Genomic DNA, 144,179 nt, shown 5'->3' on the forward strand with positions numbered 1-144,179 from the left:
AGTTATTAGAATCGGTTTTTATCGCTGAATTGGAACAAGGATTGATTCTTTCCACTCTTGAGGCAATTCCTCCTTGTTCCATATAAAAGGAGAATGAATTTGTGTATCTTGTTCCATAATTAATGCGGAGGATATCGAAAAACCTGTGCAACGGTAGACCAGGTGCATTGAAAACAGGGCCACTATGTTGAAAAATTATATAAATAAAAAAATACATTGTAGTCTTGTGGTAATATGCAATTAAAATTGATTCCATATACTTATTGAGTTAATCTTGTATTATTGTTGATTACTATACATTTATTCTAAAAGTAATAAAACTCTCAAATATCATTATATAATAATATTGTGAATTTTAATAATATGTAAATTCATCGATTCATTAATTGCAAATTGTTACCACTTCATAAGGTCGGGTATTGAATAATTATCTTTTTCAGTATTTTAAATATCTTTATTGATTCATCTAAATTGTTAAAGTCTTGGCCGGATCTGGAAGATTTTCCTACTGAATATCATCTCAGAAATGGTAACTTTTGAAATCTGAACAAGCACCAAAAAATTAAGTGCTACAATATTATTAGCGTTTGATATATATCTAAAAAAAAAACAACGAAAAAATGAGTTATATCAAACGCCAGATTTCACTGAGCTGAATAAAATGATGTGGCTAAGTGTAATTCCTCATGCGTAGTTTTCGAGAAAATCGAGGAAAATGAATGCTTTTGTGAACTAAAAAAAAATAAATTAAATTGATACTGAAGCAAACACTAATCAACCTTTTCATTAGGACACTAGCAAGACGACTGTATACAGCATAGCTAATGAGGTACAGTCGATAATCTACTCCTAAACTTTAGCTTTTGCTTTACTATAATATTGTTAAAAGATAACACTAAATCAGCCGACAGATCACATCGATTTTAAGAAAACAGCATGATGAACAATACATTCTCATGAGCAGTTTCCAATAAAATATATATAAATCAACTTTTATAGAGCTAATTTTTTTTAAAAAAAGAATGTGTAAATCGTCAGATATGCTCCTTTACATCTATACCTTACACCTAAATAATGATTATGGTTATAAAAAACATAATGACCTAAATTGATTCACAATAAAAATGCTTTGCCTAACTACTCATAGCCTATCTATTGTTTTCCAATAGAATGCAATAGTACTTCTACATCTCTTCCCCTACAGAGGGCGTAACCCTCTTCGGGTAGTAGCTAGCATTTGCTAGCTGGCAAAAAAAAAAGCTAAAATAATAATAATAATTGATAGTTGTGCTGGAACAGATTCTTTACGTGTACATGTATGTACTACATATGAAAAAGTACGCTGTTAACTATTAGATTGTGTCTCTTAACAGTGCACACACTCCAAGCAGTAACATATACTGAACACTTACGAACATAATTCCTGTAACACATACGGAACGAGAATTAATTCATTACAAAATGGTAACCACCTCAAACTTGAAGTGAATATTTGAAAGTAGCGTCCACTTTCAAACATTCACTTCAAGTTGAGTTGATTTTGTGTTTAACATCCCTTTCAGCAGCGAGGCTATATGAGACGTGGACCTACTGATTAATGTGGAATCCGGACCACTTGATATATTGCCGGGAGTCGAAGCCGGGTCTCGCACTTTAAAGGCGCGTACGCTAACCACTTAGCCACAACGGAGCTCACATTCACTTTAAGTTTCATATATATAATATATGTACACAAATCAATAATACAGAACCTAATCTAAGTGTATCGCGATATGGTAGGCGGTGTGTCAGCAGTCCAAAGTAGTTACAAAGAAGTGAGTGGAAGTACTTTTTAGTACCTACCTTTAAAAAGTATTATGCTGGAAAAGTATGTTATGTTTTGTTAAAAATATACATATTTATTACTTGTGATGGTCATATAAGTTGTTCAGCAAACCGTAATATTTAATTTAGGCCTCTTTCTTAGTCTAGCAGCTAGAGCGTCGGTGAACAAGATCTCGGGTTTGATTCCAGATGGCAGAGCATCGAAGGCAATACAGTGATTCAGATTCTAGTTCAAACTGTAGGTATTGTCTTATTTGCTCGTCTTCACTACTGACAAAGACAAATGCAAATACAATACCGAATATTTATTTTGATAACTATTATTTATTGTTTTGAAAGTATAGTGTTTTATTAAGTTTTATATTATTTAAAATGTCTATGTTGAAAGTGTTTTTGAATTTGGAAACTATTTTAATAAAACATTTTAGAAAATATTTTGGCTGCTTTGCAGGCCCGTATCCATGGGGCGTCTAGGGGGCCGCCCCCCCTAAATTTTTGCTGGCCCCCTCTAAAATTTTCACGGTAGGCTTGCAAATGAACTATAATATGGCGATGAACTATAATATTGTTGGATCGGTCCCCTCTAACTTCAGCCGCCCCCCCCCTAAATTTTTGGGCTTGCTACCGGCCTGCTGCTTTGGAATAAGGTCTGACATTGGGATGCTTTATAGTACTATTATGATAACTTCAGAAGTTGTATATTTGAATAACAGACCACGAGAGCATTGAAGAGTGAATTTCTTTTCTTAATAACTATCACAAATTAGTTAAATTTAACTTACATTTTCGAATATTGTTAGTCTTACTGAACAACAATTCCTTTCATTTTATGAAATCAATACTTAACAATAACAGCTGAAATCAATACTCACAATAACAATAATATCCAATAATATCTATAAGAGAGAGAGAGAGAGAGAGAGATGCTGTATGTTGCACCGCGCTTGACCATGGCCACACCCGTAAGAATTCATTGTTCGCGACTGGAAATTAATGATATGCATCAACGAGCAACACTATACATTGAAAGTTGAACTGCAAACTTGAACTTGAGAAGGCCAAGGTTATAGGAAATTCTGCATGTATAAAGTATAAAAGGAGCAGTCACTGACAGTATTATAAGCTGAAAACTACAGTCAACAGTTACCAGCATCAAAATCAACATGAAGTTCTTTGTAAGTAATACCATCTATATTCACAAATATATGTACAGTATGTTTCCGACAAAACTTTCGGCTATATTATTAAATAAATATCTAATTTTGATTCAAAGATAAAAAAAATGTCCTTGCTTTATAGCATTTTTAAATAAAAGGACATAACTGAATGTAGCTTAAATCAAAATTGAAGATGGTATTTAAGAGAGGAAGAAAAAAAAAGGATATTGATGAAATTGTTGAAAATAAATTACATTTTTACGTTTATGATCGCGAATAATTTTGTTTTCCAAGAAATTTATAGTCTCTAGTTTGCATATAAGTGATTTAATTTTTCAGAATGTTTCGGGTGAACCTTGTTTTCCGACTTGTAGCTCTCTCGTGGCTAAGCAGGAGCTCATGTGGTTCGGATACTATGGTTCGGACTATAGGTCCACGTCTCATATACCCTTGCAGTTGAAAGGAACGCTAAACTCAAATAAATCAAATACGATATGATTTTTCGACTTCCGAGTCTATTTTTTAGTCTCTCCCCTAAAATGGTTCCATATCAGACCAAAGTAGTTCATGAGAAAAATTAACTGAATTGAATAATATTAAAAGGAGTCCCAAATGATCTTAAGTTTTGAATGCACTTATACTATGCAATGTGAGACAAACGTGCCCAGTAAGTTGGAACGGCTAGATGACATGACGCCACATCTTGGATAGGGGTAATAGAGATAGAACCGCATCTTTACTATATAGTACTATGATGACGGCCATCTTGAAGTCCGCCATCTCGGATTCAAGTCCAAAAATTTTAATACGAAGAGGATCATGTGACAAATCTTTTGTAGACCGCAAACACACATTTGATATTACTGCAAATTATATCTTTATCAGTGAATAGTTATTACTTCATAATATCTGTTTATTAACTTACAATTGTCTTTCAAACGTGAAAGGTAACTTTGCCTCATATTATATTATACTCTAAATGCATTCAAAGCTTGAAGTCTCTTGCGGCGCTATTTTATATTACACTATTGAGCTAAGTTTTCTCATGGCTTACTTTGGTCCGATATGGAAACAATTTAGGGGGTGAGAAAGTGTTTCTTCATAACTTTAACATTTTTGCTCGTAGAATAACTTGTCGAAATTCCAACTTTTCGCAATAAAATAATCTTAAGCCTACATTTAGAACAATAAAAGTTTTTTTTTAATAAAAAAGGTTTGTTAATTTACTTCTAAGATATTCTCTAAATGTTGAAGAGATTTACGGGTAATAACTTTTAACTATATTCTTTTATTATACTATTCTTACATTATGTTCTTGTTTCTGTTCTCTTAGGCCATCCTGCTCTTGGCTCTCTTTGCCGTCGTAGCTGTTTCTGCCCAGAAGCCAGCCCCCAAAGAAGGTCTTGAAGGTGCTGAACAGTTCTACTACGGCGCCTATGGTGCCTATGGTGCTTACCCAGCCGTTGGCTACTACGGATACTATGGACGTTAAGGAGATGTTTGACATCTTCACTTACTTACAATGAAAATAACTTATGAAAATGGAGTATACATTTTCTTTCATGCTATGAAAAATTGTTGAAAGATTTTGTGAACAGCTATTCGAAATAAAACCACTTAAATAGAAATATTTAGAAAGATTGATTGCTGCTTCTAACACTATGTTGTTGTTTACTACAGTATTGCAAGTATGATTTCGCACCGTCATTAACACAGCTGAGACGCACTTTTGTCAATAACTTTTGAACAAAATGACAAGCTGTACATAGAATTATGTTCTCTAGAATTTTGAGGAAACCAATTTAAAACTGGTTGACTCGGTCTCCAAAGTGACTGACAAGAAAAGCATGTGCAATGGGAATACTTACGATTGCTGTAACTGTAAGTGTGTAAAAGAACATCTCCATACTGTAAACCCAATAAATAATGTTGTGTAAGTAGTCTCAAAAGTAGTTGTATCCACGAAACGAGAATTGAAGTTTTTCTTGTCTCGTTCTGAACTTAAAACGTATTTCTGGTCTCGTTTTTGAGAATATGGTATGTATGAAAGACTGTAGAGAAACTCTTACGTGAACTAACCAAAAGTATCCAAGTTAGATTCCTGGGGACATTGCGGAAAAGATTTCCCTTAAATAATCCCCAACAAACACACATTCTTATAACAAATTCCCTGCTCAGCACTTTTATAATTTTGGGTTGACTAGTCCAAGTATGATATTTTCTAAGATTTTTAATGCCACTTCCTGTAAAGTCAACAGTGATTGGGGTATGTGATCTCAAACTCTACTTTCTTTACATATTCAAAACCTGCTACTCAGAAAGGAAGCTAACATGGACTTTGCTTCATACAGACTTTCTAGGATTGTTTTCGTGGCTAGAATCACTTTGGTCTCAAAGTATAATTGTATACACGAGGCGAGAAATGAAATACATAAAGAATATACTGTATATTACAGCAGAATAAAAACTGTCATTAGATTGGCAATGAACAACGCAATACCATAAAAGTTAGTTTTCGCTCAATTTTTTTCGAAAACTACGGAGAAAAGTATACTGCCAAATGTCTCATTTTGTTCAGCTCGATACGATCTATCGATTGATGGATCCAATCTCTTATCTTTGGACAACATTAGTTACGGTAAAATTAAAAGAGTTCGTCATAACTTGTGGTTATAGCTCAATCAATACCTGGGATAGTCTATTGCAACAATTGCAGTGAAATGAGAGTAGAGTAACCTGAATATCCGTGGTCGGTTTGCGATTTTTAAACTGCTGATCACATGCAACAAAACTTTAGTGTGAAAAAATGATCCCAAAATTATACAAAATGGATAGTCGATTATTGGAAACACGATTATTGGATAAGTCTTCATACAACTTATTTCCAACAACAGGCCATATTTATGGCAAACGCCCAAAGAAGCTTATTCTCCGAATTGTCTTCTCCCTAATCATGAAACGTGGTGGTGGTCGTGTAATGCTGTGGACCACAATTTCCTATTATTCCTTGGGTCCTGAATTACGATCACTGGATGAGTGATTATGTTAACATTTTAGGTAGTCACGTGCATTATGCGGCCGAGATGTTGTTTCTAGCCAATGACATAATTTTACAAAATAACAATGCTCCAAATCACACTGCTGGAGTTGTTTAGACGTTGTTTCATGAACGTTGGGCCACACAATTACCAGAGTTCAACCATATTAACCATCCATCGTCAGTTCTAGAGCTTAAACTCTAAAGCAAACTGAGTACTGAATTGAGTACTGGATAGCATGAATGAAAAAAAAAAAAAAAAAAAAACACGGTCCTGATCATAAATGCATAAAGGAGGAGAGCTCTTAATGGGATAGCAAGTCTTTTTTGAAGTTAGCATATTACAACTTGTATTACACGTATCAAATAATGTAAAATTCTTAACAATAAATAAGTAATAATGTCTTTCACTTAACTTGGAATGAATTTTGAAAATGACCTAAAAGGACAAGATACCTCATCTCATTGTGAACATTTAAGCTATTGAACTAAAGAGTATTTCTATGGACACCTCTCAGACTCAGTAGGGGTGGAATAACCATTAACCAAAATAAGCAAGTGCTTAGAACATGAAGGGAAGTGAGCACCATAGCCGAATTTAACATAATCCATGAGACATATCGTCACATGAGAATCAGAGGAACATAACTCCAAAAATGCGGTTTTCGTTTTCTTCATGTTTGGACACAATTTTGACAGCCTCACTTGGTGTAAATGGAATGTAACGCCATCTGTTCTCCTTGTCGATCATCTGTTGCAATGTAGCTCGATTACCATCTTATTAAAAACACATCTTTCTAAGAAAATATTTTTGTCGTCTCACCTGTAAACCTACGAAAATGGAGTTACGTTCCTCTGGTTATCATGCGACGATATGATGCTGATGTACCAGGATTCTCAAAAAGCCTGCAACCCCATTAAATGAAAAATATTACACACAGGTATATATATATATATATATATATATATATATATATATATATATATATATATATATATATATATATATATATGAGTATTCAAATAATGAATACTTCTGCCAAGAATAATGAAGAAAGAAAAAAAGTCCCCCTATTAGCCTTCATAAAAGCAAGCGGAGCTTTGCATGTAGTCTGTAAAATTTGTAAAATTTCTGTATAACAATTTTGGAAACACACATAGGCACATATACTTCCGTCAAAACATAACCTCTTGGGCGGAAGTAAAACTTATAATAAAAGTAATGATAGAGGCGATGATTATTAATAGTAACGATTGAGGATCTGATCAAAGACTTTCCAAGTAAAAAAAATAGAAGAGAGTTTCTCAAAAATAAATAAAATGGAAATATACAAAAATCAATATTTCCCATTTTACTGTATTTTTTTTTAAAAAAATTGATAAATATTCTATTTTATGATTTATAATAGTTCATATTTCGATTTACGTATATATGAGGGCACCATAATCTTTTAAGTACTTAGGACCTCTAACGGTCTTAACCCGTCCTGCCACTCAGCCTTGGCAGAACTCTTCTGTACAGATTCTCTTCTAGAAAACTTCGTCCGAGGAACGAAAATAAAATGTGAGGAAGTTGTCTTGGAACACATGGATAAAAACACATTAAAAATTTGCTAATGTAGACATTAAGTAGGATGACTGAAGAAAGAACACAAATGATCGTTTTTTTTTTTTTTTTGATAGTGTGTGTGTGATGCACAAGAGTGACACATAATATTTTTAGGCATCTCAGCTCTGAGGGAAGGGAAGGGAGCAGGGAAAAACACTGCTTCTGAGTCATGATGCAAGGAAACAAGTAGACAGATGCATACATTTTTGCTATAGATACTGTACATACTGAAAAAATTAATTGTCTCTTCGAACTATGTAGCTCATAAAACTGAAAACATCTTATTTTGATGTTACAAATTCATTGTTTATCTACGTATATGAATGTCAAGTTGGGCGGTAGCTGGTTTCGAATGGAGGATCTCCCTATTAGGAGACAAGGACGTTATATCCGTACTAATACTCAGAATTGATAGTGTCAATTCTAATTTTACTGAAGAGTACTGGAGTGATCATAGGTGTCCTTGAGCTATTCACTACACATTTTACAAATCATCGTTTTCTGTAGTTACGTTTGAGAATTATGTCATGTCACTTAGTTCAACAACATAATTCTTTAACACATTAGCTGCATACATAAACATAGAGGTTCTCTTTTAACCATTTGTCTTACAGTTCCAGCTTGCAATAAAACACTTGTAATATGTTTAAATTGATATATGTTGCACTGGTTTGCAACATTGTAAGCATGTGCAAAAGTATGGAGGATTATATTAAAGACCGGAAGAACGAGATTCAATTGTAATTAGTATTCTTCTCTGAACTGTAGTCTTAGATACCATCAGATCTTGTAACTAATGCTACCAAATACATACTTCCTACGCAATTACCTAATTAGTACATACGAGGCAATACTACAAAAAATCTTTCTAATTTGCCGTTAGGATAACAAGGTAATATTGGAACCAGAGGCATAACTATAAGCTTGCAGGCTCCTGACAAGCTTTTACGGTTGCCACTCTCTTCTGGTTTCTATAACTGACAATTTATATCCTTACACATATCATAATAATTGAATTTTTCTTTTACCACTCATATTAGAAATACGCAACTCTAAATACAAATGCTAAATACCATATATACAATTTATTTCTATAGGTTATCTTTCTATATAGGTATATTTGTTTATAAATTATATGGGTTGTCTTTTTTCTATAGGTAATCTTTTTAATATTCTACTAGCTAAACGTGCGCTCTTTACACAGCGCATCATTCTCATATGAGCACGAATGGAATTCTCCTTGTCATTCGTCACAATATCTGTACCTTTCCCTTTACAGACACAAATGGAAAACGTCTTGATAAAAGGAAAAAAATCGGCAACGAGCATAATAAAGAGGAAATTTTTCGATTATTTTTTCAATATCTCGCACCATTTGCAAGGTTGAGCCTATTTCCGGTTGGAGTTTCTAATTCATGTATGATCAGTGTTTTATTTCTACTTACATGCAGTATTTAATAAGCAAATACATTACACACACACAATTAATTATAATGTCAGTGATGTAAGGTGTTCATTGAGCAAAACATTCCAAATAAAGATTCATCTAAAACTGGAGAAATGGTTATCCTTCGTTTTTCATTATCATTTGGGCATGAAACAAACGCCTGAGAGATATACTATACCCTATACAATTATGTGGCGTTGGAATATATCACTCATAGGATATGTTGCTTTACTTTTTTAAATATTCAATTAGAACTGGACACTCTACACAAAATTGGAATCGATCAGTGAAAACGGCACGTTTCTAGCAATTTTGGTTTTCGAGATCTCATTATTGAAAGGATTGAAGACAAACATATAAACATATTCTTTGTTTTCTCTTTAAAGATATCATTACTAAAAGCCAACCGCATTAAAATTTCTCGTGAAAACAAAGAATAAATATAAATTAATATGTTCCTGCGATCTCATCAGCTTTATGTAGATCAGAATCACTTAGATTTTCAGACTAAATATGCCAGCTATTTGTTTTTATATTTTCTCTTCCTTTAGTTCTTCAAATTTATTTCGACATTTTCAGCTCTTCAAAGCACCTTTGTAGAAGTTGTAATGTTTTGATAAATCCATGTTTCTCGATTCAAGTTCATTAGATACAACGTTGATTATCTCCAATATTTTACATTGAAAAAGCATTAAGTAAGTTATAATGCTTTCAATATAATGCTTTCCAGCTAATTCTCAACATGCTTTCCAAGTGCTTCAGGTTCATTTTTTCATCTTACTTGATAAAATTAAATCCTATGTTCTAAGTGGAATCGGAATTTGCGAATAGCTACGCATCATAGCTTAGTTCCGTTGCTTCAGTATTATTTTAGTATACCGGTATAACACAACCAGCGAACGAGTGCGGGCGGCCGGTTTTGGAACTAAAATGCAAGCAGCAGTGTTTCTAACCGGAGTACTTGTAATCAATCTATCACAGTTCTGTAATCAATCTATCACAGTTCTTTCTGTCTTGTTCGTAATAAACCACTTCACGCATATGTCCAAGTCAGGGGCGGAGCGATCGGGGTTTTGAGTAAGAAAATTCTTTTGCATTGACATCATATTCGGATGTACTTCAAAAATTAGGAGAGAGAGAGAACTGATAATCTTTCACCGCCACCCTCCTAACCGTCTCCCCAGGGGTCCTGGGTCCACCCCCTGATTGAGATGGTACATAAAGATAATTTTGTCTAATCTCTGTCATTATTTAGCATGGTTTAGTAATTTTTTTTTTTAAAAAAAAGAGATATTTCTGCCACATTTTGAAAACTTTCAAATATAGTTTAAAAAAAAATACTAAACCATGCTAAATAATGACAGAGATTAGACAAAGTTATTTTTATGTACCATCTCAATCAGGGGTGGACCCAGGACCCCAGGGGAGACGGTTAGAAGTGTTGCATTGACGGCGGAGGGGGAGCGATTAAAGTGGGGTGCCTGATAATTGAAGGTTCCTTATAACTCTAGTAAAATTCAGACAAAATCTCTGAATTACGTAAAAAAGAAAACATACAAAATACATTTTCAGGGTAACTCTTACAGCCATTACGTTATTCTAAGATTAATGTTACTTCTAAAATTGATTAGAGCGAATATGTATTTGAATAACAAAACCACTTTCATAAGTTTTTCAAAGTATCAAGTTTGAAAAGAACGAAGTTTGTCTTCCATTGTTATCTCATTGCTCAAAGATACTGGTGATGAAGTAATTGGCTGGAAATCAATCGGCCGTTTCTTACATCAATTTATGAAGAAGATGAGTGCCAATGTTAGATATGTCAGTTCAGTATTTTTTTTAAAAAAGCCACCCAACCTCTTGCAACCATGCGTAGCGCATTTTAATACTTACACTTGAAATAAAAATACAACTGAATAAAGACGATTGACTTTGCCTTTGAATTTCATATGTGAATAACAATATAGGACTTTTCAGATAGAGGACAGGGAGGAGCAGGTTTTATTAAACAAGACCGTACATCTGATATGTTTGAACTATAGGCAACTTGTGTTTACGGGCTAAACTCAGTCCTCTGAAGTCAATCGACAAATACCTTTAAGATGTTCAACAGAATAACGTATCAGCATCATTATATACTACAGACACAAATATAACACTAGGCTCCCAAGTTTCAAAATTATATTGTGTGTGAAAACAGTTAGTAGATTTAATTCTTTGTGACCTGATAGCTAAAACCTGAGAGAAATTCAGAGTTAGTCCAGAGTAATTTCTTTCCTCATAAATAAAATTTATTGTGTGCTGAAGCAATGATACTTACTCTTACACTACCCATACGCTGATGTTTTATCAATACTTTTATTCGAACTCTACCAAAGGGCTGGATTTCTATAATGATCCTAAAAGAAGGGTGCACTGAACCAAATTGTACATGCGTAGCGCATCAATCCCTAAAGGCAAGCTATCCAATCCCATAAATCTTTAAAAAATGAAGGAAAAATTTCTTCACCTCTGTTTCCCCCCCAAAGATTCACATTTCTCGAACAAAAAAATGAAATTTCTTTATTTTAACGTCCCATGATTATGTTGTTTATGCTAGAGGAGACAGATGATTAATGAAAGTGAAGGATTGTAAAATTAAATTTTGTTCTTTCAATGGGAATCAAACCCAGAACCACATACAATAAAAGCACATGCGCTGGCCAATAGACCAGCGGAAAGGACTTTCACAGTTCTCGAGAGGAAACGTTTCCTCCCTGGCTAAAACTCGAAAAAATAATTTATTTGTCAATCGATAAACATACACTTAAACAGCAGCATCATGAGCCTTAACCTTGGCTTGATTTAAACTTACAGTTACAAGATATATTGCGCAAAACTCTAAGCTATCAACCCAAAATTAATCTTTTAGTCACTAACATTGTCATTCCTGCGTTTTACAGGCTGCTACTGTTTTATAATGAAATCGAATAAAACGTAATCAATTTTTATACAATCTGCTTAATACACGGTAGAAGCTCACTGAATTGTCGTCAACTGTGCTATGTTGTTCTTAAATTGGTAATTTCCATTCATAAATCACTAATCACAATACATCTGCATTACTTCAGGGATGGTTCACTACAATACATACATAAGTTACGGCGTTTTTTATTAAGCGTAAAGAGATTAGACTATGCACAACATCTAAACTGCAACTTTAAAAAACCGTTGGATACACTGCAAAGTGAAACTCTCCGCTCCCCTGTCCCACCGCGCTTGCCAAGAAACTGATGTAAACACAACAGCAGCGCCATCCTCCCAAAACCGCACAGCTATCCTGATCAGGTTATACTAATCGGTAATGTACCGGTACCATGAATAATTTTGTAGAGAACAAACACTGCGTACATGAGTTATTTTGGGTTCTCCCCCTTTTGTCATTCCCCATTTTCATCCACCTCATCATTCCGTTTCCCCTAGCCTTGGTGCATGTCGTGAAACGTTAAAAAAATCAACATAAAGTATGACATTACAATAGTTAAAAATAATAAAAGCTGTAGTAAGAATAAATGACCTAATTCACGTGATTGAACTAAAATTGCACTATGTATTTAAACCATTTTCATGATTCACGAAATGGTTATCAAAGTTATTTAAGCCTATATCTATATATATATATAAAAGAAGAAGTTATGAATGATCGTTATGACTGATAAATGTACGGGCAAACTTGCATAATGTAGAAACTTAAAATTTTGACAGCGCAAAGGATTTGTGCTGTAAGATACTTCTGTACAAGGATTTTTGGCAATTCAACGAGAAAGAGAGGAGAAAAAGGGCTGGCAATTATTGTAATAAAATGTACGTATCCATATCTCGGAATCTCTGAGGTTTAGACACATGAACATTGGTATATGGACTTCTTACTTAAAATAATTAGACACAGAATTCAGCATTTTTTTGGTATTAGATCTAGAAAAGAAGAAAAGAGTGTGGATAGTAAAAAGGACAAAATTGCAATTATAATAAGATGTCTATATCAATTCCTTAAGGTCAGACATGAAATTGAGTGTTTGAACTCTATTTAAAATAATTAAACATCGGTTTTAGCTGTTTTACCTAGAAGGAAGAAAAAGAGGTGGAGATACTTCTCTAATATGCCCTACGAAACGTTAGAATTTTGTGCAAGTGTTCAGACGAATTCTATATGAAATGTGTAGAAAGAATATATACATAGATATTTACCACCAACAATGAGCATCTGCCCTTGAAAAGATTGGCCAAGCGTCAAAACTTCCTGAATTCCATTTGTGATTGTTATGCAGTATTGTTTTAAAACTTCTATCAATTAAATTCAATAACAACATTATGGACAATATTCATAGTAATTATAAACTATCATGTTTCTCTTTCTCTTTCGTCATCGAGACCAGACAATGAAACTAATCAGCTGATGAAGGTAAGCTAATTTGGTGGTCCAGCCTTTCTCTTGCAAAGTTACACCTACAAACAAGCGCACGCCTTTTTTGAAGGGCAAGGATAAGAGATTCTGATTAGGAAAAATATATATATATAAACTAGAACACAGACTGTCATATTAAGTTAATTTTAAGTCGACAACCTTAAGTTGATCACTTGCTAGCAAACATGAAGTTTTTCGTAAGTTGAATTTAACATTTTAATTTAAATATTCATTCAATTCAAATATGGATAACACTTAATTGAAATATACATAAAACTAATAGAACATACAGTATATTTAGACATACAATATTGCTCTTCCGTGCTTTGTCTGTGCTTGTATTTTGACTGCTATAATTCAGTTACAAAGGAAATTTTCCTGTAAACAACTTAACGCTGTTGAAAATCTGCGCCATCTTTACTTTTTAAATCTCATTGATTTATATGGAGATTTATTTTTCTTATTTTCTTTGAAATAAACTTGAATTTTAATGGTTTGATTTTGCTGATTTATTTTTCAAATATATTTAAGTGTCCATTACATTCTAAAAATTATTTGTTTAAGAAATAGTTTTAATGGGCCTATTTATAAAAAAAAAATTAACTTGTAATATCAAATTTATATACAATTCAAATTTATTTTTTTAAAAAAAAGTAGAACAAGATACACTTAACTAGATTTGAAGAAGAAATCACTAAAATCAGTACAACCTCAATATGATCCAAAAAGTAAAGATAACGAAGGTATTTAATAATGTTAAATATGACTCTAAAGTAAGATATTTCTAACAGTTTTCTAAGTGAGAGGACATATAATATCTTCACACTCGTACATAACTACATGAACTGACATAAATTAAAGGGGTACTTCCGGTTGACGTGGAAAGTTGAAATTTGCCATGACTGTAGCTTTCCTGGACAAACGCACAGGAAAATTGCCAAAAGTGAATATTTTGAATTTTTACGGGGTCTAAAGGGAGGAAGAATTTTCCTATGTTATTGAAATGGGTCTTTTTTTCGACCAATAATCTCATGTTTTAGGTACTTGGAACTAGATTAAAAATTTGAAATTCAATATGCTTGTACGTTTTTGTTAGCACTACGTAAGTAAATCAGTAAAAAAAATTCCAACTTTAGAGTGGTTTTATGGGGAACTGAAAAATCTTTCCTGTTATTTATATGGAACATCTTTTACACCCCAAAATTATTGGGCACTTCCTGTAGGGCTGCGATGCTTAACTTTAGAGTGGTTTTATGGGGAACTGAAAAATCTTTCCCGTGTTATTTATATGGGACGTCTTCTACACCCCAAAATGTTTAGACCCTTCCGGCAGGATTAGAATGATGAAATTTGGCATGATTGTAGCCTTCCGGGACTAACCCACAGAAAAACTGCCAAAAGTGAGCATTTTTAATTTTTAAGGGGTCTAAAAGGGATGAAAAAAATCCCCTTGTTATGTAAAATAGGCGTTTTCTTGGGATATGAAATCTTATCTTTTAGATAGTTGAAATGGGAAAAAAAAACTTGAAATTTAGTAAAATTGGGGTTTAAGAGGTGCGAGGCCGTAGGCCGAGCAACGACGGCGGTGTGAGGGTGAAGCCCCCAGCCGAACAAATTCAGTAAAAATGAAGAGCAAATGCATGAAATTCGCTGTTGATGCACAGGCTGATACGTAAGAGACGTGGGGGTCTTGGGGCTGAGCCCCCAGCTAGCCAAAGGCTAGTCTACTATATAAAAAACACACATCATTTTGCATCGTCAAAAAACTTTTAATATATATATATATATATATATATATATATATCTGGTATTTGGATCTGATCAATGGAGTTCCTTTTCAAACTTATCTAATAACAACACATTCATTTTGTGTTGTTAATGGATAAGTGAGGGGAATAAAAAAAAAAAACTCCCTTATGAACTTTAAACGTACCATATATATGAAAAGAATTTTGAATAAGTAAATTTCTTTTTGTATTTCTGTCTCGTTGAACTGTATTGTTTTACCTCTTCTTTCTGTTTTTTTATTTCTATTTTTTGTAGAGTATTCTGGTTTCTTATATATTTTTTCTATATTCTTTTTAGTATTTTATTTATTGCAGTCCGTGTTCGAGCAATTCTGTTGGTCGTGGTGAGAACAAATAGCCTCGATGTTGTCGTTCCTATTAAACCATAATAATTCATGATTATATTTTTATTTTACCGTTTCTCATACAAAAGTTTTACCATTCATTACTTATTACTTTTGTATTAAACATCATGAAACAGACAACAATTTCATGCTATTAAGAGGATAGCGTCAAACAACTTTTACAGATTTATTAAATAATAACCCGAGTGTTTTGTAAGGATAATGTAATAAATTGAAATTTAATAAATCAATGCCATATGTCCTTTCATAAATACAAATTTCATCCTTACAATCTACCAGGTCTCAAAAACTAACTTAACTGTTGAGAGATAATAAAATATAATACTAATTATATAAAACTCCATTGGTATAAGTAATAATAAAAAGTCTTTTAAACAATTCATTTATGAAACACATTAAAAACGAGAAAATATTTTTTGGTGAAATAAAAAGAATTGTGACTAAAAATAAAGCCATTGGGTGCAATTTAATGTCCATATAAACTGATTCACTCATGGTCGAATTAAGCTTAGGATCCACTGCTTATTCTATAATAGATTATAACATATCACTTTTCTAATATCTATTTAAAAACATTAGAATTCAATTTTAGGAGCGTCCAATGCTTTTCGTTATTGTTTCCTTACTTTAATTTACCCAATCAAAATAATTTACTTTTCCGTGCATATTATAGAAGCATTGTTGTTGAAAGTTTTCTTACGGTTATAATTTTTTACTTTTCAAAAGTCTTTATTTAATTTTCTGCAATTAATCGAAGAGACATTTATGGAAGAGAATAGTTCGTAGCTTTTTTGTTATAGGAGCCACATAAAAAGGTCTCAAACCAATACCAAACTACTCTGTCATCTATTAAAGTATAATGCTTAATGAGCTGTCGTTGCCTACACATATACGCAACCTAGACTAGATACTTTTGTAATAATTAATTTTACAGTTCAACGATAAACTAGAGCGAAAAGTAAGGAAAACTATTGTTTGTTATCAGATTTATGCAACTATACATTTTAGTGTGTATGGAAGTGCGTAAAGTTTAAGTTCTAAGTTTTAAATCTAATAAACAGAAAAGTTACCTAATAAAAGCATTGTAAAAAAAATGTAATATTGTTTTCTTCGCATGCTTTTACAGTTTTCCTACATAAAAATATAAATTAGTTTCATAGTACATTATATTATGATTAAGTACGCACAACGAATAGTTTATTTTGAACTAATTGATATTCCTGACAACATTTCTTCTTGCTCTTGCAGGCTATCCTTCTCTTGGCTCTGTTTGCCATTGTAGCTGTCTCTGCCCAGCAGGAACCAGCGCGAAAGGAAGGTCTTCAAGGAGCTGAACAGCTTTACTATGGCTACGGTGGATACTACCCAGCTCTAGGATATTATGGTTACTACGGACGTTGAAACAAATCCTCTCTTCGACTTCTTCATTGAAACAATAGGATGGCTGATTGATTCTTTCCATCAATGAGTCCTCAAATGTTTTCTACATTTGAATCTTCGCTTTAAATAAATTCAGACAAATAACTGGTTTACTATCTTTTCGAATAAAACATTAGAAACATTAAAAAAAAATATATATTAGTATAATAAATTATTTATTTCTCTTCCCTTTGAAATTTACACTAGCTAAGGAGGTATGGAGATTGTCTTAAATTGCTTACTTCTTGTGCGAAGAATCCCAGGTTTGATTGTGTATCATATAAATTTGTGGGGGACAACATCGTCCTTGTGGCTTTCCATGGGATTCTCCAGTTTCCTCTCACATTCTCATACTACTAATTCTTCCATAACTACTCATTTTCATTAATGATCCATTTCTCTCAGTTTACAGGGTACAAGCTTGGAACTTCATACCAAAGATTCATTTTCATTTCTACACTAACAAGTTATCCTATAATTCAATTGATACAACTTGTCCTTTCTGACAGTTGCTTTCCTCTGTTGTTTCCTTCCTGCACGTGGTTACAACAATCAGGCAAGAGGAACAGTTTCTATGGCAGCAGCACGTTCAACCAATTATAGTGGCTCATTTCTTTCGCTCTGCAGTGATAAACATTCCACCCTCTCCGCACGTTGCCAGTTTGAATATCAAGAAATGCACATTGTTTTAGTCGAACGTCAACTTGAGTAGTGAACCTGTTGGTTATTGAAAGCATTCTTTTTAGTTCATTTTTGTGTCATTTAGCATTTTACATTTAGTAAATGTTAATATGAAACAGGAAACTATTCACTTGTTCTACTCGTGCAGTTTCAATATTCGACGCAAAAGCTGGCAACGCAACATTGAGCACCACGTGCGCGCAGCGAGCTGCCACAAGAGACAAGTAGTATCAATTGCAGTGTAGTGCATAAGACTATAAAACACTGTACTTATGTAGAGAGGAGAGAAATCACAATAATAAATGAAAGCCCCTCTTTGATATATCCGAATTAACAAATAATGTCATCACTAGAAAAGTAGAATGCCAGGAACAAACTTCCCACTGTAATATGTTAAACGCGTATCACAAAAACTGGTACTATATCTGGATTTCGTTAATATTAGTGATTTAAATAGTACTGTTCACTCTTCGTAGAGATTTCTAAACCTGGGACTCGGGGTCCATAGAGGTCTCAAGAGAAATACATGAGAGATCGCGAAGGAAGCTGAGAAAGATAATTGTAATTTGGATCTTAATAGAAAAAATATTTTTAAAGACTCTTTTGATAGACATATTTTTATTTACGTACATATTGTCAAATACTACAAAGAATATTAAACAAATAAATAATCTTTTAAAAACAATTGAAATAAAGGAGGGATGGAACTAAATTCTGAAATGTAAGAAAAATACAAGTAGATCAAAAACTGCTTATTGAAATAAATTCAAAATAAATAAAGGCTAGTGTAAAACCTAAGCCTGGTGTAATTTCACTAGACTTCACAAGTAATGAACAGCAATAAACAAAATGCTTATTACAAATTTGAAATTACTTATGGGAGTCGCTGGTATCATAGCCCATAAAAGAGAAAGGTAATAATCTCTCTTTTATGAGCTGTGATAAAAGAGAGATCGAGATGTGAAACAGGCTAAGAAAGCCTGCTCTAGGCAAGTCCATCAAATACACGTAGTTAGAGGAAGACACAGTGCACAAGGGAATCAAGTCCAGTTTTGGGGTCATTTTGGACATATTTCATCTCTAAGATCTCTATCTAAAGCTCCTTTCGCACCATATAAGTTTAATACCAGATATTGTAAATAACTTACAACGTTAAAAAAAAAAGAGCCTTTTAAATGTACCATAGAAATTGTCTTTTTTATTTAAAACTGGGAATTGGACTTGATTTCCTTGTGCTCTGAACACGTCAAATTCGGATAGTACCAGTAGTAGTCGTAGTTTTTGTATTCGAACATAGGTAATTATTCCGATAGTCTATAGTTTTACTCATTGTGAACATTCTGGTACTCGGCACTTGACCTGACATTATCTAAATATTATCTTATAACTCATAACAATGCTTCAAATCTCCCGTTTGAAGCATCTTGTACAGTTAAAATATCTGTAAAATGTAGCATTTACAAACCGTCGGTGAATAAGCACTTACGTTAAAAAAAAGTATCGTTGATATCAATGTACCTATTCTTAGTTATATAAAATATTTTAGTTTGTAATGCTCTTAATGAGTAGCATGGCTTTTCATAAAGCAATATTTCGTTTGGTATATGTTAACCAATAACTGGACTAATATTTTATCAAAAGCTTCTTCTTGATGAAGCGCTGTTGGCTAAAGTTCATTAAATGAGCATAGATCCGTTTTCAGATCATAATGTATACAGGGTGTTTAATAAGTAATGGTCATAAATTGAACCGTAGGTAGTACATGCCAAAACTAACAAAAAAGTCTTAGTAAACATGTGTCCGCAAACGCTTCGTAACGGAGATAGGGCCTGTCGAAAGTGTGGGAAAATGAAGTTTAGAGACGAATATCTCAAAAAGTATGAATCGGACAGAGGGCGGTCCAATGAATGACTATCGAATTCAGACATGCGCTATGCAGAAATGCATGGTTGATAACTCTGCAATGCACGCGCAAAGGATTCCCCAAATAAACGGAGGGATTCCCGGAAAATTCTCTAAGGAAAGGGGCTCGAGATGAACACCGAGGGCGAGTCTATCCACCATAATTCACAAGTCGTGGTACCTGGTCGAAAGCTCGAAAAGATACAAAATAGCGCACAATGTTTACTTGCCGTGTGTGGTTGCATAACCAGCAGGAAATGAGACATGTAATCGAAGTGTGGTCATGTACGTTCAAAATTGCTCCAGGAAGAATTCCGACAATTAATGCATACGTACAAGTGTGGCAGCACTTAGGTAAATCACGGTGCACATATGAAGCATTATGTGCTAAGCAGTTAACGTAACGAATATCCACAAACTGGATTGCAATGGGAAAAGCATGACAACATTCGAGTATGTGGGAGGCGAATCTGAAACATTCCGCATGTTGAACGCGTAAGTGTATTACAACGAGCAAAAAATGATGGACATGTCGTATTTATATCAACAAACATAAATCGTCATGTTGGTAATGTGTACAGCATTAATCATAAGGTAAACAGTAAATACCCAGATGTGTAACCACAGAAGAGATGCATGAGAAATTAACGTACCTCTATCATTAAAGTAAATGTTGGATGTGTCGTCGGAAAGTCTGTGGGAGGCAGAGGTTGGACACGTTGCAGATGTTATGGGTACAATTGCTGTTCATGGAAAATGTGCCTTACGAGAGCATTGGATACGCGTTCGGCAAGCCCCACACGTCTTGTGCTCGTTCCTAGGTTTTCGTCCACTGCCTGTAGTACGCGTTCTTCTGATTCAGGGGTAATTACTGTCCTTGGCCTTCTCGACCTGGAACAATGTGTAAAGCTCCCATATTCCCGTAGCCGCTGATGTATTCTGAGAAATGTTCTTCGGTCTGTTTGCTGTCTCGTAGGGAAAGTCTCGCGATATAACCTAACGGCCTCTATCGCATTCCCGTTTGCTTTGCCGTGCATAAAGTGCATGTCAGCATACTCAATATTACTGTAAATTGTATCAATGGCAAGGTAAACAATAATTTAGCAACACACTAATAGCACTAATTAACACTGCACAATAGTATCCCCGTGGCTTTGCAACACTACTGAAACTATTGCACTGTTCCCCGCAATACGATGAAGTAAGTACATCTACAACACTGTAAAGGCACGCGCGTTTGACACCTCTTCAACACACAGAACTACTACATTCACTATAGGCGAGAAATACAAGTAAAGACAACGAACCTCTACACTCTGAATCATTCTCCCAAGCGACTACTCCTGTACGACGAAAGCATGTAGACCTGTAGCAGAACCCTTTAGGCAACATAACAAACAAACGTGGAAAGGCAAGCGTGTTTCCAATTCACGTCTGTAATCGAAACAATGTAGTGTTCTTCCATTCCATATTTCCTGGTTTACCAGCTGATTGCAAGACCTGCGTGCACAGTTTTTTTCTTTACGTATACGTACAAGGGATGAATCAAATAATGAGCAAGCTACAGGCGCTCGATTGATTGAGTTATTGTTGTTTTAAACGAGCTTAGGAGCTTCGAAGGACGGGACCTACGATTTTGAAAATCTGAGATCAGAACCACTGCATTCAGTGGGCACTTCAGCGGATTTGAACCCGTAACATTACAACGAGATACTTGTATAAATTGATAATTACTTGTATTTTTGGGCAGAAAGTGCTTCTACATAAGCACTATACCAGATATAATGTTAATTTAAAAATAACAAAAGAAGAATGTTTCTAATATATGTAAGAAACATACATTATGGGATAATTAGTTGCTATGTAGTTGTTTATGGATACCTAATCAACATGTATGTTTGCAAGACAGTTTGATTGAAAATACGTTAAAAGAGTATCAACTAATAAACCATTTAATACCGATCATCGACTTGTAATTTCGATAGAAAAGGTGAGAATAATAGTGTATATAATTATTGAAGATATTTTTATGTGTAAACAATTATTACCACTCAAGATTTACTTATATCATTAGCCGAACCAGGTTGACGACTACCTTTGGTGAGTCGTTGTAAAAATTTTGGTTTACCTCACCCGGGAATCTTGTAAATTCATATCCCGAAGTAAAGTAAGGGTGAATTTACTTCTGTAATAAGGTTAATGACTACGAACTTGACAAGACTTAGAAGTGGTAGAATAATCACAAGAAAAATGAACGGTGAGGCAATGGAGAAAGGAACCAGTGATAGTGATAACGGTGAACGAAGTGCAGCACCAGGAATGACATTAGAAGACCGAATTCTATTAGTCTTACAGCGGCAAGAACAAAGCCGAAAAGACGATATGGAAGCCATGAAGCAGGAATTAAAACAGACGATAGAGCAGAAGTCCGGGGAATCCAACAGACAATATGAAGAATTAAAGCAGACGATGGAGCAGAAGTCCGAGGAATCCAACAAACAATATGAGGAATTAAGTAGACGAATGGAGCAGAAGTCAGAAGAGACGAAACAATTTATTATTCAGGCAATGAATGACATCACCTCGCAGTTTGATGAAAAGTTAAAAAGAATATCTGAGGATTGTCAGGATAATCAAAACCATCTAATCCAAGAAGTCAGTGGTGTAAAAAGGGATTTGGAAGTAATAGAATCTTCTGTACAGCAACAAAAGATTCAGGTCACGGATAACTCCAACCAGATACGTGCGAATACACAGTTGATAGCTACCTTACAAGAGGAAATCAGGACACTACAGATCAAGGACAACACATACCACAACAACATGGATAATGATCGTGTAGAATTCCCTTGTTCACAAGAGATGACTTCGCCTTCACCCGTATCTGATGAGGACATTATTTTGGAAGAAATTCATCCGAGAAGTACAGATGGGCGGAAAAGAGATGGTGCAACTACACATCACGCCATAGGTAGGAATTGTCACTCAACAAGAACACGGAATGATAAAAGGAAGGTAAAGTTAAGCGTAAAGATGAGTGAAATACGTGCTATGAGTAAGTTCAGTGGTAAATGTAATGAGAAGGCTACTTCTTTCCTAGAAAAATTTCAGAACGAGTGCAATATAATGTGTATAGATAGATCACAATATATGAAACTAATCCCTCACTTATTACTCCCACCATGTTCTTTATGGTTTAAAGCAGTACGAGATCACGTTAGTACGTATGAGGAATTCAAAGCAGCGCTAATCGCAAATTACGAAAATGACTTTTTGCTTGCAAATAGAGATGCCACGATTAGAAACCAACATTTCAATCCTCGTTTGCACAAATCTGTTGTCGAGTTTGTTGTAAATACATACAACGAATTAAAAGTCGTAAATCCATTGCAATCGGAATCTAGAATCATAGCATCAATTCGAAATTTGCTACCGTTTAAGTTACAACAGATCCTGTTTTCTACCCAGTGTATGAGTTTTAACCATTTATTAATGCTTGTTCAATGTTATGAAACTCAATACCATGCTCTGAATCAACAAGCAGGAATAGGCAAAAGTAAAAATAATTCAGATCATTTTGTACCTGTTCGGAATCTAAATATCCGTAGTGTGAACGATACAGAACACAACTTAAACCGAGTGAATTCAAACAATCAGAACGATCAAAATAGGCAAAGCTATGTTGGTAATCAACCTAACCTAAACAATCGTGACAATAATTATGTCAGATCATTCAACCGAAGTAGACACAAAAACAATCGAAATACATGGCGAAATTCTAGAAATGCTACAAATTCTATGTATAGACATAATCGTTGTTCAAGAGATGGCATGTCGTATCAAAATCAGAATCACGACGCAATACATGTACAAAATATTGCGGAACCGAATCATGATAGTGCAGTACAATGTACTTTATTAGAATCATATGCTAGTACAAATTTAAACTGACTCTAGTTAATGAAGTAAGGGTTAAACCCATACCAGCTATAGATTCTTGTGAACATTTATTTTTAAGTTTATGTGTTAATATCAATAATGAAAACAATTCTTATGACTTCGATATACAAGCATTATACTTGATAGGATTAGTTAATGAACTCATAAATATTTTTTTTACATTTGTTCCAACAAATGATAATTTTCAAATGATTTTAATTCTTTCTTGTTAATATGAAGAATTATAGTTCGATTCATTAAAAGCAAAGGTTATTTATAGTATATTTGATTTGTGTTGAAACTTAATTGTCAAAGATTATGTTAAGTATATGATTCATTCTATTAAGCTAATTATTCGACGACTGTCTTCATGCACAATCTTATATATTACTTGAATAAGATCCTTCTATATTCTGACGCCCAATTGATACAATGCATACTGTAGAGTATCATCTAAAGTAATTAATATATATAATGCGCCCTTGATCATGGTGACTCATGTTTTAAAATGTAATTGCTTCTTACTATTTTGAATTCGTACCCTTCGTTAATTATATAAATAAGCGACGACGTTTTAATAATAAAATATATATTAATGTAATAAAAGATAAATGATAATGAAATGAAAGATTTATTATAAATATATTTATATGAATGAAAATAAATAATGTTATATATATGCGAGGGTCGATCAAAATGTAAAGGACGTAATTATGGAATATTGTTCTTATAAACGGACCAGTGGTTCTTAAATATAAAAACCAAGCTCCCTTGTAACTTTTATATTCAGTCACATCGTCGGGCGACATTTTTATACAACGAGATACTTGTATAAATTGATAATTACTTGTATTTTGGGGCAGAAAGTGCTTCTACATAAGCACTATACCAGATATAATGTTAATTTAAAAATAACAAAAGAAGAATGTTTCTAATATATGTAAGAAACATACATTATGGGATAATTAGTTGCTATGTAGTTGTTTATGGATACCTAATCAACATGTATGTTTGCAAGACAGTTTGATTGAAAATACGTTAAAAGAGTATCAACTAATAAACCATTTAATACCGATCATCGACTTGTAATTTCGATAGAAAAGGTGAGAATAATAGTGTATATAATTATTGAAGATATTTTTATGTGTAAACAATTATTACCACTCAAGATTTACTTATATCATTAGCCGAACCAGGTTGACGACTACCTTTGGTGAGTCGTTGTAACATCATGCACCCAAGGTGAACTCAACGTCTGTTGCAACCCCGATTCAGTATTTCCAACTGGCTTGCATGTTGTACCAGTGTTCCTTTCGGCCATTCTATTCATTTTCGCGCATCGTTTGTTTTACCTTGGTATTGGTACAGTAAAGGACTACTCTGTGCATGTGCATTCGTCTTAGGAATATGCTCTGAAGTAGTTCAGAACATGCATCACCACCTTTCTTCGATTGGCTCTCTCATTTCCTATTCGTTATGCAACCACACACGGCACGTAAACATTGTGCGCCATTTTGTATCTTTTCGAGCTTTCGATCTGGTACCACGACGTATGAATTACTGGTGGATAGACTCGCCCTCGATGTTCATCTCGAGCCCCCTTTCCTTGGACAATTTTCCGGGAATCCCTCCGTTTTTTGGGGAATCCCTTGCGCGCGCATTGCAAAGTTATCAACCATGCATTTCTGCATAGCGCATGTCTGACTTCGATAGTCATTCATTGGACCGCCCTCTGTCCGATTCATACTTTTTGAGATATTCGTCTCTAAACTTCATTTTCCCACACTTTCGACAGGCCCTATCTCCGTTACGAAGCGTTTGCGGACACATGTTTACTAAGACTTTTTTGTTAGTTTTGGCATGTACTATCTACGGTTTAATTTATGACCATTACTTATTAAACACCCGATATATGGTAGATTAACTCTTTCGGATTCGCGTCAAGATTAAAACAACTCCGAATCATAACTAGGCTAATCCTAATCTCCCTACATAAAAGAAGTCCTGATTGAATGATCAACGCCTAGGCCAAACAGCTTAAGCTAGAAACTTGCAATTTTGGACATGACACAGTATTTGTGACGTAAAGTACCACTCAGGAAGAACTTTTGAAAATTCGAAGTGGAAGGGTAGGGGGAATAGGGGTTTCAATCATTATAATTTTACAATATTATTAGCATTTAACAGGAAATACATTTGTTCAAAGATGAGATACATATCAATCGATATATCACACTGAGAAGAGCAGAATGAAATAGATCAGTGTAAATTTTCATGTGTAGTTTTCGAGAAAATTTAAAAAAAAATTTAAACCTAAAAACTGATGCAGAACGAAAATCATGACACCTATAAAAATGGGACTGATAGTGACGTATACCGTCATGAAGCTCTTCATTCTGGCATTACCAAGATGGCAGTAAGTAGCCTATAATTATGATAAATCACTAAATTTTACTTTCTATTTAGCTATTGATAGATCATACTATTAATAGATTAACAATATTACATGCTTCAGTGTAAATTCTGCTCGTTAGTTTCCCAGAAAATCGACAAAAAAGAAGTTTTATAGAACCAAAATGCACATCTTTCGCTGCGAATAATAATTTACTTTATATTTCTTCTGGGACAGATTGTTTACAGTTATATTTATGTAGTGTTATGTATGTAAAGATGTTAAATATCAGATCGTGTCTTCTTCTAACAGTAATATAGACACTTTTAGCAGTAACACACATACTTCTAATACCTAGGAACATACTGCTTTAATACCTTACAACATATTCTTGCATTAATTCGATTTTCACCAACGTTCGTATATCTTTTCTAAAATTAGAAACAGAATTTTCATAATGTAGGCAGTAAAGAGTTCTATATCCACCACTTTGACTAGATCTAAAGCACATAGTTTAAAATGTAATATAACATATTGAAAATATGACGACAAAAATACCTGCACATTAACACTGTATTTAAAACAATAAATTATATTTGAATTATCTGAAGAATAACACAATTGAATGGAAGTAAATATATAACATGGAATATATATACTTAAAAACGACATATCAAGAAATAATGGCAAATCATATGAGAAGCAGCATCTCAGGGAGAAAGAAAGGCAGTTACACATGGAATATCCAAATTTTATTTCATCTGGTAACTGATTACAAAAATTACTACTGTTTAATGTAAAACTAAGAAATTAAATGTTTTACGATGTATTTTTCTCCATTTATTGTAATTTCTGAGTTGCACTGTAATTCAATAGGCCCATATAATTTAATGTTCAGACTCTGATTCACGGGATAAGTTAATGATGGACTTCTCAGGGGCAGCCCAAGGGTCGGGCAACTGCCCGGGGCTCCACAGTCAGTGGGCGCCAAAACGAGCCTCACAAATAAATTTTATAACGTGTTTTCTACTGACTTTTTTGGCTTATAAAGTAACGTCAATTACATCATCTTTTCCATTCCACCATGGAATAAGAGAGTTTCATAGTACTAGGGTAGCTGTATAACAAACGGAGACATGGCATGTAGAAGAAAGAGTGGAGGGGAGACAATATGCCAGTTCTTTAACGGGAAAACTTTTAAGTGAAACTCGGTGAGAAGGTCATAAATTGATGCAGTGACTGGTATTCGGTATCAAGCTGGGGAAATATACGATGCATTATATGCTGTCTATTGATTCCAGAAGTGATGCGTTTGGAAAAAGCAAAACTAATAGTCTAGCCCACAAGATTAAGAGTTTCAAGTTTATTTGCTGTCTCGTACTTTGGTATACAGTTCTACTCAAAGTCAATCTTGTAAGCGAAATGCTTCAAAAAGAAGAAATGGACATTTCAAAAGCAGTAGAAATGATCGCAAAAGTGAAAAGTCATTTTAAAGCAATGTGAACCGATAGAGGATTTGAAGAGCTACTAGTGGATGCAAGAGAAATTGCAGAGAGTCTGAAAATCGACCTCCATTTCCAAGTGAGTTACAATTACGACCACGGAAAACCAAACTTCAGTTCGAATATGGGGCCCCTGATAAGCGCATTGCAGATCCAAAAATTTCTTTCAAAAGTAGCTTTTATTTTCATGTTTGGATTAAGCCATAGTCTCACTAAAAGGTCTTCTCAACTAAACCACCATCATGACCTATTTGGATTTTCATACAGGATCAAAAACGAAGACAAGGATTCCCTGATGAAGAAATGTGGTGACTTTCAGGTTGCTTTAACAAATGAAGAACATTGTGATATTGAGGGTTTCCAACTTCAACAGGAACTATTGGTTTTACTCTCCCTACTACCAGATGAAAATGCTAAAAGCCCCCTTCTAGTGTTAAATTCTTGACGAGTAACCAGCTGACTGAAAATTTCCCTAATGTATCAATTGCACTCAGAATTGCCCTCACTCTTCCTCAGTCTTCTTTTTGGCTTCAGGCGAAAGGTGCTTTTCAAAATTAAAATTAATTTAAAATTATTTGAGATCTACCATGTGCCAGGAACGCCTTGTGGGCACTCACCATGATGTCAGTTGAATTCGACATTCTTCAAGATATTGCCATAGATGCCATTCATTGTTAGAGATTTTGCAGACAAAAAAGCTCGAAAGGTTATATTGTAACTGTTGTGAGGTGCTGTTGTTGCTAGTTTTCAGTAATATTGGAATTTAGTTTTCTTAAGGGTTATTATGCCATTAATTATCATGTCTGAGGCCACAGGTTGCAAAATTCGGGAAACAATTTGTGTGAATTATTCAAGATTTTAACGTACTGGTTTTATGGAAGAAAAAGATATGGACGTTTTCACATAAAATTCCATAAATTGACTTTGACATGGTTTACTTACTTATCAAACTTACGAAAGTTAGAGGATTTCTAATACTTGATAAAACCTGTTATTAAAGTTCAGTCTTGTGAGTGTTCAGCTTTTGTACAAATTCATGAGATATGAATGCCATGGACTTGACTTACTAAGACGTACATAAAGTGTTGTTTATATTGCTGTGCGCAAAACACGTTTAACATATGTGAAATGTACGTTATGTAATTCACGTTATCAGAATAGATTGTTACATAGTCGGATATACAGTAAATGACTCCTGATGTTATTGATATAAAAAACAATTTACAATATAGCAATAATCGTGTCACCATTAGTAGTACCGTATTCAATAAATGCTGTTCGATGTTGTTTTTGTTTATACAAATCTGTACATTAATAATAATAATAATAATAATAATAATAATAATAATAATAATAATAATAATAATAATAATAATAATAATAAATAATGAAAAACCAAATTTAATTGATACATAATATGTACAATATGTATATTTTTAAATACCGGTACTGTAGGCCTATACTCATATCATGTATTGGAGTATTAATGTTTTTTTTTTCTGAAAAATGAGTTTAAAATATTAAAATTATTGTAATAAAATGTAAAATATAGGCTAGGACTAGGGGGATCCAAAAAGTCACATTGCCCGAGTGAAAATTTTGTCTTGGTCCGCCCCTAGAACTTTTAACAAACAAGTGTATTTTCTGGAAAATGACAAAATAGAGAATTTAACCTCATATTTAATACACTTAAATCAAGAGAGAAGTAAAAAGAATCTTCTTGCCACTGAAAAATAAAAGGACTCGTATTTGATATGTTTAAAAGCAAAGAAAAATCCCGTATTTTTGACACCATCGGACAGTCAGTATTGGAATTTCTACAATATTGTTACTGTTTAACGAAAAGAAAATGTCTAAAGATGAAACATATAATACTTGATAGATCACGTCAATGAATTGAACAAAATGATATGAGCGAATGTAAATTTTCAAGCGGTTTTCGAAAAATCGAGAAAAACAGCTTTTCTTATGGTTAAAACATGCCGATCGTTATCAACCTGATATAGTTGATAGTTTTTATCTTCATAAAAAAATAATTAATGTACTGCATATGAAAAATGTGAACGATTAAGTAGCAGATTATGTATTAATACATATAGGATGGACCAATTTATACGGCCTTGTAACTATTAAAGTAATAGAAAAAAGCGCTGAATTTTTGTACCATGCAAATATCGCAGCGGACATTGTTTGACATCCTCTGTGATATCACAAGGTTAATAATGTTAGCAACCCAACACAAAGTTATATATCTTTTTTCCAAATAGCAGTAGGTCAGGTTATTACATATTTCAAATCTACATATTAAACAAAAACTTACAATAGCACACTTGCCATGCAGAGTTGCAAACTAAGGACCTTGCACTATCACAACCATGGGAAACAACCAAATTTTGGAGGCTTTTACAACAGTAATAACACAAGTGAGACGGACGAGGTAATGCACATCCAAAATACCTTAATATCGATTAATACGGTCAGCCTATGATCTATTTCGAACAGGTAGAAACAAAGTTACAAGGAATTGAAAATCTTACTTTTTTTTAAAGAACTTCATTTAAAAAAATGGTTTAGATAAGTTTTACATCCAATTGCTTACATGCTTTTCAATAGACATAAAGATCGTAATTCTGCTTACAGTAATTTGATATTTCAAATCATTCGGAAGATATGAAAAAATGGTAAAATTTGATATATTGTTTAAAATGGCGTATTTGTGGGAACATTTTAATTTTTTTTTTTTTTGTTCACTTCTATAACATTTCAACAATGCTTTTTGGTAGGTGTAATTACAAGAAATTCTTGGTATTATACAATTATAAGCAGTATTGGGAACTTTACGAGTACTTACCATATCTCCAGAACAGTTTGAAATACCAAATTGCTGTAGACGACATTGTGATCTTGACATCTACTAAATATAGTCTATGCAGTTTTTCGAAATAAGTCTTGAAAAATTTCCACTTTTCAATCCCTTTTATCTTTTTTTTTCGTATTTAATTCGAAAACCTCATATCATGATCATAGCATTAGACATTAAAGTACTTTAGAAGTACATTGCTCTGTCTGTCTCATTTGCGTTACTACTACTGCAGAGGCCTCCAAAATTTGAATGTTTGTGATAGTGTATCGTCCTACGTTTGCCACACTGAGTAGTAAATATAACATTGTAAGTTTTCATTTAACATGTAGATTTGAAATGTGTAATAACTTGACGTAGTGTCATTTTGAAAAATAAATACAACTTTATATTGGGCTGGAAACACTGTAAGCTTTGTGGCATCACAGAGTATGCCAAACAATGTCGCCCTGTCGATATTTGCATAGTTCAAAATTTCAGCATTTTCAGTCCATTTGTTTAAAAGTTACAAAAGACTGTATCAAGATAAACGGTCCACCCTGTGTATTGTTTGAATTCTCCTAACAGTGACACACACATTATTTGCAATAACCTAAAACTAGCATCAAATTCTAACGTTCTTTGCTAAGCCCACCTACACTTTTTAGACTTCCAAACTATATTACGTATAAGTGTCGCAACCGCTTCATCTGTCCGTCTGTCGTCAACAACAGTAAGAGATATCTAAAAGCAGCTTTCTGCAATCAATTCAGCTTCCATGGAAGCCTAAGGAACAATTGAAAGGCCAGCGTTTCGCGTTCAACATGGAGGTCATAAAGGCAGTGCGTTCTTGGTATTGTCAGCAACCGGCCTCATTCTTCACCGACGACATGCAACTAGTGTAGGGGAGACCGGGGAATATTGTAACGCTGGTCAATTGTAACATTGGCGATTACTTGTAGAAGTGAGTTTCGAAATATCGTTTGTACATGTCATTGGAGTTACTCATGCAAGGTGTATGTGAAAAAAAAAGAGCGTCGTTAGTAAAGTGTGGAAGACTGGACAAGGAGAAACGTGATTTTGACAGCGATAAGTAAATTTTTAACAGTCTTGTTTTTATTTTCTCTTGATAGATATGCGTATACTGTAAACAAATACTCTGAGCGTGTGTAATCTATGTTCTTTCCTTGACAACGAGGATATTGTGTTTGATGCTTTGACTCAATGTAATTATGAGAAATCATGGTATTTATCACTGACCGTTGAACGGGTACAAATGCAACGTGGCGATCGGGGACGATTGTAACACGTTACAATCGTCCCATACAATGATGTACTGTACCATTATGAAAGTAAACTAGATATGACCGAAGAGAATACATTCGATATAATTAATAAAACAATGTACGTATTAGGTATGTCTTTCCGAGACCACAAGTACGTCGAGATGGGGACTCGACCCCCAAAAATTCCTTTGCGGCCTTAGTGTACAATATATCATTATGGTTTCCCTAAGGAAAGAAAAGTCTTTTACCCCATATTTCATTATGGAACCTCCCCTAACTTCTTTATACACCCTCAAAACGTTTGTGGCTGGTTGTGGATCACTGCCTTTCGATGTTGTATCAAAATAGGTTAATGTTTCAATATGTTCCTTCCTTGTGGTGTCTTTAAATAGCCTATAAGTTTTTAAAGACTCATTTGTCAAATAGGTCCCTTTCTGGTTCATCAGAAATAATCAACAATGTAACTTTTCACTTGCTTTACTTAATCTCTCTCGCACAGTAAGTAGCACATTTTCTGCTCGCGTCCTTGTGTGAGGGATGTGCATAGGGGTTACAAATGCAGTGTGGATGTCTATTAGTACAATATCATTAGGACTTGAAACAGTGGAAAACAATAGGGTAGGCAGGGCAGGCATTGCTTAGGGGCGCAGTGCGCTCAGGCATATTAGGGGTGTGTGGGAGTACCACTACGGATTTTGCCCTCTAGAACACTGTTGGTTCTCCTAGAATACTGTTGGACACAAGTAAGGTACTAGGACTTCCAATTCTCAGAAGTTAGGAGCCATGCCCTCCCTAACAAAGTATTTTAGTTACGCTAATGGAGTTAACTTTGAATTATTAGCTTTAATAATCCAAACTTTTTATTCTTATAATTTGTATTGAACGAGAACACAATATTGTATTTCTTCAAGTTCAGTACATCATTTCTCGTATCTTAAGTTCATGGCTTTTTCTATAAAATACTTGTACTCTTAAGTATAACACATTTTGTTTTCGTCACTTTCGTCGCTTTCATAATAATGAAATTTCGTATATCAATGAGACATTATATTATATTTTAAAATTGGATCTTAATATCATCTTATGAACGTAATCTTTACAAAGAGTGTAAACTTTCAGGGCCGTATGCAGAGTCATTTTGACGCGTGATTAGTGCCATATTAAAGAGTTCGACTAACATAAGGTTCCTGTAGTAGCCAGGCTTTTAGTATGCCTCAAAACGACTCTGCATAAGGCGGTCACCCTTTAGCACCATACTAATAGTATTTTAACACGGAAATTCAAAGGAAAACGTTTGTAAAAAAATGAATTTTATACGAAAATAGATTTATTTATTTCAACAGTATCCTATTGAAAAAGATCCCAAACACAGACAGGAAGAAATGCATGATTTTACATGACCATGGTAGTAATCCGTTCGTCATAGGTGAAAGGACATCCGGTAAGGATATAATTTCTATCGTCCGTAGATACCATAGTAACCAACTGCTGGGTAGGCGTAACCATAGTAGAGTTGCTCAGCTCCTTGGAGGCCTTCTTTAGGTGCTGGCCTTTGCTGGGCTGATACAGCAACAACGGCGAAAAGAGCCAAAAGGAGGATGGCCTGAAAAGAAGTATCAAACCGATAATTTTAAACCTATTTATACATTCTATAAATGGAACAAAAGATAACATTATATTCAATATTTCTACATTCCATTTTATTAATTATGAAAATATTAATGAAAATTAAAATATATCTTTACCTAACAAAGAGCAAATTTCTTGGTATTACAACCCAATAAGCTGATTATGGCTGGCTAGAAGATATATGTTCATGTGAGCGATGCAATATCAACTTATCAGCTCCCTTCGCAATTATTTCTGGGTTTCTAAATTAGATCATTGTCTCTTAACCCAACTAGCTTTCCAAGTGTCCAACACAGTGATGAAAATTTTCTGATTCATAAAAACATATTCCACTTACTCCTACATCGTTGTTTAGCCGTAAAATATATTTGTAATAAATATTGTCTGAAAAAAAAGTTTCATGAAGTGAAAAATCTAACGATTCTTCATTTCTGCAAAAATATTTCAAAAACTTCAATGTATTCTTCGCTTAGAATCCACCTTTGATCTCACAAAGCCGTATTTCGTCAATTTAATACGCGTAAGACGAAGTTTTCTCATAGCTTTAAACAATAAAATCGAAACATTTTTTCTTTCTTTCTTTTTTCTTTCTTTTTTTGTTACAACAATAATCTTTATAAGGAACTGGAACTTTATACTTTATGTAGTTATTTCATTACATAGGCAGGTCTATACGTGAAGAAATAGTGGAATTTTCGGTTTTTTAAATAATTTATAAATTCACAAAGGTTCCTTTCCACTTTCTTGTTACATTTTAAACAATGGGATGGGATATTTATACTCTACGAACTCAATTTATGTTCCCTGCACTTTACACACACACACACACACACACACAAACACACACATACACACACAGAGCGAGAGAGAGAAACAGTATGTAAATTTTTACTTGCCAATGCCTTTAAGCTAATTGGAAAATTAAAATTTGTTGCTATCTAACTTTCTTTTCCAGAAATTCGATATTATAGTTCAATATGCAGTTAAATATAGTGGAAAATTTCCCACCTAACATTACTATACATAATATTCAAAACTGTTCAGGTTATGCAAAGCTTTTCCACTCGTTTCTATAGAGTATTAAAACTTTCCGATTCATAAAAAGTTGTTTTACTTTTTGCTTCAAAATGAAAAAATTTCCGACTTATAAAAAAGTTTTTCAATTTTTCCATACACCACAGAAAAGTTTTCGATTCATGAAAAATTGTTTCACTTATTCCTACATAGTACTGGAATTTTCTGAGCCATGAAAATTTTCAAATTCTTTAAACGATCTTTCACTTTTTAATATTTCTATACATGAATTCAATCAACTTTATGCTTCATGACATGAGGAATTGTTACTTGATCACTGATATTTGTTTAGAACGGAATTTTTTCCGGAAAATATAGCGGAAAATTTTCCATCTCACACCACTAGTTCCGCAACGCTAAATGATCTTGAAAATTTTTTGTCTCACAGGAAATTGAACACCAGGCCACTCACATGTAAGTCATGTGTACTAGATATTTCGTTTAAAATACTTGTACAGTGAAACCTCTTAATAACGGACACCAATGGGGCATGAATTTTTGTCCGTTATTGAGAGGTGTTCGTTACAGAGAGGTTATAGAAATTTAATTTCTCACAATAGTAATTGTGTGCTGTAATTTACAGTAAAGACATTGTGTATTAATGTAAGTACGTAAAATTCAATATGAAAATACTCTGTTTAGTACGTATTTGAATTACTGGGAGGGATGAAGGAGAAATTCATTTCTGTTAAATAATATTGTTATTATTGCTGGGGGATGTGTTAATATATTCGTATAACGAATACTGCAAAAGAATGTTATGTTAATTTTCCTAAGTACATGTCATCACCCTGTAAGCGTTTCTCATTTATTTCAAATTCTCAGAACCTTCTCAAAAGAGACGTTAGGAACCAATTAATCGGCTAAACTCTTTTGTTTAGCGAAAACGACATACTTTTTCCTCTACAAGGGTAATAATACTCATTAGTAAGTATTCTATGAGTATCCTCAGTACGGTTGCGGAAGAAACATATATATGTGTGTGTACGTTTGTGTACTGGCGCGGTATCTTCGTTGGTGGAATAGATGAAAAGACATATGGGAGTGCATATGTTTATTGACCCAACCCCAATCACAAAGAATATCCTCTTAGAGAAAGTGAAAAAGGAAGCCGGGAAAACTCCAACCCAGACTTGTTCCAGTATCATAACTAAAAGAAAAATGCTGCTTTTTCAAAAAAAGAAAAAGTAAGAGAGGAAACATTGCTCGTTGAAAATGTTATTGTAAAACAATGTTTGTTTTGTTATCTATGAAATTGTCGGGAAAGCTGCAAGACCCAGAGGCAAAAGAGGACTAAATTTGTTAAGGAAAGGAAGATAGTTCGCATAGAATTCTTGGCCATACGACTGACCCTGCATGAGTGTTAGTGCTTATTGAAGGTTTTTGTAGGATTTTCACCAGAAAACAGTTTATTGCGGGCAGAAAAAAAAATCAAATTTAGCTTGAAGCTGTTCTGTTTTATGGTTCACCAGGTCTAGACTCATGATAGATACGTTGTGAGGAATAATATATCGCAGAACCGAGAATAATTCCTGTCTGTTATGAAGAGGTTATTGAAACGTATGGGGAAAAAAGGACTGTCCACGTCCTTATCTGAGGGTGTCCGTAAAAGGGAGGGTTTTGTTCCATAAGGGAACATATATTTTTGCCGGGTCAAAAATAAATGTGTCCGTATTATAGAGGTGTCCGTTAAGGAAGGTTTCACTGTATAATCAAAACTTAATTCAAAAAGAAAAGAAATAATGTTTTATTAATAACATTTAGCTTAAAATAACAACTTCATCAAATTATCTATGTAATTCCTAATCTTTTTCGACGGGCGACAAGGGCGCCCATCAGGAGGGGCAAGGTGGGGCGCTCGCCCCCCATAGAGGAAATTGTACTTCAGAATATCCAAAATCCAATAGAATTTTTACATTAGTTACAGCAAAATTTGAAACTATTTTGGAAACGTCGCTTATACTTGCCCCCCCCTGGGAAACAACAACATGGGCGCCCTTGACTGGCGACACACTTTACTGAACGTTCATCACATCTTGTTGCAGGTATTCGCTGGTACAGTCTGTTTCAAAACTGATTTCAATTTATTATTAAAGGCTTCGTGGTAAAATAAAATAAAATAAAATAAAATGTATGGTATGAAATTTAGATTTAGAAGCCTTCTGGGGAACATAAAATTTACTTTTAAAGTCATAAAATTTACGCGGCACACTCGATGGGGTTACTCGACACTCCGGTTGAGAAATTCTGAATTAATTGGTGGATTAAAATATGGTGAGATACGAGTTATTCAAGTTCGAAAATGGGGTAAAATACGTTTCTCTCTAAATAAGATAACTTTTTAACCTATAACAGCTAAGGTGCTCAAATTTGGTATATAGGTACCTTAGGTCGATACCGAGATCCAATAACCGAACCAGCCATCCAGGATCACTGTCAAGCTCAAAAGATCAAATTATTGAAAAAAATAAAATCTGTAAAAAGAGACCTATACGTTACAGTGGCCCTGAAAAGGCATTTTTTTTAAATTTAGTGTCAAATATTAATATTTAGTGTCAAATACAATAAAAATTGAAACCAATGTATGTCTATTACACAGAGATTCAGAAATGAGGCAGAGGGACACAGAGAGAGAGAGAAGAGGGGAGAAGAAGGAAACAAAAAGGGAGAACAGATAAAAATGTGGAATTTAAACGTAGTAAGAAAAGAACCTAATATTATAAACTTTCGTTTCCAGAAATCCAACAGTAATATAGAAATAACGTTTGTTTTTACATACTTTTTCAGAAGTATTTGAATATATAGAGGATGCTTTTAACATTCATTAAGTCACTTTCATACAGAATAGCATAGAAAAATACTCAATTTTCAGTAGAACTATAGATCTCCGAGACACATCTAGGATAATGTCAAAAGTTTAACACATGCTTTGTTTCCGCGTGGTTCGATTGCAAATTCGGTAGTGTTCATTGGACGTACTGATCCAAAATACATTCTAGTAAACCCAGAGGTACCGTTAGTCATATCCTCCATCTCAGACTACTAATACAAAATAAAATAAAAAACGAAACCAAACGAAAAGAGAAAGAAAGAAAGAGAAAATTGAACAAGTGCTATTTACTGCTAAATTTCTATTAGATATACCCTATATTAAAAGTCCAAACTGTATCGTAATGAAAAGTTACAAATGTTCGAAAGGAAAACTTTATGTTAACATAAAGACAACGGATGATTTTCAAGTTAAAAAAATTATATACATTCACTAAGGAATATAAAAGCATCCCGCTAACAGTTGTATCGTACCAGTACAAATTTGTTGCATTATTTGAAGACAATACTGATACATCTGGTTATCACTTAGTGAGAAAGGTATTTCACGACCAGTAGTTAATAAAATTGCGGAAAGGGCACAATATATATATCCCACAATCTATGCGTTCTATTGTCATCTGTATTTGTATAAGAGCTCGCTGAGTTGAGAGACAGGTACTCATGATATTGCTATGTGATACAATTTGTGAATTAGTTTCTTCAATCTTTCGAAGTGTGTGTTATCTGCCATACCATACGAGTCGATTATTCCAACTCTATCATGTCGTTGATCCCAAAAACTTAAGTAAAAGTGTACATCACCGGCATAAGGGAAGAAGATCAACTGTGACTGGAGCATCTTTTCATTACAATATTGATGTATGTCACCGTACTCGAATGTCGAAACATTGTACAGCTTCATCGTCAAAAAACATAATAGATATTATAGGGCAAAATGAAAACGGTCGGCCAATTATTCGAATGTCTTTTATCGTTTATGTGTCCGCTCAACATAAAACAATAAATATCGATCACAGAAGTTGACACGTCCCGGGTTAGATCCAGGAAAGGTGTAACCTCTGAAATTGAAGGATCCATTCTTACGTCATAATAAAAGTTAAATTCTCTGACAGATGTAATTGCTGGGGGGAGAAACAGACAATCGGGAGGAAAAGATCGGAAAAGATTCTGTTTTATTCCCTGACACAAAAGAACTTGGGGTGATTATATTTCGTACTCATGGGGACGTTAATTTGATGTCCAGAAAAACAGTTGTAGACTCCGCATAAAAAAAATTGCGACAGCTAACGCCGTGCAGTTAGGCAACCCAATATACACCTTCTTATCCCATAATCGTGCCAGGTAAAGACACCCCCTTTCTCTCCTCCTTTCTTCACTCCCATACTAAATTTATCTACCAACATGAGCGCAATTCTAATTTCAGACTACACATGTATTAGTTTCGATAAAATGAAATAGCAAAACTGAGACGAAACAAGATTCGTAAGTTGATGTAGGGAGAAACTGAAACGCACAATGAAAAATTGAAAGCAATGTATGTCTATTACACAGAGATTCAGAAATGAGGCAGAGAGACAGAGAGAGAGAAACGAAAAGGGAGAACAGATAAAAATGTGGAATTTAAACGTAGTAAAAAAACAACCTAACATTATAAACTTCCGTTTCCAGAAATCCAACAGTAATATAAAAATAACGTTTGTTTTTACATACTTTTTCAGAAGTATTCGAATATATAGAGGATGCTTTTTAACATTCATTAAGTCACTTTCATACAGGATAGCATACTCAATTTCCAGTAGAACTATAGATCTTCGAGACACATCTAGGATAATGTCAAAAGTTTAACACACATGCATTGTTTCCGCGTGTTTCGATTGCAAATTCGTTAGTGTTCATTGGATGCACTGATCCAAAATACATTCGAGTAAACCCAGAAGGTACCGTTCGTCATATACTCCATTTCAGACTACTAATGCAAAATGAAAAAAAAAAAAAAAAACGAAACCAAACGAAAAGAAAAAGAAAGAAAGAGAAAATTGAACACCCTTATAAGTCCAAACTATATCGTAATGAAAAGTTACAAATGTTCGAAAGGAAAAGTTTATGTTCCTCATGTTTCAAATTTCAACGTGAATAAAACACATCGAACTATAGGATGGAAACAAATTTTGTGTCAAACTAGTATAAATAAAATTTTGTTTTCAAATAACCAAAGAGGTTACAATTTTCTAGTCTTTTCCGAAGAAAGGAGGAGAGAGAGGGAGTGTCTTTACCTGACACGATTATGGGATAAGAAGGTGTATATTGGGTGGCCTAACTGCACGGCGTTAGCTGTCGCAATTTTTTTCATGCGGAGTGTACAAAGAAGTTGTTTGATTTTGCAGAGAACAGGAGATCCAAGTGATAGAGAGGATAGGATATTTTGAAGCTACACTCATACCTCCTGCTATGATTTTAATGGGGTTTGAATCTATCAGTTACCTCGCCATCCTCATTCCACAAGCACCTAGTTGATAGGATCTGACAGGATTTACTAGAGTGAACAAGTTTTTGAAAAGTGTCACAGTAGATTCGTCTTTTATATTTCTAAACACAAGTAAGAACAGAATAGTGCTATTGAACAATAGAAGAGCGGTTATGATTTGGAAAATATACGAGTAAGATATATTAGTTCACCAAGAAATAATAACGCTCCAAGGAACTTATTTGTGCAAGTTATTCCTCTGAACAAATAAAGAGAGTCGACATAACATAAATAATATACGGATCACTACTATGGAATCCTTCATAAGAGAAACTTCTCACACAGTAAACATGAACTCCTAAAAGGTCCGAAGTTAAGAATCAAAGAACCTTTTTATCAGAGGAGTAATAACAGATGACTTGCACAAGAGAATGCTCTCTCATGAAACCATAATTACTTAGTCATTGTATATATGGTACCCGTAATTTTAACCCTCAATCTATTTCTCCATATTAATTTGTTAATTTCCGGAATTCCATATATATATTAAATCACAAGGTAAAGGGACTGGCCACCCCGACCATGGTGCGAAATTATAATACTCGAAGTGCCAGGGAAGGGGAGACAGAAGAAAAAAAAAGCTCTTCGTCCTGGATTGTTTTGATATGAAGACTTCACATGTTTGAACATCTATAATTAGCATATTACGTAAGATTAGGGACACCGTTCATTACTAGTTCAAACATTACTTACGAGTACATGTGAAATATAGGGTGTTTGAAAACAACACCGACAACGTTTGGGAGGTGATTCCTGACACCAAGATAAGACAAAAAGTATAGACCAACTTGGGTGCACAAATGCTTCCTTTCGAAGTTATAGGCTACCGAAAACATGAAAAATTGCACTTTAAAGGTCCATAGTTTCAAAACTATGGGACCTACCGTAGTTGGGTCAAGACTTCACTTGGGAACTAATATGTGCACTATTCAAAAATACAAGTTTCAGAATCCTATGGTACTCACGCAACAATTTTTATAGAGGGAGTTTGGCTATGGGCATACAATTTGAAGTACTCAGCAACTGCCGCCAAACTTATATGAAGCAAAGAACATAACAAGCATAACCATATTTAGATTTGAGCATTAGTATTTAAGTAATTGTAAGTTAGTTGGCCAAACTAAAATAAAAGAGAAAAAAGTAAATAATTAGACTTAATTAATCGCGATTTTAACCGTGTTAAGTCTTATATAGTAATAATTGAAAAGAACTGGAAACACTGGTTTTTCGAAATTTAGGTTTCATTTATTATTCAAGATGGTGAGTGTTGAAGAAGAACTATGCATAACGCACGAGAAGTATAATATTTCTAAAATTTCAAGTTAAGTTTGTTGTTTAAATGCCATAAACACTAGATAGTGCAGTTATTATATGTATTGTGTGGTTTATTTTAAATGTTACTGATAACCAGCGATTAGTAAGTTATCATAATAATAATAATAATAATAATAATAATAATAATAATAATAATAATAATAATAATAATACAGTAAACCCTCGTTAACACGAATTCCAAGGGACTGAAAAATCAGGAGTTCGTGTTAAAAAAATTCGTGTTAACCGGGGACCCAAATTTGATTATTCGAATACATTTTCTCCATACATACGCACTACAGTATACAGACTATACATACCACTACAGTATATTATGGATGTCATAGAAAACACTAGAGATGGTATCGAGACGAGACTGAGTAGTCTCGGTCTCGTCTCGGTTCCAAATTCGAGACGAGACCAAGATTATTCTCCGTCTTGATACCATCCACAGAATTGTATCGAGATGAGACTGAGAGTTTCGGTCTCGATTTCGAAAAGCACGGCTCGGTCTCAAATTCGAGTTAAGATCGAGATCGAGACTAGTTTCGCTCCCGGTATCATCCTCTGAAAAGTGAAAACACTACAGTAAGCTTATATCATATCTTCGAAGATAAAAAAAAGTTTCCACGCAGAAAATCAAGGTCAAGTTATAAAATTGACAACTCCGCTAGCAGGTTGGGTACCGCTAGTAACGGAAAAGCATTTGACTGCTGTCACCAGTTTGGAGTTACAGGGGAGAGAAGACGTTTTGTCTCGAGCTGTCACCAGCTCGTCTGCCAAGCACCTGCATGCTCAGCGCTTGACGGAGGACAGAATCAACACCTCATAAGAGAGGAAAGATACCAGTTTCTGGTTTTTCTCTTATTTACAAGGCAATTTTCGTCTGTATAAATACTGTATGACAAAAACTGATCTGGAGTGAAATTTAAAATAGGAATAATGATCTGGAAAAAAACTAAGGATTGAAAGTTCGTGTTAAATGAAAACATTTACTGACTCAAGGGACTAAAAATTAGTTCGTAATTCGTGCTAACCGAAATTCGTGTTAACCGATAAAACTTCCTATAAGATAACGTACAGCGATGCCGGGACCGAAATTTTGTTCGTCCTAACCGAGTTTTCGGCTTAAGCGAGTTCGTGTTAACGAGGTTATACTGTAATAATAATAATAATAAACAAGTATTCGAAGAACATACTGTAAGTATCTACAAACCTGTAGCATAAAGCAAGTCAAAGGCTTGGGGAGAACAATCAGTTAATAGTTGCTCGTTCAGTTATGTTCATTCTCTTAATGTTCTGTAAGTTAGTATACGTGAAATAATACTGATTTTTAAGATTATCTTGAAATAAATAAAGCTACAAAAGAGATTACCATGATAATTGACTAAAGACTTCTACACAAAGTTAATCTTACTACCCAACACAATTACTTACGAAGAATTTCATGGTGATTTTTGCTGTGGTCTAGGCAACTGTAGATCAGCTTGCTCTTACACTGTTCAATCAGCCTTTTATATCAATTGAGACAAGTCCTTGGCCTTCAACAATCAATTGTGTTTACTTCTCCTCTTCTAGACTTTTATATTTTTTATTTTGTCATTCTTTGAGACCGCAAAAGCCGAAGGGTGTGTCTTGGTAGGTGGACGGATCTTATATCTTCTTTTATTTATGTTCTAGTTATATAATTGATATTTGAGACAGTTTTACACATCTTTTTTCATTAATTAGTTCCTACTACGATGGGAACACGTGTTGTATCTAACTGTATGCGGATTTACATCTTAACTGATTTTCTTTGCATCCGAACTGTTATGTTGATTGTTATGCCATCTTCGTACATAAATTGGAATAAAGAAATTTTCTAGAGAAGGAAAATGTAATAGTAATGTAAGCCTTTGTAATAATAGAATTCTATTATATTCAAGAGTGCACTCAGAATTTTTTGTTGGGAGGTCCAAGCTTTAGGGAAGCGGATCCGATAATACAAGACAGTACGTTTACGTAGTATTAAACGTGTATTATTCTGCACCCGAAAAGATGATAAGTAATTGTAAAATACTTCCACCTATATTTTCAGAAAAAAAAATTGGTAGAATTAGATTGTTTCTATAAGAAAGAAAAAAAAACACAGACGAAGTGTAAGATCAAATGTTAATGCTACTTCAGTCATTTCCCTGTTAAACAAATATAATTTTCTTGAAAAGTGTACAAATGTATGTCGTTATGAAGTTTTTTCGGGGGGGGGGGGAGACTAGGTGGATCCCGTCCGTGCGCTCCTGCTATACCCCCACAAATAATAATATGTTTTCATCAGTATTTCAGTAAACAACAACTTTTCTTATTTTTTAAAGTAATTTTATTGGCATGAAAAATATTGATGGGACTAGTAGCATATCCAGGACGTATGTGTGGAAGAGGAAAGGGCTAAAAGTTTCTGCGTCTAGCTTAATATACAAAAACTCTTATCTGGTAGGTTTGACGGGGCCAGGGATCCTAGGGGCTTCCTGATTAAGCCATTGGTAGAATGAATTTATTAATACTGCTTTGTAGATTGCAACATACGCGCAAAATGTTAACAAAACTTATTAATTCAAAAAGGTTAAACTGCTCACAGATAATCACCAGGTTCAGTTAAGCATAAAGAAATCTGTGAATCATCCCTTTTAAAACCGTCTATAATATAACTACAGGATTAATAAGTTCTCGAGCCTTAAAAATGAACCAAATCATTTATGGAATAGTATAAATTTTTTAATAAAGTCTAAAAATGTTATATTTTCAAAGAAAAGTCCACTTTTTCAAATTCTGTCTAATATTAACCTTTGAGAATTGGAACTCATAATTGATCTCCAGTTTGAAACTTCTCTTAAATTTTTTATTTCTGTCTTAGGAATCAATACTATTCTATTTTTGTTAATACAGTCAGGGAAAATATAGATTTAATTACAGCATATTACGCTGAGCAGCTGTTACTACTACTACTATTACTAATATTACTACTACTACTACTACTACTACTACTACTACTACTACTACTACTACTACTAATAATAATAATAATAATAATAATAATAATAATAATAATAATAATAATAATTAGAAGAAGAAGAAGAAAATCGCTTAGTTTCCTTTCAGAGTGTGAACTTAAGGTAGACTCCCAAACTATGTGAATTCAATACTCAAACTTGAAATAGGCTATATCTATAACTACAGGTTGCAGCAGAGGAATAAGATTAAAGATAGAACCTGTTCCTTAGACGCTGAATTCATATATTAAAAAGCCATTACTCGCTATTTCCTGCTGTTTCGGCTCTATGGAGCTTAGCATTGAAACCGAAAGTACTAATTGATGTCTACTGTACTAATTGATTACTTCCTGTTGCAATAAAGGAATAAAATTAGACGTGAAATATATTCTTGTGATACTGAATTCATACCAAAATACTGCTTGTCACTATCTATCTCCGTTTTATCCATTATACGATCAGTGTTGTAACAAAAAATTATATAGATTTTCACAGTGGCGTATTTACGATTTTGTTTCGGGAGGGGCTTTGCTAACTTTCGGGGGGGGCTTTGCCTGAAAATGTGGAAATTCTGCAATATATTTCATATACTTGTCTATAGTAAATAAGATTTCGGGGGGGGGCTTAAGCCCGGAAGCCACCCCCTAAATACGCCACTGGATTTTCACCATATTCGGTTTCAACATAGTTGCATAGCTTTAATTAGACCTTATCCTGCTCTCAATAATACAGTCTGAGTTGTTTTTATCCACCTATTGAGGATGACGTTTGTACAGGGTGTCAAACAAATCTAAAAACATGTGGAAGATTCAATCCTTTGTGCATTTACAGGAGTGTTGCCACATTACACCCGAGGCTATTCGACGTGTTCTCCAGAAGTAGTTGATTATGTTTCGCCATTGTGTAAAGAAAAAGAGCCAACATACCAAGCATATTGTGTAGACGCTCATTTTCCTTGTTTTCTGACTTACGGGATACTCTATAGATGATCTCACTTTATTCTTGGTCTATAAAAGGGTCTCTTTGCTTGGGATTCATTAAATGGGTTAATATTACGAAAAACGAAAATTGTATTAATAATGAACGAAAATTCTGTGAATAAAGAATAGAAGATTATATACGTCAACAAATTGAGAAGAAACAGTTTGGGTTTAGAAGGATTAACGGTGCAAATAAAACCGAATACTCACGGTAATCAGTGAAACAATTATCGAAAAAGAAGAGTAGGGTAAACTGAAAAATTTTGATTTGTGTTTATGAAAGTTCAAACGGAATGGAATAGAATCGAAGATTCATAAAAACTTACACACAAACAAGCGGCTACTATTTAAAATTGTAAAAGAATTAACAAGGAAAATGTAATTAGAAGCAGGGATAAAAATAAATATAAAAAGGTAGGGGGACGGATGATGTCACGCCGTTCCCCGGTGCCTATCTTTGCCCGTTGTAATATTTTAGGAAGTAGAGGGACGACATAGATATTTTTGGATGTGGGAAAACGTCGTCTTCCCGCGTTCCCCCTCACTGTTACCTCCTGATTAGAAGGGAACTTAGAACGTAATTTTTCACTACTTCATTTAGTACATATTTAGAAATATTTAAGAAAAGAGTATATAGTATAAACGGATAGGTGTTGACTGCCACGGGTGCTGACTGCCACAGCCAATTATCGGTGCTGGCTGCCACGACTGTGGCTGATTGCAAATATGAAGGTGCTGACTGCCACGACGGCGTGCTGACTGCCACGAGCCTGGGAAAAACTGTATTTGGAAAGAGAGGAATTAATCCCTCATACTAAATTTATGATTATTAATTAATTTAGTAGAGAATAATTAGGGATTAATTTAGTAATCATCACAGCAAATCTATGTGGCATCCTATAAATTACAAAGTTGCTCACTAAGTGGAACGACATACGCTTGGATGTTTATAAAGGAATTGTCTTTTCTGTTATATGTACAATTTGCACATTTCATTGTTTATATTAATTGTTTTATTGCATTATTTAATGGATATGAGGGTCTGAAGCCAGCTGACAAGGGAAGTTTGGGAGAAGCACTCGCCTGCAGAGAAATAAGCATGTCATTTGAAGAACTAATTCATGCTGTTTACAACAGGTAATAAAACTCCTGTACGTTGAGAACTGTTCGAGATATTCAGCTTGGAAATTTATATGAGAAAATGAGTGGATGCACGTTTCAATACGTTAAGTATTCTCTCCCATGGCGAAACCTGATGGTTTGAAATTATTATTGCTTGATCACTGGGGTCCACTCACAGACAAATTGTCCATTACAAGTTGCATGACGGATGGCAAAGACCTAATGGTTGAGAAGATACCAAAGAATTGCAACCAATTTGTGCAACCATTTGATGTGTTTTGATCCGATCAATCAAAGATTATGGCAGATTTGTACATAATATGAAACTTCTTCATCTGGACGCTATAATGTACCAACGAAACAATCAAATAAAGTTCGTGTCCATACGAATCACTTCCGATCACCGCTATACATTGCATTGTTTCAGTTTGCGTTCTACAAGGCAGGTTACGAACAAATTATAGGCCTATAACTTTTGAATCACTTGTCGAATTTGCTTTTTGCTTTGGTTCTGCGAACTGTTCCCTTGACAGATGCAACGCAATTGCACATATAAAATGTTCATGGTGCAAGGGAGTCTTTTGCCTGCGTCATTTCTTCATAAAACAGAGGAACAACAGTGATCAATTTTCATCTCTAACCTATGATTATTGTGAACAATGTGATGACTAATTGTATCTAACAAACCCGTTAGTTATTGCGAAACACTTTTTTTCTGTTACTTCCGATAGCTTTCAATTCGTATGTCAATATTCGTTACTAATTATGTTGTACTTAACGCGTATAAATGCGTATATCCTCATTTTCTCATATAAACTTCCAAGTTGAATATCTCGAACCGTTCTCAACCGTACAGGAATTTTATTAGCTTGTTGTAATCAGCATGAATTGGGACTTTAAATGGCATGCTTAGTACCTCTGCAGGCGAGTGCTTTATCCTGAACTTCCCTTGTGAGGGACAGCCAGCAGTGCTTTTTTGATGGAACTTTCAAAAGCGGCTCAAAACAATTTGCGCAGCTGTACACAGTTCATGATGACATAGGGAGTTTAAGTGAGAATACATAAATCGTACCAATTTTGTACGCACAAAACAAGTACACTCATGTCCAAAATTATTGTCGCATATCTATAACTGTCTCCTTGTAAGAATATAATTTGATAATTTTGCAGAGTACTTTTAATATTGATATGTGTATAATCAGGAAATGTATATTTGTGGTAAATTTCATAGGGAAAGAATTATAAATGCGAAAATCATAATGAGTAAAATAAAATGTAACTAATGGACAAGAAAAATTTTATTTTCGTTTTATTGTTCTTATTTACTGCTCTTTTGACATGAAATTTACCACATACTTGTCTTTGCCAATTATACACATACTAACATTACAAGAAATACCGGGTGAATTCGTTATCAAATTATATTACTAGAACAACATATTTATAGTCAAGCGACAATAATTTTGGACATGAGTGTACATACAGAGACCTGTTTACCTTTGTTAAGTGTTGGTCTGAACAACACGGTCCTAAACTTCATCTAGTTTCTTTCATGTTTCTTGGCGTCCGGTAATATTATGTCTAGCAACTTGGCAGTCAGCACGCCATCGTGGCAGTCAGCACCTTGATATTGGCAATCAGTGCCAGTCGTGGCAATCAGCACCAATAATTGGCTGTGGCAGTCAGCACCCCACCGTATAAACGATGTTATGGTAGAAAGTAGAAGAGTTAAACTAGTTTTTTTAGATAATATTTTTTATAGCAGAGTTTGTAATTAAAATGATGAGTGTTAGAAAATTTGAAGAAAAGTTATGACGAATATTGAATGAAAAGAAATGTTAGGAAGACAAAAACAACAATGATTAGAACGAAAAAAATTATAATAGGTATAGAAGTTGGAAGAGAGAAAATAGAACAGATAACTGGCTTTAAGTATCTATAAATAGGTAGTATTAAGATTCGAAATGTGATCTGGAAGTAAACAAAAAATAGGAATAGAAAACGAAGAGTTTAGGAGAAAGAAAGATATTTTATGATATCATCGGACTTATCCGGGTCATTCCTCGAATCCTTCACCCGTGGGAGATAATAATAATAAACTTTTTTAAATGCTGAGAAGACAAATACAGCAATTTGTCATACTTGTTCAATATTATTGTAATATTATAACATATAAAAAGAGATAAATAATAATTAGGATCAACATACAGTAATAAAAATCGTAAACTCTGAAATATAGTCTGTGTCAATTCTCAAAACATTGATAAGTCAAAAAATTAAAAGTAAAAGTAAAATAAAATAGCTACTAAGTTATATTATAAATTCTAAAAATAAAGTCGCATTCTAAGATATGTAATTATTATAGCTTGTTAAAAACCTAGAGATTAAAATATATTTCCTATTATTTGGTTGCAATATAATTTTAGCGCCTTTTCTATATACTGGAACTTTAAGATCAGTACCTGCAGCTCCTTTCATAGCTCAAAATATTCATGTCCAGATATTGTAAATAACTTTTATGATGTGAAAAAATAGTGTTAACTTCTCCATGTACTTAAGTGTACCGCACAAAATTTATGTTTCTTTTTCTCAAAACTTTTGGTAATTGTACTTGATTCTCTTCTGCTCCGAATGCCCCAATTACTGCTTTAGTGGTGACATATTGAAGACAAATGTTATAAATTTCTACTTCTATCTTGTTACATTTTCGATATCTTTCAAAAGGGATATTTTTCATTATGATATTCAATTAAAATTAGTTACACTTATTCTGATATTCATTTCAATAGATTAATATTATTCATGAGAATATAAACCAAATATTGTAATATTTAATTCGCAATTTAAGAGATGATTTTTGAACTACGCAACTACGCAATTCTGAGACCTACGTTCGATGGAGAAATTCTAACTTTATTATCTATATTAAACTACATGAATAGTATAACAAAGGGGAAAAAAAAGAATCTCCTTTTGCTCGCAAGGACATTTGTCTAGTGTTATCTTTTGCCTACGAAATAACAAGAGAATGGCTTCGTTGAACAAAAAGAGAAGGATTATACATATCCGAAGGCCAAGGTTATAACATCTGGGCGCATATAAATATGAGAGCAAAGGGATACAGATTAAGTTGAAGTTAGTCTCCAACAGTACTCAACTCAAAATGAAGTTCTTGGTAAGTTATACATGTTGTTCACTAATTAAACAGACAGTTCTTGTTAATTTTCTACAGCTGATTAATCCACAGCTACGATTGTGTAACGGTAAATATATGTTTCATAGTTAAAAGTATAAGCAAAAGACTATTAGTATCAAAGATAAATAAAAGCCACTAATTCTCAATAAATCAATCGTTATTTATTTATTTATTTATTTGTAAAAGGCATACAGGATTACAATCCTACAACTGCCTTATTAACATAATATATTTAATACAATACCATTAATCTATAGGAAAATAGGCAAGCTTCAAGGACAGAACGAGAAAAGATAAAAGATTTAAAAAAAAATACAAAATACGAAATATGATAAAATAAAATGCAACAGAAAAAAAAATTACAAAAAGGTTTCGGATTCACAGTGAGAACTCTTTCTAACCTGAAGAGTACATTCGTATACATCAGGTACCCGCACAAAAAGACGATATCTTAAAAAGTCAAGCCTTGTCCAAGTAGTGCAGTTTGTTTTATTAGTAAAAGTAGTATTGTTATCAGCACCCTACATGTGCTTTGGCCAGACGAGTGGACTAATTTTAATTCAGTATTCGTAGACTAAAGAAAATAGAGATAATTTTATCCTAAAGTATATACGTCTAAAAATCATGATATTCCGATTGTTCATCTCACTGAGAAGTCATAGATTAAAGATGTATAGAGTGTGAATACCCGTGTAACGTGGGTTCCTGTCACCACTGCATGGCGCGTCCTCAGGTTGCGGATCGAGGAGAAGGCCTCTAGATATAGAGGTTAGCTGCGAATATACTGAATAAGCAGTCGCGGACAGACGACTAGGAGTGGTCCTCCAGCTTGGGGGTTTGGGTAAGGCTAACACCCTCATCCTGTAAAAAAAAGGTACTTGTTCAGAAACATTCACAAAAGCCTCGGACAAGGACTGATAACTTGGCACGACATCAGCAAAAGAAAATGGACATGAGATTTGGAACATGGAATATTAGAAGTCTTTATAGGGCAGGCGCGTTAAAATCTGTAACGAGTGAGTTAGAGAAATACAGGATGGACTTAGTAGGAGTTCAGGAAGTTAGGTGGGAAGGAAATGGATCTGAGAATTCCGGAAATTTTACGTTCTTTTACGGGGAAGGAAATAAAAATCACCAGTTAGGAACAGGGTTTTTCGTTCACAAACGAATATTACCAGCAATTAAACGGGTTGAATTTGTTACTGACAGACTTTCTTTTATTACTCTTAAGGGACGGTGGTGTGATATTATTGTTTTAAATGTACATGCTCCAACTGAAGATAAGGGTGACGATATAAAAGATAGTTTTTACGAAGAAGTGGAACGGATATTTGACCAACTCCCGCGATATCATATGAAGATTCTATTAGGGGATTTCAATGCGAAGGTAGGACGAGAGGATATTTTCAAACCGATTATAGGGAACGAAAGTTTGCATAAGGAAAGTAATGACAACGGTGTTAGACTCGTGAACTTTGCAACATCCAAAAACCTAATCGTGAAGAGTACAAAATTCCCACATCGCGACATTCATAAATACACTTGGACATCACCAGACGGAAAAACACATAATCAAATTGATCACGTTTTAGTAGATAGAAGAAGACAATCTAGCATAATTGACGTCCGGTCGTTTAGAGGGGCTGATTGTGACACTGATCACTACCTGGTAGCAGCGATAATACGGGAGAGATTATCGTTGAATAAAGGTAATACTCAATGTCCGAAAACGGAGAGATTTAATTTAAAGAAATTAGAAGAGAGCCAGGTAAGAGAGGAATACCAGATTGAAGTTTCGAATAGATTCTCGGTTTTAGAAGACTCGGAGTGCACTAGTGTTGAGGATACTTGGATTGAAATTAGAGATAGCATTAAAAGTTCAGCAATAGAAAAACTGGGACACGCGGAAATACGTAGGAACAAACCATGGTTCGACCAAGAATGCATTAAACTAGTAGAGAAGAGAAAACAGGCAAAATTACGGTGGCTACAAAATCCGAATGAAATAACTACACAAAATTTCGCAGATATCAGGCGGGAAACTTCCAAAACTTTTAGAACAAAGAAACGGGATTTTTTGAAAGCTAAAATTAAGGAACTTGAAGATAATAGTAAAAATAAAAATATTCGGGACATGTATAAGGGGATCAGCGAATTTAAGAAAGGCTATCAACCTCGTGCTTATATATTAAAGAAATCTGACGGAACAGTTCTCACTGATACGGATAGCCTCTTAAATAGATGGAAAGATTTCTTTGACGATTTGCTGAACACGCAGCCAAAAACTAATTTGCGTGGAGAAAAGGAGATACACACCGCAGAACCGTATATTCCAGAACCCAATCGAATAGAAGTGGAAGCCGCTATAAAGAAATTAAAGAAACACAAATCTCCGGGTGTAGATGAAATTCCGGCTGAGTTAATTTTAGCTGGAGGCGAAAAATTGTGGAACAAGATACACAAACTCATTCTCCTTATCTGGAACAAGGAAGAATTGCCACAAGAGTGGAAAGAGTCAATCATTGTTCCAATTCACAAGAAAGGCGACAAAACTGACTGTAATAATTATCGAGGCATTTCTCTTCTGTCAACATCCTATAAAATCCTTTCAAATATTCTGTTAACAAGATTGACCCCATACGCAGATGAAATTATTGGAGATTATCAGTGCGGATTTAGACGAAATCGATCAACTATCGACCAAATATTTACCATTCGCCAAATACTCGAAAAGAAGTGGGAATACAATACCCCGGTACATCAACTATTTATTGATTTTAGAAAGGCTTACGACTCGGTTAGGAGAGAAACATTATACAACGTTCTTACAGAGCTTGGAATACCGAGAAAGCTAATTAGATTAATTAAGATATGTTTAAGTGAATCCCAAAGTAAAGTCCGGGTAGGAAAATTTTTGTCCACGAGCTTCCACGTCGAAAATGGCCTGAAACAAGGAGATGCGTTGTCGCCATTATTATTTAACTTTGTGCTGGAATACGCCATAAGGAATATCAAAGATAGCAACCAGGGCCTAGAGTTGAACGGCATTCACCAGGTTATGGCATATGCTGATGATGTAAATTTAATAGGGGATGATAGGAGAACAGTAGAAATAAATGCAGAGATATTATTAAACGCTTGCAGGGACATGGGTTTAGAAGTAAATGCAGAGAAAACTAAATACATGGAAGTGCGTCGGGACCGTAATACGGCAAATTGTGGAGGCGTTAAAATATTAAATAATACTTTTGATAAAGTGGATACTTTCAAATATTTAGGATCAATATTAACAGACGAAAATCATATTCACGAAGAAATTAAATGTCGACTAAAAGCAGGGAATTCGTGTTACTATTCGGTTCAAAATCTCTTGTCGTCGCGAATTCTGTCGAGGAATTTGAAGCTTAAAATATATAAAACGATAATCATGCCTGTTGTTCTGTATGGTTGCGAAACATGGTCGCTTACTCTGAGGGAAGAACATAGACTGAAAGTATTTGAGAACAGGATCCTGAGAAGAATATTCGGACCCAAGAGGAACGAGAATGGGGAATGGCGGAAGCTTCATAACGAGGAACTACATAGTTTATACGGTTTACCCAACATTGTTAGGGTCGTCAAGTCTAGGAGGCTTAGGTGGGCAGGTCATGTAGCTAGAATGGAAGAAAGTAGAAACGCTTTCAAAGTCTTGACTGGTAGACCCATAGGAAAACGACCATTAGGAAGGCCTAGGCGCAGATGGGAGGATAATATTAAGATGGATCTCGCAGAGATAGGAATACAAAGTAGAAACTGGATCCAATTAGCTAAGGATAGAAGTCAGTGGAGAGCTTTTGTGAACGCGGCACTGAACCTCCGGGTTCCATAGGCCATAGAGTTAGTTAGTTAGTTTAGAGTGTGAATACCCATTTTTGCTTGCGGCTATAGTGGTCGAGAAGACGTTTCACTATGAAATAAAACATTGTGTAATGTGAGATATAGTGATTTTTTTTTTATTTATGATAGTGCAGAGACAGCACTTTCATACTAATTGGCACTTTTCTGCAGATAATTATACTGACGGTAGATAACTATTTTCAAAAGTTTTCAAATACGTTCTACAATACCAAGATAGTAGTAAAGTATGATTTTAAAAGAGGCAGACGTACCCAGTACTGCTGGTATTTCAGGAATTTTCTCTCATTGTTCCAACAAAATACGTACAGTATATTGCGACTGGAAGTATGGAAAGACTCAACGAATTCCAATATTCTTAATTTTGTTCTTGCTACGACAAACAAATTTTAACAAAGATGACGAAGAAATATAAATCTTGGAAACGAATTCAAGTACAATCTATTTATTGCATTATGGTTCGTTAGTTGTACACTATACTTTTACCTCAAATTGGTTAATGAAAAAACATAATCCAATGGAAGACTAATATTGACATGCTAGTGAAGAAAAAACAAATAAATACTTTTTTGAATCGGTGTAATCCTATCTGTAAATGATTATGTAGTTATGCGCTTCTTTCTTCCCTTTAAATTAAAACAATATATATACTGGTGTTTCATTATGCTTATTTGTTGTGTTGTAGTAACTTAACTTCAATTCAGAACTTCACAGGGTTCTTTGCAGTAGTTACCTGCATATTCTTTCATGAAAAAAAAAAAAAAAAAAAAGTGAATACCTATCTAACAACAGAAGCAGTCAAAAGAAACGGAAATCTATTATTGCTTTTGGGGATGTGGAAATTCAGTCTGTCCTTTATAGAATATGAATATACCACTAAAAGAAAAACATTGAAGAGCACTTTAGACTTTCAAACTTTGGACTTTTCGGCAGCTGGACAAGTTTTTCATATCCATAACTTTCATTTCAGTATAATGTATAAATAACATTTATGTAGTGACAGTAAGAAAGAACTATTTTTCACTACACTAAAAAAAAAAATCCTTATTGAATGATGCTTTGAGTGCAAAAGTGTCCTAACCTGATAATTTGTAATGGTACATTATTGCACAGGGTACAAGAGAAATTCATTTACTGCAATAATAATAATAATAATAATAATAATAATAATAATAATAATAATAATAATAATAATAATAATATAATTGATATTAAGAACAATACAGAAAATTTAATTTGGACCAAGTTTGAACTAAACATATATTTTACTGTCACAAACTTTACAATATATATAATCTAAAAGTAATGCTCTTGATTTTTAAAGAGAATTCTCGTAGCTTTCTCGTTGTCACTTTGGAGTGGAAAAAATTCGGGTTCGTTTCCCAGTAGAGTTTATGTAATTTTGATTCCATACTAAACTAAACTGCAGATTTTACTGTATATAGTCTTCATGCTGGAAAGGGATTTGAAATTTCAATAACAAACAAATTTAAACTAAGGTTGATAGTTATAATGTATGAATAAGGAATTGCAACTGAAGTAACTATATTTTCACACTTTAAAACGCTTAATTTAAACATGTTCTCTTTACAGGCAATCCTTCTCTTGGCTCTCTTCGCTGTTGTGGCTGTTTCTGCTCAACAGAGGCCAGCGGCTGCTCCCAAAGAAGGCCTCCAAGGAGCTGAACAGCTCTACCTTGGATATGCAGGCTACTACCCAGCTGCTGTTGGCTATGTTTACGGACGCTAGAAAATTTGCTTTGATTCGATGGTTTTCTCTTTAAGACGACAATAGCATTTTCTTGGATAAATGACAGCACTTTTATTGGTTTCTTCGGAATCTTGGCAGTAGCCTAGCAAACTTTTCTGAATAAAATATATTTTTGTTAAGTCACTTGTTATTATTCATTCCTTTGGAAAAATGTACTAACTGAATGACAATTGAGCTCGTTACTGAAGACTAGAGCAACCCAAAGGCATAAAAAGCATAAAAAACACAATAGCAATTTAGACATATGGTTGGTACCTTGAACATAGTTGTGGTTATTTAAGGGTCCAGAAGAAACTAATTTTAAAAGCATAATAAAGCATAATTTTAGAAAATAAAGCATAAAGCATAATTTAAAATATATAGCACAATTCTTGGAAAATTTTAACTGCAAGTTTAACATATTATATTAAAATTTTTAAAACCAATATTTACAAGGCAAAATCATTGAGAACATAACAATGCAACAATGAAAAACTAATTTTTATTTCTGTAAACTTTTCGGTGTAATCCTTTGATGTGGAGAAAAAGAAGGAAATGAAGAAAACTTTCCACCAACAACGAATAGTACAGAAGAACTCCACACTATATTGTTATGTGTACCGCTTGAACTTGAGCACTTTCTGTATTTTTTGGTGATATCTTTTACTTTCCCTTTCTGTATACTGTATATGCACCTCTAAGGCGCACACAAATGAAACAAAAACTGACTCGAGTAAAGCATATCTCTTTACAATGCATTAAGTAGAAATTAAATTAAATATGAACGAAACTGGTTGCATAAAATATTAATTAATAGATCAAGATATTTAGAATATTTAATGTATAGTAAATATTATACATTATACAGGATTAATTTAAAACAATGGCTGAAATTAACAATAAAGCATAATGTGGGTTGCTCTACTGAAGACCCTTCTCTCTTTTCGTTTTACTTTTATAAGTAACAACAAGCAATAAAGAAGTACAGTACAGAAATTTGTCAAGAGGGTTCGAGCACTCGTTTCCTTATAGGACATGCTTTTTGTATGTATATCTTAATATACTAGTAAATGTTTAATTTTCCAGATCTTACTCAAGGGGTGTTAAAACTCCTTAATTCCACCTTGTGAACGCCTCTAAGTTCTTATGGTAGAGCAACCTCTGGTACAACAGATTCATGATATGATCTTATACCATGTGAGTTGGTTCTTGGATCCCGGGTTTTCTTCCATTCCCAAATTCTTTTATCAGACTTTTTTTTGTTATCGTTTCCTCAAGCAAAAACAACATATGGATTTTAATTTTACTTTGAAAAAGAGCGTCTATATATGCAAGTAGACTGCGTTTTACAAATTGCTGTAAAATAATCAAATCATAGCTTTTTTAAAAAATAAAAATCATGCAGTTCAGCACTCCATATATTGTAACAAGCAATTGCAATTTTCTGGACTATGTGAACAGGCTACGAAACAGAAAGTAGCTTTATTCGAAAAGTTTTAAAGACAGTAAGAGTGGAACTACTTTTCAATAATGTGAAATGTTTATTGCCATTGCGTTACTCAAATATTAGAAACTAAAGATAAATACTCTGATAGAACAACTCTGTTTTTACTACAATTACTTGATGTCAGTGACATTGAAATAATTGAAATTCATAAAGTAACGCAACTTGAATGGTTTCCTGTACTGTTTTTCTTCTAACATTTAGTTTCAAATTTCTCCATCCTATTTTCTTATCAATGTTGTTTCTATTTTTAAAAAGAATGCGTAAGTATATCAATATCATTGCGCTCGTATTTATTTGTTTTTGGAAAGCGTGTTTGTCAATCGTTTATTCTCCTCTTTCTTTCCACTTCTCCGTCACATAACCGCAAAGTATTACAAAACGTTGAGTCAAAGGTAGATAAGTGGAGAAATTCGCAAGCATTATACTGGAGATTGTTAGGTGAACTGCAAGCACTTCCTGACAATACGAGAAGATAGGAGTGATACAGTTTGAAAATTTTTGATTTGAGTTTATCATCTCTTTCAGTATTGAGGCTATATATGACGTGGACTTACAGCTTATCATGGGATCCATAAGCTATCTATGGGTTTGCACCAGGAATCGAATCCGGATCTCCTGCGCCAAAAGCTTGTACGCTACCTACATAGCTACCAGCGAGCTCGAGGTTGAAAATGTTTTTCCATGTTAAAAAATAGGAGCTCCCTGCCATATGCTATGCTATTGCAGCGCTCGTGCAGCTACAAACGTAAGCTGTTCTTCTTCTCTTACAGTTTTTTAATATTATTTTTTAAAGATGCATCAATATTGACTTGCACCAAAAAGAAAAATCTTATTTTTACTCAAACACTACTCTAACACTTCAAAAAACTTCTCTTGACGTTACAACCAGCAACCTGTAACATCAGCCGCAGTTTATGTTTACAGTCTATTCTAATGTTCTTTATAAATATTTTTGTTTAGAATATTTCCATTGGTTCAACAAGTACGGTATAGAATTGCCACATAGACTCCAACAGTGATGATTTGGTCGTTAACAGAGTTTAAAACAAAAGCTAAAAATATACGGAAAAGTTGTTAGGTAATCAGGTGAACAGGGTGTTGGGTCGAAACAATTTCAGTTGTTGAGGCGATCGGTTGAAAAGAAATTTCAATAGCTTTCCAATGCTTGTGATAGATTATAGTCAAGTTCTGCATTAAGGCTTAGAAATTACAATGCCTCAGCCGTCAAGCCACATCTGGTGGATCCAGTTTCAGCTCTTAACGGAAATCACATTATCGATTCAAACTAAGGGAAGAATACTTAACTAATATACTGTTATACAAGAAATACTACATTAAGTAAGTTTTCTATCATTAGTTTGAAGCGAAAAAAAATTACCAATGAGACTTCTCTCAAGAGCCGCCATTGGTCGAACTATATAAGTACTTTGTTCTATCCACATCTGTTTTCAGATCGTTAGAAAAATGTTTACGTTTTCTTAGTTGACATCAAGTCTATTATGGTCTAAACTCTGTAGCAGCTGGTTAAGATTTCGAAGTTGGCAATGTATTGCTGTCCTTGTCTCTCTCTCTCTCTCTCTCTCTCTCTCTCTCTCTCTATATATATATATATATATATATATATATATATATATATATATATATATATATATATACACTAATAGTATACAGTAAACTCTGTTAACCGATCCCACAGGACCGGGCTGTGGTGGGATAACGAAAAATTCGGTTAAAACGAAAAACACCATTTTATACCCTCTAAACTGTAAAGGAACTGTGTAATGGTTTAAAAAAAAGACTTACAGTGTTATAATTCAATAAATTTAACTTTCCAAAAACAGATATTTCGATCACAAACTGCTGCAATGACACTCAGTTGAACAAACTACTGATTATTAAATATAGCGCAAGAGTAGTACAGAAACCACCCACTCACTAAAGAAAAATACAAACCCGAAAAAAATACTTGTACGATTGAGACTGTATTTTATAAACGAAGTATAAACACATTTGGGCTTGTTGTATGGTAGATTCTTGATTTTCTTTCAGTTTAACGTCCCACGATTATGCCTTTATGCTAAGAGAGACGATGATTAAAGCAAGTACATGATGACTGAAAAAATTGGTGGAATGAATTTATAGGAAGAAACGGGAACAACCCGAGAAAACCCACAGACACAATGTTGTCCACCACAGATTTACTTGGCCGGAGATCAAATCAGGTACTCCACGCACCAGAGGTAAGTGCTCTACCACTGAGTCACCTTACTCCGAGAAATTTCACGAGTCTCGTAGATAATTATAGTTAAACCAAGTCTTAAGTCCCAAGCATTGTTTAAATGTTACATAATTCATTGTAGAATAAAATGTACGGGCCACAGCACTAAAACTTTCTCGTTCCAATTCCTTAAACTAAAATATGTTAAGCAGTAGTTATTAATGAAACATTATCTTGTGAAATATGAACAAAATTATAAGGCGGTTTCGGAGAAAACTCACTAATAAAAGTAAACTACCCCTAGTTTATTTTTGGTTTACAAAACTGTCAAAAAAAAGTCACCCCAAAAGTAAACTACCCCTTGCCGATGAACTCATGAAAGTTACTCACGCAACATTATAGAAATATTAATGAAATATTTACTTATGAAATACGAATAAAATAAAAGGTCTGAACTGCGTAAGAAATTCGTTTAAGAAAACTCATTATATATATATATATATATATATATATATATATATATATATATATATATATATATATATATATATATATATATAAACCTTGTCAGGGGTTGACATCACGCCGCCCTCCATGCCTATCTCTGCCCGTTGTAATTTTTTTAAGTGGACGGACGCCATAGATATTTTGTGGAAGTGGGAGAACGGAATCCCTCGCTTCCCCCCTCACTTTTAGCCACTGCCCCTCGTCCTTTTTTTAATGAATTGTCAGGCTATTAGACCTAATCGTCTGAATCGTTATTGAGAAAATCATCAAAAAAAAAAAAAAAACTCCCAAGAACAAACTAAACCTCGTGCATATTTTCAGTACAAATGAGTTATAATGAGTTATACCATATTGTCAGGTTATTAATGACATACGAGCAAACCCACACGTAATGCGCAAGCGCAGGACACTATTGTTGTCTGAATGATCGAATATGATACAAAATTAAAAATATTTATGGCTAGCAAAGTAGTTTTAATAACACGTTAATAATATCTTTAATTAAGAATTTCTCGATAATTACTCGAATTTAAGACGTTCTCGAATCTAAGACGCATTCCGATTTCGCTGGGTTAAATTAAGGAAAAATAATAATATGTTCCGATTTTATTACTAAAGCGCTCTTTGATTTTGGTCATTTCCGGTGGTTTTTATATATATCCCTCTCTCCTTCCCATGTTGCGGGGCAAGGCACGATAAAAATTATCCCAGACCCTAATCTCATGTATGTTGAAAATTTGGTTGAGATTGGTTGGGTGGTTCAAAAGTTAAGTTCTACTTATTTTTATATATTAATCTCCCCTTCCCCTCCCCCTTTCCATTCCCTAGATTTTACCGTCAAAAACTTTCCAGGCTCGAACGTTATCCATGTTGAAAATTTGATCGAGATCGGTCATGTGGTTCAAGAGTTATTAAGTTTTATTGATTTTCATATATTTATTTTTGTACATTGTTTAATTTATTTTTATATATCTCTCCCCTCCCCTCCTCCTACCCTGAGTTCTACCGTCAAAGGGATATGATAAAAACCATCCCAGGTCCGAACCTCATCTACGTTGATAATTTGATTAAAATCGGTTCGGTGGTTTAAGCGTGATAAATTCACAGACAGTCACTTTTATTTATTTATTTTTTACATATATGTCCCCTCTTCCTCTCCCTCACATTGTGCTGTCAAAGTAAAACGATGAAAACATCCCAGGTTTGAACCTTATCTATGTTGAAAGTTTGATTGAGATCGGTCGGGTGGTTCAAGAGTTATTAAGTTAAATTCATTTTCATATATTTACCCTCTTCCCCTCCCCTTCCCTAAGTTCTGCCATCAAAATGAAATAACAAAAAACTTTCCAGGTTCGAACTTTATCTATGTTGAAAATTTGATTGAGATCGATCGGATGGTTCAAGAATTATTAACTCACGAACATAGTCACTATTTTTATATTTATTGATTTTTGTATATTTCCCCCTCCTTTCCAACCCTTACCTTATTCCGTCAAAGTGACATGGTAAAATCAATCCCAGGTACGAACGTCATTCATGTTGAAAATTTGATCGAGATTGGTCGTTTGGTTCAAGAGTTTTTATTCTATTTATTTTTTTATAATCCCCTCCTCCCCCTCCGCTAAGTTCTACCGTCAAAGTGAATAGCTGAAAACACTCCCAGGCCAGAACTGCATCTACGCCAATAATTTGATTTAGATCGGTCGGGTGGTTCAAGAGATTAAGAGTGACAAACACAGTGACTTGGAATTTGGATCTGAAGGTTTTTTTTTTCCTGAGTTGTTTTTGAGAAAATCGTCAGAAAAAAACTCACCTTAAGAATAAATTATCCCTCTAACATTTTTTCAGGACAAATGAATTACGGTATGGGATATTGCCAAGTTATTAATGAAATATAACTAAAATTGCCTGGGCCATATTTGAGCAAATTGTTCGAAAACTCATTCCAAAGAATATACTATCCCTACTCGATTTTTTCACAGAAGCGACTTTATACCATTGTATGGGGCTGGTGAAGTATAAGCAAAATCGTTATAGGCGTTTTTAAAAAATAGCAAATTTTGTTATCATCTTTCAGTAAACTACTCTTATTACTTTCTACTATAATAATTGCTGAAGCTTATGTTTATTATACGGAGCGTTTAGAGCACAGGGCAATCAACCCACAAAGTTGTGAGAAAAATAGGCATAAAAGTATGGGTCATGATAAGGGCCGATTTCTGCCTATCAATGGAGTTCTATGAAAATGATACCTGTTATCTACACGATATTCCGCAGCAAATGTTGTTTAGATTATGTTGAGATTATTTCCCGTTGTCCCTCTAGAGCGTCCGGAAGTTACCCCTAACTCCAACCTTCGAAAAGCCGACGTAGGTGCGTGAGAAACGGATTTTCATGGAAAGCGCCAACATGATAGCAAAATTCTTAATAATGTTTTGTTCTGCTGATAAAGGCACATAAAATAACCAAATAGCAAGACCGCAGGTTGATTTGTTACATCATGAGAGCTATTTGCTTAGGAAAAAGCATGTTCGGTCAACCTGTATTTCGCTATCAATATTCGTTTTCGGAGTTGCAGTAACAATAGAGCGGACACTCAGAACAACACCAAAAATTGCCAAACTTTAGTCTGATATGTCTACTTGAACATACGAGAGACTCAGATTGTTCTTGAAGTCCGCTATATATAAAACAAAGTGTTGAGCTTGAAATCGCATGTATGATATGAATCCACAGTAAGGCACAAAAAATCAATTATGCAAACAAACTATCAAAGGAAAATTTGTGAAGACCTTTGTGTTAAATATCGTTCTGAAGAATGCTTGATCGTATTCTGCATCGTCAGTTCACTCATCATCCACTTTACCCTGGGCATCTTCAACGTAATCCTCCTCAGATGCTGGGTCATGGAATGCGGTTGGGTCGTGCGTGCGAAACCCTAGATACCACAAGACCGAAGCTACGTGAGCACAGCAGCCTATCACACTGGCACCGGCCTTACACGGGGAGTACGATTCCAGAATATCAGCAACATCGTACCTTATCCAGAGAGTGCAGGTGCTGGAAGCCGTGTGGCGGGATTGCATTTTTAACACGACTGACATAATCCTTTTGCTGATTAAGAAAGAATTCATGGGCGAATCCAGTGTGTACATGCTCCCTAGTATAGCTTTATGTTTGTTTGAGTTGGAAAATTTATAGTTAGTTTACGCAGTATCTCTTCGGACAATACAGGAAAATTCAAGAGATCTACCGCATCCATCGGAGCCCATTTTTTTTCGTTCCGCTCGCGATCCCAACCTTTCTTGGTTAGCGTTGTTTGGAGTTCGTATTCTTTGTGAAGAAGAGCATACATTCTTCGTGCAATGTACTCGTCGTGGGAGGTGTCAAGTATGAGTGGAGGCCTAAATATATTGCAAAATGCACAAACAATTCGCACATAACCCCAATAATGGAATCTGGGTATTAGGCATAATATGTTTCAGGGACTTCATTCTCTTCATTCTGAAATTGGCGGATTCGACAACACATTTTTGTTGCCATACGAGACTGGTTGCCTTATTTCACGTTCGCATCTAGCTTCAAGTTCTTCTTATTGAAGTGATGTGCGCATCAACTGGAGCTGTCTGGGACTACGACATTAAACTTCATATATATCGGCGCTTTTGCCTGAGCGGGAATTACAATAAACTGTGAACTGTTTGGGTAGATAATGCACTTGTTGTGAGTAGAAGTTGTCCTCGTCAGGAGAAATGTTATCGTTTATTGGTTTTTACACACTTTTGTGTTGCTTCTGGAACAAACTCTAGATTCTTAGTCGCCTTTTATGAAATGTTGTTTGCTTAACTGTTCAGCGTGACCTCCCTCTGGTCTGCCTCTGATCGGTGCTGAGGTTGGATCTGCTGGTTGATTATGGATTGACGTTGAGGTTTGGCTTGATGGTTTATCTTTGTTTAGCGTGGCGGTACAGACTGGTTGCTTCTTTTGGGCCGAAGTTGCAGGCTGGACGGATGCTGTATCCTGCGTAGTGGTTTGTAGGATGTGTAGGATGCTGCAGATCTATCGAACTTTCCAGTATTTTCCGAAGAAATACTTCGTAAACTAACTATCAACGTTTTCCAACTCAAACAAACATAAAGATTCGCCCATGAATTCTTTCTTAATCAGCAAAAGGATTATGTTAGTCGTGTTAAAATTCAGTCCCGCCACACGGCTTCCAGCACCTGCACTCTCTGGATAAGGTACGATGTTGCTGATATTCTGGAATCGTACTCCCCGTGTAAGGCCGGTGCCAGTGTGATAGGCTGCTATGCTCACGTAGCTTCGGTCTTGTGGTATCTAGGGTTTCGCACGCACGACCCAACCGCATTCTATGGCCCAGCATCTGAGGAGGATTACGTTGAAGATGCCCAGGGTGAAGTGGATTATGAGTGAACTGACGATGCAGAATACGATCAAGCATTCTTCAGGACGATATTTAACACAAAGGTCTTCACAAATTTTCCTTTGATAGTTTATTGTTTGCATAATTTATTTTTTTGTGCTTTACTGTGGATTCATATCATACATGCGATTTCAAGCTCAACACTTTGTTTTATATATAGCGGACTTCAAGAACAATCTCAGTCTCTCATATGTTCAAGTAGACATATCAGACTAAAGTTTGGCAATTTTTGGTGTTGTTCTGAGTGTCCGCTCTATTGTTACTGCAACTCCGAAAACGAATATTGATAGCGAAATACAGGTTGACAGAACACGCTTTTTCTTAAGCAAATAGCTCTCATGATGTAACAAATCAACCTGCGGTCTTGCTATTTGGTTATTTTATGTGCCTTTATCAGCAGAACAAAACATTATTAAGAATTTTGCTATCATGTTGGCGCTTTCCATGAAAATCCGTTTCTCACGCACCTACGTCGGCTTTTCGAAGGTTGGAGTTAGGGGTAACTTCCGGACGCTCTAGAGGGACAACGGGAAATGATCTCAACATAATCTAAACAACATTTGATGCGGAATATCGTGTAGATAACAGGTGTCAATTTTTATAAAACTCAATTGATAGGCGGAAATCGCCCTTATCATGAACCATCCTTTGTACTGTAGGCTTCACACGAAAATTTTAAGTTTGGACGGTACGCTTCATAATATGAAAAATTTTACACTTTTTTCTCCTTTACATTGGTCTACTTACCTTGATTTGGGACTTTCAAATTTCATCCTTTTTTCCACTGAAAAGTATCGATAATTCAACAAGGAAATAATTATACCATGATAATTTAATTAAAATTAATCGTAATTTGGCCCATGACAAACACTACCATTTTATATCGTAAAGGTCAGATCCACCGTTATTGTAACAGAGCGGTTTCTTGAGCGATTGACCATAGAAATTCAAACTCCGATTAGTGGTAATTTCACAACGTGGTTTTATTACAATTGTAAACTCTTTAGTCAGTAGAGGTGAGGCCGTGCATCATGTGTCAGAGTTGATGACGATGTTTTGATGGGACAGAGTGGGTCACAGTGGGCGAGAGTGATTCATGGTGGGTGGTGGATCGGAGTGGTTCATAGTGGGTGGTGGGTCATGGTGGGTCAGGGTGGGTCACAGTGGGTGGTGGTTCATGATGGGTCGTGAATCAGAGTGAGTCACGGTGGGTGGTGTGTCGTGAGTCATGATGGGTGGTGGGTTAGTGAGTCGTGGGGGAAGTTTTCATCACACACAGAAATAATTGAGTATACTCATGCTACATAATGATCGTACACACTATCTAAGAAAACCCAACGTTACAAAAGAGCTACCTTGGGGCTAAGCGGTTAACGTACGTGCCTTTGGTGTGGAAGACCCGGGTTCGATTCCCGGCGAGAGCTCACATGGTTCAGATTCCACGTTAATTAGTAGGTTCACGTCTCATATAGCCTCGCTGCTAAAAGGGACACTAAACTGAAAATCAAATCAAATGAAACCAACGTTACAAAACCATTTACTAGTTTCTGGCATATAACATGAAACTAATCCCTGATTCAAACCATGCTATAACAAATTGAAAACGATAATTACAAATTATACTGGAATAGAGACATCAGAATGGATGTAACGGTACTCTGCAAACAAACCCGACATTACAATCATCAATAAAATGTACAAAGAAGTAATCCTCATAGGTCCCTATGGTCAGGAATTTCTTTGAAGAACTCCTCCAATAACCTGCACTTGCTAGAGACGGTGTCGTCAAATTATTATTATTATTTGAAGGTATTTTAGAGCTGCACTTCTGAGTAAGACAAATTATAAAAATATAAAAGTCCCAATTCTTTTCTCTAAACTCTAAACTTTTCTATTATCAAAAGTAAAGGAAAAAAAGAAATTTGCTTTCTTTGCCACCAGAGAAATAGAGAGTCATTCGTTTTATTATAGGGTCATTTCTTCTGATGACTTAATGACCATATACTAAAAGCAATGAGCAAGCATGAAATGAGTCAATTGAAGTTATAAGTATGCAGTAGTGTTATTTCAGGTTTTGCTCGGAATAGGGAGGTGGGAGAAAGGAAAATACTCTCTAATATGAGTAGAGTTTCACATTTTTCATTAGCGTATTAAATTATTGTTTAACACATAATCAAATATAATGTGCTCCTCCCTGCAACCGAACTCCCTCATGGTTATGTAGATAGCTTACGCACAATCGGCTCAAGAGATTTGTGTTCGATTTCGAGCGGATACTAATATGATTCGAACCCCAAGTTAAGCTAATATGGTTCGAATCCACGTTTTATATAGCGAGACGGTAGCTCAAATCATCATCTCCTGCAACAGCCAACGACGCCTTGTGTGTATATATGATTTATAAATATGGTAATAGTGAACTGTAATGTTAATAACATGAAACAGAGTTAGAACTTTATATTAATAATTCTTTGGTGCATGGTCCGAAGAGCTTAAGTCACTTTTTGGTCTTTTTCAGTTTAATAGGCCTACACATTATTGACAGAAAAACCACAATCTTTGGTTTGGTAATATAGGATAAGTTTGGCATAATGATCAATGAGACTAAAGGCATATTTCATAAAATTTGGTCGGTATTAAAGGCTTACGTTGACTTATTTTTGGGTTTCCTGAAAAAATAATTATAGGATTTAAGCTCCTTTGCCAGTGCACCAAAGAATTATTGTTTAAGTAGTGGTATATTGGAGAAAATTACCCACAATTTCTTTCCCATTTTAGGGTGTAAGGTGGCTCAAGAGTGGACGGGAGGGCGCTGACCTCTGGTGCAAGGGATCTCTGGTTCTATCCCCGGCCAAATAAGTTTGTGGTGGATACCATCGTGTCAGTCATGCTCCCGTTTCCTTCCACATTCCTGTTCCACCAATTCTTCCATTATCATTCTCTTGCCTTAATCATCCGTCTCCTTTAGACTAACAAGCATAATCGTGGGACATTAAACTGAAATATTTCATTCCATTTTCATTTTCTTTCCCATTTTGTTACCTTTTCGATATCTTTCGGAAAATTTATTGTTCAAACGGAAGAGATTTTGGATAAGTATGATGTAATTCTCATTTCCAATGGAGTAGATGCACTCATGCAAAAGAATTTAAACAGAAATTGCAATATTTAATTCGCCACTGAAGAGATGATTTGGAACTACACAGCTTCGTAGTTCCGGGATCAACTTTAGATAGAGAAATTCTCACTCTCCATTCACTAGCAAGGTCATTGCGTCTAGTGCTATCTTTCGCCTACGAAATAACAAGAGAATGACTTTGTTAAACAAAAAGAAAACAATTATAGATATTCGAAGGCCAAGGTTATAATATCAGGGCGCATATAAATAAGAGATCAACAGGTTGGAGACTAAATTGAATTCACAGTTCAGTCTATAGCATTACTCACATCAACATGAAACTGTTGGTAAGTTACACCTATGCTTCTTCTATACCTTCATTAAGTAGACAATTCTTGTAAATTGGCGACAGTTGGCTAGTCCACAGAGCGATAAGAATATGTGGTTGAAATTTAAAACTACAAGCAAAGGAGTATTAGCCTCTAAGATTCATTAGTTCTCAAAAAACTACTCCCTATATTACGGAACATTTAGGTTCCACAGTAAGAACCTTTCACAACCGGAAAAGAAAACTATTCCATATATTCGTACACCAGGTACCCAAACTAACACTCGCCATCTTAAAAATCTAAGACGTTAAGGTCCAATATGTTTGTACAACGTTCAGTAAAATTAGGTATTAAGATTCTACATGTGTTTTTGTCAGTAATTTCAGAACGATTCTACTGATTTAATTCAAACTCTCGATTTAACGGACCTCTAATCAACGGACTGAACGCCCAAATTTGATCAATACCGCAAATAGTTGGGAGAAGGAAAGAAACAGTTGGGCTAAAACTTCGATCAGATTTTTAAAAGACGCGGAAACGGATGCTGTTGTAACAGGGCAGTTGAAATCTTTTATTATTAAGGAACAAAACTCAATCTGAATGAAACCGAAACTTATGATTTTTTCACCTCTCTAATGCGCAGAAGTATGGAGTTTTGTTACGCAGAAGTACGTACATTAGATATTATACGATGCAATTACATTATACAGTACGTCAAGTGTAATATCACATTTTAAATACGTATTGCTCATAACACAATTCACTATTGAACGAACTTCCAATTTTACGGGCACCCTTTTGTCTCAATTACTCAGTTAAAATAGAGGTTTTCTGTAATCGTTGGTTTACATCTATTCTGATTGCCCAGTTCGTTGACAAAAGAATATATCCGTATATATATATATATATATATATATATATATATATATATATATATATATATATATATATATATATATATATATATATATATATATATATATATATATATATATATCGATTTTGGTTGGTAACATTAGTGATTTAAGAAATGTTCTCATTGTGAACCAAAAGATTTTTAATAGAGATACTTTCTGGAGAATTAGTGGTTTTTATTTATCTTAAATTCATGATAGTATAGAGACATCACTTTAATATTAGTTACTTTTAATCGGCATTTTTTTGTAAATTATCATAATGATGTTATTGTCAATAGTTTGCAAAAAATCTATTTTCTCATAACTTTAACAGTAATGCAAATTTTATCTTAAGATATATAATTATTCTACTGTGTGTTATAATTTTCCAGTTTCTATTATACATATAGTACCGAAAGAGGGTCAAAACACGACTTTGAATGAGAAAATGTTAATATGTACTGTATTTCAAGTATATAGGTTACTTACGGTATTTCAAACATTATTCAATAAATATATTGGAGTAATAAAACATTGACTGAATTCCATCATTCTCAACGTTGTTCTTGCTACGGCAGACGAATTTTAACGAAGATGGCACAAATATATGTCTTGAAAACGAATCCAAGACAATCTATTTTCACGTTATAGTTCATTAATTGCGCATTTTTACCGTACAATGATTAATAAATATTACAGATAAATCAATTGGGACGTTGGAAAAAGTTTAATATAGACTTCTCTATTTCTACTTTGGACTATGAATTCCAAATGTAATATTTTAAAACAATGATTGTTCATGAATATTCACAATTTGATGTAAATTTTCTGCTGCTAAAGACATAAATTAGTTTAAATTACAAGTAAATATGTCTAAAACACTTAACAATGGATTGCTATTTATTAATTTAACTTATAGAAATCAGATGTTATATAATTAAGTGTGTACGCCCAAAGGTGATTTTAAAATAGCAGTCTTCAATCCGTAAACCCCATACCTCCCATGGCTTTTAGTTTTACGGCCCTCTAAACCCCGAAATGGTAAAAAGAAATAATGAAATGAAAAAAGTGCAAGCCATTTACTGTAGATATTTAATAATTGAACGTGATGTAACTTTACTCCAAATATTAGAAAGAATCAGAAGTTTCTGTTGAGAATATTTTGTTTATTGCATTTCTGTTCGGTATTACTTACGACTACGAAAAGCGAGTTTTAAAAATTGAATTAACACAACTTACACATTAAAAAGAAAAGTCTATCAGTAGCATAGTCCAATCGAAGAGCAATATTAAGATGTTAGTGGGGTAAAAAAGCAATCAAAATATACTTTTGAAAAGTAGTGAAAGATAGTTCTTTTGTGGGAGTGGTAAAATGAGTGCAATTTCTCTCTTTCCTTTGTTATAAAATACTATATGCTAGTGTTTCCTTAAGCTTATTTGTTGTGTTGTGTTCGTGAAAAGAGCAGTACCCATCTAAAACAAAATCAGTGAAATTAGTCGTAAAGCTACCATTCCTTTTGTGAACGTAATAGTGATTTCCAGTTAGTCTGTACCGTACTTTATAGAACACAAAAACACAGCTAAAAGAAAAACATGGAAAAACTCTTTCGAGTTTCCAAACTCTACGCTTTTAATATTCACGATTTGCACTTCAAGATATAAAATTAGCACACATTTAGTGTCAGTAAGAAAGAACTGATTTAGATTTAGATTTAAATCAGTTTGAGTTTTGGTGTATTAAACAACATAAAACAAATTTAATTTCTCAGTTTAGCGTATTATTTTAGATCTTAGTTATCTTATTTAATTTATAAGAAGTATCTTGTAGCTATATTGTTACGTTCACACTTTTGGTGTGAATAAATACGAATCCAATTCCCGGTAAGATTTTATGTAGTTGCGACCCAATTAAACTGTAGATTTTATACTAAAAATGCTGTAAAAGATATGTGAAATTCCAATCAAAAGCATAGTAAGCAATTGCAATATTGAAGTGATTATAGATAGGCTTTCACATTTTAAAAACAATTGATCATAATTTAAGTTTTCTCTTTGTAGGCAATCCTTCTCTTGGCTCTCTTCGCCGTTGTGGCTGTTTCTGCCCAGCAGAGACCAGCTCCCAAAGAAGGACTTCAAGGAGCTGAACAGCTCTACCTTGGATATGCAGGCTACTACCCAGCTGCTGTTGGTTACGTTTATGGACGCTAGAAGATATATTTAATTAGATGGTTTTCTCTTCAAGATGACAATGGCATTTTCACTTGGACAAATGACAGCTTATGCTTTCTATTTGTTTTCTTCGGAATCTTGGCAGTAGCAAACTTTTTCTGAATAAAATGTGCTATTTTTCTTATATCGCTTGTTCTTATTCAATCTTTTGAAGATAAAAAATGTACAATAACTTAAAAACAAGGGTTTCTATATGTCCCGGTGTCCCGGAAAATAAATTTCAGGATTCATATATGTCTCGGTTTTCCTCACATATTTTAAAGATGAAAGCATAATGTTCCAAATTTTCACTTTTAAAATATATCATCCCTACCTGCAGAGTATGAGACCACGATATACTAAAAAGTAGAACGAATTGCATGAGAATCTATGGCGCAGTATTTACTTTGACTAAAGAATTAAATAGTAGGTCTATGACATTGAAGCTCAGATTTGCACCACCATGACAGCAGCATCTCTGAAAAGATTCGGGGTCTCTGTTTCTTGATTTGTTGTGTAATGCATTAAGCTGAACTTCATAACATATATATAAGAAACAATATTGTAGTACTTTTTAAAAATCGCCCCCTGCAGTCTATTTATAACATTTATCCTCAGAGATGATGTAGAGAAAAAGGGAAGAAAGAGATGTAACGGAGAGAGGGTCGACTAAGATGTATTTGATTCATTAAATATCTACATATTGAGGATGCAGGAAACAGCAAAGTCGCTTCACTAGAAGATAAGAGAGGGGAAGAGAAATTAAAAACTCTAATTTTAAAAAATCTTAGAGATGTGTAATATGATTATTTTGCAGTCTCTCTAATCTATTGTAAAAAGAGGCCTCTTTCTGGATATGTAACCAACCATTAACAGGATTCATAATAGCCTTCTCCATGCGCAAATACTTCGTCTTCAGGTGTGTCTTCAAAGTAGGGAATAGACGATATTCTGAAGGTGCTAAATCTACTGAATAGGAGGATTTTGGCTCAACAATTTAAAGCTACATGTATGCAGTTATTGTAATTTCTGATGTACAATGTGGCGCTGTGCGCTATCATGAAGAAAGAAAACACTGCGTTCTAGTTAGTCAGGCCTCTTCAACTGAATCTGTTGTCGTAGCTTTAGGAAATAGTTCAACCCTTCGGAACGAGATGCCGAATCATTACACAATTGGCGATGCGCTATTTATTCACATGGATCCATCCTGGTTCACAATTCCAATCACAGAGAAGGAACGACTCAATAATAGACATAGAAGACCCCATAGGAAATACATTTAAGACCTAACATTCATGGATCAGAAATACTTTTTTCTGTATCAAGGCAGAAACTTTCCAATTGACTCTATTAGATATATAAGCAAAATTTCTTCATACTGAGCAAGAAAAATTGATAAAACAGCGTAAAGGATATAACACTAGATACCAGAAGCTGGAGACACTTTGCTATACGTAGAAGAAAGTATAACGCAATAACGCTAGTATTTTCGAGATAAATTTTCAGCAACTAAAAGCGCTTACGTTAAGCGCCATGTACGCCCCATTAGACAGACAGGTGGTTCGTTCAACGGATCGCGTCGGTCCCATGGGACTGACATGTCTACTCTGTTTCGTTACTTTCTTAGGGGGAAGTTAGTCCGATCATGGTGAGACTTCAGCATTAGAAGGGGCCGACCGCGGCCCCTTCGAGGAGCTTTTTTTAACGGTCCAGAAACATTTCATTTTATTTATTTTTTATCTACAAAACTATTAGCGGCCCATAGAAAAAAAATCACCGCGGCTCTATTTATATCTTGAACTATAACCTGAATCTATTTATAGGAATCTGAAACTAAACAGCAAGTCATTGTTTGGATGATTCAAAGTGATTCGAAACTATTGTAACGGGGTATGAAGTCCGGACCGGCAACTATATTTATATTCAGCTTAATCAGTCACCCATCAAGAGTCCAGCAGGCTTCGCAGTTGAAGTTCATCGTCTGTTAGATGTCATTTACATCAGCCATCGACATCGTCAGCCGTCATCATATTTTCAATTAGGAAATAATTAATCATCTTCTGTTTGCTCTATTACAAGGAAGTTCTTGTATTTGTAATCAAAATGTAATAAACACAGGTCCTATTTCCTATTACCTTATCCCCAAGTCTCACTCGCGTTAGCGGAAATATAATTCTGTTTAGATCAGATGTTTTCTCAATAAGTTTGTTTCTACTGAACTCTCATTGTCATGCACCAACATCGAATCAGTGCTCGATCCGATCACCAACCTGATAGACATTGACACAACTAGAAAATAATATTGTTGAATGTGTAAGTACTTTGATTCTGGGAAGTCACTCTTTTCCTGTTTTGAGTCTGGTGATCCCGACGACGTTTGCAGCTTCAGTAGGAAGTGTAACTGCTTGGTGCTGTGTCATCGATAGGAGGACATGTGTACTTCAGTTGTGTCAATTTGTGGCAACTGACTGTGCATGACATGGAGTGGGTAACCATCTTCGTTTCCTGTGTGACGTCAGAGAGACAGTCGAAACAAATAGTTTTGAGAAAGCTTGATCGGGGCATTTGGTCATTTGATTCGGATCGTCCAGCTTGTATTTCGGATGGTGACAGTCTGGTCCCTTGTGGTCATTTGGCGGCCACCCTATCTTCAGTTCTAATCAACAGGAAGATTTCGTTCGGTGAGACTTAACCAACTTGAGTTGCTTTTATTCTCTAACTTCCGATATAACGTACCTCCCTAATGCTACCACTAACGTAAGTTGCTTATGAACTTTGTGTTTCTTTTAAACGCCCCTAAAGTATTCCTTCATCACTTTAATGACGCCTCATAAACTTGTTTAGTAAACCCCATTCGATTCTTTCTACACTATGAAAGATTGTTCATTCGTGTAGTAGCTGCCAAGCAAATGATTGTTTCATTCTTCTGTTGTACCGGATATGTGGAACCATAGCTTTAGAAGATCGAAGGTCACTAAATGCTGAGTTGTATATAACAATTTCTTTGCCAGATTCCATTAATGAATTGCGTTAAAAAATCCGCATTGTCGTATCATTCGTCACCACAACACCAGTTACTACTCATAAGAAACTCTTAATTTTTATCAGTAAAAAAATGATGTCAAATTAATAATTCGTATTCACCAAATTTATCACATAATGATTTCGTTTTGCTCCTCCAGGAAAAATAAGATACATGGTGAGTTGCCTGAAGCAGCTATTGACGCATTCAGAACAAAGTTTCTGAAGTAGCCTCAGAGTGGTGAAAATAATGAAAAATCCAATAAAATTAAGCCTCGAATGCATACTGTTCAAATAATTTATAGATAAAAATTTTAGTGTAACATCCTACGATTATACCCTTTAGCCTGAAGAAGGTGAATGAAAGAGGATGATTGTGAAAACAAATCTTCAGTGCCCTTCCACTGGAAATCGAACCATGGATTACGTGAATCAAAGGCTCATACGATAGCCACTACACCAGCAAGGAGGCTTTCACATATTTTAGAGACAGATCGCTGTCTTTAGGGAACGTCTTACTCTAAAGATGTGATCATGCAATTGTTTCCATTTGTATCTAATAAACACACTATTTCTAGCATTTTATCACTTTATACGCAACAGTCCGCAGTAGGAATATTGGTCACTTGCTAATGAATAGATAAATTATTCAGTACGTATATTTTAATTTAATATATTACGATAGGCCATCATAAGGAATCATTGATTGTTATTTCATATGATAGCAGGGTATTTTTTTTAAAGTTCAACTAATAATATAATTGTACTTGATCGTACTAAAACACATTTTCCAAAATTTAAAACCATGTTTCTACCATCACGGATGTAAACAAAGCATATACGCACACAAAAATATATTGATTGGTATATTTTCACCTTTGAGCACTTGCCCAATTTTCTTTAATTTGTTCAAGTTGTCAAGTCACCGCAACAAACACTAATTGAGGTGACATTTTTTCCATACATCCGGATGGAGCCTATCCTGACCTAAACGAAGTTCCGGTTCTTTCTCTGTTGATTTAAAATTTCTAGGATGCGAGAGAAACTTGTATCGAACAGACCTATGAAGTAATTCCTAGAAAGTATTTAATTTCAAGCAAATTCCAAGAATTGGCAATATCACAAATTTAAACTTTGATATAAGCAATATAGAGAAGCTTCCGTGAACATTCCTAAACAAGTGTTTTTCAAGAAGTCACCTGCTTCTGCATGCGACCGTAACATTGAAATTATGAATAGGTTAAATAATATTTCTACAAAGTGGACACTTAAATATCTAGGATCAACATTAAAGGACCAAAATCATATCCACGAAGAAATTAAATGTCGACAGAAATTAAATGTCGACTGATATAGTTATGCCTGTTCAACTGTACGGTTGCGAAACATAGTTGTTTTCTTTGAGGGAAGAACAGACTGAAAGTATTTTAAAATATAATCCTGAGACGAATATTCATCCCGAAGAGGGGCGGGAATGGGAAATGGTGTTCATAACGAGGAGGTGCGTAATTTATTACATACTGTTTAACCAACAGTGTTAGCGTTCTTTACTCTAGGAAGCTCACGTAGGCAGGTCATATAGCCACACTGAAGGAAATTGGAATGCTTTTGAAGTTTTAACTGAAAACTCAGTCGAAAAAGAACCATATCGTAAGATAATTAACCCTTTAATCCACAAACAAAAGCGAACAATTTTTAAGTTACTTTGTAAGCTCTTGTTTACTTCATAGCCTGTGAAATGTCTTTGCTTACATCAAAAACAGAGGATTCCGTTAAAATATTAGTGTGTCCAAGTTTGAACAAATTGCCAAAGAGATAATTACACTTCTATTACTACCGAAAATACTATAGTATATTCATACAGTAATATGTTCATTAAAGGGTTTACTGCATGGATCTCACAGAAATAGGAATATAAAGTTGAAACTAGATCCAGTTGGCTAAGGACCGAAGTCAGTAGAGAGCTTTCGTGAATGAGACATTGAACCTCCGAACTCTATAAGCTATTGAGTTCTTTAAATATAGGTAATATATAATAGATCGAAATATGCAAAATATTTAAACCAAATTTGCTGAAATTGCAGCATTGCTTTCCAATAGTACTTCCGTGCGTTCATTTTTATCGTATTTTAACATTACAAATTAGGCTCTTTTTGCCTAACAACCGGTCTCTAATTATTATATTAGGATATGTATATTTGTTATCATTATTACCGCCTCCCTTAGTCTCGATGCATAAACATGGGACGCAAAACTAAGCAAATTCAGAATTCCCAAGTGACGTATCTGAATAAGAAACAATTAGCATCTATTAACACTGTTTCTATTCCATGGTATGTCTAAAGACACCTCATTAATCATATAGGACTAATATATTTGATTTCCTACGGAATGTTACATGAAATAAGTAAGTGTAATACTTCTATTTGTATTTGATATCAAATAGTTACTTTTTTTTTTCAAGTTTATATTCTTCATATCTGCAATAGTCTAATTCGTTGTTTTCTTTTCTTTCACACGTAATCCAAGAATAATAAACGTAACATATTAATATCTTCAACATATCAAATGACCTCGCAAAATAAGAATAAATGAAAACACTTATCGTCATAATAATAGTACTTTGTCCTTCATGTAATTTAATGTTCCATTTTCTATGCCTAAGCTATTCCGCCATTTTATTTAAATCAACAATGACTCACCTTGTTTTCACATATTCGGACACGCCTTGACAAAGTTTGCAATATCTTATTACAAAAGAGCATTACAATATGTCTTCCAAGGTCATTAGGTTTACCGATAGATACATATATAAAGCTTAGCGAATTATAATGAAATTAAACTGACACAGAAATCGAATCAGTATTAAACCAACATGAAATTCTTGGTAAGTGAATCTACACTAGTAAGAAATATTAACACTTCACCTTCAACTTACTTAAGTTAGACGAAGATCTAAATACGATCTGGAATACAATTTAATACCAAAATTTTGCTTCAATTTTTAAACTCGCCTGTTAATAATGTTGCAAATTTAGACCAATAAAATCTTAAGTCGTGTTCCTATAATGCATATGTTAACGGAGTTGAATACCTGCGGGCCTTAATTTCTCTCAGTCCATTGATTTATACTTCTATTTGTATTTGATATCCCTTTCCTTGAAGTGAATTGAAATGTTAATGATGTGAAAATCAGTGATTTCAAATCAACACGTTAGCCGCCAAGCCATATTTCGCGGTATTTAGCACCATACTATTTGTGCATCAGAATTATGTACATGGCGGCAAACGTGTTAAATGTCATTTAGTTCGTGAAAATTAAATTTTCTTATGGATAATTTTAATATTTAATAATCAAATTTAAGTAATATTAAATTTATATATAACGAAAATCCAGTTTGAAAAAGTAAGAGACACTTAGGTAGACCGGTACGACCTATTGAATTACTGGTAGTAGAGTAAACGGTGTGTGGGTTTTTCTTTAGCTCTGATCAGCTGCGTCAATTTAGATTTTGTTTGGGGGTAAGATGGAGGAGAAATGTTTCCCACCAATATAACAGTTTCACATTTTTATTAGTATATTAGTATCCAATTGATTTAAAAATATGTATTTCTTAAACTCAGGGAGGACAATTACCCCCCACATGCCTTCATTAAATGGCACTCCTGTTTCCAATAAAATGGAAGCTAAAAGAATACATTCTTCCTAAATAGAAGAATTTCCTAGCTAGCAAGTGCTTATATTACGCGCATTAATTTGTCGAATGTTAATGTTATATTTATCTCATTTATAGGCCATCCTTCTCTTCGCTCTCTTCGCCATTATGGCTGTTTCCGCCCAGAAGCCTGCTCCTGTAAAGGAGGGTCTTGAAGGAGCTGAACAACTATACCTTGGTTATGGTGCCTACTACCCAGCCGCTGTTGGTTACTATGGTGTCCTTGGACGATAAGAAGAGAATATATATCCTACTTCAAATTGTCTAATTCACCTATATATTCGAATTCCGAAATGAGAAATATAAATTGATTTTCAGGAACAAAACTCGCAACTCCATGTTAAATGTGTAAAAATCAAATCAAGCATAAATTACCTGTACAGCTTATACAATAAAAATTTGCTTTCATGTCAATCAATTTATTCAATTCTTGATTATTACATAAATTTGTAGTTAAAGTAGAAGAAGCATTCTAACAAGCTATAGACAGTATAGACAGAAGACAAAATAGACAGTAAATAACGCGTATCAATCTTTGGTTATCAAATCACAGAAATAAGGCAACATAAATAAAATATTATTCAATATTAGAACAACAGAAGAGAATGAAATTAGTGTAGAATCAAGAAGTCACTCGATGTGGTGTTAATTCCACAATAAGCACATATGACCTAAAATCGTACCGCTGTTTCTGCAATCTACAGTAGCTCGATAATCAAATTTCACTTTACCAAGCTCTTGTACACTTAAGTCATCGCTCATAAGTAGAAAGTTTCGGAATTTTGCAAAGGGAAAACATACATCAATCATAAAAGTAATGAATAAAAAAAATCTGATTAATGTTTTCCTTTGAGAACTAGCGACTCAAAAAGTTCACCAATATTGAAATTTTGCTGCTACTGTTATGTAAGAGTAATCTCGTAATACTTGTGTTAACTGTTAAATTGTGTAACAGAGTAAGAAACTCTAATATTAGCGCTCTTTCCACAGGTCTACTAGTCTTTGGTGCATAGGATTCCGGCTTCAATTCCTATGGGAGAACCTTGAAATTTGAACGTATTATAGTGGTTCGGACTTAAACTTCCAACTTAAACTATAGATCCACGTCTCAGATACACATACTGTATATCTGTGTATGTTAGTCTTGAAAAGGAGAAGAAGAGTTACCAGAAAAGAAACGCTACATTCCAATTCCAACCATTCATTAGATTACGTTTTAAAAGGTGGAAGTTTTTCTTTCTAACATTGTGTCGCAGCTCTTACTGGAAGGATTGGTTTACGTGGAAATTAATACAGCGAAAAATAAATTATATATATTCGTCTCTAATGACAAGACAGTGAAATTGAGACGCTATTTTAAAAAAATATTGAATTAGATCAACACTCAATAACACCACAAGAACCAATTGTCTGTTTTGTCCAGAAAGTAGTTCAAATATCAATCCAATCCTTCAGATATAATAAGATTTAAGACTTTTACATGTAAAAAAAAAAAAAAAAAAGAAAAAGAAAAAGAGAAAAGAAAAGAAAGAAAGAGAAGAAAGGAAAAGGAACGATCTTTCTTTTTAAAGGTAACATATAAAAGTACACATCATAGGTATCAATGTCTGTTGTTGTTTTTTTTTTTTAATGGGTGCTCACACTTCGGTACTTACCAATAAATCATGCCGTCTCATGTCTCCTACTTCCGATTTTAGGGATGGACTTTTTTAATAAAAAAAGCTGAATTTTTAAAAAGGAAAGGGAAATGTTAGACTTATTGATCTTTTTATGATTTTCTTGTTCTTTCTTGTCTTGTAGTGGATTCTACTGATTAAGAAGTGCCTTTACAACATCCATTACTTATGAGCCCTACGTTCATTTGGGAGTTGATTATTTTTATTAATTTTCAAATTGGAGTTTCATTTTAGCCAGTAACTCTAAGTTATGCAACCCACATTTCAAAATGAATATGCTGGTTGTCTAAGCACCTTTTCAAGTTCCTGAAAGTTATACATCTATAATGTGTGTTGTACTGGTTGCCTAAGTTCAAGCAAGCAGACAAGAAACCGACACAACTTCATGTTCCCGTCTTGTATAAAATTTCGCTTATATCTCCATTCAGGGAACACTTTGTGAGCTTCAGATATTCTACTAGAATCTAATACAAGTTCAGTTTGCAAATTATAGCTATGAACGAAATTTTGGATATGACGTTAATTTTAACGGTAGTAAAAGTTCATTATTGACAGAATTTTTTCTTCCTTTCTTTGTATTGTAATAATATATTTGAAGTAGCAAACTTGATTATAGCGTTATAAAGTTAATATTCTCTAGCTCGAATATTACCGACTTCAATAAATGCTATGTATACAGAGTGTCCCACAAACGGATTCAGACTATTTAACGTTAATAACAGAGAAAGTATTCAATATCAAATTGCTATTATTTGGTGCTCTCATGACCAGTGTGTGTAGCCATTCCTTTGTTTTTGTCTTCTTTTCAATTCATTTATTTTATCTTTCTTTTACTTTGAGTGTAGTTGCCACTAGCGATAAGTAATTGACAAGATGGCTAGGAACCTTTCCTTTCAGCAACGAAAGCAGATTTTAAAATATTTCTGGAAATGTAAGAATATGAAAGAAATGCACACAGACGATGGCAGGAAGAATATGATACTGCGCCACCGTCACGTATAGCAATTACGAAATTACGCGACAAGTTTGAGAGGGAAGGAATTGTGTGATCTGAATTGATGTTCAATGGGATAAACGTTAAAACCGGAAATGACTAATCTGAACTATTTCCGGTTTGAATAGAGAGTTAACGGAGGAGATGGAACCTCGGGACGCTCAATCGATTGCGAAAAAACACATTTTGACATCTCTTACTGTTTTGTTCTGTAGAAATAATTATTGAAACCGGAAGTAATATTGAATTTGAACCACTTCCGGTTTTGGTAGAGTGTTCGGGAGAGTCAAGGTACGTTGTTTTCTGTCTTTATTATAACTAAATGGGAAGGGGGATCTGTGTTCTATTACCTTGCCTCCATGTTGGTTATGTTACCGTTACATTGACAATTATAACTTTCTCCACTTTTCTTTACAGTTATTTGCTTACCCCATTTTCTAGTCTGTTTTTTTAAGATTTATTAAACCATGACTTTTACTCACTTTTAATAGATTTTCCTGATTATCACCAGCCATGTTTACAAAACAAATGCTCATTACATTCCCATAATCCTACCATGAAGTAGCCTTGCGCCAAGTACTTCCCTCCGCTTGCTAAATAGTTCCATGTTTAGAACCGTTTATATAAGAAAATAAAGACAACTTTCAGTCTCTTCATACATTATCAACACAAAAACAAGCAAATTATTCATTTCTTCACGGTAAATTTTCAAAACTTTGCTAGAATCGGACGACCAACTTTGGAACTTTTAACCCACAGAAAATTATAAATAAGCTATGGAGAACTAAGTTAAAATCTTAATTCGGGAAAGATTTTCTCCCTCTCCCTAAACAATCTGGCACCGTAAAAATGAAATCTGGAATACAAAATATATATAATTAAACTTTTCAAAATTCTACATTTTCATTAAAACTCTAAAATTTTGGATCACAGGTATACTAAATAAGAGTTTCGAATTGATTATAATAAACAGCAATACAGTAGAATATTGTTATATAATTATCAACCGAGTAGCAAATTGAAGGGATTGATTAAATGTTTCATAAGTAGAGAATCAACATTTCTTATAAAGTAAGCTACACAAAAGTTTTCGTTACGCGCGTATATTCTTTCATCTGGAGATTCTTATTTATCAATGTAATGGAAGTCGACAAGTCTGCAAATAAAACAAATATAAATATTAGTTAATATAGTAAGAAAAGAAAATATGTAGATTAAACATAATAATATAAGATATATATATAGAGAAATAAAGTTAATATGAATAGAAAGGAGAGAAGTATAAATATAATAAAAGAAATGTATGTTAATGAAGAAGCATAAAGTCATATACTTACCACTCATATAACCGGATCTTCGAAGGACACGTCGTGTGGAATCTACGTCGAAACTGAAAGAAAAGAAAAAAAAAACATTAAAATAAAATAATGGATTTACCACTAAATAAAACAAGTAAAAAAATAAAATGCCACTTACTACATGATATTCAATGTTCTATATATAAATATTCAAAGTAATAAAAGTCAGTATAATTTAAATTCTTACTTGATGCTGTAACAGTACGTATTAAGTTGTTTTTTGTGTTGATCATAAAACAATGTTACGTGTAATTATAAAACTTCCTTAAAATTCATTTCTAGCACATAATAGAGTGGTGTATGTTCAACTTAATTTGTGTGAAGCTTTTACGTACCTTACGCTGTGATCCCACCTTACGCTGTGATCAATATACTTCCCCATATTTCACCTCACATTTCACCAAGGACCTTTTTCTTCTGATTGATATTCCTATGCCATTACGCGTGCGGATGGCGATCCGTTTCTGCACGGCCAAAACATTTGTTCAGTTCTTTACGCCGATAATAATATTGCTCAAGAGGACTGCGCTTTTTGTTTTCTTTCAACATCTTCAATTCCAATATTTTTAAAGGGTTGTGTGTGTGTGTGTTTTGGGGTGAAGATCGAAAAGAAGAGGAATATATAAAATAGCATCAGATAACGATAAGGTTACAGCCCTTTCTCATTTGGTGGCGAATTGCCGCGCGCGGCGGCGGCGAATTGCCGCGCAGGGTAGAAAGACTGCAAGCAATGGAGGTTTTCATATATGCGCGGCGGTCGCCGCAAATTTGCGCGGCGAGGAAAAACAGCCGCCTCTCCCTGCTAGAAAGCGGCACGGCAGATTGCCGCGTATAGCGAAGCGAGACATTGCAAGCTATGGAACTTTTTACATATAGGCAGCGATATGCCGCTTGAATGTTGTGGGAGGTAGCAAGTGTTACCAGGAGAGAGTAGAGAGTGGTTGCGATAATATGGATGTGTGTGTGTTTTACGTATGTATGTGTGGAGTGTGTTTGTGTATGTGGTTATGTTCTAGCTTAGAACACCTGGAGTGCTTTCAACCAAACTTGTTACATACAATATATGGGAAAAGATAATATGTAAAAATAATCGAAAACGACCGATACTACCGAAGTTTCGAATCCATAGATCGTTGATTAAAAAGAATTCAAATCAATACATTTTTTCTATGTAATAGAAGATTGGGATAAATGTGCGGACAGCGCTGGGCAAATGAACTTGTAATTCTATAAATTTCTTGTGTTCCAAAATTGAAATATATATACTATCAAATATTTCAACAATATTGCATATTTTACAGTCTTTTGCTATATATATATATATATATATATATATATATATATATATATATATATATATATATATATATATATATATATATATATATATATATATATTGTTACATAATAATTCGTAATCCGGATTTTAGTAATAATACTGTACCTTAGCAATGTACCTTAGCATCACCTTGATTATGTGATATTTGATAAATATATCGTATTTTATATATTTTATAACTCTTAACAGTTCTATGGGTGTAATTCCTTGAATAGTCCCTTGAATTCAAGGATTAGAGCAGTGCTTTAAAGAGAATCGAGTCAATAGTCGGAACGCTTAAAACAAACGAATAAACCCGACATACTATAACTATAATAATAATAATAATAATAATAATAATAATAATAATAATAATAATAATAATAATAATAATAATAATAATAATACCTACAGACCAGCCTTGGGCTCAGTGGTTGAGTGTTGACTTGGGATTCTGGGATAGATCTCAATCACCGACTGTTCTTAGACTTTATCCTGTTTTTTCCAGTCACAATAGTTGAATATCGGGATGGTATTTTAAATATCCAGACCTGGCCGCTATTTTGCTCAAGTCTATCAATTGTGAAAACAGTATAGAAAAATCTCCTTCAAGATACCACTTCTCTAAAAAAAAAGGTAAACGTGTCTTTTTTTTCTTTCTGTCTGTTTTAACAAGGCGAGTAGAAGACACTTTTTGCGTCTCTCCATTGCAACCACCACAACACGACAAGAGTCACAAGGTTTTGTTTCTTCAGTTGCACAGCAACCCTGTTCGCATATTTTTCATTCGCGGCAAAAGTCCGCTTAATATAAAATGGTACACTTCTCATGCGGCAAACTGCCGCTAGCGGCGACGGCAAATCGCCGCCTCAATGTGAAAGAAGCGTTACTTATTAAACACCCTGTATATATATATATATAGGGTGAACAATTTATCTGGAACATCTGTGATAACGGAGAAACCAGAACAGGGAGAAAAACGAAACTTTGCATGAAACAACTATAAGGAGAGGGACATCGATTTACGTATAAACAACACCACCCAGTAAAGAGTTTTGCCATCCCACTATAAAGTTATATTTTTCAAATGGCACGATGTCAGAGTATTACATATTCCAAATCAACATGTTAAACGAAAACTTAAAATATCACATTTAGTATTCAGTGTTGCAAACTAAGGATGTTATAGTATCACAAAAACATCAACAATTTAGAAGCCCTTGTCACACATACAGCACAACGGAGATGGACAAGACAACGAACACCGAAAGTACCTTAGCGTTGGATACTATGATCGTGGTGTAACTTGTTTCGAATGAATAGCCACAAAGTTACAAGGGCTGGAAAATTAAAATTTTCTGAAAGACTTTATTTCGAAAACATGGTTAGGTAAGTATCACATCTAATTACTTGTGTAGTTTACAATTGGCAAACAAATCATTTTGCCGTTTACAGCATTTCGATATCTTAAGCTGTGCCGGAGATATGATAAACATTAAAGTTCGCAACACTGCTGAAAATTGTGTATTTCTGGACAATATTTAAACTGATTGTTGTTTTCCTTCTCTTTTATAGCATTGGAGGAATAACTTTTAGCAGGTGTAATTACAAGTTCTCGCAATTACATGACTTAAACAGTGTTGCAAACTTCAGCAAATTTTATCATATCTCCGGAATGGTTTGTGATATTGAAGTGCTGTAAATGGCAAAATAATTTACACATCCATTGCAAACCACACAAGTAACTAGATATTATACTTATTTAAGCATTTTTTCGAAATAAAGCCTTTCGAAAAAAATCAAATTTTCAAACCCTTCTAGTTTCGTTGCTATTCATTCAAAACAAGTCATACCATGACCATAGTATCCAACGCTAAAGTACTTCCGATGTCCATTGTCTTGTTCATCTCCGTTGTGCTGTATTTGTGATAGAGACTTTCAAACTTTAGATGTTTGTGATATTATAACATCCTTAGTTTGCAACACTGAATAATAAATGTGGCATTTTAAGTTTTCGTTTAACATGTTGATTTGAAATATGTAATAATCTGACGTAGTGCCATTTGAAAAAATATAACTATACTGGGATGGCAAAACTCTTTACTGGGTGTTGTTTAATACGTAAAACGATGTCCCCCTCCTTATAGTTGCTTCATGCAAAGTTTCGTTTTTCTCCCTGTTCTGGTTTCTCAGTTATCATGAATGTTCCAGATAAATTGTCCACCCTGTACGAATATGTATTATCCTTGAAGGGAAGAAAACTGCTTAGAGTTGCACTTACTACGTACAATAAGATCAGAGATGTAATGGAGTTTATACGTGAGTATACAGCGTATATTCACCTAATATTTTTAATAGTGAAACATGTACTCACCTTAAATTTACAAAAGAACGACTGCATGGGTATATGCTATACTTTGAAAACGGTTGAGTTTATACCTACCAAAAATTCTAGAATTATATCCTTGAATAAGATGTACTTGTCTCTGAATCCCTTAAGCTTAAAAGTCGTGAAATTTGGTCTTTAGACTTTTCTCATAAAAAATAAAATAAATTAAACACGTGTTAAAGCGCTTCTATATGTTTGACCTAGAATGGGAGAAAGAGCAATGGTGTGGTTCACTAAGATGCCCATACACGAGGCATTCGAACATCGTGCGCGACTTCCAGTTTAGTTGAATTTTATGCATATGAAAGGCACAGAAAGAAGAACGCAACATATTGTCTGCAGTTATATGTGTATGGGAAGGGGGCGCTAGTAAGATAATGTTTAAGACATATTTCGGTATTTTCATCGCCAGTTTCACCAACATTTGTAAAATATGTTTAACACCTGTTTAATAACAACAACAACAAAATTATGAAAATGTAAAAAGTTAATTTAGCTAACTGCATTGTTCTATTATGATCAACAATAACAGACTGATGAAATAGTCAAGTCAAGGAAATGTTAAAATCGTGTTTATAACAGACTGATGAAATAGTCAAGTCAAGGAAATGTTAAAATCGTGTTTATCTATATATATACGAATGTTAATGATCCTTAGTGAAATCGGCAGTCAGTTGCTTAAACTTTATTCACGAATGTTGTAAAATACACTTATTACCAAGTAATTAGTAGAACATTAAAAACAGAATAAACGAATAAAAAGTAGTTATGGAGAGGAATGGAAGTAAATTCATATATGATTTTATTTATTTATTTTTTTAAATAAAGTAGATCAAACATTATTGATTTTGATTTCATTGCTACCTTCTGCTATCTGTTTACTCGGTAATTTGCTCTTGAACATGTTTGTACTACATAACAGCATAAGGTGAACAATAACGTTGCATGTGAAATCTTGCCTATCATATTTGTACAATCGGATAGATAACTTAAAAGAACATTCTGTTCAGAAACTCTTAAGACTTTTCGTACCACTTTTATTTATTGTTTATTAAATCCTCACTGTAACAAATTCATCTCTCCTTTTTTTTTTTTTTTTTTCATTTTACGATTTTAAAAATTTCCACATAAGCTTATTAACTTCATCTGGACTATCATGCTGAACAAAGTGATTGCTTCCATTCACAAGTTCAAGTTGTAAATTAACAGCATATTTCTTCGCTTTTTCTAACAATGCAGGATGCAAAAAGTCATCATGTTCGCCGAAAATGTACAGTCCAGGTACCTTTATTCCGTTCTCTTCATGTTTTAAATCCAATTCATTCAAATGTACATCTCCAAATTCTGCTCGATAATAATTTATAGGAGGAGTAATCGCACCTGCAAGTAATAATAATAGTACACAGTGAAGCGAAGGCGAAAGTTCTACACTATAGATAGATAGATAGATAGATAGATAGATAGATAGATAGATAGATAGATAGATAGATAGATAGATAGATAGATAGATAGATAGATAGATAGATAGATAGATAGATAGATAGATATTGATATCTAGTCTTACCTTTACGTATGAGAAAGAGGATTTTTCTATGAGCCCTTCCGGGTAATAAAGGAAACTGAACAGAAGATTACTACTTACAATTTGAGTAATAACGTGACAACCAGTTTCCGTGGCTATATATATACATACATTATTGTTCATCTTTTACTTAAAAGAATAGAATTTCAAAAATAAATTTAAGATTGTTTCGATTATTCAGAGTGCACCAGTAAGAGGAATTTTCGTGATAGCTGAACCTTTGCTGAGTTCGCTCTTACCACCCGAAACATTTCATATGCAAATGCCACAAAACAGCTTATCTTGATCTTGCATATGCTGATCTTTTTATACTGTTTTATTTATTTTATTTTTAAAATTATTTGTTATTTAGAAGAAGAAATTAACGGAATTAATACAAGAATTGATACTTAGAGAATTAACAATAAAAATAAGAAAATCAGAATAGATGGATGATACTTATTTAAGGGTGTTGCATAACTCCACCATATTTATTCTCCTTTCTTTAAAAAGAAATGTTCTTCAATGGTTTGATTTTACTGATTTGTTCTTCAGGTCCATTACTTAGTATAAATTAATTTCTACGTTATATTTATCTCTCTCTCTCTCTCTCTCTCTCTCTCTCTCTCTCTCTCTCTCTATATATATATATATATATATATATATATATATATATATATATATATATATATATATATGTGTGTGTGTGTGTGTGTGTGTGTGTGTGTGTGTGTGTGAAAGTACTATAAAGTAATATAAAGTGTGAAGTAAACGAAAAACAATGTTAGAGAAAAAAGAGAGTTTTCTATTAGATAAATTACAGTTCCGTACGAAAGTTTGCACAAATGTGAAATAGAAGTGTGATCCTGATTATAATGCAATGTTTCACGAAATAATTAGCTATATGATAGGACGTATAAAATCAGAATGAACTAATTAGTGCAGGATGATGATTAAAATAAATTAAAATACACGGTACACGGTATTTTATAGTGATTGTATGATAATTTGCATTGATGACATTTGATATTAAGGAGGGCGTTCTTTTATTTTAGTGTTATTGTAATGCTATTGAATGATGGAAACTTACTCCGTTATGCCTGCAAGTTAATTCTACGTAGTATCTAATCTCTTCAGATAGATTTGATTCTGCTGAATCATTTGTATTACAATTGCTTTGTTTATGTTTTGACTTGAAAATATTTCACTAGTTTAAAAAATGAATATGTTTATAGGTCACTGAAATTATGGGAAGAAGCACTTTCTACAAAAGAAAAAATATACTCCATATTATTCGAATGAAGATTAAATGTGTATAGCACGCATACTATACATATTGCAATTGACGTACCTGGTTGAGAATAAGTGTATTTGTAAGCCTCAATTTCCTCTTCAGTAATATTATTTGGTTTATATTTGTTCTTGAATATGGTTTCAAAAATTGCAAAATCATTCTTTTGGAAATATAACTCGGGAAGCCAAGGTAATTGGAAGAAAAAGATATACCTAAAAAGAAATTAAAGGTGTTAATTATGATCTAAAAGCATCTTCTAGTGTATATAGAAACCTACAGAACATCCAACTGCGAATACAACGCGTAAGATGTATCAAGTCGAGTAAACTTTAAAAATGTTTTTTTATTTTTTTTTAAATATGATATTTTCATACAATTATGATATTTTATTTGCAATGTACAATAGAATTTTATATCACGAGAGTGCATGAGATATAACACGGATGTAAATTACACTTTTATCGACAATTTTAGCTTTTGAAGTACCTTAAAACATTTATGACAGATATACAAAAACAAAAACAATTATAGTGTAGACAGAAATCACGTGATTTTAAGTCCCATAATTTCAATACTAATTTTTTTAAAAAAAAAAAAGTACAATGGGATAGGAGACAACTATTTTACTATCAGGAAAAGAAATGTGTTGGTTTCAGAGTGAATTACTGATCCACAACATATATGGTGTATGTACCTGCAACCAACTAGACCTACAGGAACAAAATAAAATAGATACAACATAATCCATCTGTCTAGCAAAAGACTATATGTCAAGATCTACCGCAAATTCAAAATCTGTATCCGGTGCTCACAAGAAGTAAAAATTCTTCCTCAATTAAGTTACCTCATCCTGCTAATATTTTACAATATTACTATTAGTATTAGTGGAAAATTCACTCTTTTTACTTTGGTTATCCTGCCTCTAATAACTGAGCAAAATAATAATACATTGCCAAAAATCAAGTAAGTAAGCAGAGCAAGAATTCTGTAAGCACAAATGATATCATATTCTAGTTACTTCTCAGTAGTCACACCAATGCAAAATAATAATAATAATAATAATAATAATAATAATAATAATAATAATAATAATAATAATAATAATAATAATAATAATAATAATAATAATAATAATAATAATAATAATAATAATAGTAACTTTTCGGGCCGGAAGTACTTTTCTCATTAAAAACCGCTCTTTAGAAGAAACGGAAATTTTCGACTTTTGTTTTTTACTTTTTATGGCTTTCTTGTTCAAGTACCATTTTTGTTTCCCTGTAGTGAATTCTACAATTAAGAAAGTGCGTTTACAACATCTAGTACTTGTGAGCACTATGTTCAGTTCGGGACTGCTGTCTTGATTGTTTTACAAACTGGCATTACAACCGTTTTTCAGCAAGTTTATATTATGGAACCATCATGTCTCAAATGTCATTTTGGTTGCCTAACCGTTGTAGAAAGTTTCTATAAGTTATATATAGGTACTGTATCTTGATGTATGTGTTTTATTAGTCACCTAAATGCAATCTGCTAGGCAAGTAAAAAGTCCATAAACTAAGAAATAGATACAAAACTTTTCTTGAAATATCAAAATATTTTCTTGCTTACATCTCGTTCTCTATTCGAAGAACATTTTATTCTGAGCTTCAGAGAGTTCAGTTACAAAATTAAAGCTATAAACAACTCATTTGGCTATGATGGTAATATAACATTTTAATTCACAACTTACAATTATTACTTCTTTCCTTATTGTTCTGTCGTGTCAAAATTTTTGAAGTAAGGAATCTGTAGATATCGTTTTAAACGTTCTCTTTCTCGAATTTAAATGTTCTCAAAAAATGTTCGAGGTCTCATTGTCGAAAGGATTAGAGATAAACGTATAAACTTTTCTTTGGGGACAAATAGGGATGCACGCGAGACGCGAGAAGTCTCGTCTCGTCTCGCGTCTCGTCTCGCATTTGCGAGACGAGACACGAGACGAGACTGAAAATTTTATGCGAGACGCGAGACGAGACTAAACCTTGCGAGACGAGACGCGAGACGAGACTCAGTTAAGTCTCGCACGAGAAGTCTCGCGAGACTTCTCGCAGTCTCGCAACATTTATGAATTACATGTAATTATATATTTAGTGATTTTACATTTATTGAATATTCTAAGTTGAGCGTTAATGCCTCCAGGAACAAAAAAGTGATTGGGGCAATAAACATTTTATGAGATTTATTATTATTCAAGGTTGATTTTCAGAATTAAAGCTTTCTTTAGTTTCTAAACATCATTAAAAAAGAAAAGCTTTGTAAATTGGAAATTTATTACAACAACATGGATTTAGGACTTTATTTTGCGACACAAACACATACACGCGGGCGCGCACGAATACATGAACTTCTGTTTTTTGGTCTGAAAAGCGAATAAGACTCCCTATTGCTGCAAAATGTGATATTTCTGTTGTTTCTGTCTTTTTCACATTCCTACTAGCGATTTATGTTGGGGGATGGCGGGGAAGTCCCCTCACGTCAAAGTTTATCCCAGGTCCGGCTCGCAGAAATAACATGATATTTTTTACATGGAATAAGTATTTTCTTTCTATATATTTATCAAAAACATCCCCCTCTAGTTCGGAAGTTTAATTCAAACACTAGTTTGGTAGGATGGCCCTATAGGTTTGATGCGAGATGGTAGGAATGGCCCTATATCTGTCAGTAATTTTATTTTCTAGATCTGGCAAACTATATAAGTTGAAAGCGAAAGTTGATAAAATGCGATAACGCAACATTGCTACAAGCGCGAACGAACCAAAAGAATTGGGTCGTATTGAGTTGTGAGGAGCTCTTTTGTTGTCTACAAGCTCTTTTTGGTGGTATAAAAACATCTTTATAATGGAAAATAACCCTTCAAGGAAACGACCAAAACGTGTAAGTGTTGATAGTGGCGACGATATTTTAGAAGAGCCAAATATTGCTGGAGACCTCTAAGCTGGAAAACAATGTTGGATCCAGCAACAATTTATGCTGGTTTTGCTGTAAATTATGCTATTAACCCTTTGGAAATCCCATGGTATAATTTGTACCATACGGGGTGTTTCATGGTACATTGCGTTATAACTCTCCTATTTGAGCTTTTTCATCCGTTTTTTTTTCAAGTCCAGAGGCATTGTAGAAGACCTTACGTATGGTTTCACACCTTCCTGCGTCGAGACATAGGAGGTGATGACGTCATAATTCTAAAATATATATTTTCTTTTAATATTGCGGGGCCCGTCTATGTTCATTATTTTTTGGCGGGCTTATTTTTACACGTAGAAGATTGAAATTTTGCACAAACATTCAGTCCACAGAGTAGTATTTACCAGATTTTTTCAAATTTCTGCGTTAAAACAGGGGGGGGGGGATCCAGAGGGTCAAAAAGTTGAAAAAAGGGATATTTTTACCCAAAAATCCCATTTTTCCTCATTTTCCCGCCTTAGATACATGATGGAGACAAGTGAAAGGCAGTTCTATTCTGAAGAGAATGATGTGCGACACATGACCCTACGCTAATTAGGGAATTGTCAGGGAATTTTTATGAAAATATAATTCTGTATAGGGGAATTTTGGACATTTTCTTTATTATTTTTTGCGGGCTTATTTTTGCACCTAGAAGATTGAAATTGTGCACAAACATTCAGTCTACCGAGGAGTATTTACAAGAATTTTTCGTACTTCTGTGTTAAAACATGGGCGTACAAAGGGGCTAAACGTTGGAAAAGGGAATTTTTTACCAAAAATCCCTATCACGGGATTTTCTCGCTTTAGATATATGATGGAGACAAATGAATGGTACCGCCTGAAAGGCAGTTCTATTCTGAAGAGAATGATGTGTAAATCATGATCCTAGGATATTTAGGGATGTCTCAGGGAATGATTAAAAATTTCCCTCTGTATACGGGAATGTGGGACATTGTCGGTATATATATTTTTTTTTTTGGCGGGCTTACTTTTGCACCTGGAAAATTGGAATTGTGCATAAACATTCAGCCCACCTAGTAGTATTTATCAGATTTTTCAGATCTCTGCGTTAAAACATGGGGGTCCAGAGGGGCTAAAAGTTGAAAAAAAGGATATTTAGACCCAAAAAATCCCTTTTTGGGGATTTTCCCGCCTTAGATATATGATGGAGACATGTGAGTCATATCGCCTGAAAGGCAGTTCTAAGCTGAAGAGAATGATGGGCGAAATATGACCCTAGGGTAATTAGGGATGTCTCAGGAAATTTTTTACCTGAGATCATGGTGTTTTACGGTAATTTGGGGCATGGTGGGAATTCCTGATAAAATTTCTTCCACCCTTACTATTCAAGATAGAAACTTGAAATTTGGCACACACATTTAGTATACCAAGTAATATTTATCAGATTTTTTTAGATGGGTACGTTCACACAGGGCCGCTCCAGAGGGGTCCAAAGTGCGAGAAAAAATTCCCTCCGTAATTTTCCCTTTGACATCATTTTTCCCGCTCCTGGTATATGATATGAGTGGTACCATTTGAAAGCCAGCTTCATTCTGAAGAGAATGAGGTATGAACCATGATCCTAGGATAAATACTGACGATGCAGTAGCTGCTTGACTGAAAGTCTAAAAAATAGCCCAAAAAGCCGGGTACCGGAAAGGGTTAATTTGACGAAAATTAATGGTCCAGGAATCAAATTCCAGCACAACTTTTCTTTTAATTTGGAGCGGAGGGGACACAAGCTCGGATACCATGTTGAACTTTAGGTTCCGTCTCCTTAGGATGTTATGAACATTCATCCCATGGAAAGCAATGGCAAACCACCAAGGATTCAGCTTGCCAAGGGACTTTTAGGTCAAATACCTGCCTTCGAACAGAATATCACATCATCATTCATTAACAGCCATAGAATAACACATTGCAAAATTTTGACCAGAATATATGCGAGACTGCGAGACCATGCGAGAAAGTCTCGCGCGAGACGCGAGACGAGACTCAAAATTTTTTGCGAGACGCGAGACGAGACTTCACATTTGCGAGACGAGACGAGACGCGAGACGAGACCAACATTTGAGGCTGCGAGACGAGACGAGACTTTTCCATTTCTCGTCTCGTCTCGTCTCGCGTGCATCCCTAGGGACAAACATATAAACCTAGCATTTTAATATATAGATTAATTAATAATGCATATACAAATAAAAAGAACATAAACGAAAGCAATTAACACCTGTATTCCTTACTACAAGTGCCTCTGTCACACTGTTATCATTACATGACTTAAACATAAGGGAAACGTGTCCTAAAGCTGAGATTTGAATTAACAACAATTCAAACAGCATTCTCGTTTCAAAATAACGGTATAGCATTGTCTTGTTAAATTGAATTTCTTGATTAAATATGCTTGCTGAGTCTACACTTAAATAATTGCAAGAATCCTATCGTGAAAATTCTAGTAAGTTTCTTTAAAAAGAGAAACAATACTGAACGTACTCTTTTCAATTAAATAAAGTTCGAATGTGTACGAGACTCATCAGATACTAGTCTTTTTGTTTTTGACACCTTGTAGGGAAAACCGATATCCAAGTCTAAGATTTTCCCTCCGAAGTCTGAAGTGTTCCATAACCCAAGTAACTTCCCTGCTACATCATATGGGACCGCAGTAGTCCAGTGATAGAGCGCTTACCTCTTGCGCGTGGGTCCCTGATTCGATACCACCTCCCGCCGAGTGGGCTTTGTGGTGGACAAATACCAAGTGGGTAGGTTTTGTCTGGGTTCTTCTGTTTCTTCCAACTTTCGTTAACCATCATCGTCTCTCTTAGCTTCAGTGCATAACTACGATACATTAAACTCCAATAAAAATGACACCACATTTTATCTCATGTTCTCATTCACTATAGTTTAAAGTGAGACACAAATTTTCACTCAAGTTTATGTCCAAAATAGCTACTACCACCAGAAATCGAACCCAGAACTACGCATATAGAAAGTATAAGCGTTACCTATTCAGCTGTGGAGCACTGGATATAGTTTATATGTGTATTTTATAAAAATTACGATTGACGAAAGTAGAAAGAACATATTATGATTGAGGGAAAGTGGTACAAAACAATATCCTCTAGTCTATGGGTACACGCTATATTTTTGAAAACGGTTAAGCATATACCTGGCCATGGGAACACTCGCGGGGGTGTTCACTGGGCCCGGCCTTCCCCCGCCATACTTTCCTAGCTCAACATACATTTGTACACTTTCTGAATAAAACTGTACCTATTTAACAGAGAAATTATTGATGTAGCATGAAAATTTGATCTTACACTTCATCTGTATTTTTCCCCTTATACAAACAATATAGTTCTATCATTTCTTTCTATAAAAAAATGTAGGAAAGAGTATTTTACAATAACTTATAGTCTTGTCGGGTGCAGAACAATACCTAATCAATGTATTATCTCTATAGTACCCTGTTCTGATACCCTATAGTCGTAGCAGTTTGTAATATTCCAAACCCAAAATAAGCTTGGACCACTCCGAACAAAAATTTCTGGGTGGGTGCCTATACCTCGCAATCATTTTAGCGTTACTCCACCGGTTATCAAGAACTCGTATGTTTATTATCGAACGTGTGGTCATCTGATACAGTTTCAAGAATTTAATAAAGAGTACTACAAGCAATTTCCATGTTTTATTGTTATCAAAGGTGGAACTATATACAAGCCCTCATTCTGAACTGGAAAAGGAAGCGTTATTATTTCAATAATCGCATATTTTGTCCTCCTGTGTTAGAGATTTCTCTCTATTGTTCACGTAGATAAAAAAGTATTTACGAATGAATGATATAAAGATGTCACTCAATGTCCAAGGGAAGAAACTTATCGACCATGTGTGGAGATACAACTCCAAGAGATCGCAAAATTTTGCCTTTTAGATTCAATTTAGTCTTTATGAGTGTTTCTTCGAGCTTTCTAAGATCAATTTATGCCTTCTACGTATACAGTTTTCTCTTCCACAGTGACTTAAATAATGGACTTGTAAACCACGCATTAAGTAGTGAGGAGCAACTACATGTAAACAATAGTATGTATACATCATTACATATGTAGCAAGGCTTATGGGCTTGCAATTACTTGATAACCACAACGAATGAATTACATGATAAAAAAAGAGGGTTTCTTTATATTGTTTCAGGTTGACCTCGAACCAATAGTTAGCTACTACTTTATCTTCATATTGAAATCTGTCATTTTCAAAAATATGTCTGACTAAAACACTGCCCTACTTTAACTATTCCATCAGGCCTTGTTTCCATTATTTCCAAATTAAAGCAACAAGACACTGAGCAAGGCTATGTGATAATATATAAAAAAGACAATTGCGTAACAGTTCCACACAATAACTGTTTTTGAGTGTTTTTTTAAAGATATATATTATCACATAACCTTGCTCAATGTGTGTGTTTACTTCTACTTTGTAATTTCCTAACTATACGTTTCTAGATCCAAAGTCTTACAACATATTTGTTTAGTGCAGATACAACGAAGAGCCAACAAGAGCCAACAATCATGGCGGAAACGAAATTAGCCAATCAGACGATGGTAGAAACGAGAGTAACCAATCAGGCATGCCGATGCTCGGTTGCTTTTTGGCTTCACCGATTTAATAGGATGAAGATACATATAAGCAGATCCTCTATTTATAACATCCTTGTATAACACAAAATATCTAAATTATTATTATTATTATTATTATTATTATTATTATTATTATTATTATTATTATTATTATTATTATTATTATTATTATTATTATTATTATTATTATTTACGTAATTTCTACTTCTTCTTCTTGATAGCTTGTGCTTTTAAATAGTTCCTTTTGCCCGAAAATAAAAATGATACTTAAAAACGTACATAAGAAATATACATTATCGTTATATTACCATGTAGCACCTACTCTTCTTTAAATATTTCCGCTATGATTTACTTTCATAACGAAATATTTCTGTATTCATATAACGTACCATGACTTTAAAAGCTGATCTAGATCTGACGTAATTAGCTCCTGGAGGACACGCGGGTAAGGAGCATCCATAATTATGAATTTATCGACCATGTCCTGATGCAGTGCCAAGAAGTTCCAAGCTAATACACCTCCCCAATCATGTGCTACGAGAATACATTTGTTCCGACCTGAAAATTAAAAAAAAAAAAAAAAAAGTATCGGGGAAATACATCAAGTTATGATATACTTTCATGCATCAAAATACAAATAAAATAATATTATAACATGTCAGTGAAATTTTCTTTCTAAAATTTTGAAATAGCTACATTCAATTCTCAACTTTCGCCACTTGCATTGTGCCATGGCCGATACCTGCACTTTTTACAGTTTAGATTGTGATCCATAAAATAATATGTATGTAATTGAGTATGTATAAAAGTAAAATAAATTTCAGAAAGTGTATTTGAACACTTGAGCGTGTATTCGAACTAATACAATAAAATGTTATAAACAAAAAGTATTGTACAATACACATTGTTTTCATATGCTGCTGGTAAATGTGGTTCTATATAACGTAAATTTTTCGGGATATTGATATTCTCTGATCAACTTGTTTTCAAATACTCGCTTAGAGTAGTATTGTTAAGGATGATGCAGTGTATATTTGGGTACCTTGTGCATAATACCAGACCCGTGGACACATTTATAAGTGGAATATAATTCAAGTTAAGTAACATTTGAAGTACTTATTAAATGATCAGAGTAGTTACTGGATCACACTCACCTTCATAACTGATGCTTGTCCTCATTGACGATAAAACTTTATCCCATATGAACCTTAAATCTTTTGAAAAGGTTAACACACACTTATTAACAAATTACCTTCTCCAACACCCCATAGATATTAGGTTATGTTTCTTCTAAACTTTGCGTAACAAGGAGTGCTGAAACTAGATTATTTAAAATAATAGAAGATTTACTACTAACGTTAATCATTCAGTAGGAAGCAAGGCTGTAGCGAGAGGGTCGAGCCGTGCCATCGCCCAGGGAAAAGTATACTATCAAAATATAATGCTTCGTAATAGACCCACATGGAGAAATAAAATTGTGTTCACCTGAGAATGTAACTGAACTTACTTAACTCACATTCAGAAAAATACCCAATCAGGAAATTCGGAGCATTCTCCTTCATTTTCAATTATAAAACTACTAGCCACAGGCAAGGGCGCCGATCCTGGGGGGCCGAGGGGGCCCAGCCTCCCCTCCAAAGCTCATGTGGGCCCCCTATTGTATTTATGAATATACAATATTTGGCATAATTTGAATGCAATTTGTCTTAAAATCCTCATATATATACCTTCTGAATCTGAATGCCCCTCCAAAATTTACAGAGAAATCGGCGCCCTTGGCCACAGGTATCTCGTTCAATATTTTCCTTACAGTGGCGTAGATAAGATTTTCAGCTAGAGTGGATAAGACTATCAAGGTTTCTTTTATATTTTTTCTATTCAGCAATGTTCTAACGTTCCACTGCGAATATGCAAAAGGTACACTCGCACTTGAGACAGGCCGTTCTAGTCTTCAGCATCTAGAGACATTTAGGTTATAACAGCGAGTTGTTAACCAATTTACTGAGCAAATGACACTAATCATTCGTTTTGTACAAATTACATACAGTAATGGGGAATGCCTTGTAAAAATTGCGAACAATTCTTGGTTTCCTACCGGTAACAGACATCACTAGTCTAGGACTCAAAGAAGTAATAATTAAACAGAAAAAGAGAATGAACATTCCTATCGAAGACATGAGGAGCCAAGGATACGACAGTGGTTCCAATATGAAAGGCAAACGTTCGGTATTCAGAAGAGAATTTAAGAAATAAATCCCCGAGCCTCCTATGCTTCTTGCGATAGTCATTCACTAAATCTTGTCTCAACGATGCAGCCACAGCACCTCAGTACACCGTTTCATTTTCTGTATAGTTAAAAAAATTTATGACTTTTTCTGCGTCAGTTCAACGTTGGTCCATACTAAAGGAACATATTAGCAGTCTCACTTTGAAATCATTAAGCACCACAAGGTGAGAGAGCTGAATTGATGCTTTGACTCAACTTAGATATTAAATAGGGGAGGTTTATGATGCTTTACTTCAGATAAGTAACGGCAATAGAACAGATAGAATGGTCGCCCACGATGTTCTGTGTATAGTAAACCAGCTGCGTGGCTACTTTCCTTTGCTCACTCGTTTTATTTGGTATGACGTTTTCTCCACACAAACATAGTAAGCAAAAGTCTCCAAAGCACTGATTATAACGTGTTGGATGCAGTCGGGTTTCTTGAAAATATATCTGAGTACTTTGAGAGGAGAAGAAATAATGCAAAGTTTCAATCTTACTTCGTTGATGCGATGGAATTGGCATCAGCATTAAATATGGATGATCCACGGATAGATAATACAGTGCAAGCTCGAAGTCGAAAGAAGCGAGAGTTTCAGCATGAGGCAGAGAATGAAGCCATTGAAGGTCAACAAATAAGATACAAGATCGATTTTCATCACAAAGTTCTAGACGTAATTGTGATAGCTTTAACAGAAAGGTTTGAGCAACTTAAACATCACAGCGAATATTTCGATTTTCTTTACGATATAAGTAATCTTAAAGATATGCCACCTGAACTTTTGTCTGAAAAGTGTGCTAAACTTACCAGCATTTTAACACACGAAGAATCGAAAGATATTAACCCCAGTGATTTGAAAGACGAACTGAAAGAAATGTTATCCGCTATATTTAAGCCTAAAAATTCACCAAAAAGAGACTTTAAAATTAATTAAGGAACATCACTTCGCTCCGAATGTCAGTGTTGCACTTAGGATTTTGTTAACCTTACCGGTAACAGTGGCAAGTGGAGAAAGTTTTTCGAAACTTAAGCTTAGTAAAAACTATCTACGTTCTTCCATGTCTGAAACACGCTTGAATAGTCTAGCGATGATATCAACAGAACACAAATTGGCTGGAACATTGGACTACGCGAATGTGGTAAAGGAATTTGCTCATAACAAATTAAGAAAAGTTTCTTTCAATTAAGGTGTGTTAAATTTATGTCTATCTATTGTGTTCTAGTGCATTATACGGCTTAGGCTAATCACTTAGTTTTGCCGTAATATCTGATTCACTATATTATCTTCAATGTTCCATATTCTATTGGAAACACCTTTTGATATCAAATAAGCTTAAAAATTAAAATTCTTAATCGTGACTAAGGCGTAATTTTTAAATTTAATTTTCTGTATGCGCTGCTGCACATTACAGGTTACAGCGAAATCGAGCATACTGAATATTGTGTCATATGTGGAGTGGAGTCGTTCAAATATTAGGTAAGCATTCGAAAGACATAATTCATTTATTTTTTTTATTTTTCCATTTCATACATGTTTTTAAATGGGGCAATGGGGCATACATGTTTTCTCGTGACACTTGAAACTCTTCTGTCAAAATAAGGTTTGCGGATTAAAGGGACGGCATGTGAAAGTACCGCCCAGGGCGGCAAAACTGCTAGCACCGGCCCTGGCTGGAAGTTAAGGTAAACGATCCATACAATTTACACATCAAGAAGACTGTCTGTCTGCATGCAAGGTATGTTTCAGTCAAAGTGAAGAAATATGTCTAAGATATAAACTTTTGAATCACGGAAAGCGTAATATTTCAACTATGAAATGTGTAAACTGTATGAAATGTACAATATATATTTTTTGAATATCTTAACTATTAAAAAAAAAAAAAAAACATTGGTAACAAATAGCAAATTTACCTGAATTTTTACAATTAGTAGTTTATACGAGATCCTACATATAAAAATCAATACAAGATTTGGACATTATTTTAAATGAAGAGGTCATTTTACCCCAAGCACAAAATGATGTCATCGTAGTACATTCAAATATAGATATTTTAAATTTCTAAGAAGTACTGACATTTTGGGTACCTAACATATTTTGTTACTGCATAAGGAAGTTTTTCTTTCACAATTCTTTTTATAGAAATGAGAAATAAAACACATCACAAAACTGTAAAATACACAATAGATACTAACCTAATCCTTGAATAAATTGCCTAATATCTTCTACAATTTTGCTGCTTGTGTAATGCTCAACTCCATTTGGTTTATCAGAATTGCCATATCCTCGCAAGTCAACAGCTACTACCCTGTAAACAGTCAAGTCAAATAGCATTTATTTTCAACAGTTTTATTTCCTGCGATAAATTTTTAAGTTCTTTCCGAAGAGGGGTTCAAAAGTAGACGCATGCTGTAAAAAGGCTGAATAATCGTTTTCTTCACTGCGATATCGTTCATGTTAAATCTTCTTAAAAATACAAGTGAATTAGTTTTGTTTCACAATGAGAAACTACAGTAGACTTCCAAACCATACGAATTCAATACTCAACTAGTACTTCTATAGCTGTTGGTTGCAATAGAGGCATATCGAAGATAAACCTGTTCCTCGGACGGTGAAACCTTATCAAAAAGTCATTACTCCTTATCCCTTACTGTTCTGGCTCTATGGAGATTAAATATGGAAACCGGAAGTACTAATTGATATTTATCACTTCCGGTTACAATAGCGGATTAAAATCAGAGATGAAACATATTCTTGAATCTATATATAAAGAAATTGTCTGTTGATATTCATTTCCATTTTATTCATTATGCGATCAGTGTCGTAACCGGAAATCGAAGATTTTCACCATCTCTGGTTTGAATAGATAGTTAAAAGTCGAGACAAAACTGACTCTCGAGACGCTGAATCTATGGGAAGAAACTGCTTTCTGATTATCTCTTATCGTTTCTGCTCTATGAAAATAAGCAACGAAAACAGAAGTACTAGCAAATTTTATCCTTTCCGGTTTTAGTAGAGTATTGTGGGTGGTGTTGGTATGTTCTCTTGGGACGTTAAATAGATCGCAAAGACACAGCTTGTTGCTTTCTATTACCGCGTCTGTTCCATGGTGATAAATGTTGAAATTGAAAACGCTTGATTTCTACAACTTCAGATTTTAGTAGTTTTAACGGCGTAGATGGAACCCATTCTTGGAACGTTGACTCGATTTAAAAAAACTTTTCGATATCTATTACAGTTTTTGCTCTATGAATATCAAAATTGAACCCGAAAATAATAGTAAATTTTAACTACAACCAGTATTGATAGAGTGTTGTATGTGGAAATGATATGTTGTCTTGAGGGATGATATGTTGTGCGTGGGGATGATATGAGTCTATTGCAAAAACTCACTTGTTACTATATAGCCTATTGACAGTTTTGTTCTATAAAAATCAACGTTGAAACCAGAAACGGTTGATCTATTCTCGGAACGTTGAATCGATTGCAAATAGCAGCTTGTCTCTGTTACCGTTTTTTTTTTTTTAAATGGCAATAATCGTTGAAACTGGAAATGGTCGACTTCTACCATTTCCATTTTCAATAGAGGGTTAGTCGAGGTGCTGGAAACTATTATTGGGTCTCTAAATTTATTGCAAAAACAGCTTTACGATGTCTCTTACCATTTTTGTTTTGATACTTGTCGACAAGCAGACTGACGGATATAGGCGTTTTAAAAGATTTCCGAAACTTACATATAGCATAGTTTGAAAGTCTAAAATTGGAGATCCATTTCATTTTCAAGAACTCTGTACTTATTTATAGTAAAATAATTTGTGCGAAACAAAGACATGTGGAGCCCTATGCACAGTCGTTTTTAGCGTCGTACTAAGCATTTGACTAACATGTGATGCAAGCTTCCGTATCTCGTAAATAAAATCATTGTTGATGCGATGTATAAAACGACTCTGCGTATGACTCTTGTTCTTTATCTGATGCTCAGAGTATTTTTTTCTAAGATATTTGTAAAATGTACGAAGAAATACTTAATGCTATTTGAAATATATATATATATATATATATATATATATATATATATATATATATATATATATATATATATATATATATATATATATATATATATATATAATAAGTGGGGATTTTAAGTGTGACCCCCATACATTATTACGTGTGATCCGTAAAAAGTTAAAAATCGTAGTGTTAAAAATCTAAGTAATGGTCTATAAGCAAGAAATGATGGCTGAGTTTGTTGTGAATGCAATGTTGCCAAAAATTTAGCCAGCCCAAAAATTTAGAAGGGGGGGGGGCGGTCCAATCATATTATAGTTCATCACTATATTATAGTTCATTTGCAAGCCTACCGTGAAAATTTTAGGGGGGCCAGCAAAAATTTAGGGGGTGCCCCCCCTAGACTACCCTTGGATACGGGTCTGTTTTAAGCCATGATCCGTAACCTTGTTTGACAGGTAAGGCATGTAATAATATGAGGAACACTTACTCGAATACCCCCTGTCACTGATTCGCCTGCTCCTTACGGGCACACCCCACGCTGTCATGCGAGCTCACCAGCTTTGCTTTCTTCTGACTGTTAGATATACTTCTCGCTATTAGTGAACACTTAGCACTGGTTGATTTGTGTTTTTGGCACTCGAACCTTCTACTTATAACCGCAACTGTTAAACCCTCCTAAAGTGAATTTGCACTCAGGAATACAATTTCTCCAATAAGAGAAAAATTATAAGATACTAGGAGTAGATTTCGTGGAAATCCTTACAGCGGGTAATGAATTATGCCTTTCAGCGTTGCCAGGTTAATCTATAGATCTACAGATGCATAGCAAATATTCACAGAAAACAAGAATTTTTTGTATGATCTGCAGATATTTATAGTACTACTTTCCAGTTTTGTATGTGAATAATAATAATAATAATAATAATAATAATAATAATAATAATAATAATAATAATAATAATAATAATAATAATAATAATAAAAGGACAAATTCTTTTATTTTAATAACTACCAACTTCTCTTTCAAAATCGCTGTATTCTTACTCACAATCGGGATTCAAACAAAATGTGGCTCTTCTTTGGAAAATTCAAATCTTTATCTAGAGCGAGAGTAATAGAATTCCATATGTAGACCCTATGGTTCCCAGAATATGATGTTTTAAATAAAGTGAGTGGTCCAGATCATGCATAAAAATATTTTTGAATGTGTTAGTGAATGTTTGCAATGCCTCTTTCCTAATAATGAACAAAAAAATTACAGGTGCTCCGTTTGGACGCAGATCAATTGTATTGAAGAATTAACAGTAGCCAGAGGTAAGAACAAAATAATTACACATATTTCACCAGATATTACATCTCATGTATATTATATAAAAATATACGTAAGTATGTGCGTATGTTTCAGGATTTATTCCGGGATGCTTACATCAATTTTTACCAAACTTTTACCCGTATTACTTACAATCTGAAAAAAATAAAAAATAAAAATATGTCGGGGTACCACTTCCTAGTACACCTAGGAGGCTATCGGGAGAGAGTAACATATAAAATTGATCGGAAACGACGGATGTTAGTGTCGAATCCATGGTTTTCGGGGTCTCTAAGTTGAGATTTCCCGTTCCCTTTAAGTTCAACTCCCAGTGGTAATAAGACACCCTAGCGACTGTAAGCAGCAACAGAAAGAAGCAAACATGTAAAAACACTAAAGGAGTGGCACGATATGATCTATGTTAGTACAATCCATAGTTCTCGGTCTCGCTGAAATGATGAGTGACGCGCCCAATGCCGTTTAACTTCATGTTCAGCAACGTCGGAAGAGGAAAGAAGAACGAAATATAAATTGTCAAAATTGACTAAAATTAGTGTTGAATTCATAGTTTTCGGGGTCGGGGAAACGGCTGACCCATTTATATGACTTCTGGAACACAGTACCCACTTCAAGCTGATCTTCTTAATAACGTCAATTTGATATTTTGATTAAAGGGTGTATTCTGTGCGGGTAGAGTTTTTCAAAATTTAATGCAAAAAGTAGAGTATGCCTATATTCTGTTTTTTTTTTTTATCATTACATTTTAATTGAAATATGCATCCAAAAGAAGGACATACAAATATTTTTCATAAATCTACTTTACCCCTTGCGAAGAACGGGTACTTCAGCTAGTATTTTCATTTTTAAAAATACGGACTTTTGTAGATATTTTATGGCATACCTACAGTTATTTTTGCTTTCCGACCTGGTAACACTGCTTGTAACCCAACCAAATACACAATTAGAATCATTAAACGTTGGTGAAAGGTTCTGACACATTGTTTAGAAACGAATGTCTTTTGTCGTAAGGAAACCGTTTACCCCTCTAGGATTGTGTCCAAATGAAAAAAGTTCTCTTTCTAAAAAAAGAAAAAAAGCTTTTACATATATATATTCTGTTAGTGTAGGCATATTAGCATTTACATACACAGAGAAATTTATAAAGTCTAATATTTAGAGCTGCAAATAACACCATCTGCTTTACTTTTTTCTTTTATGAAATGTTGGGTCCTCTCTTTTCACCGACCAGCAATAGTCCCCCATCATTGCAGGGTCCCAACGTCCTTGATATCGAGTTTCCATCGTTCTTATATCCTGGTGAAACCATTCTCCCATTTCGTCGCTTACATCTGCAAGATTTTCTGGAAAGAAGTTGAGGTGGGAGTGCAGAAAGTGAATATTCAAAGACATACGACATCCCAGAGCTTCATATGCGACCAGAAGTTGCTGCACCAGAGTCTCGTAATTTTGAGCTTTAGTTTTGCTCCCAAAAAAACTTTTACAACTTGAACAAAAGCACGCCAGGCATTTAACTCTTCGTCGTTTAAACTCTGTTCAAACAATTCGTCATGGATAAGTTTGCAAACGTCAGGTCCTGTGAAAACTCCTTCTTTTAATTTATCATTACTTAGTTTTGGGAAACTGTCTAAGATACTTAAATCCTTCACCTTCTTTGTCCATAGCTTTTACGAAATTCTTCATGAGGCCCAACTTAATATGAAGAGGTGGAAGCAGCACCTTGGTTGGATCGATCAGAGGCTCGTACTTGGCTGAGTTAGCACCGGGCTTAAATGTCTCTCTGGGGGGCCATTCGTTTTCTGCAAAATGTTTTCCTGTGGTTCTCAGAGACACGAAGACACAAAAAAACAATAGTACTTTGTAAATCCACCTTGCAGACCAAGTAATATTGTAATAACTTTCAAATCTCCGCAAATTTGCCAACCCTATTCTTTGTAGTTAATACGATTTAAAATGAGTGCGAGATTCTCGAAAGTCTCTTTCATCGAAACAGAGTGTGTCACAGGAATAGACGGCAGCTTATTTCCATTATGAAGTAAAACTGCTTTCAGACTGTACTTAGACGAATCTATGAAAATACGCCAATCGGAAGGATCATGTTTCATTTCTAATTCATTCATCAGACCATTGATGTCCGTGCATACGCAAAGGAAACCTTCCATTCCGTAGTATTCTGAAAAGGGCTCGTTCCTTTTTCTGTAGTGAGTGTAAGTAGTTCCAGGAGTCAGTAAATTCCACTCTTTGAGTCTAGCACCCAAAAGTTGAGCTTTTTCTTTCGAAAGTTGTAACTCTCTCACTAAATCATTTAACTCATGTTTTAGGATGAAGTGAGGCTCATCTTTTACATGGAGGAACTGTCTCTCGGATCTTCATCTGCAGATAATGAGTTGGTGTCCTCATCGATTCCTATAGGCGCTGTAATATCGATAGTTTCCCAATCTTTCGCAGGAGTAGGTACAGGTAAATTTTCTCCATGGGGCACTGGTCTGATCGCGGGTTGCAAGTTTGGGTATTCGATGGCACGTTCTTTCATCTTGTTACTTCCTGCTGTATTCGTCATACAGAAATAGCAATCATCATAATGATTCCGAGGTTCTCTCCATATCATCGGAACAGCAAACCGCATCCTTCGTTTGGTTCCCTTAAGCCAGGCAGTCAGAATCACATAACACATCAAACAACAGACATGAGGGCCCAGCTTTTATCTTGATCACCGATCTTGCAGCCAAATTAAAAATAATATGCTTTTCTAACGTCATCATTTATTGATCTAATCTGCGACTTAACCATAAATACGCCACAGATATAACAAAATCTGTCCGGTGAGTTTTTACATCCTCTGCGGGAAGAACTTGACATTTTGCACAGGAAAGCAAAACTTAGAGCAACATCACAACCACTTATTCCATAAAATCAGTAAAAGATACTGAAAACACAGGCAAACAATTCTAAAAGTACGGTACAATAAAACTGAAGTTACTGACGTAAAAATTCCAAGTCAATTCTCCCGATAAAATACTTATACACTTAAGAGACTACTTACTGCAATGCATAAGAGCAAGACTGAGCCACGCAATAACAGCGCAGTCGGCGCTTTTTTCGCACGCGTCATCGTGCCGCTCATTGTTGCCGCTCTATAAAAGCCGAAACCCGAAAAACCGACATTTCGGTTTTCTCCAAAACCGGTTCTGTTTTTCACCGAAACCGGTTTCGGTTTTCTCCAAAACCAATTCGGTATTCTGCAAAACCGGTTCGGTTTCTCACCGAAACCGGTTTCGGTTTTCTCCAAAACCGGTTCGGTTTTCACCGAAACTGTTTTCGGTGAAAACTTTTCGAAAACACATAAAACTATTTCTGTGAAAATGGATTCGGTTTCCGGAGAACAAGGAAACACCATTCTGGTCAGAAATAGAACAAATTTAAAAAAAACGGAATCGGTTTTGAAGAAAACCGAAACCGGACTAGGTAAAAAAACCGAACCGGTTGTGGAGAAAACCGATAACCGGTTTCGGTGAAAAACCAAACCGTTTTTGAAGAAAACCGAAACCGGTTTTTCTAAAAACCGAAAAACCGGTTTTTGTGCCCATCGCTAATATATATATCCAACAACAAGGAAGGTCCTATCTGTGGGCAACTGAGTGAAATCTAATTTATTTCTTACTCAAATAGCATTGTCAGACCGGTTACTTCGATGACAACTGAAGCCGTCCCTACAAAATGGCAAAATTGACAACAATGCATAACGCCAAAATACGAGCTAATGTAGTAAAACGGCTATCAATTTCGAATTCAGCATCCTGAAATTAGTCAGAATCAGAGGTTTTCCTTTCTGTAACTAAACTGACGTCGGCCAGTGTAATTAGCTCAAGAGTATGGAAGCTTCTTTATTTGTGGGAAGTAACCTAATAATAATAATTATTATTATAGTGATAATATACTATAATTATATAAATATAAATATAAAATTGTAAATGACTATGTAGTCCCAAATATTTTGAGGAGTGAGTTCATGGAACATCTACTTTCTAGATTAAAAAAAAGAAAAAACGGAGTTTTGTGTACTGTATGTCTATATGCGTTCAATGTATGTGACTAATACCTACGATGTTTCTGGACTGTAATTACAAGAACAAGTGTAATTCTTCTTATCAAATACTCTGTTGCGTAAGATTCTCGCTTCTATTCCGCTATTATATGGAAAATTTACAGAATATAGGAACGCAGTACAAATGTGTTTGAGGGCTTTCTAATGAAAATATTCCTTATAGAACTTACGTCTCAAAACATGAATTGTATAAATTTAAATAAAAACTCATTTCATCAAGAAGTAATAAAAGAAATCTATATATATAAAAGAGAACGTACAAATCCTTTGTCCGCTCATCACGCTAATACGGCTGAACCAATTTCTTTTATTTTTGGGGGGTTATTAGGATTTGGACCCTAGATGGTTTTTATCATATCACTTTAATTTTCAATTACCAGTGTCTTGAGATAATTGACCATTCAGGTGTCCTCCTTTGTTAGTTCATCATAGGTATAAAAATAAACGTATGTATATGCAACCCGCATGACCGTGTCACTCGGCGGGTTAACATAAATGACAGGCGTTATAATGGTTTTTATCATATCACTTGAAAGCAAAAAAGTAAAAATTATCTAAGTAACAAAGTTTATTGCGTTCGGGGGTGACCGCAGCGAAGCGGGGCGGGTTAACATAAATGACAGGCGATATAATGTTAACATTTACTGCAATCTTCTATGGTTTTTATCATATCACTTGAAAGCGAAAAAGTAAAAATTATCTAAGTAACAAAGTTTATTGCGTTCCGGGGTGACCGCAGCGAAGCGGGGTGAACGCTGCTAGTACTTGATATTCAAATTTTCACCATGTTATAGAAGTTTGTCTCCTTGTGAAACAAAGTAACATGTGGGGAAACTGTGTTAAATACTGTAGAATAATGACAAAATTATGATTGCTAAGAACAACATTTAAGTAGGCTTCATATTTTTCACTAGTAGGAGCTTTCGACACGTCAAGATAGATAATTAGCTACCAGATAATATTGCTCTCTGTAAATAGTGTCATAGTAACAGCCAATTCTGAGATATCAACCAGTTGCTGGGTACTAGATCAAGAGTACATAGGGAGTTCATAAAAATCAAAATACAAGTCATGCGAAGATGTACGAATGAATTCGTTGGAATGAGTATGGGAGAGATCAAGAATGCGTGGAGAAATAGCATAATGATTTTACTTCGCTTTCTCAGAGAAGGGGTTGGTATAGGTATTGTGCTTCCACTGCTTTCTCACTTCTTGTGTTTTGAATTATTGCATTCACGCAATCATTGGAAGAAACGACGTAAAAAAAAATCTTCATTAGGTCAATGGACGAAAATCTGTTCTAGTGTTAATTATAATATTTTATTAATAATTTCATCCTGTTACTTACCAATACTCTTTCGAAAATTCTTTCAATTGGTAGCGCCAAGAATACCAAAATTCCGGAAATCCATGAAGTAACAACATTAAAGGTTTTTCCTTGTCTCCATTCTCTACATAATGAAGCTTAACCTCCTGAAATTAAGAAACATTAGTAAATGTAATGAAGTGAAATTTTCAGTTTAACGTACCACGATTATGCCGTTTTTAGGCTAAGGGAGACATTGATTAAAGCACGTGAATGATTATGGAAGAATTGGTGAAATGATAACTTGAGAGGAAACGGGAGTACCCCCGGGAAAACCCACGGATACGATGTTGTCCACCACAAACTTTCTTAGCCGGCAATCGAACCAGGGATCCCGCATCAGAAGGAAGCGCTCTATCACCTCAGCCACCACACCCCCTAAAGAACATTAGTATAAGAGAAAGGTTTATTTGCTATTTATTTAAGTTGGAATTAAATCATCTTTTATATGTTCTAATTATTTTTCATATCTATCATGTTTTAAACTACAAATTAACCTATATTTTTTGTCATAAATTTGATTATGGTTAGTAAGAGTTCCCTTTTCAGCACCAAAATTATATGACACAAGGACCTACAGTTTAAGATGGAATCTAAATCATTATAGTGCGTTCAAATTTCAAAAATCTCCCACCGGGAATTGAACCAGGAACCGGGTGCACGAAGGGCGTTAGCAATTAGTCCAGCAGTGAGGAATTTATAGCCTAAATTTGAAATTGTGGCCAACAGCAAATTACCATGGCCTGCCTGCCTTCTCAGAAGTCCTGTGCAATTCAACGGCGCCGACTTTCCAAAATTTATGTGGGTGCATATCAATGGCGGGATGTGTTATATGTTTCCAGGGAAGTCTTGATATTTTTGGATTGATTTCCTTTCAGTTAAAATCATTTATAGGCACTGTCATAAAAGGTTGTGCTAGAGTCTATTTGCAATATAGTTCCATTTTTTATTGTGGGGACTGCCTTTTACTAGGCCAGAGACAGGCAAAGAATGGGGGAGTGCTTTGTTGCCTTTGCACAAACACATTTGAAACAAACAAACATGTTTTACAGGTTAGAAATTTTAACTTCCATCTCAATGTTTTAATTGCTTATTATTTTTGATAATGGCAATTTATAAATATTTATTTTACTTTGTTTCTATTAAACTAAAAATCTTGTGGGTTCTGGAGCCGCGGAGCACCCACGTAGTCGGCCCGCATGGTGTAATTAGTACCGGTATTACACATTATTTTGACGTCTGTACGGAAATCCAGCTTGCACAATCCTAAACCCATTCCTAAGAGCCTGATGTTTTTCCTTAGGTTGCTGATTATAGTAAATAATTAAATAAGTAAATGAAATCTTTAATATCCTACGCCTTTTACGCTAAACGACATGGATGATTAATGAAAATGAATGCTTATGAAATAATTAATGGAATGAGAGTGGAGGAGGAAAGGGTCGTGACAAAAACCTGAACACAATGTCATTTACCACCAAGTCATAAGGCCTGGAATTGAACCAGAGATCTCTTGCATCAGAGGCGAACACCCTATCACTTTTTTTTTTTAAATCATATTCAATTCTTTCTTGGACTTCTGAATTTCTACCGAATTCGAAAGGAACACGAATAAGAAACACAAAGGGCAGTGAAAGACGTTCATACTCTTCGAAAAGGACACCAATAAGCCACACTGTACCCTCATTGCTGATTCCAGTCAGTATCGTAAGCTTTTAGAATTAAATCGATAACACTTTCGTCACTCGTTCAAACAAAACTGACTCAAGTATACAAAAGAGAAACGCAATACCGAACCATTCTCCCCATGTCTTTCTTGAACTGTAGAATCAAATATTCACTTGGACATGCCAGAACTTCCGTTACAGTTTCGTCTTAAAATACAGTTATACTTTAAACATTGCTTATTTGGTTATAATCTTATATTACTAAATAGTTACTAACCTTCAACTGAAGATATGAACGTTGGCCCAAAGTAGGATCTTGTAAACAAGAAGGCGGTTTATCACGATGCTTAGTTGAAAAAGTTATGGATGGATCAAATAACAGTTTTGAAACGATCAAAACCCCATAGAAATAAGGCAGTGTGTATCTCAAGAGAAAGAATAACAACTGCTGTCTGAAATTCATTCTGTAATCAATGTTTGGTCTGAAATAAATATGTATGCTCTTTATCGTTAACTTAATTAACTGTATGAGTATGTTTTCATTTTTTTTTTACCCAGAAGATTCGAAACAGCAAACTGGTTTTCTAAGAAAGTATGTTTTTATCTCTACTTATTTTTTCTTTCAGACGAAATACAAGGTCCATGTAGTCATTTGGCTCTTAGCCAATACATGTAATGTGATGGCCAACATGAAGTTCAGTTACGCTGATGGAAAAGCATATTTTGACAGAAAGGAGACATTCAATGAAGTTCGTGCCATCAACTGATCATTATTTTAAATGTCTCCATCTCTAATAGAGATAGGTTGATAGATCGATAATTACTCGTAGGAAAAGCACATACATAACTACATGTATATAAGTAGTGATGGCACTTCTAGAATATTGTAAATATGTAAAATAATAATAATAATAATAATAATAATAATAATAATAATAATAATAATAATAATATTGTGGAAATAATATTGTGTGCAAAAGCGGTCCAACTAACATTATGTTCAAGCCTGAAGTTTATCATTCATTAAAGTTCTGAAAATTAGAGCTCACATTTGGGAGGTAATATTTATAATTTTTTGTTTTTAGGAAAAATGAATTGAAGATAAGTTTATCCTACTATCAAGTCTGCTGAATACTTTTAGTCCGTGCCTTACCCGCCTAAATTCATCTGACATTTTCCCTTCCTAAAATAAACCAGTACCTACTTTTAGAATAATTCAATGGTTCTAGACTTGCAGTGCCCATCCTCTCCCAAATCCTAGTATATCTAGGGATAAAAGTGAGAGGGAACGCGCGAGGACGCTGTTACAGCAGTTCCAAAAAATATCAATGGCGTCCCTCCACTTCCTAAAAAATTACAATGAACAAAGATAGGCACGGGGGACGGCGTGACGTGATCTGTCCCCCTACTTTTACAGATTCACTTTTGCCTCTGAGCACATCCTTAATTAAAAGAGCTGTTTTTCTATGAATTTTATTCATATAGTGTATTGTAAAAGATTTCTCATTAATTTTAATAAATTTCCTATCGATACTTGTTTAATTTCAATGACGCATATTGCGTCATATCCCCTTGTAAGCACCCTTGCGATTATTACGACGAATATTTTACTCTATGCTGTGTCGGCTTATGAGAGAAGTCACATCGATAAAATTAAAAAAAATATCGCTACCAATTAAGACAAGGAAACTTACCTGAAATACTGATTCTTATATACAAGAATTAATATGTTACAGCCTGATATGTTAGAAATCTTTCTTTGCACTTGATTGTGAAAAGAAGGGAACTGTCGACTTTCTTAGGGAGGAGGGAAGTAAAAAGCAATAGATATCGCTTCCACTATTAGCAACTGCAAAAATACAGTTTTACTAGTTTACACAACGTTTTAAGTAAGAGAAGTTGTAGTTTCATTAATTCCAATAAAGCTGTTAGGAAATATGTTAAATGAAATCGCATAATAAAGAAGCAATTAGTGGAATAAAAATTGCAATCGGAGGGAAGATAAATCCTGAGGAAACCTATGCATGCAATGCTCTTCCCTAGTAGCATTTACAAAATATCAACCAGGAGCAAAAGGGTTACTTTTTTTTAGTTTAACAATTATCCACCACAATGCTTACTTGTGGGAGCTGGGATCAAACCACGGATTCCACATGACAAAAATGGACGCTCAACCACTGAGCCACCGTGGCTACTTTAAAATTTTTGTATATATGATTTTTTTTTTTAATTAACATCACCTAATTCTGCACCGAGGGTAAAGGAGACGCCGATGGTGAGTGATAATGATGGAATGAAGGAAGTGCGAGGAAATGGATTAACCGCGTGAAAAGCCACGCACAAGGATTTGTCCACTACAAAATTAACTGTTGGGAGCTGGGATTGAACCAGGGACCTCTACACCAGAAATGAGCAACCGTAGGCCGTATATCTTAATATGGTAAATTGTTATTTTTTTCATAATATTTTGTTCCAGGAAGCTTTGCGTACTAAATTGCTGTCTACTACAAAATGCATGTGGCACGATGCAGGATTGAAGCATGTTTTAAACTAATTTTTTAAAGGTGCTTGTGCATTCCAAGCCTATAGCTAGAAAGTGGCCAGGGGCCAAGGTGACTCTTCAACCACTTGAGAACTTCTGAAACTTTCAGTTGTTTGTTTGTATGCATCTATGAATTTGTGTTCTAGCTACTATCTGATTCACTCTACAGACAATTTCACGAGCATATCTTCTGTTAGGACTACATACTGCTGTTCTAAGAAGCCATTATGTACTCACTTTTTAAAATAAGGTAATCAATTACAAACCGCAAGAAACAGATTACGACGAAGCTTCAGTGAAAAAAAACAGGTAGAATTTATGCTGTATATTTTCTTCTTCACAAATGAGCATTGCTCTGCATCGTTACACAGAACAAATTTAGCAATAGAGTTAGACGATGGCCAGAATAGAAACGATGTCTCATGTTTGTTTGTGAGATCAATAGACAGGCGTCTAAAACAATACGTTTTATTACGAGGAAAGCCCTTCATGGCTATATTATAAAATTCATGCACCACATTGCAAGGGCGCCTATTTCTCTGTAAATTTGGTAGGGGGAGATCAGATGCAGAAGGTATATATATATGAGGATTTTAAGACAAATTGCATTCAAATTATGCCAAATATTGTATATTCATAAATACAATAGAGGGGCCCACGCGAGCTTTGGGGGGCCGTGCCCCCCAGGATCGGCGCCCTTGCTACGTTACAATTAGCCTCTTTGACATCTATTTACCAACCCAACCAACTCAATTGTCAACGTAAACCCTACGAAAGGAAGTAAATTGCGATTAGGAATGCGAGGTCGAATCCAGGGGCGTCATTTGGAAAGTGTGGGAGGAGACAATTGCACACCCTGAGTTTGACAAATACATATGTTTTAATCAATTATATACCAATAAAAAGAGTTAAAAATCCTAAATGATTGGAGTATCTTATACCTCACTACCAAAATCTGAAATGGCGCAGCTGGTTGATACTTTTGGATAAGTTATTGTAAATCGTTGTCTGGACAGCATACACTTTGAGTTACTTCGGGTCAATGTGTATTTCAACTTTAGTCTTGCATTCATCTATTCCAACTACAATTAATAAATAAAGAAACTATTTGAATAATTTAATATTTAAAATGAAAGTAAATAAGTGGTTAAAATATTTCCAAACATTACATATATAGCTTACATGAAAGAATTCGTATTTCTTCACAAATAACCGTTTTGAAAAGCATGTTATGTTACTTTATTCTTTTCATTTTTCAGAAATTAGCACCATTATTTAAGATGTTCTAGTCTTCTATGGTTAGTTTCATACTATTCTTATTCTTAACATTTCTTAAAGTATATTAAGATATGTTGCAAAATGATACGAACGATCCAAATATGTGGCATAACTTTAGTAAATGCACGTCACGGATGGAATACGTGATATGTAGAGATGTATAAGGAGGATATGTTTACGGACCGTTGGATAGTTCATTCATTTCCACGGCTAACCAAATTGAAAACAAAAAACAATCAAAACAACATGATAATGACTGTTGCAAAATGATACGAACGCAATAGAAAAGCTAGTTCTAACAGACAATAAATGAGCTACTGCATAAGACCAGCTTGAACACTCGATTAAACATGATGTTTACCAGCGTTTGCAGCAGAGTCACATCAATTTGATTCAATTCAGCGATGATGGCATCCTGCAACTCACGAACATTGTTGTACTGGGTACCGATGGCGATCACTGAGCGACACAACATTTCCTAAAGATTTCCCATCTGGTTTTTGTCTGGGAAATTGAAAGGCCAACCAAGTACAATCACGTCTTTCTCCCGAAAGCAATCCTTGGTAGTTCCAACAACGTGGACAGTAGCATTATCCTGTTGGTAGATCCACTCGGGACCAGCAATTCGCAAGGTAAATGACAATAAATTGTCTGCAAGTACTGTTTACTACGTGGTTGATGTCATATGAGATGTAAGAAATTCGTGATTTGTTGTACCATAACAACCGAAGCCCTCCCACCACACATAATTACCGACTGTCCTTGCTATCGCTTGGAGTACATCTGCTCCTACTTCCGCAGATAGTGTCAACAGTATCATCAGCCATCGGGACCATTCAAATTAAATTTCTTTTCGTCACTGAAGATGACACGACGCGTTCTGCTTCCAGGTCACATGTATTTTGGTCCAGATCACCCGTCGCTCCTTGTGCTGCGCGGTGAGTTGTGGCTGACGCTTACGCTTCTTATATCAGAGATATGATTACAGCGTTTCACAATTCTTGATAGAGTAGACTTATGTACACGAATGTTAGGGTCTTGTGCCAACTGTGTAAGGGATATTCCAGAACAACTTAGCTTTCGAACAACCTGTCTTTGCTGTTGTGGCGTGAATTAACGCGGCCTTCCTGATGATTTCCTTACTTCATACCGCATCCCAAGTTTAAAAAAAATGTTCAGGACACAAGCACATTGCCCAATTCAACGTGCAATTTCATTAACAGATACATCTTCTTCTTTATATGCCATTATTTGGCAATTTTGGCACTCAGATAATACTTTGCCAGGTCCCATTATGCTTCTCTTACTCGGCACCTCACACAGATGTCCTCGCCGTAGTAAACTAGCCTACACTTCTATCACTCGTCTGCTATACATTTTGTCTTCTCGTCTAGCGCCCTCTATGTTCCTAGCAGAGACCTAGCTACATATTATTACACTAAACATGTCATCGTTCGTATCATTTTGCAACACTTTTCTTGGGCTGATTTTTCATTTTTCTTTCTCCCTGTCCTCTATACGTGTATATTTCCACAGTACCTGTGCTCGTGTAACATAAATACAACACTGTTTCATTCACCCTCACTTCTATTTTCCGTTTCCTCTCCGATCACATAATATGACGATATCTGGTATCGTTCGTATCATTTTGCAACGCACCTTAGTTCCTAATAATCTTAGAGGTTTTATTAGAATCACACGCGTGGTAATCAGAGATGAAAAAAAGTCTGCTTTTTCTTGAATTGGAGTTTTTTCGATAAAAAGCCGACTTTTTCATTGTTTTTTTAAAGTTACTTTTGCGGGGTAAACTGGAAATTTTCTTTTTTCTTCGTCTTTTTAGTTTTAATGGTTCTCTTATTCAAGTATCACCTTTACATTCCTGTAATGGATTCTACAATTAAAAACGTACTTTTTCAACATTCGCTACTTATGAGTCCTTTGTTCAATCAGGAGCTGGCTATCTTTGTTGATTTAACACTGGACTTTCATTGATTTTCTTGAGTGCTGTATAATATAATTTATAAATTATACAAAATATAAAATTCTGGAATTTATTCGTTCGCCATTTTGTCGTGATCTAGTTGTAAATATTTTCACAAACATATACAAATATTTCTACAAAAAACTTCTATAGCACGATCTACAAATTCCACCCCCGCACATTCTCTAGGTGAATGCGGAAATCGACCCTGACCTCGAGAGTTGTGTTGTCTTTGTAAAAATGCAGACTAACTCCCAGGGTGTGGCAACACACAAAGAAAGGCAGTGCTTGAAGTATCAAGTTGCAGATCATATGATCTCATTTCCAACTGAAAAGGAGAGAGAAAATAAAATAATTATAACACAATGAACATAGTTTATAAATGAAGAGAGTCAAGAATAATAACGAAATATTTTATTTTTGAAAGTTATTCTCAAGTTTTAGTTTTATAAATGGATACTAGTGCTAATGGTACTCAATATTTGCATGTCCTGTTTGCTCCTTCCTTTTTCAAGTCTAGATTATTGTTGTTCCTCGTTCACGAGGCGAGAAGTACCTTTTCAAATTCAAGATAAGATGAAAATATCTCATCTCGTTTCTGAGGTGACAGTATTAAACACGAACCTTCTCTCGTGGATTTCTCGTGATGCAAAAGATTTTGGTAACTTCTCGATGAAATTAAGAACAAATCAAGACATACATTTTGTACATAAATTTACAAGACAAGATGAAAAGATTTTCAAAACGTGAGGAGACGAGAAAACCTAATTTCTTGTCTCGTCTCGTCTCGTCTCGTGGGCAACACTAGTTTCAATAAAGTTATCATAATAATGTAATGCAAGAATTCCCATTGTTTGGAAAAGTTTTTCGTAGAATTATCCAATAATAAATCTAATCCTACATTTTTTGCATTCCGCACACGTATCTTCCACAATATCTGTCATTAATAGATATTAAATCTACTATCCATTTCATAAAGATAGGCCCCTGACTTGGCGGTGCTGCCGTGACGTCCAGTCAAAACTTATATTACATTGTCGTACCTCGTTGGAATTGTTGGAATGTTGTCTTTTCAATACTTAAGACATACAAATTTTCTTTGTACTGTGTAGTGAGAAAAAAATAGAAATTAATGAAAAAGTGCGTATTTTTTCGTACTTTTTTGGTAAATCAATGTTTATAGGACTATATCTCGGAAAGGAGATAACATGAAATAATTTCCTGTGCACCATATGTAGATGCATATGTTATCTGTAAGTTCTGAAAATTTCATCACTCAACACGTAGTAATTTTCTTGTTATTCAGTAAAAAGTGAGACATCATTATCTCTGAATTGCTGCGGTGTATTAACAATCTTAAAAAACTTTTAGAAAGATCTTAAAGTAGCTTTTTCAACCAAACTGTTTTGACTTGTTTTAAAAGATAAATAATCACAAATATGACATTATGATTTTCTCAGCTTTGCGCCCTTCGCTATCGCAGTTTATACGGAGTGCTACGTTGCCACATTTTCCTGGCGCGTATACACTCTCAGACGGACGGGTATTTAAACTTGTCACGCACACTGTCCGGCACTTTTTAGAGATATTTTTAAAATTTTATCTCCACAGATTTTAAACCAATTCCTTAGAAATTAACAGGATATACAGAAAATGTGCCAAATGTTCAAAATTAGAAAAGCGAACTCTTATTTTGTTTGGATTTGCATGTGATGGTCTTCGAAAATTTGTTGCTTTTTATCAGTTTTTCACTTACTGCACGCAGTACAAAATACACTTGCACAGAAACAAATACAAGCATAAACTTTATTATATGATACAACCTTAGTTGATATGTAATATTGAGTTTACACTTCACAGAAAATCTGTTCCACCACTTGACAGACATACTAATAGCTCTTGCGTAGTTGATTTGTAAAACCGCGTAAAGCTGGCTTCCGTACAAGGCTTATGTGAATAATTAGTGTAAAAAATTCCTTGTTTTTAATTAAAGTAACACGCTTTCATTTAGAAAACAAAGATTTTTGTTTTAGTATTTTTTTCTTTTTCTCAATCTGCTGTTTTGCGTATTGATTCATAACTTTTACTACTATTCCTGGGAGAAGCTCATGTAGTTTGGATTCCACGTTAATCAGTAGGTCGACGTCTCATATAGCCTCACTGCTGAACAAGACGTTCAACTCAAAATCAATTCAACTTTTTTTTTTACTATAAAACTTCATCGGTAAAAACAGCTGAAACACTTTATATGCGGAATACTCTGTAGATAGCCCAGCATTTTGATCAATTTCCGGGATACCACTAAACAGGGGTATGCATTTACTTGAATTTTATCGCTCCAAGCTACATCAGAATCTGTCTTTGAATAGGAACGACACTTTTTTTTCTCTCTTTCCCGGCACAGCCTCAGGTTCACTTGAAACAGAGTTACTATCTTGTTCACTCCCGAATACGCCACTGAGCACAGAATAATCAATGTCATTACTATTCATTACTAACTCATAACCGTCTGAGTCGGAGTCATTCATCAGTTCTGCAATTTCATTATCCCTAAAAATTTTGTCTCTTCTTTTTGTAATACCACCGCTCGTAAAGGAATATCCATATATATATATATATATATATATATATATATATATATATATATATATATATATATATATATATATATATATATATATATATAATCAAAAGCCACGACATATACTAAGGAAAATATAAATGCCTATTCGTCCGTCTCATTGCAATGAACCCATATGGTGTGAATGCATGTCTAAGTTTTTGACGCCTACGAACCGAAGGAAGTGTTGAAGACGTAATCAGTGCAACGTGATTAGACCCAAATACAGCCCTCGTCACCTACTCATTGCTTTGATTTTTTTTTTTCGTTGAAAGAAAACAAAGGACCCATTCTGTGTTATTGTATACACGACTCCAAAAGTGCATTACCACTTGCTCTTCTCCTTTTCCTGCAATAGCAGGCAACCCAGAAAGCTCGGCGGTCAGGTTGGTTGCGAATTCGAAAGGCGTTGGACCAAACCTGAATTTTGTAACAAATATATTAGTGTGACAAACTCCAAATAAGAGAATAAAACAAATTGTTAAGAATGACAATTTTATTATCGTGACGGAGTTGGATGACATCAAAAGCTACAAAATGATCTTACTTAAGTAGTTCAAACAAAATGAATGACAACAAACAGATACCAGAGGAAAGCATTTCTCTTTCCCCCAAAAAATAATCTCATAAAAACGATAAAGTTACATAATGTAAAGTTTTAATATAAAATCCACACAAAAATTTAAAAAGTTGACACCCGAAAGGCAAGAACAACTGAACCGGTGAATGAAATTGTGCACAGATATTTAAAACATAAAATGAGGGACACGGGTTTCGTATTTTCTAAAAAAAAAAAAACGGTTGGAGGGGAACGGACCCCTCCAAACACTTGATCACGAAATATCAATAGTGCTAGTAACAGTACGTCAGATGTGTGTAAAGGACAGAAAGAATTCCAACAAAACTTATCGTGTGGGCAACACGCAAAAAATAAACCAATACGGGCATTTTCATTTTCCAGGAGAAAACGGTTTTACGGGGCAAAAGACCCACCTAAAGTTTTAAAGTTGAAGCCCGATAGGCAAAAAGAAGTGAATCGAAGTTAATGAAATTGTTCACAGATATTGCAGACGCAAAATAAAGATACGGGTTCCGTATTTTCCTGGATAAAACGGATGGGTGGGGCACCGACCCCTCCAAACCTTTGATCACGAAATATCAAAAGTGCTAGTAACACTATCTCAGATGTGTGTAAAGGACATGAAGGATTGCAAGGAAACTTTGTGTATGGATAATAGCGCAGAAAAAAGGAATACGGTTTGTTTTCTATTCTGCGGAAAATGGGTTTCAGGGGCAAAAGAACGCGCTCCAAAATTTCAAAATTTGACGCCCGAAAAGTAAGAAGTGAACCAAAGTGAATGAAATTTTGTACAGGTATTGTAGTCACAAAATGAGGGACTACGGGTTTCGTATTTTCGTGGAAAAGACGGTTAGGTAGGGCACGGACCCCTCCAAACCTTAGATCACGAAATATCAAAAGTGCTAGTAACAGTATGTTAGATGTGTGTAAAGGACGTGACGAATTGCAATGAAACTATGCGCATGGACAATGTGCAAAAAATAAAGGTATCCTTTTCATTTATTTTCTGCGTAAAAACGGTTTAAGGGGGCAAAAACCCCACCTAAAGTTTTGAAATTTGAGGCCCGAAAGGCAAAAAGAAGTGAGCCGAAGTGAATGAAATTATACACAGATATTGTAGACATAAAATTAGGGAATACGGGTTTCGTATTTTCCTTTAAATGGGGTTGGGTGGGGCAGGGTACCCACCAAACATTTGATCACTAAATATCAAAAGTGCTAGTAACAGTATGTCAGATGTGTGTAAAGGACATAACGAATTGCAACGAAGCTATGCGCATGGACGATTTGCAAAAAAAGGAAGGCATACGTTTTATTTATTTTCTGCGGAAAACAGTTTAAGGGGGCAAAAGCCCCCACCGAAAGTTTTGAAATTTGAGGCCCGAAAGGCAAAAAGAAGTGAGCCGAAGTGTATGAAATTGTACACAGATATTGTATATATAAAATTAGGGAATACGAGTTTCGTATTTTCCTTGAAAAAAGGGTTAGGTGGGGCAGGGTACCCTCCGAACACTTGATCACGAAATATCAATAGTACTAGTAACAGTACGTCAGATGTGTGTAAAGGACAGGAAGAATTGCAACGAAACTTTACGTGTGGGCAACACGCAAAAAGTAAACCAATACGGTCATTTTTATTTTCTAGGAGAAAACGGTTTTACGGGGCAAAAGAACCCACCGAAAGTTTTGAAATTTGTGGCCCGAAAGGCAAAAAAAGTTAGCCAAAGTGAATGAAATTCTACACAGATATTGTAGACATAAAATTAGGGAATACGGGTTTCGTATTTTCCTTGAAAAGGGGGTTGGGTGGGGCAGGGTACACACCAAACATTTGATCACGAAATATCAAAAGTGCTAGTAACAGTATGTCAGATGTGTGTAAAGGACATGACGAACTGCAACGAAATTATGCGCATGGACGATGTGCAAAAAAAAGGAAGGTATACGTTTTATTTATTTTCTTCGGGAAAACAGTTTAAGGGGGCATAAGAACCCAACCGAAAATTTTGAAAGTTGACGCCCGAAAGGTAAGAAGAAGTGAACCGAAATGAATAAAATTTGGCACAAATATTGTAAACATATAATGAGGGTATACGGGCATCGTATTGTCTGGAAAAGACAAATTGGTGGAACACGGACCCCTCCAAACCTTTGATCACGGAATATCAAAAGTACCAGTGCCAGTATGTCTGATGCGCTTAAAGGACAGGAAGAATTGGAACGAAACTTTGTGCATGGACAATACGCAAAAAATAAACAAATACGGTTTTTTTATTTTCTGAGGAAGAACGGTTTTCGGGGGCAAAAGCCCCCATCCAAAATTTCTGATATTGACGCACGAAAATCAAAATATGTGTACCGAAGTGAATGAAATTGTGCACAGATATTGTACACATGAAATAAGGGAATACGGGTATCATATTTTCATGGAAAAAATGGTTGAATGGGGAATGGACACCTACAAATCTTTGATCACGGAATATCAAAAGAGATAGTAACAGTATGTCAGATGTGTATATAGAATATGAAGAATTGAAACTAAGCCTTGTGTATGGACAATACGCAAAAAAATAAACGAATAATGTTTTTCATTTTCTGCGAAGAAACGGTTTTAGAGGGCAAAAGCAACCACCTAAATTTTGAAAGTTGACGATCGAAAGGCATAAGGAAGTGAGCCAAAGTGAATGAAATTGTAGGCAGACATTGTAGACATAAAATGAGGGAATACGGGTTTCGTATTTTCCTTGAAAAAAGGGTTAGGTGGGGCACCGACCCCTCCGAACATTTGATCACGAAATATCAAAAGTGGTAATAACAGTATTTCAGAAGTGTGTAAGACATGAAGAATTGCAAAGAAACTTTGTGTATGGACAATCCGAAAAATAAAGGAATAAGGTTTGTTTTATTTTCTGCGGAAAATGGATTTCAGAGGAAAAAATAGACCCCAAAATTTTGAAAGTTGGTGCCCGAAAGGTAAGAAGTGAACCAAAATGAATGAAATTTTGTGCAGACATTGTAGACACAAAATGAGGGAATACGGGTTTCATATTTGCTTGGAAAAGACGGTTAGGTGGGGCACGCACCCCTCCAAACGTTTGATCACGAAATATCAAAAGTGCCAGTAACAGTATGTCAGATGTGTGTAAAAGATATGAAGAATTGCAACGCAACTTTGCGTATGAAGAATAGGCAAAAAAAATAAACGAATACGTTTTTTATTATCGAGGGGAAAACGAGTTTTGGGGGCAAGAGCCCCCGTCAAACTTTTTGGAATTTGTCCCAAAAAGGCAAGAAGAAGTAAACCGAAGTGAATGAAATGTGCACAAATATTGTAGAGGTAAGATGAGGGAATACGTGTTTCGTATTTTCCTGAAAGAAAAAAAAACTGTTGAGTGGAACGATTTGTTGAGTTTCGGGAGGAATGAACCGAAGCGAATGAAATTGTATATAGATATTATATATGTAAAATAAGGCCTTTCGTGTTTTACAAGTGTCGTGTATTCATCCGATTTTTTCAAATTTGGCATATCAACTACAAGCACAAACAGAATAACGTATTTTATAGTATTTCAGGAGGAATGTTTAACCCTTACAATGTTTTTGCGCACAAAAAAACGTGTCAATTTATTTCCAGTTAGCTGTTGATCTGCCAAATTTAAAGCAAAACGAATTGGGACACTTGAGAAAGACGAAAGGCCTTATTTTACATTGGGTCTATATAATATCTACACACAATTTCATTTGCTTCAGTCCACTCCTTCCTGTGCTATTACGGTAATATTTACTTTTTTGTCGGAGGGGCCTAGGCCAAAGCACTGTTTTTCCTCAAATATTAAAACACGTTTCATTTATTGTTTTGCAAATTGTCCCTGTACGAAGTTTCGTTGCAATTTTCTAGTCTTTACGAGGTTCTGACGTATGCTTATTTGCACTTTCGATATTTCGTAATCAACGGGTTACAAGGTCCGTTCCTCACTCAACCTTCTTTTTTTCAGGAAAATACGAAACCGAATTATCTCATTTTATGTCTACACTATCTGCCCACAATATCATTCAATTCGGTTTATTCCTTCTTGCCTTTTGGACCTCGAATTTCAAAATTTTGGGTGGGTATTTTGCCCCCTAAAACCGTTTCTCCACAGAAAATAAAAAACCGTATTTCGTTTATTTTTTGCGTATTGTCCCTACACAATGTGTCATTTCAATTCTTCATGTCCTTCAAGCACTTCTGGCATACTATTATTAGCACTTTTGATATTTCACGATCATAGTTTTGGAGCGGTCTGGGTCCCACCTAAACGGTTTTTTTAGGATAATAAGAAACCCGTATTCCCACCGGTGGTGACGAAAAAAATTCGCCTGTAGAGGGATAATTTGCTGAGGTTTTTTTTTTAATTTGGCCAATCAGGGCACCTTTAATTGTGTATATTCGACGATAACAGCTTTGAATCAGATAAAATGCACTCGCCATGTAATTTTATTACAAAATGACGCGTGTCTGTTTTATTTCATAGTTCTCCCATATTAACTTTCTATTGATCGGCGACAATTTCCATTTAAGAGAACTGAATACCGCCGGAATTTTTAAAATGATCCCCATTGATTCATACGGGAAACTATTCCACGTTTTGAGCCGAAACGAGACTGAATTTCAAGGTTATGATTGTATTGATTCAAATCATTAATTGCTCCTTTTTAGTAACTGCATCTTATATTGCCATCTAGTGGCAAGCAACAGAACTCAGTGATGAATGGATATTGGTCTCGCGGAGGAATATCAAGCTCGTATGTTTCTGCTACTCTCAAGCGCTAAATTCAAAGTTTAATACTTGTGTGGAAAAAAATCATGCTACGAATAAGTAAAAAGGTCATTAGGTTTTATCAACGAAGAGAAAGAAGGGGATTGAACTTAAAACCTTGGAGAGAAGAACAAACTTTTGTAAGCGAAGTTCAACATAAAATATAAAATATAATTTTTGACATTATAAAGAAACCTTGAATGTAGGTTGGAAGAATCATTCAGAAATTTCAGCTCGAATTTGTTTCAGGCGGGCTCGCGTGTGGTGTTGTCAATTATCCCGTACGCGTTCTGAGTGCGGCACAGTCACTATTAGATCAGCTGAGAAAAAAAAGAGAAAAACAGCTCGCACAATCAGCGAGTTGTTATTATTCTCACTATATTTACGTTTTAGTTTTGTTTATAACTAAGCCATGACCTCTGCAGATCACAGTCATCTCCAATAATCAGTGCCAGATCTGGGGAAAAGGGACAAACGCTCCGAGCGGCAATTTAGGGGACGACAAGCTACAAAGTAAAAAGTAAAAGCTCCTACAAAGGAAATACAATCACCTATTGAATTCAATTTGGCCTAAACGTCTTTCAAATTTCAATACCAGTATGCTCATATATTTGTAATGTTAATGCATACAACGTACCTTCCTCTGCAATTCAAAATACGTAGGCAGGTCTCCATTGAAAATTTAAAAAAATGGACTACATGATGCGAGGCCATGGTGGCCGTCACGTCGGCTAGTCGTGTTGTGTAGCTAATAAAAGATGACTTCTCCACTGCCCTGATCCGGCCCTTCAAACTTTTTTTCTTCTATCGAAGCCAGGACTGCCTATTTGGGAAAAGTCTCAATGTTGACGATTGCTAGTTATAAAAGCGATGCATCCGCCGTTCTGTTGGAAAGGGAGGCGAGGTGTGGAAAGTCCCGCAAAATTCTACGTTGCCCAATGGGAAAATATCTAGATTCTACACTACCAATCTATATATATATAATTGAAAATAACTGTTTGTGAGTAAATCTCCTGAACCGCCCAACCGATATCGATCAAATTCTTAACATGGATTAGCTTCAAGGCTGGGCTGGTTTTAGGCTATTCACTTTGATGGTAGAACTGAGGGGAGGAGGAGGGGGTGTAAAAATAAATAAAACAATAACTCCTGAACCACTCGACCGATCTCGATCAAATTTTAAACATAAATGAGGTTCAAGCCTGGGATCACTTTTATGATTTAAATTTGACGCAGCACCGTGAGGGACGAGAAGGAGTGGGACACACATAAAAATCAATTTATATAAGACTGAAAGCGACTATTTTGTAACTTAATACCTATTGAACTATCTGACCGATCTCAATCAAATTTTCAAGATATATGAGGTTTGGATCTGGAAACATTTTTCTAATTTCACTTTAACGGTAGGTCCTAGGGGAGGGGGAGGGGGACGAATAAGTAAAAACTAATAAAACCTAATATCTTTTGAACCACTCAATCAATCTCGATCAAATTTTCAACATATATGAGGGTCGGGCCTTGGGTGCTTTTATCGTTTCATTTTGACGAGCCAACGTAGGAGAGGTGGAGGGAAAAATATATGTAAAAAATAAAAATAAAAATGACTACCTTTGTGACTTCATCACTCTTGAACCACGTGACCGATCTCAATCAAATTTCCAACATACATGAGTTTAGGGACAGGGATTGCTTTAGGTTATTCACTTTGACGATGCAAAGTAGGGAGGCGGAGGGTTAGAAAAATTTGAAAATGATCAAACATGACCGATATTGGAGTTGAATCCATAGTTTTCGGGGTCGATGAGAGAAACAGTGACACTTCTGCTGTTGTTTCAATCCAAGTTCAACCCTAATAGTTGGGGAGGGGGAGGGTGCAATGGAGGAGAGAGGATAAATATTTAAAAATTATCGAAAATGACTAATATTAGAGTCGAATTAATAGTTTTAAGAGTAGCAGAGATTAACAGTGACAATTCTGGTACCGTGTGCCGCAGCACGAAGGAGGGGTAGGGGAGCTATATAATAATAATAATAATAATAATAATAATAATAATAATAATAATAATAATAATCGAAAATGACCAATATTAGTGTCTAATCCACAATTTTCGGGATCATTCTGATGAACAGTGACATTTTCGATCCGGTTTAAATGCAAGATCAGCTCCGCCACTTGTGGGAAGGCGAGAAAGTGATATATATAAAATGATCGATAATGGCCGCTATCAGTGTCGAATTTATAGTTTTCTGGGTCGCTTAGATGAATAGTGCTACTTTCTATCTCGTTTAAATTCAAATTCAACCCCACAATTTGGGGGAGAGGGAGAAAGAGATATTTAAAAATGATGGAAAATGACCGAGTGCTGAATCCACACTTGTGGGGGGTCGCTGAGATAAACAGTGACACTTTCGATGCCATGGCCCGCAACATGGGGGAGGAGGAAATATACATATAAATGACCGAAAATGACCATTATTGGTGTCGAATCCATGATTTTTGGGGTCGCCGAGATGATCAATGATCTTTCCGATGATATTTAAATCGATGCCATTAAAAACGAAAACAGCATATTTCACGGGTACTAAACACATGAAATACGGAGTTGTGCATTTAAATTTTCATTTCAACTCAGCAAAGCTGGTAATATATGCTAGTAATATTAATAAAACTCAGGCACTGTCCTTTCTCTATTTCAAAACCAGCTACAAATCTCTTTCCTAGAATATCTATTACTGGAACTATCGTTATATTTTTGTTTTTCGTCCTTATACAACACCAAGGTTATAAAAGAAGGTCTTTTTGATGTGGGTTCGCAGCTTGAATCTGATCGACCGTTCCCAACCATACTATCTCGCCTCCAGAAAAACTGGATTACAGGGCAGAGTCTAAAGCAAGAAATGTATATCTCTTTTGGTAAAAAAAAACTTTAGTTCGCATACTAGTCACAGCACATGCTTAGAGGTTTTTCAACGAATCTGTATGAGACGAGACCTGCAAATGACACAGGACTGAAAGTTGAGCTTACACCAGAAGTCGAATCTGGTATCATTCTAAGACAAAAAAAATCCTAATGGCTGACTACTTTAATGCTCATATTTCATTCTCATGTAAAAATTTAGGGTGAGCCCGGCCCCCTAGACTCCCCGTGGATTCGGGCATGTGTGACCCCCCACCCTCGAACACAATTTTCTGGAAGAAAGCCTCTATTCTTCCTTTTTTCTGTCTAGTTTACTGAAAACATGAAAAGCAAACTAGGTCACAGAGCATAGAGTTGGAAATGATTGACATGTTGCATTGCAGACATATTTCGTACCATTGATGATTTTGGGAGGTTTCCCAGGGACAAAATTCCCCTCGGAGTTATATCTCCTATGGTGCTCAATATGCGTTGAGTTGATTTTATCGTCCCTTTCAGCAGCGAGACTATATGAGACGGGACCTACTGATTAATCGTGAAATCCGATCCACATGAGCTCTCGGTGGGTATCGAACCCGGGTTTCTCACGTCAAAGGCGCGTACGCTAACCACTTAGCCACGAAGAAGCTCAGTGCTCATATTAGTAAAGAAGAAAGCACATTATAGAACTTTCAGTGCAGATAACTAAATACGACGGCTGTTAAATGAATATTTTTCATCTTGAATATATTGTGATAATTTTCAATCTTATTTGATAATGTCATTTTTTAAAAAAAATAGCATTCTCTTTTCTGTAACTCACTACAGTATACAAGTTAAATTTCAGACAGTGTGCAAAAGAGGGGAAGTGACTACAATGTACGATGGACCTTCTTGTAAAGCATTCTTTTAAACCGATGAACAAAACCTTTCTTGTAAAATTCAACGTTGCAAACAACCTGTGTGGTTGACTGATAGCTACACATAAACTGACAGAACGAGTCTTAATTTGAGTACTGAAGCTGCCTCAGTCTAAAAGCAACCTGCCCTCAGGCGTTGTTTTGTGCCTTGTAAGATTGTGTTTAAAAAACAGACACAGACACAAGATAAAACAACTAATAAGGCTAGTTTTCTGTTATACAAAATTATATTTCCCAATTTGTTGTTGAAGCCTCTTTATTCCTTATAAAAAACAACATATCCAGATTTATATTTATCATGAAAATATATTTATCATTCAGGTCCTTTATTATTATTATTATTATTATTATTATTATTATTATTATTAGTAGTAGTAGTAGTAGTAGTAGTAGTAGTAGTAGAATTGGTATTATTATTATTATTATTATTATTATTATTATTATTATTATTATTATTATTACCGCATAATATTTTTCGCTAGTCCTCACAGCAATTAATATTTAGCAGCAGGGGTAAAAGTGCGTGGGAACCCGGGGGAACCCGGCCCCCCACCTCCAAAAAATGTGTACGGCGTCCCCCGAGTTCCTAAGCAATTACAATGGGCAAACATAGGCATGGGGGACGGCGTGACGTCATGCAACTACCTACCGTCCAGATGATTCCATCCCATCTCGCCTAATCCCACCTCGTCTAACGATTTATCAGCCACTTATATCTCCAAGAGAAGAATGTCTACCGTTTTAGGCGAAATGGGAATTCCCATATTGCCTAATCCCATCTCGCCTAATATCGCGGTAGGATGCAAGGAGGAAATTTCTGTACTAAAGAGGGAATTCTTCTACTAGCATTATAACCAGATATTTCAATCAATATTGGCAATCTCTGTAAACTACAATTTAAATATATAATAATTACTATACAAGAAGAAAGCATAGGGGAAGGCGATTTAGTTAATTTAGTTCACTTTTGAATTGTTTTGGGAATACTGGAAATTGATTGGCAAACAGGAGCTAATCAGAAACAGGATAGAAATATACAGGGTGTTTCAAAGCAACACTGAGAACCTTTGGGAGCTGATTCCTGATACCAAGATAAGAACCTGGGTGCACAAATACTTCCTTTTGGCGCTATGACCAGCCAAAAACCTGTCGGGGAAATGCCCAAAATGTAACTCGAGAACAGAATGTCGGATCGAAGTCAGGGCAAAGGAAATGTATATTATTTTTAGCCACAGCTTTCATTAATGCACAACTCGATATGGTACAGGGGCAGCACAAAGATCACCCCAAAGGAATTGAAGAATTATTGGGATATTTTATGAAATGTTGACTGAGGCAAGTTAACTACAATTAAATACGATATTTCAAATAACAGGAATCTTAGAACACGGTCGAAGTTACAAGAACATCGTTAAAATTATAAAAAGGGAAGATGCACATATTTGATTGATCTACTTTGTCTCAGCATAGAATTGACTATCGAGAAAGAACTGAAGTTATTTAAAGTCCATAAAGTTTACATGTTATGCCTTCTAGGCTAAGGAAGACAGAGAGATCACGCATGGTTATGGGGTAGCGTGTGCGACTTTCGCATAGGAGACCCGGCTCCAATTATCAGCGGGAGCACAAGCAGTTCGGATCTCAAGTTAATCCGTAGCTCCATGTCTCATGTAATTTTGCAACCGAAGGGATATTAAACTGAAATCCGATCCAATAATAGAGAGAGATAATAGATGGAAGCTATTTTTTGGGGAAATAATTCGTGAAAGAAGAATGTAGGAGAAAACAGGATAATCCCGAGAAATCTCACGGGTACGATGGTATCCACTACAAACTTTTATAGTCTGAGATCCATCCCGCCATCCGGCATCCAAAACGGTTTTAGGGGGCAAAAGAACCCACCCCAAACTTGTGAAAGTTGACGCCCGAAAGATAAGAAGAAGCGAACCGAAGTGAATGGAATTTTGCACAGATATTGTAGACATAAAATGTTGGTATAAGGGTTTCGTATTTACCTGGAAAAGACGGTTAGGTGGAGCACGAACCCCTCCAAACATTTGATCACGAAATATGAAAAGTTGTTGTAACACTATGTCAAATGTGTGTATAGGACTTGAAGAGTTGCAACGAAACTTTACGTATATACAATACACAAAAAACAAAGGAATACGTTTTTTTATTTTCTGCGGAAAAATGGTTTTAGGGAGCAAAACCTCCCACCCCAAACTTTTGAAAGTTTACACACGAAAAATAAGAATTGAACCGAAGTGAATGAAATTTTGCACACATATTGTAGACATAAAATGTGGGTATACGGGTTTCGTATTTACCTGGAAAAGACGGCTAGGTGGGGCACGGACCTCTCCAAACATTTGATCACGAAATATCAAAAGTGCTAGTGACAGTATGTCAGATGTGTGTAAACGACATGACAAATTGCAACGAAACTATGCGCATGGACGATGTGCAAAAAAAGGAAGGTATACGTTTTATTTATTTTCTGCGGAAAACAGTTTAAGGGGGCAAAAGCCCCCACCGAAAGTTTTGAAATTTGAGGCCCGAAAGGCAAAAAGAAGTGAGCCGAAGTGAATGAAATTGTACACAGACATTGTAGACATAAAATTAGGGAATACGGGTTTCGTATTTTCCTGGAAAAAACGGTTGGGTGGGGCACGGACCCCTCCAAACATTTGATCACGAAAACATTGAAATGTTAAAGGTGCCTCCTGAAATACTATAAAATAATATATATACTGTTTGAGCTCAGTGTTGATCTTCCAAATTTGAAAAACCAGATGGATACACTTGTGAAAAACGAAAGGTCTTATTTTACATATCCAATATCTACACAAAATTTCATCGCTTCTGTCCACTCCTTCCGCCACCAGACTCCTCGATCCACGCTAAAGTTTTTTTTTTCCTTTAAGGAAATTACGAAACACGTATTCCTCCATCTTACTTCTACAATATTTGTGCACAATTTCATTTACTACGGTCCACTTGTTTTTGCCTTTTGGGCGTCAATTTTCAAAATTTTCGGTGGGGGCTTTTGCCTCTTTACCGTTTTTTCGCAGAAAATAAAACGTATTTTTTTATATTGCCACTACGCAAAATTTCGTCGCAATTCTTCATGTTCTTTAGGACTTCTGGCATACTGTTATTAGCACTTTTGATATTTTGTGATCAAAGATTTGGAGGGGTCCGTGCCCCACCTAACCGTTTTCTCCAGTAAAATACGAAACCCGTATTCCCTCATTTTATGTCTACAATATCTGTGCACAATTTCGTTCACTTTGGTCCACTTGTTTTTGCCTTTCGGGCGTCAACTTTCAAAATTTTGGGTGTGAATTTTTGACCCCTGAGACAGCTTTAACGGAGAAAATAAAAATACACGTACCGGTAATCGTTTATTTTATGTGTAGTATCTACCTACCAAATTTTATCAAAATCGGAGTGTTACACTGGGGAAGTGTTACTTGTCAGTCATTGTAGAATTATTTTCCCTGTTTCTCCACCAAGAAGAAATTGTCTGACAAGTAAAGGGTCCAAATGGATGAATCGAGTTGCGGAATGAGACGTAGTGTGACTGATAGAGGATATGGAAATATGTAAATGTGCAAAGTTATAAGGGCTAAACGTCATAAGAAACGGAGGGGGTCAAAATTGATGGGAGAAGGGCTATGCTATGTTATTGAAATACATAAAATAAACTGTTGAATCGTGAAAATAGTGAAAGATAGACAATGCAAATGGTGGTAGTTTCACATATTGACAAAATGTGATCTACAATAGGCAGAGTAAATCATGAACTTCCGGCTGCACCTTGAAATCCGCCATTTTGAAATCTGTGATAATTTTGGAAATGGAAAAGTAGTGATGTGATATATCAGTTAGGGCAGCATGTTCTCAAAAGTCAATTATGAACTTTATTGATCGTTATCTGTACTTATTTGTTAGATTTAGGATAATCTTCATAGTTATTTACGAAAATTTAGAAGACTGATACTCGTACGTTGAAAGTTTGGACTATCACGAAAACACATGTAAGTTGAACATGTTCAAAGCCAAGAAAACTAACCTCGATATTTGATATCCAAGTTGTATATTATTAGCTATATTTCACTGTCGAATATCAAATTTCAGTGTTAGTTTTCTTGGTTTGTAGATATGTGAATTATTTCTTGTCCATAATACGACTAATAACGCTAAAAGACTCACAAATAAAATTTAGTTCGTACCTTTAGCATTTCTTACAATCAACGTACAATTGTAGTTATCAGCCTTTCGATAATTATGAGCCTCATAGACTCCTTCTTTCTTACAAATATTAGTATCAAGTATTAGTATCTTAACGGTAACCCACTGATAAACTGTAAGCAACCCCTGTAAAATGAAATGAAGTGTTTCATTTTAACGAACATGATTATGCTCTTTAGACTAAGGGAGGCAATGATTAAGGCAACTAAATGTTGATAGAAGATATGATGGAATGAGAATGTGGAAGGAAATTGTAGTATCCCGAGAAAACCGACACACGATACGATGGTGTCCACCACAAAGTTTCTTGGCATAGGATCGAACCACAGGCCCCACGTAGCAGAGACAAGCTGTTTACCACTGAGTCACCGTATCCTCCCCAATCCCAAAGAGACGCGGGCATCCAGTTAAGAATAACTGACAGAAAAACGTGCTTACCATTTTCGCACGAAGGAAACTCCACGAATTCCACATTCTGATCGTTTGTACTTTTTGTAGGTTGGTTTACCATACGCAATATTTAGTATGTCTATACATCTGTCAGAATCATACTGTTTCCTCCAAAGTAGGGGCAGGGTGACTTAGTGATAGAGCGCTTACTTCTGGTGCGGGATGGACCTCGTTCGATTCCAGACTATAAAAGTTTGTAGTGGATACCATCGTACCCGTGAGATTTCTCGGGATTATCCTGTTTTCTCCTACATTCTCCTTTCACGAATTATTTCCCAAAAATTAGCTTCCATCTATTATCTCTCTTTATTATTGGATCGGATTTCAGTTTAGCATCCCTTCGGTAGCAAAATTACATGAGATATGGAGCTACGGATTAACGTGAGATCCGAAAATGGTGGACATTCTTATCTTGGAGATGTAAGTGGCTGATAAATCGTTAGGCGAAGTGGGATTAGGCTAGATGGGATGGAATCATCTGAAAAGGTAGGGGGACGGTAGGTAGCGGCATGAGTCACGATGTCTTCCATGCCTATCTTTGCCCATTGTAATTGCTTAGGAACTGGGGGGACGCCATACACAGTTTTTTGGATGTGAGGATGGGGTCCCCGCGTTCCCACTCACTTTTACCCCTGCTGCTAAGTATTAATTGCTGTGAGGACTAACGAAAAATATTCATGATAATAATAATAATAATAATAATAATAATAATAATAATAATAATAATAATAGTAATAATAATAAAGGATCTGAACGATAAATGTATTTTTTAAAAATTTCTTTACAATTCCTGTGGGTTTCCGTGAATCTGGCTATATTGCTTTTATAAGCAATAAAGAGGCTTCAAACAACAAATATGATTTGTATAAAAGAAAAAAAAGCCTTATCAGTTGACCTTGTGTCTGTCTTCACAGAAGCCACGAGTGCGAGCAGCTTGCTTTTTTCCCTGAGGGCAGATACAGCAATAAAATTAAGACTTTCATTCTGTCAATTTATGTGTAGTTACCAGTTAATCACAGAGGTTCTTTGCAACGCTGAATTTTACAAGAAAGGTTTTCTTCATCGGATAGGAAGCGAAGTCCATCATGCGTTGTAATCACTTCCCCTCTTTTGCACACTGTCTGAAATTTTACTTGTATACTGTAGTAAGGTACAGAAAAGAGAATGCTATTTTTTAAAGAGAGAATGACATTATCGAATAAGATTAACCATTATCACAATATATTCAAGATGAAAAATATTCATTTAACAGTCGTCATACTTAGTTGTCTGCACTGAAATTCCCATAATGTGCTTTCTTCTTTTCTAATATGAGCACTGAGCTTCTTCGTGGCTAAGTGGTTAGCGTACGCGCCTTTGGCGTGAGAAACCCGGGTTCGATTCCGACGAGAGCTCATGTAGTTCGGAATTCACGATTAATCAGTAGGTCCCGTCTCATATAGCCTCGCTGCTGAAAGGGGCGATAAAATCAACTCAACGCATATTGAGCACCATAGGAGATATAACTCCGAGGGGAATTTTGTCCCTGGGAAACCTCCCAAAATCATCAATGGTACGAAATATGTCTGCAATGCAACATGTCAATCATTTCCAACTCTATGCTCTGTGACCTAGTTTGCTTTTCATGTTTTCAGTAAACTAGACAGAAAAAAGGAAGAATAGAGGCTTTCTTCCAGAAAATTGTGTTCGAGGGTGGGGGGTCACACAGGCCCGAATTCACGGGCAGTTTAGGAGGCCGGGCTCACCCTAAATTTTTACATGAGAATGAAATATGAGCATTAAAGTAGTCAGCCATTAGGATTTTTTTTGTCTTAGATGATACCAGATTCGACTTCTGGTGTAAGCTCAACTTTCAGTCCTGTGTCATTTGCAGGTCTCGTCTCATACAGATTCGTTGAAAAACCTCTAAACATGTGCTGTGACTAGTATGCGAACTAAAGTTTTTTTTTTAGCAAAAGAGATATACATTTCTTGCTTTAGACTCTGCCCTTTAATCCAGTTTTTCTGGAGGCGAGATAGTATGGTTGGGAACGGTCGATCAGATTCAAGCTGCGAACCCACATCAAAAAGACCTTCTTTTATAACCTTGGTGTTGTATAAGGACGAAAAACAAAAATATAACGATAGTTCCAGTAATAGATATTCTAGGAAAGAGATTTGTAGCTGGTTTTGAAATAGAGAAAGGACAGTGCCTGAGTTTTATTAATATTACTAGCATATATTACCCGCTTTGCTGAGTTGAAATGAAAATTTAAATGCACAACTCCGTATTTCATGTGTTTAGTACCCGTGAAATATGCTGTTTTCGTTTTTAATGGCATCGATTTAAATATCATCGGAAAGATCATTGATCATCTCGGCGACCCCAAAAATCATGGATTCGACACCAATAATGGTCATTTTCGGTCATTTATATGTATATTTCCTCCTCCCCCATGTTGCGGGCCATGGCATCGAAAGTGTCACTGTTTATCTCAGCGACCCCCCACAAATGTGGATTCAGCACTCGGTCATTTTCCATCATTTTTAAATATCTCTTTCTCCCTCTCCCCCAAATTGTGGGATTGAATTTGAATTTAAACGAGATAGAAAGTAGCACTATTCATCTAAGCGACCCAGAAAACTATAAATTCGACACTGATAGCGGCCATTATTGATCATTTTATATATATCACTTTCTCGCCTTCCCGCAAGTGGCGGAGCTGATCTTGCATTTAAACCGGATCGAAAATGTCACAATTCATCAGAATGATCCCGAAAATTGTGGATTAGACACTAATATTGGTCATTTTAGAATTTTATTATATATAGCTCCCCTACCTCCGTGCTGCGGCACACGGCATCGGAATTGTCACTGTTAATCTCTGCTACTCCTAAAACTATTGATTCGACACTAATATTAGTCATTTTCGATAATTTTTAAATGTTTATCCTCTCTCCTCCATTGCACCCTCCCCCTCCCCAATTATTAGGGCTGAACGTAGATTGAAACAGCATCAGAAGTGTCACGGTTTGTCTCATTGACCCCGAAAACTATGGAGATTCAACAATAATATCGGTTATTTTTGATCATTTTTAAATTTCTTTCCGTCCTCCTCCCCTACGTTGCTTCGTCAAAGTGAATAGCCTAAAGTAATCCCTGCCCCTAATCTCATGTATGCTGAAAATTTGATTTAGATCGGTCAGGTGGTTCAAGATTGAAGTCACAAAGGCAGTCATTTATATTTTATTTTTTTACATATACTTCTCCCCCCCTCCCCTACGTTGGCTCGTCAAAGTGAAACGGTAAAAAAAAACACTCAAGGCCCGACCTTCATATATATAAAAAAATAGATCGAGATTGGTTGATTGGTTCAAAAGTTATTAGGTTTTACTAGTTTTTATTTATACGTCCCCCTACTCTCCTCCTAGGATGTACCGTTAAAGTGAAATTAGGAAAACGTTTCCGGATCCGAACCTCATATATCTTGAAAATTTGATTGCGATCGGTCAGATAGTTCAATAGTTATTAAGTTACAAAAATAGTCATTTTCAGTCTTATATAAATTGGTATTTATATATCTCCCCTCCTTCTCCGCCCCCACGTTGCTCCGTCAAACTTAAATTACAAAAACAATCCCAGGTCTGAGGCTCATCTATGTGGAAAATTTGATCAAGATCGGTCGAGTGGTTCAGGAGTTATTAAGTTTTATTTATGTTTACATTCCTCCCTCTCAGTTCTACCATCAAAGTGAATAGCCTAACCAGCCCAGCCGGGAAACTCCTCCATGTTACAAATTTGATCAAGATCTGTTATTCGGTTCGGGAGATTTAGAGTCAAAACCATAGTGTTTTTCAATTTTATACATATTGAAATTAGTGTAAAATCCATAGTTTTCGATATTAGTGTAAAATCCATAGTTTTCGCGGTCGCTGAAATATATATATATATATATTAGTAGTGTCGAATCTAAATATTTTCCTATGGGGGCAAGGTAAAATTTTACGGCACTTTCCACCAGCCCCTCCTCCCTTTCCAACAGAACGGCGGATGCATCGCTTTTACCACTAGCAATCCTCTACATTGAAACTTTTCCCAAATAGGCAGTACTGGCTTCGATAGAAGGAAAAAAAAGAGTTTGAAGGGCCGGATCGGGATAGGGGAAAAGAAGATTCACAGTGTTAGGCAAATTTCAATTGAATTAACAATTAACAATTAATCTGTAAATTTAAATGTTAATTGCAATTAACAACTGAAGTAAGTAATGGTTAATTGTTAATTGCAGTTGGCCATTAATAAAGGAGAATCAATTGCAATTAATCAATCGATTGAAAGTAATTGCAGTGGAAAGTAATTGCAATTGATTTCCACAGCAATTACTTTCAATTGATTGATCAATTGCAATTGATTTTCACTGATAAATTTTCAACACTGTAGTTCAGAGAGGGTGTGGGGCAATGAAAACTTTAGCCACGACCAGTTGACCTATCACCCATCGTGACCCACGACCCACCGTGACCCACTCTGACCCACCCCCACCATGAACCACTCTCACCCACTGTGACCCACAGACCCGTAGAAACCCATTATCATCAACTCTGACCCATAATTCATGCCCTCTTCTCTACTGACTAAAGAGTTTAAACTTGTAATAAAACAATGTTATGAAATTATCACTCATTGGAGTTTGAATTTCTACGATCAATTACTCAAGCACCGCTCTATTACAATAACGGTGGATCTGACCTTTCTAATATAAATAAAATAGAGTTTGTTTGAGTGTCTGTCTGTCTATCTGTGTGCGGCCTGTGAACCAGACGAGTGGACGAAAGTTTTTGGTCACGAGTAGCTTGGTCTAGGCCCCAGATCAAGACGAACAGTGTTTTTTTTTTCAACCGGGACCGGCCTGGGGACTAGACAAGTTGGCCGAGAGTAACCAAATTTTGGCCACGAATACCTTGGTTCAGGACCCAGACCAAGGCGAAGCGTTTTTGACTAAATTCGAACCAGGGGGTCTCAGGGGGCGTTTACCGGAACAAGTAAAAGTAGTAGAAAATGACCGAAATAAGTGTCGATTTGATAGTTTTCGCGTTCGCTGAGATCAATGGTGAAACTCCGATCGCATTAACTTCCAAATTCACCCTATTCGGCTGTGGGCCGGGGGTCAACTGAGGGGAAGAGATACCGAAACGTAAAAGTAATCTAAAATGACCGATATTAGTGTAAAATCCATAGTTTTCGTGGTCGCTGAGATAAATGACGATACTGTCATTAGCGATTATTTTCTAATTCAGCCACCATTGTATGCGGGCCGGGAGTCACCGGGGGTGAATTGCGAGACATGCAAAATTATGGAAAATGGCCGATATTAGTGTCAAATCCATAGTTTTCACTGTCGCTGAGATGAATGGTGATACTCCCACAGGCGTTGACTTTCAAATACAGCCGCCATCGGCTGCGGGCCAGAGGCGTTGCTTTTTCAAAATTGGAACCAGAGTTCATAAGGGCTTTTACCAGGATATGTAAAAGTAGTAGAAAATGGCAGATGTTAGTGTTACATTCATAGTTTTCGCGGTATCGGCTGGAGGCCAGAGGGGATTTTTTCACAATTGGAACCAAGGGGGTCTCAGGGGGCGTTTACCGGGACATGTAAAAGTAGTAGAAAATGACCAATATTTGTGTCGAATCCATATTTATCGGGATTTCTCAGATGTATAGTGACATCCCCGATAGTGTTTACGTTCAAATTCAGCCCCCATCGGCCTTCCCAATGAAAACACATGTATGTTGTTGAGTATATATTCACACAAAATATATCCAATTTTAGAAATGTTTCTTAATTGTTCTTCCGTTGTTCAGTTTGTTTACATTGATACTTTATATGATCAGTGCGAAGAACGGGCATAACAGTTAGTACGAAATGGTAACGTGTTTCTCATGGACCAAATTACAATGAATTCAATTACATAGATAATTATTATAATTATCATTGATAATTATTACCTTGTTGAATTATAGATACTTTTCAGTGGAAAAAGGATTAAAATTTGAAATCCAAAATCAAGGTAAAGGAGACCAACGTAAATGAAAAAAGTATAAAATTTTTCATATAATTAAGCGTACCGAAACATAAAATTTCCATGTAATTAAGCTTACTGTACAAATTGTATATCTCTTTTTCCCACAATTTAATTTCCTTGTGCTCTGAACGCTAAACACAAGCTTCAGAAATTATTATAATAGAAAGCAGTGGACATATAATGCGAAGCACTGTATTTTGTTTCTCAATTTGTTTCTCAACTAACATCGATCGTTTTCGATTATTTTTTACAAATCAACCCACTACCAATTTCCCATATGTAGAAAGTCCTTCCTTCCATAAAAGAGATTTAAAAAATGCAAGGACACGTTCTGTTTATTTTTAGCTCCATAAATTGATGTCGAGTTTCGTGTCGAGCCGAGTTTGACAAATACCTCCCTCGTTCAGCTCGTTTTAACTCGTTTTGAAATCATGATTTGATTATACTGGAAAGAGTAACCATGAAAAATGTAAACATTAATGTGGAATACTTTTAGTGGTGCTCATGACAGGGTTGCATTTTGTCTCGTACTTTTAGTGCATCTCGAGGGGTACTATTAGTGCATCTCGTCTCGTCTCGATAGCGAAACGACTATAGATTTTTATAACGAGACAGCGTCAAATGCCGTGAGCACCGGCGTCATTAACTTGTTCCGCAACCAACGAATTTCGGGATGGTTTTTTGCATAGTTTTGTGCCATTTTGTAGACTATTCTCACTTTTTGTGCGTCACCGCAAGTGGATCAAAGTGAGCCTACAAATATGGTGAAACAAGTTTTTTTATTTTCTGAGGAAATACGGTTTTAGGGGGCAAACGCAACCACCCAAAATTTTGGAAGTTGAGGCCCGAAAGGCCAGAGGAAGTAATCCGCAGTGAATGAAATTGTGCACAGATATTGTAGACATAAAATGAGGGAATACGAGTTTCTTATTTTCCTGAAGAAGAAAAAGCGCATAGGTGGGACCCAGACCCCTCCAAAACTTAGATCGTGAAATATCAAAAGTGCTAATAACAGTATGTCAGAGTACTTGAAGGATATGAAGAATTTGAACGATATATTTTGTAGGGACAATACGCAAAAAATAAACGAATATGTTTTTTATTTTGTGCGGAAAAGCGGTTTTAGGGGGCAAAAGCCCCCTCCAAAAATTTTTGAAATTTGGGGCCCAAAAGGCAAGAAGAAGTGAACAGAGGTAAATGAAATTGTGCACAGATATTGTAGACGTAAAATGAGACAATTAGGTTTCGTATTTTCCTATTAAAAACCGTTAAGTGAGTCACGAACCTTTTGAACCGTTGATTACGAAATATCAAAAGTGCAAAGAAGCATACGTCAGAAGTTCGTAAAGAATATGGAGAATAGCAACGAAGCTTTGTATAGGGACAATTTGCAAACCAATAAGTTAAACGTGTTTTAATATTTGCGGAGAAACAATGTTGGGGCCTATTCCCCATCTGAAAAAAGTAAATATTACCGTAATAGCGCAGGAAGGAGGGGACTGAAGCAAGTGAAATTGTCTGTAGATATTATATAGTCCCTATGTAAAATAGGGCATTTCGTGTTTCTCAAGTGCCTCTATCCGTTTTGCTTCAAATTTGGCTGATCAACAGCAAACTGAACATAAATCAATACGTGTTCTTGTTTATGCTCAAAAACTTTGTAAGCGTTAAAGCTGCTCCCTGAAATACTATAAAATACGCTATAGTGTTTTTGCTTGTACTCGATCTGCTAAATTGAAAAAATCGGATGGAGACAAGACACTTGTGAAACACGAAAGCCATATATTACATATCCAATATCTATATACAATTTTGTTCGCTTCGGTACACTCCTCTCGCTACTCAACGCCATGGTCCATTCAGCAGTTTTTTATTCTTTCAAGAAAATACGAAACACGTATTCTCTCGTCTTACCTCTATAATATTTGTGCACATTTCATTCACTTCGGTCCACTTCTTCTTGCCTTTTGGGTCAAATTCCAAAATTTTGGACGGGGGCTCTTGCCCACAAAACCCATTTTCCCCCTAAAATTAAAAAACGTATTCGTTTATTTTTATACTATTATTTATAGACAAAGTTTCGTTGCAATTTTTCATGTCCTCTAGACACATCTGACATACTCTTACTAGCACTTTGATATTTCGTGATCAAAGGTTTGGAGAGGTCCGTGCCCCACCCAACCCCTTTTTTTAGGGAAATACGAACCCTGTATTCCGTCATTTTATGTTTACAATATCTGTGCAAAATTTCATTCAGTTCGGTTCACATCTTCTTACCTTTCGGGCGCGAACTTTGAAAATTTTGTATGGGTTCTATTGCTCCCTAAAACCGTTTTTCCGCAGAAAATAGAAAAAAGTATTCCTTTATTTTTTGCGTATTGTCCGTACACCAAGATATGTCGCAATTCTTCGTGTCCTTTACACACATCTGACACATTGTTACTAGCACTTTTGATATTTCATGACGAAAAGTTTGGAAGGGTCCGTGCCCCACGCAGCCGTTTTTTTTTTTCAGGAAAATACGAAACCCGTATTCCCTCATTTTACATCTACAATATCTGTGCACAATTTCATTCACTTCGGTTCACTTCTTCTTGCCTTTCGATCAACAATATTCAAAATTTTGGGTGGGTGCTTTTGCCCCCTAAAACCCTTTTTCTGCAGAACATAAAAAACCCGTATTCGTTTATTTTTTTCGTATTGTCCATACACAAAGTTATATTGCAATTCTTGATGTCATTTACATACATCTGACATACTGTTACTAGCACTTTTGATATTTCATGACCAAAGGTTTGGAGGGGTCCGTGCCCCACCCAGCCGTTTTTTTCCAGGAAATTACGAAACAGGTATTCCCTCATTTTACGTCTAAAATATCTGTGCAAAATTTCATACCCATCGGTTCATTTCTTTTTGCCTCTCGGGCGTTAAGTTTCAAAATTTTGGGTGGGAAGTTTTGCCCCCTAAAACCTTTTTTCCGCAGAAAATTTTAAAAAAACGTGTTTGTTAATTTTTGTGTATTATCCATACGTAAAGTTATGTTGCAATTCTTCATGTCCTTTACATACACCTGACATACTGTTACTAGCAATTTTGATATTTCGTGATCAAATGTTTGGAGGGGTCCGTGCCCCTCGAACCGTTTTTTTTTTTAGGAAAATACGAAACCGTATTTCCTCATTTTACGTCTGCAATATCTGTGCAGAATTTCATTTACTTCGGTTCAGTTGTTCTTGCCTTTCGGGTGTCAACTTTATAAATTTTGGGTGGGGCTTTTACATTATGTAACTTTTTCTTTTTTATGAGATTCTTGTTTGGGGGAGTAGAGAAATGCTTTCCTCTGGTATCTCTTTCTTGCCATTCATCTTGTTTGAACTGCTTAAGTAAGATAATTTTGTAACTTTTGATGTCATTTAATTCCGTCACGATAATAACATTGCCATTTTTAACAATTTGTTTTATTCTTTTATTTGCAGTTTGCCACACTGATATATTTGTTACAAAATTGAGGTTTGGTCCAACGCCTTTCGAATTCACAACCAACCAAACCGCCGAGCTTTTTGGGTTGCCTGCTATTGCAGGAAAAGGAGAATAGCAGGTGGTAATGCACTTTTGGAGTCGTGTATACATTCGGCAGGGGAATTGACCGCAGAACTTAGGTGAACACGTGATTGCCAAGGATACATTTCTTTTTAACCTTTAACATGTTCGTAAGCTGGAAAGTGTGTATACTGATACAGGATCTTGAGGTAGAAATGGAGCCATTGTTAATAAGTATACAGAAAGATAACAGGAGCAGCGATGAGTCAACAAACCCATTACGAAAATGAATGAAGTAAATAGATGAGTTTTCGGATGTTTTACTTCAACGTTTTATTTCGATTAAATTGAGATGTGTAATGCATTATTATTATTTTTATGATGTTGTGAAAGGTTATAATAAATACTTTTTCCTATTACATTCTTATGAAGTAAGCTTCGCGCTACAAACTTCCTGAACGCGACAACACTGCACGACAGCGTTGCCGCACTTCCACTTACTGTATGCTGTTTCTTCATATAAGCGCGGGGAATTTAAAGATTGGGCTGCAACATGGCTCACCGCTTAACGCAGAGAACATGTTGAAGTAAAAAAAAATTTTAAAAAATAAATACTTTACCAACTAAACCTTTTTATGTTAATAGTTCCAAATATTTGGAACACTAGACTTCCAAATTTTCGAACAGTGTTTTGTACGTTTCTCTAACTACCATGGTAAAGGAGATCAGAGCGTCGTACATTTGTTTTAATTACACAAAAAGTATCAAGTGATGAAAATTGAACTTTTCACAACTTACAGTTAATGGATGCATCTACATATTGTGCACAGGAAATTATTTCACGTGATCTCTTTTCTGAGATATAGTCCTCTAAACATTGATCTACCAAAAAAGTACGAAAAAATACGCACTTTTTCATTAATTTTTATTTTTTTCTCACTACATAGTACAGAGAAAATTTTTATATCTTAAGTATTGAAAAGACAACATTTCAGCAATTCCAACGAGGTACGACAATGCAATATAAGTTTTGACTGAACGTCACGGCAGCACCACGAAGTCAGGGGCCTATCTTTATGAAATGGATAGTAGTGGTTCATGTCTTTCAATTTTCTATTTAATCTGCACACCCTATCAGCACACTTGGTAGGCAGTGCGTGAAGTAATTATTGATAGTTGGAATAGATAGTCTAAATGTGGGAATAAAGTTGGAATACACATTGGTTCGAAGTAACTTAAAGTGTATGTTGTCCAACCAATGGTTTACCGTAACTTATCTAAAAGTTTCAACGTGGAGCGTAATTTCAGATTTTGTTAGTGGGGGTGCAAGATCCTCCAATCACTTCAGAATTTCGCATTTTTTTTATTGGTATACAATTGATTAAAACATGTGTATTTCTCAAACTTAAAGGAAGCAATTGTTCCTCCTACTCCCAAATGACGTCCCTTTTTTGGATCTCACTCGCTCAATCCCAATTTTATTTCCTTTCTTAGGGTTTACGTTCACAATTCACGGCAAAGCGGCCGTTGGCTGGTAAATACACGGCAAAGCGGCCAATTGCAACTCACAAGTAAGGGACCATATGGTTGTCGCGCAAATCAGATGCAGACATACGCCATCTGATTGAGCATGAAAAGATATGGAGAACACAGAAATTTAAGGTGCTAAGGGCCATAGGGAGCGGAGCGAGGATAGAGGAAACATTGAATGTAGGCAAAATTGGAGAAAGTCAGGAATGACGGGAAAAGTTAATTTCTTGCAAACAGGGAAAGAAAGTCAACCAAAAGAACGAAACTAAACATAACAAGGGCATCAAGGACGAAGAAAAATCATAATCAGGGTTGCCATCCGGCCCGCAGTGTTGCCAGCACTGCATAATATTGATATGGAAGATATAGCACAGTATAGCAATTCATGCGCAAGGAAAAATATTAGTAACACAAAAGACAATTGAAAAGACTCTGTACACGTGCGTAAAAAGGTTTAACGTAGTCGTGAGTGAATATTACACCCGCGTGAATACAAATGGAGGAAAATAGAGAAGAATACACACCATTTGTAGTTTAATTGTAGTTGACGTGAAGATCACGAATGAATGCGTGGTCAACACACAAACATTTCTCGCAGTGAGCACAGCGGATGAAAGCAAGCTAGTCACACGCGTCTCTGCAGCATTCCTCTGTGAATCCTTTTTCAAAGCAATATGCGGAAGGTGTTTCAAACTATCCAGGTTGTTCATTGGAGTAGCCACATTTGATAGCCACATTTGAAAAACGCAAAGCGTATCATCTTTTGGAATCGCCTAGAGGAAAACTGGTAATGAACAAATGACTGAAGGCGGAGAAAGTTCTCGCTTTGCCACATATT

The 144,179-nt window shown here is 35.1% G+C and overlaps 1 protein-coding gene and 4 long non-coding RNA genes across 8 annotated transcripts; 4 read left to right on the top strand and 1 right to left on the bottom strand.

The window, feature by feature from the left end:
- The first annotated feature begins 2,954 nt into the window (after positions 1-2,954).
- On the top strand, positions 2,955-4,609 carry LOC145666356 (uncharacterized). Its single transcript, XR_014127724.1, has 2 exons — positions 2,955-2,999; positions 4,315-4,609. It is a non-coding gene; the product is annotated as an uncharacterized LOC145666356 (long non-coding RNA).
- Positions 4,610-13,673: 9,064 nt separating this feature from the next.
- Positions 13,674-17,186, top strand: LOC145666358 (uncharacterized). Its single transcript, XR_014127726.1, has 2 exons — positions 13,674-13,715; positions 16,919-17,186. It is a non-coding gene; the product is annotated as an uncharacterized LOC145666358 (long non-coding RNA).
- A 15,968-nt stretch (positions 17,187-33,154) lies between these two features.
- LOC145687436 (epoxide hydrolase 4-like) lies at positions 33,155-110,478 on the bottom strand. Of its 4 annotated transcripts, none has more exons than XM_081760895.1 (7): positions 110,162-110,478; positions 108,200-108,324; positions 99,601-99,713; positions 95,530-95,698; positions 87,585-87,739; positions 80,945-80,997; positions 33,155-33,233 (listed from the first exon to the last, which is right to left on the bottom strand). In XM_081760895.1, exons 1-6 carry the CDS (start codon positions 110,345-110,347, stop codon positions 80,987-80,989), a joined length of 759 nt encoding a protein of 252 aa, XP_081617021.1. In that variant the 5' UTR covers positions 110,348-110,478; the 3' UTR covers positions 33,155-33,233; positions 80,945-80,986. The 4 variants fall into 4 exon arrangements, with proteins under 4 accessions (XP_081617021.1, XP_081617026.1, XP_081617013.1 ...); XM_081760900.1 differs by lacking the exon at positions 33,155-33,233 and adding an exon at positions 80,749-80,763; XM_081760887.1 differs by lacking the exons at positions 33,155-33,233; positions 80,945-80,997 and adding an exon at positions 85,468-86,052 and having other exon boundaries at positions 110,162-110,476.
- On the top strand, positions 49,273-55,236 carry LOC145666362 (uncharacterized). The gene is made up of 2 exons (XR_014127728.1): positions 49,273-49,309; positions 54,818-55,236. It is a non-coding gene; the product is annotated as an uncharacterized LOC145666362 (long non-coding RNA).
- On the top strand, positions 76,070-77,333 carry LOC145666367 (uncharacterized). The gene is made up of 2 exons (XR_014127729.1): positions 76,070-76,108; positions 77,016-77,333. It is a non-coding gene; the product is annotated as an uncharacterized LOC145666367 (long non-coding RNA).
- Positions 110,479-144,179: the final 33,701 nt, after the last annotated feature.

Source organism: Thermobia domestica, chromosome 1 (genome assembly GCF_964235325.1).
Source record: "Thermobia domestica chromosome 1, izTheDome1.hap1.1, whole genome shotgun sequence".
NCBI classification, from domain to species: Eukaryota; Metazoa; Arthropoda; class Insecta; order Zygentoma; family Lepismatidae; genus Thermobia; species Thermobia domestica.

Excerpts from the sequence above, each read along its gene's own strand:
- LOC145687436 (XM_081760887.1), bottom strand. The coding sequence starts at position 110,347 with ATGAATTTCAGACAGCAGTTGTTATTCTTTCTCTTGAGATACACACTG. Across the intron at positions 99,714-108,199 it reads GAATTTTCGAAAGAGTATTG|GGTAGTAGCTGTTGACTTGC; the intron begins GTAAGTAACAGG and ends GACTGTTTACAG. Across the intron at positions 86,053-87,584 it reads ATACACTTATTCTCAACCAG|GTGCGATTACTCCTCCTATA; the intron begins GTACGTCAATTG and ends TATTACTTGCAG.